The following is a 140,367-nucleotide window of genomic DNA, read 5'->3' as shown; positions in this document are numbered from 1 at the left end:
GAGAAAACAACCATAAAACTAGAACTAACAGAGAACTTCATCTTATAAAGGATATCTGCAAAAGACCAACAGCCAGCTACTTTGTGGTGCAACCCTCGAACCCTAGGATTCAGAAGAGGGTGAGAGTGTCTGCTCTCACCACTTCTGTTTAACTCTTTACAGAGGTTCTCGGTAGCAGTAGGCAAAAGATAATGAAAAGGTGAAACGATTAGAGAGAAAGTAAAACTGTCTATTCACAACTGTCTATGTAGAAAGTCTTTTTAAAAAAATATTTTCTTGAGATTCATAGATTAATCTAGATTAATTGTCTTTAGATTAATAGGTTGTCCATGTAGCAAATCTTTTATATCTACTAAAATTAATCGTTGAAATTAGTGAGCTCCCAGGAGAAAAGACAAGTATATAAAAATCAATATTTTACGTATTAGCAAGCAGCAATTAGAAAATAAAATTTTAAAACAGACCATTTATAACAGTGCTCTAAATACTTAGGAATTTAGTGAAAGACATGCAGGAGCCGCCCTCAGACACTGCGGAACACGCTGAAACGAAGGGTCTGAATAAATGGGGAGATGCACCGCATCCACGCATGCAGGGCGTGGGCGGAGAAAAGAGCGTATTCTGGGCTGTAAAACAAGTCTCGATAAGGATCCAAGTGATACAAAATAACGTTCTCTGACCACAATGAAACCAAATTAGAATCCATTAAGAGATTTCTGGAAAATCCCCAAATTTTAATAATCAAGACATAGATTGTTCAGACTGCTGGCCTGAGAAGTTCAGGTTGACACCAAAGACGTTTTCCTTCTCGGCACAGCCAGTTGGGTCTCACTGGAATGGACTGTGGCCGTGTGAGCGCCACAGTCTGACCGACCGCACCAGTCTGGCCCTGCCCTGGGCTGGGTTGTGCCGGGAGCTGCCGCAGATGGCCTCGAATGTTGCACGGAAACGGAGCATATTTGACATTCATGAAATCGTTCCCATTTCTTTTTTTTTTTCCATCAAAGTCTGAAAAAATACTGATGAAAAATCTGGGAACAAGACTGTGGGTGTAGTTGACAAAACAGAAAATCTGTTCCTGGACAGCCTTTGATGAATTTAATAAGTGGGAAGATAGTGAGCACAGACTATATTTGCATAGTGACATAACAAAACTTCACTGAACCATGCTGACAGGGAGAACTGCACTTTGGAGACTGAATGTAAGATGCTGGTTCTGGCAATGATACCCATTCTCCTTAGTGATGATGGATGGGTTTAGGGGGAGGTTTAACCCTGCACGCTTGATTCTCACTGGTTTTAAATATCTTTCCATCCTGTTTTCCTAAGAAAATCATTAAAATTCATTTTCAAATAGAAGAGTTTCTAACATCCAGATTTGTCCTAAGTGTAGCTCTTCCAAGGATTCATAAAAGTATACTTTGCTCTTTAATAGAACTTTGAGAGGATTGAGGACTTTAAGTCATTTTTAATGTTAAAAAGTTTTTTCCACCATTGAAAAGGATTTTAAGTTACTTTCTCCCTTAAGTATTTACTTGACTGTCAATTATGGTTAATTTAGCCAGAGAATGTTCAAATTTCATTTTGTAAGTATGATTTAGAAGACTGTTCTTCCCAGAAGTTTTCTTCTCTTTTTCTAAAAATATTTAAAAAGTATTGTGTGTGTGTGTGTGTTTAATATCTACCTTTTGCAGTTTCTAACTTCATACTGCTTCTGATCATTCTGAAAATAATTTACCATTTTGATGTAATTTTCAAAAATCCAGAGGAAGTTTTTTCTGATATTCTTTCCACTCTGGGTTTTAACATAAAGGGAAAACCAAATATGGTAGTTTGTTAACAGTTCATCGTAGCTGATATTACAAAACTATTCAATGGCCATCATGCTATTATCATAATATTAATCATTCCTCTCAACATCCCTGTGAGATAAACGATATTGGAATCCTCGTATTGACAAGGAAACTGGCCTCAGGGAGACTAACCGATGTGCCCAAGTTCATAGGAGTGAGTGGGAGAGGGAGGGTTTGAGTTCATTTATGTGGTGGAACTCCAGCGTCCATATATTTAATCATTGGGGTTTACCAGCTCCCATTTTGCTGCGCACTTACTAAAGTAACAGGAGTATTGCAGAGTCCCCAACTTTTTATGACCTCTCCAATTTCAGTGTTATCTCTGCAGTGGAAAATGTGATATAATAGCAGCCTGTCTTAACATATGCAGCGATTTTTCCAATGTGATACACAATTTCAACCACATGATGGTGCCAATGAGGTGGGAAGCCTTGGGCTTCGAGTGTGACATTAAGTTCAAACCTAAATACAAATGTCAACAGAATGTAATTAGAGGCGTTAAAAAATAAGACTTTTTTTAAGCAGCCATAAAGAATTACAGTCTAGAGGGTCTTTTTAAAACATAAACAATGACAAGACTGCAACTATAAAAAGGGGAAGAGTAATTGATTCATGAAAATTAAAAATAAAAAGATAAAAGATGAGCCTTTGTATTCATAAAGAAGTATGTGGGACAGATGTCAGATACTTCCCACAGGAAGGAAAATACCAAAGGAAATGAACTAAATGAGAGCAGGTGACTTACCCCCAAAAAAGCAAGAGAGGCCAGCTGCATAGTGATGCAGCTCCGGGGTCAAATGGAGGAGTGTTCCAGTAGGATTCCACAGTAAGAACAGACGGGTGAGCAAGGGCCGGTGACTAAAAGATTGTAGAGAGCCTTTTGATGGACATCACTACTTCCTTTTCCAGCCAGGATAAGCATTACTAGTCCGTTTCCCTGCAATACCAAAGATACAACCTGCCGTGGAAAGAAGCAGCATTCTTTGTCGGAAATGTATCAAAACAAATTCTTACACATTGAGTTAATTACAGTGATTTCAGGGACTCCCAAAAGGATGGTATAAGCAAAAGTTCTTCCCTAAGCTGAAGTGAAAAGCAGTGCAATGTATTTTTTATTGTATTTGGTGATGAACTTTTATTTCAAAATAGAAGGAAAGAAATTTTACGAAGTATGAGCAGTTGCCTTGAAGCATAATTCAATATTTATCAAATCCTCTGTGTATTTCTGCTGAACTTGGAAAGAGTCACTTTGGGCTCAGATAGCCAATATTCAACTGTTTATGATAAATATTCTTAGTCCTATTCACATCAAATTCAAGTACGTTTGTTTCTTTCCAATTTCACAAGAAAACAAGATGAGACTGAACTGCCGAGTGTTGCTTTCTTGATCTTAGCCACTAGTTCAGCTTCTTAGGATAAATGAAAAACAAGTCTGTTTATTTAAGTAAAAGAACTCCAGTGGCTGTGTTAGCCCGGGTCCCTACTGTTAAAATCAGAAGCTGTGGGTCCCTTTGCCCCTACAATTTCCTATCTTACTTTGACAGCTCTTGGGAATATCAACCAGTTTTTTTGAAAATGGTTTATTATAAACCTTGAAATAACCATTTTCTACCTCATACCCTAAATCATTATTTACTCCCAAGGGATAGTTGATGAGGTGCCTCCCAAGTACCTCATCAGTATCAGTTAATGCAGGTTGCTGACTGGAAAGAAATATCCCAGAGCCGGTGGTTGCAAGAAGAAAGCCTGCTGGCCACCCCGACAGGTGTGCTGGGGCTACCACCTGGGAGCTGCCTGCTCCATCCAGAGCCAGCCTGCGGCCTCAGGGTCTTGATTTATAACCTCTTAAGTCAAGACTCACTTAAGCACACTCTTGGAAACCAATGTGTGTGACCAGAATGCCAATGTATTGATTGGTTATAAAAACGTAACATATACTCATCAATAATTCTCTCTATAGGCAAGTTTCCCTTTAAGGCCAAATTTCAATCAGAAGAGATAATACTAATGGCTAGTGTCATCTAGTATCATAGATACTTATTGATGATCGTATTAGCCAATGTAACCTCAATAAATTTAATTTTAAAAAATCTGCACCTTTTTAACTTAAAAATCTGCCTGATATACCAGTTGCATTTTAGGCTTTTATATCTTCTGCATTGCTGATCACCAGCTGTGAATACACACACACACACACACACACACACACACACACACGATAAAACATTCAATCAGATTACAGTCAGGTATTGTCCAACAACGGTGTATTTCTTATCCCCAGGGTGCTCTTGCATTATTGATGATATGATGCTTCATAAGCTTTTTAAGTAGTTTACTCTAGTGTTTAGCTATATTTTTCTCTTTTCATATTCAGAGGAGCTTCTTGACTTGGAAGAAATGCTGCATGAGAACAGAAATCTTGTCTGTCTCGTTCACACCAACCCCGGAACCTAGAACAGCACCTGCAACATCGTGTGCACTAATTGTAGAATGAAACAGTGGGTGTGGTCTCAAGGTCTTCCTACACGATACGGATGCTATTATAGAAAGCACTGTATACAAACAACACGTGGATTATTCCCCTTTTTGAGAATATCGGAGGAAATTGCTCAAAAGCCCTTACCTTTGACCACCCCCACCTACCACTTTATTCTCTTCTTTGTTTTCCTTCAGCGTTTTCACAACAGTTTGCAGTTTCTTTGTATTTATTCGTTTGAAGTCTGAATCATGAGCTCCAGAAGGCAGGGGCTATGTCTGTTTTATATATAGACAGTATCTACAGCCTACTTTATGATCTGGGCTTCGTGATATTTACTAAAATTCACCTTGAATTTTATGAGCCAGAACTACCTTAAAGTCATAGGAGAAATAACTGATGACTTGGAGACTTTGGATATCAGGCTAGTTGGGTGATGAGCTATTTTCAAGGGTAGACAGCTGCCCCAGCACCCTGAAATCATAGCCCATGGGGCATGCTGCTCACAGACAGACTGTGGGTCGCTGCTGTTCCCCAGGCTATCCACAGCAGGAAGGAGCAAGACAACAGTTTAAGCTCATGTTCATCTTGTAATTTGAAAGTTAATATTAAGTTAGCCATGGCTGATGTGGCTCAGAGGATTGAGCGCCAGCCTGTGAACCAAAAGTTTGCAGGTTCGATTCCGGGTCGGGGCAGGTGCCTGGGTTGTGGGCCAGGTCCCCATGTGGGGACATGTGAAAGGCAACTGCTGGTTGTATCTCTCACACATCAATGTTTCTCTCCCTCCCTTTCTCTCTAAAAATAAATAAATAAAATCTTTTTAAAATAATTGATTGTATTTTATAGAAATTGCTGTATTCCTAAAAAGTTGTTCATCTCAGCTAACATTCAGTTACTGGAGCACTTTGCCTTGACTATTAAATTTTATATATTGAAATGGTATGTACATCTGTTAATTTTACATTTTTATTGTGCATTATGATAGCCAATTCACAGAACTAAGTCAGGTGCTGAAAGGCGATTATGTATAAAGGGGCGGTGAAAACGGTCCTGCGAATGTAACAAAACAACACTAAGTGTAAACCGGGAGCCGGGGTCCAGTGTGGATATCGGATGTGAAGCTGCGTGTGTGAGACCAAGTGGATCTTGACGAATATGTGAAAATTGGATTTTATCAGAACAGCAATCAATTTGCCTCTAGTTTCTATTGCATTGTCTCTCAGGAAACTTTGTTAAGGAATGGCAAAAAGCCACAGGAGCTTTTGCATTGCTTTCAAAGGACCGTGACCTTTCTGATAAACCAATTGAGTTTTTCCTGAACAAGCACAAAATAATGCTTCCTAATAGGAAATTGATAAATTTTGTCATTTAAAGGTGGAGAAGAAACCAAAACTAAAGAGACATTATTCCGAGCTGTACACCCCCACACACAAATAGACGTCACATTCCTGTTAGAAGTTTTTAAATCCAGCCATAAGGTTAATGAATAATTAGCAAGCTCAGGAAGAAACTGTAGCTACTAGGAGTCTCATAGTCCACGGGGACTGTTGTACATCATATAGCGTTAACGGGGTGTAACACAGAAGGGCAGTGTCTGTCACGAGTGCGTGCTAGCAGGTGTTTGGCTTACACGGGAAAGGAATCACTGATGTGCGGAGTGTCAGTCCACACTCGGCAGGAATATAAGAAGGGGAAACGCTCGGTGGCTTATTGGTTAGTTCACGGCTCCAGCCCCATGCCAGAGGAGATTTTTCATGTAGTTAGCAATTATTTTGTGAGCCATGATGTAGGCTGGAAAGACGGCCAGCAGCAGTAATGCATTCAATGAGGAAGTGTTTACTTACTTGGAAAAAATCCTTGTCCCTTTACGCATTGTTTCATCCCCAGAACATTTTGGTGAAAGTAGTTAATACATTCAAATCGTGGTCAACGTGTGACTGTTTATCTTTTAAGCGTGCTTTGTGAAGAAATTGGCAGTAAGTAAAAGCCTCCTGGGCCACACAGAAGTAAACTGTGTCTTGAGGTGAACGTGTTTCAACAAGCTTTGAAAATTAGGGACGGGATAAAAGCATTTCTTCGCCATACTAGTAACACCAACTTCTTTTGAAAAGTAGGTTTTTCAAGTAGCATATTTCAGCGATATATTCTATATTTTAGTAGCCTCTATCGGGTCAGAGTATACATTTTATCATTCTAAATATGGTGGCTATTAGAATTTCTGAAGACCAAACTATGGTATAAATATCTTTACCAACAAGTGTGATTTTAACACCTGATGTTTTTCATTCATTGGAGAAATCCAAGACAGTATGAAGCGTACTTACATGTCATATCCCAAAAAATGAATAAACAGAAGAAATTAATCCAAATGCCATCCCCAACACGGGAGAAACACTTTGCAGAGCCAAATGAAATCAAAGTGGGGTAGGACCCCACTTACCATCATCTCTGAGGTTGAAACAGAGAACAGTCCATGTATTGTGGCACGTTTTATTCTAGTGCTGGACTTAGTGCTGAGAGAGAAGTGGTTACACGTTTGAGCCATATATTTAGAATTATCGGACAGATTCCTGAACGACTTTGCCAATTCCGATGGCCAGTAATCATGATCAGGACTTCCTATTTCAGTAGAAATTGAGTAAAGGAAAGAAGCTGACCAGATGTGGGCTCTAACCTGTGCCTCAAGCTGTCTGTCTCTTAGAAGGCTACAGAAACCTTGCCGAGAGATTACAAACAGTGTTATCCCTTTCACTGATATGAAGTATTAATAATTATTAAAACTATTGTGTTTTGGGGGAACCTGGAAAACATTATGGTAAGTGAAATGAGCCTGACACAAAAGACAAATATTGTATGATTCCATTTATATGAATTACCTAGAATAGTCAGCTTCATAGAGACAGAAAGTAAAATAGAGTTTACCAGGCAGGTGAGGGTAAGAAACAGTTTTGAGGGACTGAGCCCTTAACCTGTGGGATCTTATTCCAGCCCGAGGTTAGTGCCAGAATGGAGTTAAATTATAGGACATCCACTGGCGTCAGAGAATTGCTTGGTGGTGGGGGGGGACCCCACACATTGGAATCGGTGTGCTTCTCACCCATGATTTTATGTGATCATTCCAGGTTATCAGTGGCTCAGTTGCTATCAGATGATCTTAACACTTTTTGTTAGTTTGTTCACCTTAACATGTATTGTTTTTTATTAGAAAACTAATGCAATCTTATTGAAGAAATACTGGAAGACACAGATCAGCCAAAAGAGTAAAATAAAATACCCATGATCCTACTGCCTAGGGGTAACCACTGTTAACAACTTCTAGATATCAATTCAGCTCTCTTCTTCTTACAAATATATACACATTTATTTATTACAAAGAGACCATTCAGCACACATTGGGTTTTTTTTTTCATCTAATTTTAACAGTCTACCACAAACTTCTTTCTGTGCCAATAAATATTTACCCACAGTGTGATTTTTAATGGCTAAAAATTCCATATTTGCAGGTATAATATTAAAATGCAGTCCTGGACAATTGGCATAGACTTTGTAGGTTCAGGAAATTCATTGGTGCCTTCACTTTATCTCTTCTGTGCTGCACTTTAATGCAACTTTTTAAAAAAGGTTTTGATCAGCCCTTCCTAATCCCTCCCCAGCTGCATTTTGACTCTTAGATGTAGCCACAGCTGATCAAGGTTATGTGTGTTGCTAACATATTTGCCTGATACGTGTGTATATATAGTTCTTAGCTGAATCCTGAAAAGCAACTCTAATCTCTAGCCACACCTGTCAGCCAGCCACTCACGTGTGTTCATTTATGGATTGATGGCCGCTTCCCTGTGCACTGTGGACTATAAATGGTAGTCAGCAGCTGAAAAGCAACATTAAATATAGAAAATGGGGAAGCACAAAACCTCTTCCACATAAGGAATTTGGCTTTCGACTTGAGGTCCAAAGAGGACACCCCTCTTTCCCACAGTCGATGCTACCTAAGTGTTTCCACGTGCCTCCGAACCTTGACTTGTAATTCTGTTCCTCTAGCAAAGCCCTCCGGAACCCCAAGGGCTGAGGACCACAAACTGCTGCAGGAACACTGTGTCCCAGGCGGGGAAAAAATGTGCGGGTGGAAGGGACACCTCTCTCCCTGAGCCTCTTTCAGTGACCCCAGGGAGACTCCCCTGATCCCGTCAGTCGCATCTCCTCTCACTGCCTCAGTAGCACCCACAGGAGAGCAGCATTACCTGTGAGTTCAGCTGAACTGCACCTGAGTTCTCGCTCTGTCCATGGGGAGGGGCACCGCGCCTCTGGTGAACTAACAAACACCCTTAAATCTGAGGACCAGCTGGGTCACCAACTCAAAGCTCCTGAAGACGAGAGGGTTTATTCCAAAGCAGGAATTAAAATTATGAATATAATCAGGGATACTGTGAAATTAAATTAAACGATGGAAGTGTATATTTTTATTTTTTTAAATATATAGGCAATTAATTCACTGACAGATATTACTGTTTTGAAACGAGAAGCATTTCTAATCAAGAATAAGAATAAACACAAACTGATCAAGGATTAAAGATCACATGCTTTGAGAAAGAGAGCTAGCAAAATTTGTAAAAACTATTTTGGTTTAGTGATCACATATAAGTTTCCCCTTTAAATTTGTCAAATCAGTTAGGCCATTTCTAAGGATATTTCTATGAACTTAGAAAACAGATCTTGCATTTTGTTAACCAAAGAGGGCTTTTGTTAACAATAAGCTCTACACCATAAAATAAGAATAGAATCTTATAAAAAACCCAGTAGTTCTTGGAAACTGAAACATATCTGAATTAAAGCATTCAATTGAAGGTATGGATGATAAAGATGAATAAATCTCACACAAAAATATCTGTATTGCTTTCCTATTGTAACAAATTACCGCACATTTAGTGGCTTAAAACAACACAAATTTTTTATCATACAATTCTGGAGGTCGGAAGTCCAATACGGGTCTTCCTAACAAAGAAAAGATCCCAAAGCTTTCAGTGGGAAAAAAGCATCCATCATCTTTGAAAGACAGACAATCAGATAGCCCTCAGTCTCTCAGCAGCAATGCTAGAGAGCAAGGAGCAGCTCTACCAGTGCCTTCAAGGTCCCTGGGGGACATTAAATTCAACCTGGAATTCTGTACCCAAACTGTCCATCAAGGGTGACAGCAAGATGTGAAACATTTTCTCAATGTTAACCTTCATTTTTTTCTTAAAGGAAGTGAATTCTAGCTGCACTTCAGGAAAATGAGGACGTAAACCAACGAAGAGGATCGTACAGAATCCAGGAAACATAAGTTCAACCTGTGAGAGCAGTGGAGGTAAAAGCCCAGGGAAGCGTCCATTCAGGCCTCCAGAGTGACTTCTGTGGATTGGAGGGGGAGGGGAACAGCTCTGTGAGGGAGGGCTCCAGGAAAAAAAAAAAAGAAGACTCAATATATGATGAAGACAACTGGTAAAAGTTGAAGATGGGATAATGGAACAGAAGGTTGAAGGATGAAGGAGAAAATCAGAACCAGTTAGAGATGATAGAAGATGCATAGGTAGATGGATGGATAGAGAGAGAGAGCGATTGACCGATTACAGGAACTGGATCACGTGATTATGAGGGCTGACTCTTCCAGTCTGAAACCCACAGGTGAGGCTAGCAGAAAGGAACGACCACAGCAGGCTTGAATCCACAGGCTAAAGCTGTAATCCACGGGTGGAATTTCTTCTTTCACTTCGAGGGAAACTTCAGCCCACCCACTTTAATCTGCCTTACTCAGAATCAGCCAGTTAGGGACCTTAATTAATAAATCTTCAAAATCCCTTTACAGCAGTACCTAGATTACAGCTTAGGAACAGAACTCTAGCTGAGCAAGTTGACAAATCAAAAAACTCATTACATGCAGGCAAAAGGAATCAGAAAGTACAAGAAGAAAAAATCCTACTATCAGGAAGTTATGGTCCCAAATAAAAAGCAAACTGAAATCAAATGTTATATTGATTACATTGTAGAACACACAACAGGAGAATCCATTTGAACTTGACGAGAATCATCTTCCACTGGGAGGCACAGATGTGTACTGGAACTACAGAGGAGGATGGGTGAGCTGAGCTCAACCCTTGGCTCTACATGGATGCTATTTACATATTTATGATCATGTAGATGCTCTATATTCACTTGTAATACTTAGAATCAACCTGTGAGCCAATCACAGGAGACTTGACTCTGTTTAAGGAACACCGTGTAAATGCCATCAACTTTGACATTGTACAAAGACAGGTTCGGGTAACAAGGTCAGGAGAAGTTGAGGGCACACTGATGGAAACAAGAATCACTGGGAAAAGGCAAGAAGGGGATGTGGGAGCCACATAAGTTAGCTAAATCCTCCATCACAGAAGGGAATCAATAAACGAGGTCTAAAATCGATAAATCAAGAAATAGAAGCAAAAGCTTGTTATTCAGAGCTGTGGAGAGGACAACGAAAAAAACACCCCAAAACAAAAAGCAACAACAGATACAGCAACAGTTGCCTGGGGGCAGCAAGTTAAGAAAGGGGAGAGCAGGGTCCAGGACTTTAGCTTTGCTGTTAGAAGACCTTATGTACTCTCTGATTGTTCATTAATCATGTGCATGCTACCTTTATAAAAAAAATTTAAACAACTGTACTTGTAAACCAAAGTTTTAAACAAAAACAAGGGCCTTGTGAGATAGGTAAGAGATGAACATTGGCCAGAAGACAGTGCTGCGGGGGTCATATTTACAGTGGGGTCCAGGAGCACCACCCGTCTCCTGCCTGTGTTCTCAACAAAGCCCCCCAAGGCTGGCCTTCGGGGGCCAACGTTCAGCACGGCAGTGCACACAGCTGGCCTGGAGATTGGGGAAGAACAGAAGAGAACAGGTCAAGAATAACGTCATAACACAGCAACTGACCCCTCATATCACAGGGCATTTCTCCAGCTGCCTGGTGTCTTGGGCCATCTGCCTTCTGTCCACTCACACAGTCAGTTCAGATGAAATGGCGACTGGTCCGCCATGTGAAGGAACCTGGGGAAAGGGGGCGATCTGGCCAGTGACCCAATACTATTTGAATGTAACCACACACCGCAGGTGGTTAAGGCTCTCGCTGGAGCTGTTCCAGGTTCTCTTCCTCACTGCCATTTCCTGGCAGCCCTGCTCCCAGGCTAGATGAAATCCTGACTCTTGCCAGAAGCCCTTCTCAATAAGCGTTTGCTGAGTAAGTGCTCATGCACAGGAATGATTAGAAGCTGGAGGAACACGCTTCCAAGAGGAGCTTGGAGACAGCAGGGCGGCAGGTACCTCGGGTATCTTTGCAGGTGGAGGTGCAGGGTGGGAGCCCAGGAGGGGTCAGGGAGGAAGAGGGGAGCAGAGGGCAGAGGGCAGAGAGCTGGCTGCTCCGCTCAGTCTGCCTGTCCCTCCTTCTGCTGGCAGCTCTGCGCTACCCTCTTGTTTCTCTCCGCCTGGTGTTGCTTTCTTCACCTGGCCTGGGCTTTCCCGCCTCTTTCACGGCCCCTGCGGCCCCGCTGGGCTCTGTTCTGCAGGTGCTGGTACGTGCACTTGTCCCTCCTGCGTACGTAACGCTAATGCTTTATTCCTCCGCATTTACAGAGCATTCCTATCATTCTACTACTGGCCTTTCCTACTCTGTACCACCTGGTCTTTTTTAGGATATCCGAGAGGGGGAGGACAGGTCTTTCCCTGACACCCCTCCTCCCCGTCCCTCTCTCCATCCCCACACCTCCAAGCGAGCAGTCTCCTAATGGCGGTGGCATGTGTCATTGAGCCCCTCAGCAACTGGGGGGAGCTTGTCCTCCCTCCTGCCGCCCCGCCCTGAGCACTCTGAATGAGACTTCTCAGCAATAATTCCAAGCTTTCCCTGTGGGGCCTGGAATAAGCTCCTGTTCCCCTTTGGGGTTGTGTAAAAGCCAAGGGAACGGGCCTCGATCCTCGGCCACAGGCCGTTACTGCCACCTTTGTCAGCAATTCCCAAGGAAGAGGGACACATTCCACAGGAAACAGAAATCCATGGGAAACACACATACAACTTCCTTTTCCGACTCCCAACCAAAGGGCCCAGATGCCTCGCTTTCGAAAAGCATGAAAATGGAGTGGAAACAAGAATTTTCCAGCGGACTCAGTCATTTCCGAGAGAGCAAACAAAGCGACAAAGTACGTAGTCCTTTTGAAAGAGTTCGATAACTTGGCTCATTTATAAACAAAGCAAATCACGACAATTTTAGATACGAACGACCTATGAAACTAATTTTAAAAGCTCCAACACAGCTCAGGAATTTTATTATAAAATTTACATTCTGACCCGTAGTACAAACAAAATTTACAAGTGTCTCCGAAGTGTATGTGAACATAAAAATGAAGAGTATCAAACAGTATTTCATCGTAGTGGTTATATAGCCTGGTGTAAGACAGAGATCAAATGCATTAAGCATATTACTTACCCCTGCTTCTAAAGCGAGACCCTTTGGTATGGTATTTAATTTAGGACATGTGGAATACTGCCATCAGTTTAAGAAGTCTTTCTGAGGAAACTGCCGGAAGCATCAGGCTTCTCTGATGGGATGGCGGTGTGGCCATGCAGTGGAACCGTCCAGGGAACTGGGTGCTGGGCACAGCTGTGACGCTGGGGTGCTGGGAGGCCTTGGCCAATCACCCGAGTGCGGGGCTACATCTTAACCGTTTATTGGTCTCAGGTGGCTTTGAGCATTTTGCAAAAGCTATGGGCCCATCCACCCCCAGGGAAAACACACCCCAGTACACACAACAGTTACCGTGCAATTTCAGGGGCTCAGCCCCCCGCCCCTAAAGCCCACACGTGCACCACCTGAGGGCCCTTGAGCTATGGGGTCTCCCTGACCCCTCACACTCTCTCCTCTGTGACTGTCTGCCAGGCTGCCTCAGCTTAGTGAAGAACTAGGCTGGGCAGAAACCCCCTTGTCCTGTGATGGGCTCAGACACCCTCGACGACCCATGTTGAGTTTAATGTTCGGAAATAGTCCCCTGCCTCCTCGCATCTCCTGCGCTTTTACTGAATGATACTCTGAAGAGGTAGGACCTACGAATGCCAGGAAAGGAAGTTTGGAACTCACATTCCGACTCAGACTGAGCCTTCCCTGTGAAACCAGTGAATCGTGTCCAACCCTAAAAGAATCAAAACGCTATTTAATATAGCAGTTTCTGGGATATCAGTGTAGTCCAGCAAGAAGAGTTAGAAAGCTTTAGGTTTTCTGATGAAAGAGGTTTTCTAATGAAAGAGTAACTTTGCATTCAGATGCAAATGTCTCTCATTCAGACATTTTTCTGAGTGCCTATTACTCTCCAAGCCTGCAGGTGGTACCGCGCATCCGAAGATAAATGAGATGCAGTCCCGCGATGAACAGCAGCAGGCTGAGTGGAGGACTAGAACGAGAAAGTTAGACCGAAATGTTTATGGCTTAAAGTGGGGGTATGTGGAGAGTGCTACGGCAGCGTACTGAAAGGGGCACCCAGCGCTACCTGAGGCAGACATCGGGAGGCTACTCAGAACAGGTGACGCTTCGGGTATTTTTGATGATGAGTTAGAATTTTCTAGGCAGCAGGGGAACGACCTCTCGGGCAGAGGCTGTGTGAGGGCAACCACCGTGGGTAAGGATGACAAGTTTTCCAGTGGGACTGGAGCTTGGGGCCTGTCTGTGTGGGGATGCACTAGGAGACGGGAGCAGCCAGACTGTGAAGGATTGCCACAGGGGTTTTCGTCAGGGCAGAGAAACACGAGGGGGGTTTAGGGGCCATGCACGCACCCACGTGGGTTCAAATACCTGAACATTTTATTTCATCATGCCAAGCTTCACTGCGTTATATGGTCCAGAGTGATGGATAACTTACCTGTTACCACCAAGGTGCTTTACCTGGCCTCCCCTCATCCACTCTTCACCCCGTGGATTGGAGAAGGGAGGAGGTCACCCTGCGAGAGTGGGAGTGCGGGAGAGAGGCGGCAGCAGGGGAGGGCCTGGCAGGCTCCCCTCACCACTGGGCGAGGCACCCAAGTCATCACTCCATTCAGACAAACCCTGAGGTTTGTGTATTCGTTTTAATGGGCATATTTAATGATTGACGATGCTGGTTTGGGCTTATGAACCAAAATTTTGGAACTAATTGTAGTCATTTGTCAAAGCATGAGGATGTACTTTTTCAAAAATTTAAAATCATTTTCCAGTGAGTAGAGTATGATTATCACAACCCTACGATACAAAAGTAGTAATTAATGTTTGGATTAAAGGGAGGCCACAGAGTGTGCTCAAGAAAAACTGTAGGCGAAGTCCATCAGTCAATATCTATTGGTCACCTTCAGAACAGGCACTGAGACTTTTCAGTTTAAAAATAAACTTCATATTTTCCAAGGGAATATGACAGATTCCATTTTCTAAATTTTAAAACTCTTTTTTTACAGCTTTATTGATATATAACTTTCATACCATAGAGCTTTAATGTTTTTGAATTTGAAGGCAGTTATGGTGAATTTTGGGCATATATACACTAAAAAAATAAATCACCCTGCCAGCTTAACCAAACATAATTGAAACTCCTGTCTATTGGGCACTGACTCAGGTGACAGGTATGACAAGTAGCACTTTACATAATGGTTCCTGATCTTCACAGCATAGCTGAAGACAACGTCCCCCTTTCACAGAGCGGAAGCCCGGCCTCCAGGGCTCTGGAGAACATCACAGAGATCATCGGGCGGGGATTCGGGGGCCAGGCTTCAGATGCAGGTGTCTGGCTCCAAGTCTCCCTCCACCGTCTTGCTCCCAGGCTCCTGAAAGGCAGAAGCTAGAGTCTGGAATATATATATATAGAGAGAGAGAAACCCTCCACCCACTTAAAGATAGATCAGAACCATTGGGATTGGTATTTTTTTATTTTGCTTTTCAATTCCAGTTTACATTCGGTGTTATTTTGTACTGGTTTCAGGTGTACAGCACGGTGGTTAGACAACCCTATACTGTGCGAAGTGCTCCTCCCGATGTTTCCAGTCCCCACCGGGCCCCACACACAGTTACAACATTACTGACTATTCCCTGTGCCGTACTTCACATCCCTATGATTGCGTCATAACTGCCCATCTACGCTTCCTAATCCCTCCACCTCTTGCACCCAGTCCCCCAGCCCCACCCCCTTCTGGCAACCGTCAGCTTGTTCTGTGTGTGTGTGTGTGTGTGTGTCTGTGAATCTGTTTCTGTTTTGTGTGCTCATTTATACTGTTCTTTAAATTGCACATGTAAGTGAAATCATATGGCATTTGTCCTTCTCTGACTGATTTTTTTCACTTAGTGTAATACCCTCTGGGTCCTTCCTTTTTTATGGCCGAGGAGAGATGACCCAAATTTTAAAGCGTTTTACTGTAGTACGGGGATTAGCTTCAGAGACATTTCTTAGTGGTGTTACACTTAATGCCTTATGCTGAAGTAGAATTATATATCCTATAAAGGGTAAATTGACTTTTCTCGTCTCCTTCCTCTCAAAAGGACCTATGCTAATTGAAGTTTCTAAATGTATTTAGGCAAGTGCAGGGGTGGTGTAGGAAAATTGGTAGGGATGTGAGTTAATGGCTTTTACTAGATACAATTGTGTTATTAATATACGGTGACTGGCGATGGTAGAAGCTGCTGTGTATTTAGGCAGACGCCCAGGGCGGAGTGGCTGCCAGGCCACCCAGTCAGACATCAGACACCTCCTGAAGGAGATAGGAGCTTTCCCTATCCCAACCGGCGGGGAGAAAATTACTCAACAAAGGAAATCCTCGCCTACAAAGGGATAAACAAGAATCCAGGATGTGGAATCACCCAGATAGACAACAGCTAAGGTTGCCACAAAGGCACAGGCCGGCTGAGATTTTCCTGTGGGTGTCCTTTCTGCAGAGGACGGCCAGTGTGTGTGGAAGTGAGAACTGGAGAAGAGCGTGAGTCCTGGGGGTTCAGCAGCACCCCAAGACGGCTGCCAGGCGTCCATCCAGGTCTGGGGCCAGGTGTGGCAACCATCCGAGGTAGAGTAACCCAGCATGGAACCAGGAACAAAGAGATTCCTTTAATACTGGAGATCACAGGGCTGATGTCCTAATGAGCAGCTGGCCTGTGAACTAGAGGTGTCTTAGGGGAGGAATGTAAATTTAAAAATCCACCTTTATAAGCACGCTGAAAAGCACAATCACTTAGTAAATAGAATGAAACTTGCAATATAGTTAACACCAAGATTCTTCCGTCAAGAAGCCACAGACGGGGCTCTTGTTGGAAGCATCAGGGATAAGTGGGTAAGATTTATGTTTTATTACCATTTGCTATGCTGCACATTGGGCACCGTTCGTTTGTTTGTTTGGTTGGTTGGTTGCTTTTCTGGAGCTCCTTGCATTTTTCTTTACCGTTGCATAATGCTTAGCACTGTTGTGGGATTCTTACTGGGTTTCAAACCATCTCCCGTGCACCAAAGATATGAGAACTCTACCACCTCTGTTTAGTAGAAGCTCACTTGGCCTGTACCTATGAAGCTCTCTCAGTCAGTATCACTGCAGTCCTGCCACTATTAAGTGCTTACTGTGTGCCTGGTCGGTGCCGAGTATTAAGCGCGCATCACACTGTCACACAACCTGCGAGAGCGTGATTATATTCTCCCGCTTTACAGAGGATGAGACTAAAGCTCGGACCTAAGTTCACACGGGCCAGATGACACAGCTAGTGAGTGGTGAAGCCAGCCTAAGAAGCTAGTCTGGACAACACGCACTCAGACCCGTAACTGTCGCAGCTGCATGGTGTGACAATATGGTGGAGGCGACTCGAGTCACTGGTCTCCATTGACACAAGACCAAGAAAAAGAAGAACATTTTCTCTCTCATGTTCTCACAGGGTGGGTCTAGCCCCAAAGGGTCACAGCCGCTCAATTTTCAGTTTTTCTTTTTTATAATTTCCCCTTTTAAACCTTACTCTATGTTTAGGGATCAAGGGAGCCATGTTACTTTTATTTCTTTTTAAATCAAGGAGGGGAATTTACAAATTGTTAGGTTTTTTTTTACAAAGTATTCCTTAAAGAAGTCACTCCCAAACTTTTAACTATAACAGGGTCCCGACTTTTAATTATGATGCTGCGTTTAGACCGAAAGGGACTCTGGCCTCGCAGTGGCTAGCACTGGGCTCTCAGATCTGTTCCAGGTTCTGCAGTCCCAGCGCCTGCAAACCGCAGGCCTTGGGGTTCCCTACGGCACCCTCTTTGGGAACAACTGCCTCAAAACTCACTGAAGGATTATAAAACTGCACCTGTTACGCCGTCAGCACTCAATAAAAATAGACTTCTCAGGAAACTGCATATTATTTGTACAATCCCTGATTCTCCCCAAACAAGAAATGTATTTGTAACAAAGGAACCAATTAACATTGTGGCCCACAGTCCATCTCCTGTGTCGGGGGAAGCCTCCGAATAATGAAATGTAAATGTGGTACAATAATTTGGAAAGCACTTGGCAAATTATTTCTTTTTAGTAAGCCCTGCTAGTGTAAGAAAATGCTGTAGACCCAATGCAGGCAGTAAATGAAACCATTCTGTGAAGAAATGCCTACCATTTCTCAATGACTCAGCTGGTATTGTATCAACCCAGGAAATACCCAAATGTCCCTGGAGCTGGCAGTCGGCAAGCAGCTTCTCAGAGATTTGCTCTTCTTCACTCACTGCTAGAATTCCGTGTGCTCTGGGGAGAGGAGGAGTCTGCCCTCAATCCTAATGCAGCTAGGATGACCATATTCTTGTCCTGCTATTCTCTCTGGGACTGTCTCACTGCCTCTCATCCATTCTGCTTGCTGGGTATGTACCTAGCATGGACATTATTTTTCAAACTTCACTCTTCAATTACAGTTAACACTCAGTATTACTAGTTTCAGGTGTACAGCATTGTACTTAGGCATTTATATAATTTACAAACTGATCCACCAGGAAGTCTAGTACCCACCTGGCACCATACATAGTTACAATGTTTCTGAGTGTATTCCCTGTGTTGTACTTTATATTCCTGTGGCTGTTTGACAAGGTCAGCAGGACATTATTATTGACATGGTGGAATCTGGGAAAGCTCCCAGTCCATAACCCGAAATGTGAGAAAGCAAACTCCCGGGAGCCTCAGCGTTCTGGCCGGGTTGTTCACCAACCTCATTCTCTTCTCCCGCACCTGGTCCTCTTTCCTGTGTTCCTACTCTATTTAACTGCATCACAAACGCGAAGTACTGACCTATAAAGTCTTCAGAAACCCTCCCCCAACCCCAGGCACAGAGAATCTTGAAAAAACACAGATGACGTCAGATCGACGTCTGTGAAAAGCACGGAGCTCTGGTTCGACCCCAGCCTCTGCCAAGCGCTGGGAGAAGGAAGCCCCTCGCCTTTCCAGTCGCCTTTCCTGACTGCAGGACGGATGGAGACACATGCCTCTCTCTGGCTGTCTTTTCCACGCATCTTCCTTTTCAAAGCACGCTCAGTTCATGGTCCTTGACGGTTTGTTTCTTCCCCACTGTGCCTCTGGTGTGCCCCTGCCCTGATCCCACTGCAACCCGCCAGTGCCTGCTGCATCGCCCCTGTGACTTCAGTGCCCACGCCACTAGCCCGTGTCATTCATTCATTTATTCATTCATTCATTCATTCATTCCTTACGGAGTGCCTGCCATGGGTTAAGCTCTACCTGGTGATGTAATGTGGAGCAAAACCACAACTCCTCTCCACCTACGTCTTGGTTCCTTCATGTTCTGGCCTGCAGTGAATGCCCGTCACACCTCTGCACCGTATCAGCGCCCTTCGTGGAGGGCCTTGGTTCAGGATTTGTTGGCTTTGAGTCCGGAATTTCTGGGAGTGAAGGAACAAGAGAAGGCTGGGTCCACTCACACCAGTGTGCTCTTTGCTCTCCCCTCAGCTTCCCTGCAGCTCCTGTTTGGCTTCTCGTCCCTAGTTCACATCTTAGCCTGAGCCACACAGACCTTCATTCCAGTGACGGTCATTAGCCCCTCGGAATTCCCCCAGGACTGTGTTGTCAATCCTCAACTCCAGGAATTTCATATCCCTTTTCTCTGATCCTGCCCCCAAACCCCAGAGCCTTCATCAAGCCACATGGATTGGATCTGCTTTGAGGCCACATCAGTCAACCTCAACTGGGTCATTGATGCCCTCCACAGTGCCCGAGCTCATTGCTAGTTGACCCCTGCCTTCACAGCAATGGCTTTGACCTTTCCATTGTCCTTCGGCCCAGCCTCAGTCCCCCGTTAGTGGATGACCTCACCATGCAGGCACACGGCCTCTTACAGGTGTTACAGCTCCTGGTTCTGACCCAGCCTCCCTTCCATCCACTCCTCTCTCCAGCGACCAGAGTCCATGTCCCCGGCCTTCTTCTCCCCAATAAACTGCTCTAGATTCAAGTGCTCATTGCTTCTACTCTCAGTCCAGACTCTCTAACCCTCACAAGGTGGCACTATACACCACCCCCCAAAACTTCTAAGGCCACCAAAGATGTCCTGAGGACCAAGTGTAAACCTCTTTTAAGTTCTCCTCCTCCCCAGTCCTCCGCTGGTCACCTTGTGCATCAAGCCCTCGTCGAAACTCTGCCCTTGGCTGCTACGGTTCTTACCTGTTTTGTCAGCTGCTCTTCGCTCCTTACACACCTGCTTCCCTGCCAGTTCTCTCTTGGACCCTGGAGTGTTCGATCCCTGGGCGACTGAAACCATTTCCTTGACATATTTAGGACCCAAAATCCTAGGGGGCGGAAATCCTATTCCTTAGCATAACATACACAAGATCTCTAATGACCTGGCCCCTTCCTACCTGCCCACTCTTTCACTTACCATCATCACTGGTTGCCCTATACTCCAGGTACATGGTGTTACTGTTCCCAAATGTGCCAGGCTCACCCCTATTCTGCCAGGAGCACATGCCCCTTCCCATCCTTGCCTATAAAATTCCCACCATTTAGAACACAAGCACTTAGCTCTCAGGCTCCATCTGCTCTGAAAAGTCTTCCGACTCTTCTGGTCCAGTTCCCGCTCCCTGCCGCGCCCTCGCTGACTCAGCAGCATGCCCTGTCTCTCCTCCCTGGGGTACAGGGCTCCTTAGGGGCGGGCCTGAGGATCTGGTCATTTTGATCACCTCCCACAGCGGCTGGTACAGGATTGGTGCCAACTGCTTAACAAACGGAGCCGAGAAGACTAACCTTTAGACCTGAATTTCCTACAGCATGCTGGATGGGGGTCTCTATGCCGAGTTGTCCTCATCACCTAGTTCAAGGATACATTAATTTAACTACCAAGGGTTAGCACAGGTGACTTTTAATTTCTTCTTTTTGTTTTTCTTGGACTTGAAAAACCTTTAGTAATCAAGTATTGTTTTGATTAAAAGGAAGTTATCTATAGAAATGATCTATACATGGTAATCTCACGAGATAGAATTTATTGCCTCTGGTTTTACAGATGAAGAAACAGGTGCAGGAAAGTTAAGAAATTCGCTGTAGATCAAGCACTACAAACCGACAAGGTAAGTCTGCAGTAGCTCCAGAACCTTCCACTTCTAATCATCCTGTCTTTGAGGAGCTGATAATACACCTACTGTGAAGTAGCTCACACTGCTTTGTTTTGTTGGAACTAGCTTAAGTGGTTTTTTTGCTAGTAATCCGAACACATAGTTGCTTTGACTTTTTCATTCCTTTAGTTGAAAACTTCCAAGAGACTTAACAGCCTCCTATGGCTGATGACAATGGTCTTCAGGAAGATTTTACCAAATACACCAATAACCGCACCTGAGCACTGAGGGCTGATTTATGCACCGTGCTGCAAGCTCCTAGGGCCCCAATCCAGTAGGTTTCAACCCACTGGATGCTCTTGGGGTTTTATCCAGTAGATCTCTGAGCTACCAGCATTCCTACATGGAGTTAACAATTGGCACAACTGTCCCATCAGGCAAAAAGTAGCTGTTCAGTAGGAAAAGGGTGAGAAATCCAGGCCTGAGCTCTTTATTTTTAGACAATTTCCAGTGACACCTCATTGTTGAAGTCCAATTGTTTTAATTTATTGATCTTTTATTGTATCTCACCAATTATGGTCATCCAACCAGATCACCTGTACCAGAAAGGACTTGGCAGGTAAGTGGGAAAATGGAGTACAGGGAAGGGTTCAAGAAGAGAGTGGCCCCCATACTTACATGGCCGTTAGGTCTCTAAGGTATTTTCACACATACTTCTCTTCCAGGAGATCCTTACCTCAACTTCGTGGCGAGAACACAGTGTCATCTGCTTTACAGAGGCGGAACCAGAGCTTCCCAGCAGCTGAGTGATGCTACAAAGACGTGCACGGATTTGCGTTACGATGTGGGTCTTCTCTGCACGGTTTTTTCCGTTTGCAGCAAGATGTTTCTGGAGACAGCAAGATGCAGCAGACATTTCTGCTGAGTCACAATTCAGAGAATTGTGGGTTGGCAGTAATTCTGGGAAAGAGGCATAAAAATGTAAAGGAGGAACAGTGGCATCTATTTGGCCAAAGGTAAATCTAAGTCTCCTCACATCTGTATCCTTTGTGAGCAAACTTTATTTAGGGGAGGAGGGTGGAGGATGGGAGAAGATCCCAGGCTGGTAGATTGCAAAAGTACAGTAAGTCCTCACTTCATGTCAGTAAGTCCTGTGACTTCAAGGGAAACAGTATGAAAACCAATTTTACCTGATGGATGATTTTACCAGGTTAACTGATATAAACAGGAGTTAAGTTCCCACAGCATCACATCGACATTATAACAAAGTGATGTTGAACAAAACGATGTTATTTGAGGACCTGCGACAATCATCTTGTCTTACTGCAGTTGTAGTTCCCATCCCTCTCCCAATTTCACACCCTTTCCCGTCCCCTGTGCATCTCACTGAGGTTTAGGAATCGGGGGTGCTTTTGGTTGACTGAAGGGCATCCACCAATAATTGCAGCTGCTGCAATTTCCTTACATAAAAATGTTCATACACCTGAAACAGGAATTCCAGATTTTGTTAGTTTTTATATCTTTAATTTTTAAAGTTCCACATGTCCTTTTCTGACTCAAAGGGACGCTGCTCTCTTCACGATTCAGTATCCCTGTCTGTGCTGGTAATTTAGTTTGTTACGTTTGGCAAATATGTAACAAAAGTCCCTCAAAAGAGCAGTGAATCTTACGGGTCATAAAGTCTAGTGTGTGAAGAAAGGAAACGACACATTTTTAATCAAAGTAAGCAATAATGACAGGTTTATTTAAAATTTCCAGTAGAGAAAACCCACTAGTTTTGGAATAAAAGTACTCAATGTACGAGAGCGTAAGTGAATATAAAAGATTAGCAGAAGAAAAATAAAACCAAACATAGTACAAAAAATTTAAAAAGTCTGAAATGGATTTAAACTGGGATGTTCTTTAAATCCTCCAAATATTTAACAGAGTTACTAAGTTTGGCAAACAATTCACTTGAAAATTAAAGCCTATTTGTGTACTGTAAACTCCATAAAAACTGCTTATTAAATTCAAGCACTCCATACAATCGGTATTGAAACGTTTCTGCAGTCAATTTCAGAAAAGCAGGAATTACCCATTTGCTCTCACAGTTATATGAATTAACCAGCTGCATAACTGCTTTTTGGAGTGAATGAAACAGAAGATGTCAAAAAAAAAAAAAAAGTAGGATAAAAATCTCTAAAAAAAATTGAAACACAGCAAAATTCAGACATCAGTTTGTTTCTCTGAAGCGACAAACTGAATTTTTACAGTATATTCTACATCCGTAGTTGTCATTTCCCTGGCCCCCACCCCCTCCATACTCCTAAATCCACTAGTCTAATCAATTCTTAACCTCCAAATATTCTGTACATATATATTTAGCAAAGAGCATGTGCCTAACATTATTCTGACAGCAGTATGGTCAGCATACAATTTTAGAAAGATTACTATGTATATCATCAAGATTAACCTTTACTTAAAAAACAAACAAAAACCGTTACTAAACAAATAGTTTTAAAATGTTAATGAAAACCCATGACAAGAAGACTCCACATGGGCTCTAAACCTGATAAAAACACACTTCAGAGAAACTATTAATGCTAAACTTCTGCCGAACGATGACCTTAAAGTGCCAAACACAAAAGAATCTCTTAGGACCAGATTTCCAACAGATAATTTGTCCCTGGCTTGGCCATCTCTCCCTTAACTATACACAAGGTCCTGCTAAAAGTATGCATTTTAGGTGATTTTTACAACAGAATGTTACAATGTAAACTAAACAGATTCTTGATATCAACAGTATGTTACCAAGGGGTTTTTTGTTTTTTTTTTTTAAATCTCTGAATCCAACAGTTGGTCACAGAAGTCAAGTATTATCGAGGCTCCTTTGTCAGTTCTCAGTCGTGTCTGACTCATCCATCCTTCAAGTACATGCAAGGCTCAATAGTTTTCAAGAGGCAGAAGCCTGAGGCCGCTTAAGACACAGATGAAATAGGATTATGAGGCGAACCCATCTGAGTGAGAACTTTATCCAGCCACTGGAGGGGGCCGTGCAGATGAATCTCAATCCAGCAGGGGGTGCTAGTAACATCTTGGCGGTGGTACTCTGCTCCCCAACCCTAGAAACAACATGTTGGAGGTCATTGAACTTGCTTAAGTCAGTGGTTGCGCTTATTAAGTAAAAAGGGTTCACATAATCAGACACGAAGATGTGGACGCTCCCCACAAGACAAACGGTAGGGCACACAAATGCACACTCCGTTTGGCAGGCACTTGCAGGGAACGGGTGTGTCCACGGCTCCCCAAAACCCAGCCATGGATGCCTTATTAGTAATGCTTGGTCTTGGGGAATGAAAGGTTTAAAATATATTATAAGGATGTTTTAATAGACAGCTTTTAACTTTCATTTCCATTCCCATTGTTACTTACAGTATTGTGATAGATACTATTAAACTCTCATTTTATCATCAAGAAAATGAGGGAAAAGGTACGTGCAACAAATGAACGTTCTGTTTCTCCCCTATTCAGCCTGAGGGCCCTCCTATGGACACAGAGCTCTGGAGCTTTTAATCTCTAAACAAAACTGGCAGGGGCACGTGCACATCCAAAAGCTGCTATTGACACTTAATCACTGCCTTGAATCAATAGATTCCACTATTCTGTTGTACAAGAACGTAGCTTGCCAGGCAGCTCCCGGGTTACTGACTCTGGCTGCGAAGGCTGCAGAGAAGAAAGTCGCTGTGCAGGGAAGTAATTTTGCTGCTGCCACGATGAATGACTCGTGGGCGTGGTGGGCACCAGAACACGAAGTTCTGAGAAGCCCTTGCTTCATGGGGCACAGCAGAGACGACTGGGCTCTATTTCTTTGAAGGCGGGGCCAGATCGTGTTGATCTTCAATCTCAAACACCCAACACAGTGATTGGGACAAAACGGAAGCTCTAGAGAAACACCTGTTCACCTGAACTGACTTGGATTTTTCAGATAAGGCGAGTTTACCGTGCAAATAATTTTCAAAATATATATTCTATGTGAAAGTCTAAAAATGATCATCTTAAAAATAGCACAAGACTGCCTATTAATATGAGTAAAATGTTCCTGTATCATTTCCTCGAGATGCCAAGGGTGAGAGGGCAAGGTTTGCGGTCCTTATGAAAACGAAGAACAATGTTGTGTAAATTTTTGTTGCTAATGTACGGCGAGCAGCTGCCCCTTATCATGTTGGCAGCAGTTTCAATACAGGATTTGTTTATCCTCTCTCCAAACCCAGCTTCTCAGCTATGTCCGTTACATCTTGTACAACACTCCATTCCAGCACTTGCCACGGTACAGTTCAACATTTACGAGGCCAGAAGCATCCTGAAGCTAGAAACCTTAGGTGCTTTTTCATCTTCGTATTAATTCTCTGGAATAGTGCTCAAAATATTCACTGAATGAATAAAATCTAATATATTCTTAATGCATATCCTTGCATGATAAACACTTTTAATTACTATAAAGGTTGTTTTTATGTGTAGAAAAGTAAATAATTTAAAATGTGTAAAGGTAAAATAATCAAAATTGATTGGGTAATTGATAGGAAATAAGTGTGAGGAAAAAGCCAGTTGAGCAAGAGAGTCATAAATTCTTTTAGCTCGGTCCTTCAGTGATAACAGAGTCATCAAGGGACCTTAGTAATCACTGCCATAACTCTCAACTCCATCTGTCTGCTTCAAAGATGAGGAACACGAGGACTAGAAAAAGAAATCCCTGGGCCTTAACCGCACAGCTGAGACAGCAGACTGAACCAGACCCTGGATCCCTTCCTCTCAAGGGGGATTCTTTCCTCCATGGCAAGACAAGCGGCAAACACAAAACACTGCTGGCTAGTCACTGCCCTCACTTACAAAGTTCATTTTAGCCAAAACGCGAAGTCAGAAATTAAACCTACGTGTTAAATAATGGATGAGAGAAAGGTCTTTGTAGTTACATAGGTACAAAGCATATAGGTAAACTTCTTCAAAAGGCACAAACCTCCTTTAATACTAAAAAAGTGCCAGTCTCCGTAATGAAGAGCTGTAGAATTATGTTTTGAGCAAAACGACATTAAGAGAACACACTGAAAATCTGCTAGTAACATTCAAAGACGTGTGGGGGTGGGGGAGAGATATTCCCGGAAGGGTATCTGCGATCTCAGGGATGACGAACAAAGTCAGGTTCCCAAATGCCCTCTGTAATAAACACGTTACAAAACAGGTTTCACAACAAGCCAGGTGAGCTTCTGAAGAGAGGACATGAAAGCTGGTTGCAGGCCTCACCCAAATATATAATTAATTTTGTTTCTCAAGGAAACAGAGGATAAAAATTTATCTTTGAGAATTCAGTGACAAGTCAGCCAAGTCACTAGAATAAGGTACTGACTCACGAAATCTAATCAGATGTTTAAACTTTTTTAACATTTCAATGGCATCATAAACATTTTTATTTCTCGGAGATAAAAGAGGAGGCAGCAAGGAGATCAATTACTGTGAGCGATGTCTTTAACTTTCCCCCTCCTCAAACCTTACAAGACGGTCTTAGAGCTCAGGCATCTATTTATCTTCGGGCAAAGGCCTTATTAACTTTTGAATTGTAAGGAAATCATAGGGTTTACTGGAACCACTAAAAAAGCCGAACAACTGAAAATGAACCCCTGTGTGATGAACTTTTATTTTTACACAAAGAGTACTTGCTCAGTGTTGAAACAAAAGCAAGAGCTGTTATCATCATAAAAGTACTAAAAACACAGAATGGAAAGCAAAGGGAAGGGAGAGTGTTTGTTGAATTGATCTCATAAGACAACCATGCATTTAAACTATGTGTAGTAAGTCCACCATGCACTGTAATGATGTCAGAATAGCTGAAACAGGGCTACCCGAGTGAGAAGAGCTACTGAAGCCTGCTACTACTGACATTTAGCACACACATGTGTATGTGCCGGTGACCCAGCAAGTATCACTTAGCGGTCTGTGACTTTAGGTGAAATGACATGTAACAACCAATTTCATCACAGGGTAATTGATATAAGCAAGGGTTAAGTTTCTATGGTATCTTGTCAATGTCATAACAAAATGATGTTGAATGAAATGACATGATTCAAGGACCTGCCGTATTCTCCTCATAACTGACATCCACAAGTTTAAAATAGGTATAAGTTTACTTCCACGGACACATACCAAGACACACATCTCTACACTGGGAGAAAGCACAGCACAAGTGTGTTAAACCCCAACCAGAGGAATGAGAGCTCACTCACCTTCACAAAGCTCATGCGTATGGTACACATTTTTGTGAGCTCGTAGACGGTCTCGAAGCCATGGTTCACAGACTGAGCCAGCAACTGGGCAAACTCCTGGTTATTAAAAATTTTCAAACTGCACCCGCTCGGGATCTTGCAAACGGTAGTGGGGTGAAACCCGTGATGGTAGTTGCAGTTCCGACTTTGCACAAAGATGCTGCTGTCGCTGAGGCATTCGGCGTACACCTCCCCTCCGACATAATAAAGATGCACTCCTGCGGGCAGACACGCATAGACTCAGTCATCGCTGTGGTTGACAGCTGCTTCAACCTGTGAATTTACACGGACTGCAACTCTGGCTAACTACATCGGCAGATCGTCTCCAAGCCTTGCACAACTGACAGAATCTTAGTTAACCGTATTAGTTAATACAGGGTCCACATGTCGACAGGCATGTCTAGGTTTCTAGGAAATGATATGACCAAGTCTCTCAAAAATCAGTCACAAAGTGCAGCAATATCACTCTGGTACGTGTTTAAATGCCCTATTTGGCCCTGGATTAAAAGCATTTTCCCATTTTACAATACAGCACAATAAACCTGGACTTTATTATGGGATGGATCCTGCACGCACTTATCACATAGCTTGCTTGCACTTATTTTGCAGCTAAGCCGTTTGAAAACCTGTAGGGTGGGAGAAGGGAGGATTGAGAGACGTACAAGAACTAGGAAGCCACAGGTGGAGGAAGTATTGCTGAGAGCTGCAAGATGTAAGGTCCAAGGGGAAAAAAAAAACACTAGAAAAATAACTCATAGTGTGCGGAATCCGATCTTACTGAACTACCATCTGCTGCGAACGTTTTCCTGTGAGATCCAGACTGCCAGGAGCGTAGGAAATTGATCTTACCCCAGCCTTTGGAAAGAGGAGAGGGGGGAAAGCCATTCTGACAAAGCCCCATACCGTTCGGGGAGATTGCTTTATTACAGGCCACCCAGCAAAGAGTCCCATCCCATTTGGCTTTAAATGATGTGTCTACCTTGCAGGTAACTCTTGCATGGTTTACTCAACACTAAAACTACTGTCTCGCACAAAACACTGTATGTTGTTTTCGTGTACACACAATGGCTGAGACTTTCTGTAACAATTAAACTGCTGCTGGAGCAAAAGCTCCTTTTTCTGTCTGACGTAGAGAAAAAAATTTAAGAGTGCACATTTTGTTTTTTACTTTTCTTCATTGTAAAAATGAGAAATTTCCACTTTAGAAAATGTAGAAAGTAAAACAAAATATAAAGCAGAAAATACTTTCATTTCTTCAGTGACCTACAGGCAAGAATTGTTGACACTTTTGACACGCTGCTCGAGGTTTTGAGTATCATTAAACCTTCTTTGCAAACATTTAAAATATCGATATGACTGCACTGATACAGCCATTTCTTTAACGATCCTCCCATTACCAGACCATCGTGTCCACGCTAGTTTTCAGCTGCTCTAACAATGCCATGATAAATTGGATCACTTTTGATAACATCCTTAGGAGAGATTCCTGGAAGTTAAATCATTGGATCGAACGCTCTGATTCACTTTGCCAAATGACTTTCCAGAATGCTTGTATCAATTTACACCCCCCTCCCCAGCAGTCTGGTGCCCTCCTCAGAGCATCCATGCCAGCACTGAGTCTGAGTTCAAAACAAAAACACCACTTCCCTAATTAAGAGCTGAAAAACAGTGTTGTAATTTGCACGTGCGGCTGGCATGATGATTTCATATGTTAATTAGCAATCTGTGTTTCTCTCGTACGCACCCACTATTCACATCACTTACTTATTTGTTGCACCGGGGTGCTAGCAGTTTTTATGAATTGCACATGTAATGTACCTGTTTCCCCATTAGGCCTTTGTCTTTTTTTGCTTTTGTTTCTGTACTTTTATAACCTCCTGAAGTTCGAAGTCTTGAAGTCTCAAGTCTCCCGGGGTCATTCCTGGTGCTTTACACGCTTAGACAATTTCTACCTCTCCGATCAGTACGCTTTCTTCTAGCTTTTTAACAGCTTGCCTTTAACTGAAAATTTCAGCTCATTAATCTATACATGGAGTGAGGTCAGGGTTTCTCTCTGCAGCCTCACCCCAAAGCCAGCTTCATAGCTGCAGGACCATTAGAAGAACACTGATCTGTTATGCTTCACTTAACATACATTAAATTTTAAAGTACAGTGTAGTCTGGGTTTAATTTATTCCACTGTTTCGTCTACACACTGATTTAATCGTAGCTGCACAATGTTTTCGGAGCCCTAACATCAAGTACACTTGCTTCACTCTTCCATTGGAAAAAAGTAGCTATTTTCACTTGTTTATAATATTCAGAATACATTTGTCAACTTTCAAAAAACCATGTTGTGATTCTGACATGGATTGTTTTTAGCTATAAATTAAATTCGGAAGGATGGACATCCTCAAAATGTGCTTACAGTATTAGGCCTTCTCTTCTAAGGAACACAGACTGCCTATTTATTCATTCGGATTTTCTTTCTCTTGCAGTAAAATTTGGTTTTCTTAACACAAATCTCATATATTGCTGGTCCAAAAATTTTATGTCTTCTGTCGCTATTGGGAATGCAATTTTCCCTGCTAGTGTATTTTCCAACTGGTTATTGCTAGACTGAAAGAAAGAAACTGACATGTGATCTCTGACACTAGAACACTGGAGGGTTCTAGATAAACAACCCCACCATTTGAATGGACACAGTGACCATAAGTAACACTGGCGTGGGTGAAGGAGGAAAGGTGCTCCTAAACTTCAGGTACACATGGACATTAGTTAAAGCTTCCTGGAACGTAGTTTAGCAAAAGAGATCAAGAGCTTATGACCTACTGATTGCACTTCCGGAATCTATCTCCCTCCCCCCAAAAATCTATCCCAAGAATATTAGTAACCAATTAATGAACACTATCATCTGCAAATAATGATCATTTTGGCTTATTTCCATTATCTGTAATTCTACAATAGTCAAGGCATCTGGAACAATTTTAAGTAACAGAATTCTCAGAATTCTTATCTTCTTCCCAATTTTCAATAGAAATGTCCCAGAGTACAATGGCTTTTTACTACTTTGGGGTAATGGCCAACTTTAGAACTTAATGAAAGATATGTCCCTCCGCTCCAAATGTATGCAAAATTGTGTTTATCTACAATTTCAGGGGTTTACAGCCCAGAGAGAGATGTTTGTATGTTATGAAGCTAAGTTCTAGCATTTCATCATTAAATGTGTAGCTTAGATGTTTTTTTCTTAATCACATTAAAGAACTATCAATTCCTGCTTTAAGAGTTGTTTGTTTTGGAGGATTAAATGTTAAAATTTATCTCGAATGTGTTTTAACCATGTATTAAATAACCTTTTAATTTGGTCCACTGTTCCAAATTTCATAGGTCCTTTTTATAAAGATTTTATTTATTTTTAAAGAGAGGGTAAGGAAGGGAGAAAGAGGGAGAGAAACATCGATGAGAGAGAGAAACATCAGTTGCTTCTCATAAGTGCCCGGACTGGGGACCAAACTCATAACCTGGCTATGTACCTGGACTGGGAATTGAACCGGTGACCTTTCACTCTGCAGGACGATGCCCAACCAACTGAGACACACCAGTCAGGGCCATAGGTCATTGTTTAAAAACTTTTCACCTTGTAAATAATTTCAAACTTATAGAAATAGAAAAACAGATCAAAGAACACCCATAGAACTATCGTCCAGATTCATCTACCGTGACGATTCACTCCATGTGCTCGCTCATTCACACCTCCCTCTCCTCTATTCTTGTACACACACACACATACATGCAGATATTCTAACGCAGGACTGTTTTATGTACATAAATACATACACTCATACACACACACAGGGTGGGGCAAAAGTAGGTTTACAGTTGTGAGTTCGTGAAACACAGTTTATTCTTCTATAATTATTTCTTAATTATTGCATTATTTATTTGTGTGACAATTGTAAACTATGCCCACTCTGTATGTATATGTGCATACATATATGAAATTTCTTTCTGAAAAGTTGATTTCATCGTGGCCCTTTATCCCTGAATGCTTAAGTGTGTATTTCCAAGGAACAGGGATAATCTCTTACATGGGCACAGCACATCAGCAATGCCAGTACAGCTAACATCGACATAATGCTTTAAAAACCCACCACTCATATTCTGGTCTCATATGTTGGCCCCAATAATGGCTTTATAATATCTTCCTGCTGCTTAGTACAGGATTACATCCACGGCCAGGTTATATGACACACAGCTGTCATCTCTCTTTAAACTCTTTTAATTTGGAACATTCTCACACCTTTGTTTCTTGACACGGACAATTTTGGGAGAATCCAGTCTCTCCTCACCCTTTTAAATGAAACACTCCTTATTTTGGATTTGTCTGAGCTTTCCTATGAGATGCAGATCTGCATTTGCAGCTGGAATTTTCCATAGGTGAGGTTATTTCCTCTGCAGGGCATCACATCTGGAGGTATATGATATCCATCTGTCTCTCTCTGGTGATGATAATTTTGATCTCCCAGTCAAGATGCTGTCCAAGTCCTCCCCTGTATAATTACTGATCCCGATTCTCCCTTGAAACTAACAGGCTGTCTGTGAAGAAAACACTTTAAGGCCGTGCACATATCCTGATTTAAAAATTCTCTCTATATTTAGCATCCATGGATGATTGTTCCCTGATGGCTACAAAATGATGAGTTTCCAGCTCCAGCACTCACTCTGCATTTACCCACCAGCCTTCCCCATTCATGCCTATCTATTCATTATTATAACATTATTAAACACCTATCTACTCATTATTAGTGCGGACTTCTGAATTACCACTGTTTTTCGGTGGTTTAAAATTCATTATGGTACTTAATTATTTTGGAGGTGGCCAGTGAAAGTCCCTCCACTTTGGCTCCTGTGACATGCCCCCGTCACGTTCATGAGCATTTCGTTACTCTCTGACAAAGTGTTCCAGGCTCATCTTGTGCCTGCCTGACCCAGCCTGGGGGTCAGCCCTTTCTCCAAGGAGCCCTGGCTCCTGTTAGGAGGAAATGGTGTCGGAGATGATGGCCGGGGCGCTAGATGGGTTACTGCTTCTGGGTATCTCTGCCTCCTGGTCCTTTCGGCGGACGGATCAGAAACTATCCGCATGTACAGACACACAGACATTTATATAATGTACACATACACATATTTAAATCATGATTTCACAATGACACTTCCACCGGGTGTATTTCTTTGCCCTCTTCCACACTTCTACATCTAGGTTTCCAAAAAAAAAAAAAATCACACATTGAATATTAATCTTATCATAGAATCAAGAAGTTTTGCAACTGTTTCATTCATATAGCTACTAATAATTAAGTCTCCTAAAAACAGTTCAGGGTTTATTTATAATCACTCTACCCAGACTGAGGATATATAGCTAAAGTAATACATTCATAAGTAGTTTTGAATCAGTTTATTCTTTTTCTTTTCTCTTTGGTGAGTTATGGTATTCATTCGAAATACACTAGGTTTACTTAATTTAATTGGCTTTTAGTTTTAGGTTGTAAGTAACTTTTAACAGCAATCCTATCCTGCGCTACACCGGTGCTCCCAAATAGCAAAGCACCATTTCTGCTAATTACCACTGAATATTATGTGTAATATTGCACATCGCTGATTGCAAGGTGACCCTCCTGATACCACAAATTGGAAAAGTATTTATAAACTGTAGCAAGTACGTATGACCTGGCGCTGCTACGCTAGGTTGCTACAGGAAAGACTAGGCAGTTCTGGGACACCACAGACAAACATTCAGAGAAGGTTCAAGTGGAAACTCACCTTTTCCAATGTGCCGCCTAGTGTTTTCAATAGTGGAATTCCGATTAACATTGGAGAGCAGCCCGAGGCAGAAACGGTTCTTATTGTTGGAAGGATCGGTGAAACCGTCCACCAACACACTTGTGGAGGAGGCATGGAACGCTTCGCCCACGCGGTTATTGAGCTCATAGTAGACAATAGAGCACCAGTGTTTTGGCTCCTCATAAGCCACCGCCTGCACGTCTGTAGGAAAGAACAGCTTAGAGTCAGCCGTGGTGAGTGCCCCGGGCGCTCAAAACCTGAAACTGTTGTCGGGTTGGTTCACGGCCCCGGAATGAAGACGGAATGAAGACATGGCAAGGCGGCTGCTGTTTTAATGTACAGAGTCGATCTGTGATGTCTAAAGCAGGTGTGCCTCCCTCAGGGCGGCGCCCTCCTTTCGTTAGCAAGCCGTTTTCTCTAATGACTGTCCGGTACCCGAGATGCCAGCTAGGTGAGCAGACCCGCGGCGCTTGCCGAACACTCACAATGTGCCCTTAACAGGCCAAGATGGAAAAGACTCCCATTACAGACCCTGGCTCGCCATCTAAAGAAGTGCACAGGCGTAAGTGAAATGCAACGACGAGGCGGAAGAGAACAATAGAGGGCAGGAAATGTGCCAAAGGTGCTGGCATGGGAAGCAATGCCTCTCAACAAAGCCTTAGTTTGCCTAAGCTTTTCAAAGCAATGGAAATCAGTTTCTAATTATTGATAAGAAGTGACTTTGCTCCACGTTAGGTTGCCAATAACTATCAGAGCTCCAGCTCCGCTCCAGCCCTCAAACTCAGGAAGAAGTCCTGCCAGCTGGCCAGTGCTTGCGGAATGAATCATATCTCTCTCATCCAGATTCCACGCTAACTTCCTCACATTTGCTTCCAGTCATGCACAGCAGGTGTGTTCTGTCTCCCCATTCCCAGAATGGGCCCACAATGGAAATTACCCAGCTTTACGGACAGGATGCAGCTTGTTAAGTCAAATCTCTTAAGACTAACAAATCTCCAAACAGAACGTGCTTCTAAATATTTGCAACTAAAAGGTTCTAAAGATAAGTTCCTTCTGTGGTAAAACTCCTTATACATTAGGGATTCCAGGAATGCAAACCATACATAGCCAGTGTGCCCATACCTTCATGATCTGAGGCTTATGAAGTCTTGAGTGTACAATCATAAAAAAAAAAAACCAGAAAGAAAATCCACACTGGAGGCATGAGTGACAATTTTAAGGGAAAAAGTACTTCTATATTCTTAACACCGACCTCCATAACTATTAACATGCACTTTACTTTAGAATTTGGTACAGAAAACAAGGATAACGATCATTAAGAAATCACTCAGCCCTAAGAAAAGATGAAATACTGCCATTTGTGACAACATGGACGGACCTTGAGAATATCCTGCTAAGCGAAATAAGTCAGAAAAAGTTAAGAACCACATAATTTCACTCATATGTGGGAGATAAAACTGAAAGCAATAAATGAACAAATAAGAAAAACAAATAAAAACTCATCGACACAGACAACAGTATGGGGGGGACCAGAGGGAAGGGGGGTGGGAGGCAGTAAAGGGTAGAGGGGGTCAAAGAGAGGGTGATGGAAGAAGACTGGGCTCCTGTATGCTACACAGTGCAACATACAGACCACATATCACAGAAATGTACAGTTGAAACCTACATAATCTTACTTGCCAAGGTCACCCCAATAAATTTAATAAAAAATGGGAAAAAAGAAAACCGCACAAACATAAGCTGCTTTATACACTTAAGCAGATGAGCCAAAACGCATGCCATCTTCCCTATTGCTAAGCAATTACCCCTTGTCAATTTGCTGTATAAAGAGCAAACTTTTGGTGATTTATAAGTGCCAAATCTTAAAGAAAGCTGCAACATTAACAGAAGACTTTCTATCAGCTATCAGGTTGTTCAATATACTAATCATCGAGGTCTGAGACTGACACCCTTTTTTCCTACAAGGCTTTGTAAACCATGTAGTCTCTATTCCACCTATTCAACTATACCCTAGTACTACAACAGCAGCCACAGGTAATTCTACTGAATGAACACAGTGTGTCCCAATAAAGCTTTATTTATAACAAACAGGCAACAGTCTGAACGGACCCGGTAGGGTGTAGTTTGCTGACCCCTGCTCTAGGAAAACCACCAAAAACAAAACAGCAACAACAAAAAGGTCAGCATTCCTTCCTCAGGAAAACGTTAACTGTAAACTTATTCTAGTGGGGAAAATTTTTAAAGCTGTTTAAAGGAAAAGTCTTAAAACAATTTCAAGGTCAATTTCCTGAAACCAGACATTTTAGGCTGAAGAACAATAGCTTCAGGTCCATATGCTCCTAAGTGTATATATGCCGTGCCCCTTCTTTCCTGCTCTCTTGTTCCCCGAATAAAAACCCCAAAGATGTGTGAGACAGGAGTTATTTCCTCCAACCAGGCTCAGTTAGCTCATCATTATATGTTTGAGAGGATGTTCTAGAGATCATCAGAGCCAAGAAAAAAGACATGAAAAGTTTTTTACAGATTAAAAAGGTGTACACTGCAGTTCGCTATACTGCACGGATAAGAAAGGTTCTTTTGAGTTCATCATCCAATTTTAACAACTTCAAAAACAACATTGAGTCGGACAAAGTCCGAGGCATCCCCAATTTTAATTAAGAAACTGACGAGAATGCAGTAGGACATACCTAGTGATCGAATTGCATCTTAACCTCAAGTTACATAAAATTTACGCAAATCCAGTGATCCAGGCCATGTGCGGAGGGCGCGCCCGTGGAGCACTTTCCTCCATGAGAGGCTGGCTGGGAGTTTCATTCAGGACTTCTCGCCAACGCGCAGACCTTCCCAGCGCCTAGTTACCTGAGCCCCCTGTGTGCTTAAGCGCCCTGAACTTGGCCCTGCAGCGGGGGAGGGATCATCCGTGGCATCCTCCCCTGTCACTGCCAGGGAGTTTGTGGAGCTGCACACAGACCCACTCTCGACTTTAGAGAGGGAAAGAAACGTCTGGTTCTGCTTCAAGTTCTTCCGGGCAAAAACAGGAAAAACACGTGCCTCGGTTCCTTTTGGCAGCAAGATCAGAAACAAATAAAAACAGCAAGAAAGAAACAAGTGCTATTAGTTTGTTCCACTTGCAGCTCAACATGGACCAGGGCTAGAAAGTAGATGGGGTTTATGAATCTCTACCCTGACTACAGAAGAACCTTCTGGGAAAGGTTCTTTTACATACAACAAGAGCCTTGTTAGACGAACTTTTCGTTTTGGAAATCACCAGTGGAAACTCCTTGTTAGGACTGTCACGCTCACTGTTTCTCAATACCCCTCTACCCTTGGCTGAAAACCAGCCTTTTGCCACCAATTCAAAACGACTGAGAGTTGAAGCACAATGACTTCAGGCCTTCAGGAGTGCAACAGTGAGGGTGTCCTTCATGTAAAGTGTTCCTACAGAGCTTCTCTTCCCGTGCTGTCTTTTTAAGACTAATACAACTTTGTGAGACAACAAAGCAGCTGGACAGATACACCCGAGACTCCGACAAGGCAGCGGGCAGCGGCCCCTCTCACCTCCTCTGCTGATCTCCGAGGGCAGCGCAGGCGCCATCATGTTCGTGTCCATCGGCTGCGAGCCGTCCTGGGTCAGGGCGTCTTCCGGAGGCAGGTAGGCAGGCGGGGGCGTATCGGCTGCGAAGAAAAAAAAAACACAATTATTTTATCCTTAATAAACACACACACTTCAAACATACATATTCTCTACTGTGCTGAAATTCTTGAGAGATTAAAAGTTGCCGTTTCAACCTCCGTGTCCAAAGATTGGATGCTCCAGGCGCTGGACTCGCCGTGTGCTTTCTGAAAATTACTCCCGTCTCGTGATCTCACACCATTTTGGTAAAAATTCAGCGAGAGGAAAGGCACCCAGGGTTGGCTCCAGAAGCCGTGTGCCTCCCCGGGTCATGCCCCTGGCAGCCAACCAGACGAGCATTCAAACCACCTGTCACCCAGCCCCCGTGGGCAGGCCCTCAACCTCTCCCGGCGTCCTCTGAAAGCTGCACAGGCTTCTTAACCGAAGGGGCTGCAGGGTGTCTTACACGGAGGACCCTCTGGGCTCTCAGGTATCGCAGCTGAGTCTCACTCCAGTCACCTTACTGCCTTAAACTGTTAATGTCCTGAGACTTCGGGCAATCTGTCAGGACTACCTTCTCTACCTTCTCCCTACCCACTTTGACGAATCACTAGTTTTTAAATCCCTGGTAGCAGAATAAGAAGAAACAAATCAGTTTATCACAACTCTATCTTCTCAATTTCAGAATTTACATATATTTGCTCCTGGAAGGTCATAAGGAGCAGACAAGTAAGAGGCAAACAACATTGATTTCGGAAACAAAGAACATAACACAGGTCTTCTGTTTTCCTACATAAAATAAAGGGCATGGGCTTGCCAAAGCGAGCTCCTCACTGGCCAGCGTGAGCTCAGGCAGCACTTGGGACGGAGTAGGGAGCCAAGCTTCACCTCAGGGAGGAAGCTGGAGTAACTTAGGTAAGTGCTCCAACCCCGGAGGCAGCTACCAAATGCAAAGAGCTAGTATGGCTGGTTCCACTTGCGTGTCTCGGCGACTTCCAAGGCCGACTCTTCAGCTGAATCTCACAACCTACTGACCTCCTGTCCAGCTGTTCACAAGCAAAGGCTCGGAGCACAAAGGCAGGACTGTGGGGACCTTCTCTGGATGCCTTTTTCACCCTTTCCCCAGCTTCCTTTAATTCGGCTTCTTCCCTGCAGCTGGAACAATGACTTGGCTTTCCTTCTAGCCAGGAATGAGGACGCAGAGCCTCCTCTGACCAAATTCAATACATTTAGGCAAACACGCTGGTGAAAATGTCACAGGCAACCTGTGGCATCAGCTCCCCTGAGAGGGACCAGGGAACCGTGAGTAGCAGCCATATTCCCCCAAGTGCCTCCTGCAGCCTCCGGCAACTTTCTCCTTTCCTAATTTCCCCTGCTTGCCCCGTGTCTTAATCCCTGACAGCCGGGAGGAAGTGTAAAATCAAGCAATAACCTTCCATTTTCTCCCTCTGGGGCCCACCCTGGGTTTGCCACTGCTCAGCAGACTTCTGAAATCATCTCCTCCCGACTAGCCTGTGCACAAACCCAACAGGTTTGGGAGGGTGTGGCGAGGGGGGGGGCAGGAAATCAGCAGATGATATTTGATTTTTAAACTACTCAATCTCCCACCCTCATCCTAAACAGTTTTGTACTAAAAAACAAACAAAACAATACAAAGTAACCAGGCTTAAAATAAAAGGAAACAACAGATATGAAAACAGAAGACAGCGGTATCAAGTGTGGACCACTTTTCAATATCTGAGGACCTACCGACCGGCACTGTTGTAGAATTCAAATTTACTTAAAGAACCCTTCAGTGGCCCAACAAGCATGCTTGGCCGCTCATCTATAGAGGTCAAGTGTATAGATGTCAAGTGTACCTTTACTCAGAGTATGTTTCTTGAGGTCTCCTGGCAAGAAATTTGGTACTAATCAATTCTGTTCTCTGAGGCACTTGCTTATTAACCTATTAACTTGCAAAACAAAATGTCCTAATTAATCATTTATTCTGATAAATATTACACCATCAGTTAAGTCTAAAAAAGGAGGATAATTGTTTTCTCTCTTCGCTAAGTTAAACAAGCAGATGGTTTCCAGTACTTCTGTTGCAATCCCTTTGTTGTTAAAGTATATGTTTCTTGGGATTACATCATCGCTTACATGAATTTAATTAAGTAGGGGACTGTGATCCCTCAGGAAATATCTTTTCTGAGGCTGCACTTATAGCAGGTTTTTTTTCCCCCGCGTATGACATGAAGTTGATGGAGCCTGTGTTTCTCCTAAAGCAAATGTGTGCAACACACTATTTTTCTTTCTTTTATCAAAAGCAAAGACTGTAACAACGATGCCACTCCCAGAAGGATGCAGCTGTTTCAAAACTCTTCAAAATAAAAAATAAAAACGTATTCAAGCATCTGTGCCTGACGATGCTTGAATAAGATACGTGCTGATTATTCCTTAGCTATGGGGTCCCCTTTCCCCCCACAGTCGAGTCCTGAGTCCCGGCCCCCCCAAGCAGCAAGGCTCTCCGTCCCAGTGTGCAGGCTCCTCCCCAGCACTGTGGTAACACCACCTGCCCGGCCAGCAGAACATCACCCGCCCTTCCAACCAACCTGGCATCTGAAAAGGGCTTCCCGGGTCTGAGCTGGTCGGAGAGTGCGGGTAGGTGCTGCTGCTGCTCCCGGGGGAGTTCGGGTAGCTGCTGCCGGGGGAGTGAGGGAACGGGTGGCTGTTGGGCTGCTGGAAAGAGTCCGGGAAAGTGGCGTTGAGTGGCATGTGAGGCTCATTTTGCCCCAAGTTGCGGAACTGAGCTAAGAGGCTGTGCTGAGGATTATATTCACTGTGTCTTGGAACCAGCACTGGAGGAAGAACTGGAAGAAAGAAAAGAAAAAAGACAAAAATGAGAATGATGAACATCTGTAATTAACGTCACAATAAAGTTGAAACGTTATCTGTAAGTAACAAATTCTCTGAACCCTGCCTGAGAGCCAACCTGAAAGCACCATTCAAATGCAAAGCCGTTTTTCCGCTCAGGAACGGATGCAGTGAAAAACATTGTGTCTTTAGAACCCTGGTGACTTGGGCCCGAGAGAAGCGGCACCAACACTCTGCCCAGGAAAAGTCTGCAGAGCGTTCTGTTAGGCTGAAATGTGACGGCTCCCTTATTCTTAGTTTTTTCACTTACTAGAAACCAAAGCACAATTAAGAACATATATCACACTGACAAGTCCACTGTACATCCCTGGCTAAGATGTTACATTTCAGAATTGATAATATTTATTGAATGATAATGAATTTTCCACCATAAACGTTTTAAATGGACACAACTCACTTTAAACCAAAAGGAAGCACAGTAAATAAAGCTGAGAGCGTGGAAAGAGTAAACAGTGTAAAACCCAAACGCCAACGAAGGCAGTGAATTAGACAAAACAGAATGTTTCGGGGGACAGACTTTATGTCGTGTGCTAGCAGTCATACAGTCACAGGAGCTGAACGGCAGGGACAGTTCTAAGAAACGCATGGTTAGGCGACTTGGTGGCTGTGGGGACAGCAGAGCGCACCGGCACAGACCCACACGGGACAGCCAGCTGTGCGACTGCTTCACACGGCTGGCAGCACCAACACGTGAGCCGTGTGTCCCTCCACGACACGTCCCTCTGCAGCACCAAGACTAATGGGACATTACTGGGCAACAGGAACCTGTCATCTCCATTATAATCTTACGGGACCTCGACCAAAACGTTGTTCAGTGGTGCATGATTGTACCCTATGAACATCCTCTCTCAAAGGATCTTAATGTATTTACCCACTTCCCAGCCATCCTTCTCACTATCTGAATAGGTTAAAAAAAAAAAGGAAGAGGTCATACAATCCACATTTTGCCAAGTGAATACTCAAGGCCAAACATGTTTGTGTATAGCAGTAAAGGAGGAAAGAAAATAACTCAAGCCATTCCTGAAAGCTCTACATGTTAGGAACCTAAGAAGTTAATAATTAGCATGGTCAGAAATCTCCAGAGGCAAAGCCACTGCCAATGCAATGAGAATGGAAGGCAAGGGCTGGCTCTGGGAGCCCTCACCAGGGTGAGGTCCTACGCCTCCTGCCAGGGTCCCCAGGTGGCTCTCCCCAAGAACAAGGGCCCTGGGGGTCCCTACTGCTCTTGTGGACTTGGAGAGAAAGACTCAACCAACCCATTTGGTCAACTGCATGGGAGGAGAGAGGAAGAGATTTAAAATCTGTTATTGTTGCTGGGAATTAGGATTCAGAATTTATTTTCCCTGTGAAAAAATACTCAGTGGCATTAGGAATTAAGGAGATTTCTGAGCGTTTTCCAGGGAATTTATCCATAGCTTCTAACATTTCTATAGGAAAAGGTGCTCTTACCACTTGGATTATCACTTATTCATGAGCTGAAAAATGTTTAAGTAAAAATAGGTTTTTGAAGATAGTAAAATTTCTTGTACGATCTTAACTGAAATTTTACATAATCCTGTAGCAATATGATTTCCCTCCTATATGACTCTGTCGAAATAAATCTTTTTAGTATAATAAATAAATGTATTTTCTTGTTAGCACAGTGATGGAATCTGCCCAAACCAAGTCATCAAAAGAATAGCTGCTTTGTTTGCTGAACAAAAAATTCCCGATAGGCATAAAAGCCTCCCCCAAGGCCAACAGAAATCTGTACTCCAAAATAAACTCGCGCTATAAAATAGCTCAATGCCTTTAAGTTACTTCTGCAATCAAACATTCTCTTTTTCTTTTAGCGCTGCAGCTTATGTTACCACTTTCCAACTTGCCTTTTTTGGTCATCTAGCTATAGCCTCAATGTTGCCTGGCATCTTTAAAAGGGGTCCAACATTGGCCTCTGTACCCCTCCCCCAAAGACAGCACCACACAGCAATTTAAATCAATCGCCCATCTTAACCCTTCCGAGGGCCCCAACCGCCCAACACACACACACACAGTCGCCCTCTCTATCCTCACCACATCCCGTTTCAGCAACTCCTGTGGACTAAGAGTTTTAGACGCGGGAGTCTACCTCTCCCCAGGGCACCAGCCACCTGCTGCACGAGCTGACGCTCCGCAGTGCCCCTGCAGCAACTCCGCCGTGTAACGTGTAGGGGTCTGGCTCTCGGGCTCAGTGCTGCCCTCCGTGGACATTCCAGGCGAGGTCAACCGCTCTAGCCAAAGGCCTGGGAGAAGGGAGCCACCAGCTACAACTGCTCACCTCTGACTATCAAGATGAGTTTGCCACTGCTGACACAGGCACAGGCGTCTTTTAATAAACTTAAAAAAGGAATGAGGTATCACACATCTGTACTAAGGTGCACACATCTTCGTATAAACGGGGGTGGTGTAGACTCGTGCCTGGCTTCTTTGATTCAACAGTGTGTCTGTGAGACTCGCCGGTGCTGTGTGTAGCACCCTATCATCCGTGCACAGTACAGCTTACTTACCCAGTCCCCTCACCTGACCTCCTCAGGGGATAATCAATTTCACTTTCTCCAGCCTGCCCTTCCTGTTTCTTCTTGAGAAAACACATGCTTTCTTATTTCATTTTCATTATTAAAAGTACACACACACACACACACACAGGTTTTCCCTTGGCTTTTTTCACTGTACCCTAGAATTAACGCCACTCTAGTTTACACAGATCTTCCTCGCGTGTTTTTACAGCTAACTGCACCACAGTGTATTCAACCAATCGCTCACGTCTGGGCATTCGGGCGGTTCACAATATGGCACCATCACACGTAACACTGCAATGAATAACCCAGGCATATAAATTGTTCTGTTGAAGGTGTGTCTCCAGGATAAATTCCTGGAAGTGGAAGTCCTGGGTGAAAGGGGAAAAGCAGGTATCACCCTCTTGTTACTGTCCAGTACCCCTTACTCAGGTCGAACCATTTTGCGTTGCCACCAGCCACGTATGAGAGTGACTTGCCCACAGCTTCCAGAACGGACTATTTTGTCACACTGTTGATTTTGGGGGGCATTCTGATAGGCGAGAAATGGCACTTTGGTGCAATGTTAATTTACATGTATCTTAATACGGTGAAAGGGAATCATCTCTTCATGTACTTTGGAGGACGTTTTAACGTCTTTGTTGTGTGTGTGTGTGAATTGTCTGCCGTGGCTTCTGCCCATTTTGGTCTTTCCATTTTTCATTTAAAACTGTGCATTAGAGATATTAACCCAGGATGTATATGTATGTTACAAATACTTTATCACAATCTGTCTTGAGTTTGCTTATTGCGAAAGTTTATGTTTTGGTTGTCAAATTTATCAATATTTTCTTTCACTGTGAAGGGATTTTGATTCATAGAAAGCTTTCTCCTACGCTCAGATCCTAAGGAGGAATTCATCCCAGTTGTCATTCTTGGGAGTGCATATAAAGTTTCTCATTTTCTTTAGATCTCTGATCCATTTGGACTTCAGTTTTATTTATAGTAGGAGGCCCAGATCTCATTTCATCTTTTTTCAAATGCTTTGACAGTTGCCCCGACACCATTAAAAAGCCCAGCTTTGCCCCAGCAATCGGGGACGCCACCTTTCTCATGAAGTTCCATACGCGTCAGGGTCTATTTTTAGACATTCCATTCCATTCTATTCTAGCCTGTGCCCCAGGACCACTCTGCTTTAATTATAGAAGCTTTATAGTACATTTTAATATAGACAGGGCTCGTCCCTTCTCACAGGTCTCCCTTTTCAAGGCTGCATGCTTATTTCTCCACAGGAACTCCACTTATCACCCTGTCTACCCCCAGAAAAAAAGGGTTATTAGCACTCGAACTGGGACATTATATTTATACATACACCTAGTAAGAATTAATGTCTTGATTATGTTGAGGGGTCCTATTCAAGAACTAGGAAGGGCTGCGGAAGTCTGCTTCTGTGTTATTTCAGGAGCGGGCCATGGTTATGGTCTGTATGAGTTTGCTCCGGCTGCCATAACAAAACACCACCGACCGGGGGCTTCAACCACCGAGGTTCATTTACTCAAAGTTCTGGTGGCTGGAATTCCAAGATCAAGGTTTCGCCGGAGGCCTCTTCTCTTGGCTTCCAGATGACCACTTTCTTGCTGTGTCCTCACATAGCTTTTCTCCTAGTGTCTCTGCATGTCCTAGTCTCCTGTTCGTATAAGGATACCAGTCGGACTGCGCTGGGGCACATACCAATGGCCTACTGTAATCTTTCAAAGGCCCTGTCTCCAAACACAGGTACATTCTGAGGCACTTATGACTTGGGGGGAGGGTCACACACAATTCAAGCTATGGCACTGCATAAAGGTTTAAAGTTTCTTGTTAAATTTATTCGTAAATATTTTATCTTTTCTGGTGCTATTTTAAATGGGATTCTCTCTCCCATTATCTCTTCTAACTGGTGGTGATATATGAGATATATGTATGTACAATATGATATATATATATGTATGGTTATTGATACTCCTATGCTATTTTTACATCCTACTAGCTGGGTGACTTCTCTTGTCATCTTAGTGTTATCATTGATTCATTATAGAGTTCTGCAGGTAAAGGATCATGTCACCAACGAACAGATACAGTTTTAATTTCCCCTTTCAACTATTTCCTCCTGTCTAACGGCACTGGCTAACGGTGCCAATATAGCGCCGAAAAGCAGTGAGAGAGTTCACTTCCTTGGCTTACTCTGAACCGTGGCGGGAATGCCTCCACTGTTGCCCCATGACCACGCCGACTTGAGGACTGAGGGGTGTGTGTGTGTGTGTGTGTGTGTGTGTGTGTGTGTGTGTGTGAGAGAGAGAGAGAGAGAGAGAGAGAGAATCCACTTGTAGTACTGTCACTACTCAGCAGCTAGCCGGGATGAAACACCGATTCCCACAACATGAACGAAGCTGAAAGTAACACGCCGAGAGAAGGCTGGCAAGGAGTGCCCCCGTACGATGCCCTGCACACGCAGACCAACGCACAGTGAAAGGAGCAGGCCAGCAGTTGCCCGGGGATGTGGCTCCAGGCGGAGGGACGGGCGGCGGAGGTGCGGGAGTGAGCGTGGGTCGGGGACGAGTCAGGCTCAGTCTTGATTACGGTCATGCTTTCGGAGGACCACATCAGAACTAGCCACATGGGACATTTGAAACACGTGCAGCTCGTTCTATGCCAATCATTCCTCAATAGGACGATCAACAACAAATGTAAAGGGGCCATTTAAAATTCCCTTTCCCAACTTTTTAAAACAGCTAGAAGTTTCTATTATCTGTTCCTTTCCCAAGCCCATCTCCAAGGTTTGGAAACCACTACGCTGAGCTCTCAACAGTACGTTCGTTCCTAAGTAAAATCGTCTGGTCCTACTACCTCTGCTGTGGGGGCTCTAAAATGCCCACCCGCCACTCAGAACCCTCACCCAGGAAAGGGGTTCCAGCTCACCACCACAGATGCGACCGCGCTTGCGGTGAACACCGGCAGGAGATACCAGCGGGGAAGACCCGCAGCCAGCCTCACTTTGAAGTGGCGATAGCATTAAGACATACAATGTTTTGTAGGGGCTGTTAAAAGTTAGCAAGCGACAGTGAGATACACAATGTTTCTGAGAGACATTGCCCCAGTATTTCTTAACATTTTCCACCAAAGTAAACATAAATTAACTTACGATGATTGTAAATAACTTACAATCAAGGAAGAGTGACACGCCAGGAAGACGTTCCATGTTACCTTGGCTTTGGGTGCAGGGCACGGTGCAGCGTGTCGGGGCGGTTTCCTATTTACTCAGTGTCACCGTTCTAACAAGTTATTAATTTCTCAGAAAATGACAGTAAAAAAAGTGGCTGGTAACAGCAAGAAGGGAGGGAGGTAGAACTAGAAGGATCTATGTGGAAGCAAGGAGACGCGTACCAAGTTGATTTTAGCTGATCACCGTATTCCACAGAACGCCCATCAACGTGACTACCAGCATGAATATTTGCTATAAGCCTGGAACCGTGCTTAACACATTACACCACTTTGCAAAGACGAGTGCTGAAGGGGTAACTTGGCTCCAGTCACAGAGAAAGTATCCGGAGTTGGGAAGGCAATGCACACTCCTGGCCGTGTGTTCTACTGCCTCGAAGACTCCAGGTCTCTAGGAATGTCAGATGATGTTCCATGTAGCTTGCTGAAGAGATGGATGAACAGAACAAATCCCAGAATGCCTCTGGGCAAATTATAGTTAAGGTCCCTCAACTTAAAGGAGAACACTCCCGTAAGTTCAGTCATAAGAAGTAAACTCCCTGATGCTGCATAATGAATGAATCACGATCCAATCTGATTTGTGTCCTTTGACTTACAACTTGTAAGCAGGGTGTTGATGTGCCCCGGCTTGCCTGGGACAGTCCCAAGGTGTACCTGTTTGTCTGATGGAATTATTAATAGGTGGCCCTTGTCACGCTCAACAGTGTCCTGGTTTGAACAATTTGTTATATGGTGGAACCAACTACAAACAGTAACTAACGAATTTCAGAGGAGGAAAGAGATGGGTCTGGGGTCTGGGGTCTGGGGCAGCCACTAGCCCTAGAAAGAGGCATTCATGTGCAAGAGACACACAGAAGCTAGTTAAGCGGGGCTAAGCTCACACACGCAAGCTGCTCTAAAACATTCACCAGAAGGGCCAGGCTCCCTCACCTGCGTGGAACCCTACAGGGCTATGCTGCTGCCCTCTACGGCATTTCTCCCCACCCCCGGTTCTTGTCCCTTTCACGCCAGCAATGTCTCAGGTAAGAGATAAATAAGATGCCTGCTTTCTATTGGTGGACAAGGGCAGAATGAACGTCCAGACCAGTTAACCTGTGTGCAATTCTTATTTCTTGGGGTAGAGGTGGGGGGGCGGGTCATCACTCAGCTGAAAGAACGAGGATTTGGGTACCACGGGGTGGCAGCTAGCTGTTTTCCAATACCTCTGTGTCAACAAACACAGGCAATGGCCTGCCCAGTACAGCATAGGGGATATAGTTAATAATATTGTAGTAACTATTAAAAGGAAAAGAACAAGGATGTGCAAACTCTAGGCCTGACTCAGGTCAGAAATAGGGAGGAAGAGAGGGTGGGGAACATCTCCCTCTTCACCCTTTATTTCCACGTTTCAGGCCGTTTCTCTGTGATACAAGCAGAACCGCGGGAGCGGGCCCTCCTGGGGCCCATGCTCTTCAGTGCACTGAAGGAGATCCTCCTACTTGGCAGCGTCGGAGAGCGACTGCAGTGTGTGGCTTCCCTCTGAGGGCTGCTCCTACTGGCTAATCTGAATGAAAAGAATCTGCTTTGAAAGAGGAGGCCAATATTGAAACCTTTTCTTTACACCCAGACATTTCTTTTTGATTTGAATCACTAAAAAATCAGACTGTGCATGTCTGTCGTCCCTGCGTTCTAGGACTTCTATCCCTGGTAAAAACCCCTAAGCTAGCTCCACACCACCTCCTCAAGTGTATTCTGCAAAAAACAAAAAAGTCTTCTCCTGGGGAATTCACTGCACCTCCCTCCAGCCACTTGAAAATCTCACACTGCTGTAAGTCTTCAAAAGGAGGAAAAGCGTTCTTCTGAGGAGAAGAAAGTCAGATTTCTGCTTTTTCTCAGTGAGGCACCTTGGCTTTTCAAAGTATTTATGCATCTCTTTCGGTTAAAAGAAGTAAAATCCCTTTCTGGTTAGGAAAAAAAAAAAGTTTCAGGAGATACTTTCGTTTCAGGAAGCGAGTTTCAGGAGACATTTGTGATTCTGCAGTCAACTCGGCTTCTCGGTGTTGCCAGGGCAGCGGGGGAAGGAATGAAAGAGAAAGAGCTGACTCTGGGCAGTGGGGCCAGGCCCCTCCAGGTTGGGAGCTTTTTCGAGATTTGGAAGAACTGCTTGAAATTCGATCACGCGTTGTCAGTAGTAAAGTCACATCATTGCCAGACTGAGGCTCACCAGTCCCCCCCACCTGGGTTGGGACCCACCAGTGTTTGTGGATGAGCTTTTTTTTTTTTTTTTTTTTTTAAACCAAAGAAGCGAGTTCTATAGCCAAGTTGCCAGGCTCCTGCCTGTGTTTGTCGACACAGACATCATGGGAAAAAGTTAGTGGTACATGAATGCTTTTTCGTTCTGAAGACTCGGAAAAGGCATTTAGTTAAGGAAGGAGTCAAGACCCCTGAGTCCCGGCCCTGGCTGGGATGATAGCTACTTTTGTGACTTTGAGCAAATCACACCTTCTCAAGAGTCTCAATTTCCTCGCACAAAAAAGCAAGCTGCACTCAGGGACCTCCTGCTCTCAAGCGCACAAGTCTCCTGATGATAAGACTGCCTTACTACGTGCGTGTGCAGCCTCACTGCGCGCCACGTCCAGTGCCAGACCCCTCCCGCTGGGTCTCAGGATGCGTCGTCGAGGTCACCCAAGAGCGGGAAGGTGGCCCAGGGCTAATCAAGAATGGCCAGGGGCCAGTCCAGCTGCAGCAGCTCTCCTGTGAAGACAGGCTGCGGGGGGACGGGGAGGACGGGGGGGGGGGGGGGGGGGGGGGGCCAAGTTGCCAAAGCAGCGGTGCCCGGTGCCCGGTATGATACCTACACTACACAGACAGCCCTGGACCGTGTGTGTCCAGGGCCCTGAAGAGAGACGTTTCAAGTAGAAAGTGGCCGAGAGGACAAGACCACTTAAAAATGAACAGTATAGGCATTTATGAAATAAAACTCCTCTCTCAGGACATGTCAGACAAACTTTATACTACAAAGGATTCTTAGGACCTTCAATAGAGGTTAAATTAAAAATTGTATAGACCTATAACCAAAAATCCACGAGTGGTGTCACTCTGCCTTTTCGTCAGCTTACTGGCGGTGAGGGGATTGTGGGGAGGATCTGGAAGACTACTGGCCAACGTTCCGGAGCACTCCACAGCCACCCACGAACACCGACCACGGGCAAAGCTCTGCCCGGGTGCTGTGGTGCAGAGGCCAGCGGGACGGCCACTGTCCCGACCCATGTGGAGTTCACAACAGATGCTTGGATGCTCGCAACAGATGCAGACGCAGACTCACCCAGCTCAGTAACACATCCAAGGTTACACAGTGGCTAAACTGTGCGCCAGGATTTGAATCAAGGTCATGACCACCAGACTACACTACTCAACACTACAAACCTAGAAAAGATTGCGGAAACTGTTTTCGAAGTTCTTTTCCTTTTTTTTGTTGTTGTGTTTTTTTTGAGAGGGGGCATATATTTTAGAGTTAAGATAGTTTTGTCTAAAGGTAACAACTCTGCAGTACTTTTTCCTAGGGATACATCATTCCGGGGCACAAATACATTAACAGAAGACAAGTACGTGAACACAATTTGAATATAAGCAGAGACATGAACTGCATTCAGTAACAGTATCCTGAAGCTTTAAAAAAGCCATTACATTTACTTAAAGAGAGCCTACATCAAACTTGACTCCAGAGGACCCAACTTCCTAGATGATTCCAGGCCAGACACCCCTCCTTTGCGGACACCACAGATGCCATCCCTGAAATAGCTCCTGCGGCGAGCTGGTGCACCCTCGGTGTTCCCGCTACGACTCCACAATCTTGTCCAGATTCCTGCGCCAGCCTCTCACCCCCTCCACACCAGCCGCCCCAGGCTTCTTGCAGTTTCCATCTGCTAGTTTCATTCATACTCTGTACCCTTTGCTCAGGTGGCCACATTCCCAACTGATTCTTTAACCCCTTACTTCTAACTAGTAAAACTGAAATAAGAGTAGTTTTCTCAGATTTTTTAATTTAACCCTTATACAGTGCTCATATATGCCTCATGCTGTAGCAAATATTAACTCATTTAGTCGTCCTAAAAACTCTGACCTAGACACTGTCATTATCTCCACTTCATGTCATCTCTCTAGTGCCTGTCTTGGTCTTCCTACCCGTTCCAGTCAAGATGGGCTCCTCTTTTCCTTGTGCTCTGCTGGTGGGCAGCGGGCTATGGCGTCTCTCTCAGTGGGGCACAGGTTCCTGGGCTATGGTGAGCACAGAGAGAGAGTTTCTAATGCTGGCTGGCGGGTCCAGGGTGCCTCATCACCTGTCAGACACCACTGATATGGAAATGGCTGTCCCAGGTGTCACACCGGGCAGCACGGCTCAATTTCCCATTGCAGCTGAGTTCAAATCTGATTCTGAGAATATATTGCATGAAAACAGACACTAGTTGGGAATAATGAAATAAAGCCTCCATAAAAACTGGAAGCACAGGTGTGGACTCTCTCAATTTACCAGTATCCATCCAAATTCGTGCGTTTCAGAGCAGATGCTCTGCTACTAAAATCTGTGGATGCCCTTCCCCTTGGTGAAAGAGGAAGAACTGATTAAGGGTTGGGGGGAGCTGCTTATCTGGGAAGCAGCAGAGTGCGGTGGTTAGGCGCCTGGATTTTGAAATGGGACTGGATTTGAATTCCGGCTCTCCAGTTACAAGTTGTGTAACAGCTTAGCCGCATCTCAGTGGTCCCACGAGTTCTTCTCCCTCTCCTGGTTGTGCTCAGGAGTAAATGAGAAAACACGGAAAGCGACAAGCACAGTGCCTGGCACATAGTAAGCACAGAAAGCTGCTATTTCAATTTTTATCATTACTATTATTTTTATTGTAGCTATTCTTAGTTTTCTGATGATTGCATAGTGAAAACTTACTTAACATTACAAATTTTGTTTTTATCTAAAGATTTGCATGCAAGTCACATTTCGCATTTTACTGTTTGGGCCACATTATGTTTCAAGAATGCATACAGTCTTTTCATATGCATCATTTCATTTAACCCTTCCCACCACTCTGGACAGTACATATGTTTACTCCCATGTCACAGGTTAGCAAACATGAACCCAGGGAGGACAAGAAATTGGCCAAAGGTCAAAGATATCAAGGGCCAAAATTTTAACCCAGGCCCTCTGCCCTGAGATTCTCCCTGACCGTATTTTAACTTTACGAGTGGAGAGAAATAGGTATCTCTTTTAAATGATTTTATTTGTCCTGAATTTCCTAAAAACTCCACATTTACCAGTTGGCAGCCAGCATCCTACTGTGAGCAAAAGCACCCCCCCACCAATTATTCACTATCAGCACGGACTCTTGTTGTGACCCCCTAATGGTTTATAGTTCATTTCTGTTCTTACTTTGTTCATCAGATCGTCTGACTGAGCCAGGGGCAGCCCCTTCAAGCTGACACCTGTGTTCTTAATAACGCTTCCGTCAGTTTTCGTTTTTAAAAAAACAACTCATTTTCAAATTAGTTTTTCTTTTTCCTGTTTAAAAGTTACAGGTTATCTACTTCAAAAGTATTTACCCACAACGGCTTCCTACCTTGGTCTTCCTTAAATACCTGTCTGGTACACTACCATACCCTGGATAAATTTACTTAGATGCTCAAAGAAAGATACAGTCACAGAAAAAAAAAATACTGCTGAATCTGCTACCCAGCTAGTTAGACGTAATTTAGGGAAATTACAGGGAAACATAGAGGAAAAAACCAGACCAGGCAATTCCACTTCGTCGTCACATACATGTTTACTTTTGGTTTACAAGCAGCTGCCCAAAAATCATTTATAAAAATCACAGACTCTCCTCCTGCCTGAGTGTGACTGAAGATTCCAGACAGGCAAGCAGGCAGGTGGCCAGGTGACGGCGGTGTGACCGCGTACGCCAGACCACTAGTTAGACAAGAATGGCTTTTTCGTGTGAAAGAGTGAAGAACTAAGAACAGCAGTATCTCCTGGAGAGCTGTCTTAGAACTGAAGCAGTGATGTGGGAGAATGTGCACCCCATCTTCCATTGTAAGGTCTGCTAGGATTCCGGAGCAAAAAAATGACGATTCAAAGAACTGGAGGGAAAAACTGCCAGACAGTCCTCTGTTGACCTAGATCTTTTGATTTAAACACGGTCCAGGTTTCTTTCCAGACTCTGGGTCTTTTATCAGGGAAGTCACTTCTGGTTGCAGAACCCACATCAGCTGCAGCAGTTTGTGGGAAGCAGGTCTGCACTGGAGCAGCACAGGCAGGCTCCAGTGCTGAAGGTCACGGGGATGGAGCAAGCCTGCCCAGGGCACTGATCGAAGTGCAACGGGTGGGATACAAGCCAAGGGCTCGTCTGCCCGTCACACAACATGGGGAGGAACTGCTGTTGACCCAGGGGATGCCCTGGCAGACTAAACGCAGGGGAAACAGGTCTGCAGCTTTTCAAACGACCCCTCAAACCAGTTTCTAGGAACTACACTATTCCCCTGGCCAAGCTGGCAAATTAGCAAAATGTGGGCCCTTGGAGACTGTTAACACGCCCACCTCTTTAAAATGAATATCCTCTCTCCTCTCTTTCCCAAACTAATCTGACTTTCCCAAATATCAGAACAGAGGGCTGATGATTTGGGTAATTCATGACTGTTAGACATGATCCTGAGTCTTTCAAGAGAACATATGCACTTTGAAGTGGAAAAGGACAAGAGGTGGACATACATTTCAGGGCAAGAAATCGTGTCTTCTGTTTGACCCTTTCTAGTACCAAGGAGACCTGGAAGTAAAACCGAGATAAAGCAGCCTGAGATCATCACATACATCCGCCTTGCCTTCCACGTCTCTCCCTCTTGCAAGTGTCTGCCAAGAATAGAGGGCGTTGTGGACATGGGGCAAGTCCCCTGCGACTCCGCTCCATCCACACAGAACGCTCCCAGACCTTCGAAAAGCCAACGTCCAAGGGTGACCGCCTGTGGGCAAGACAAGCCAAAAAGCACAGCTCACAGGTCTCAGTATCATGTCTCCCAGGACAGTCCTGGGAGTATTAGCCAGGTTTCCTCTTATTTTCACATAAGTGCAAGCAATGGGTATATGTTACTTCTTTCATTTATTTTGACAAATATTTTCTCTGTGGTTTCCAACACTGTTCTTTTTCATCAGCCACGCTTTTTCGCGTTCTGTCTATAACACGAGCTGGCTAGGGTTCCTTCGGCCCTAAAACTAGCCATGGTAGATGGGAGAGCACCCAACTTTAAATACACCAGGAAGATCTGAAAACAGCATCTCTTGCCCACCTAACGTGGTAGAGATGGGAAAAGAAGGAAGTAGAGGACAATGGTCAGGAAAGCAATACTTTGCATATCCTAGAGCGCACAGTCTTCAAATTTCAAATTGGAGTAGATTTAGCAACGGAAAAATTCGACCCAAAGACAAATCATGTAATTGTCTAGATGTCTGCTTCTGTATATGTACTTTACGTTAAAGTAACATGTAGTAAATGCTAAAACTTTCCATATGTTCATCAATTAATACAACACACACAAGCAGTGGCCTGTTTAATGTGCTATAAGTCAGAATAAACTTCACATTCTGCCTCAGATTTAAGAATATGGAATCCACTAAAAAAGCTGGGTATAAAATCCTACTTGTGATTATATCACTTCACCTGCTATAGCATTACTGTAAGTGACAATGAGGAAATGATCAAACACAAGCCAAACACCAATCAGTATCTAGGAGAAAACGTCACCGTCTAAACTCCACGTCCACTTGGCTGTGTGTCGAGCTCGGATAGAAGCACAAGCAGTTACTAAGTGCTTTTTCAAGACAGAACTTCTACGGGGACAGAGACTGGAGCCCAGAGGGACTGTGTAGGGTGACTGCACAGGCCCGGACTTCTCCCCGCCCCGAGGCCTCCCTCCAGAGGAAGCCTCTGCTAAGCGCCCCACGGCTCTTCCCCACCACCCGCCCTGAAGGGATCCAGGCCTGGATTTGTACCCCCCGAAGCTTTTAAATAGTCTTCCTTCATCTCAGTGTTCCATACCGAGATACGCCCCATACCAAAAGTACCCGGCGAACCCTCCGGACTAGGACCAGAAACCGCGTGGTGTCCATACGTGGTGGTGTATCTGTCCTGCACGCAGTACCTTCGTGTGGAATGCACATGCGCTCCCGTTCCTCTTAGTCTTGACCTTCCATTTTAATTTGCTTGCCCCGGTCTGCATGATCACTAATAATTTCTACTGTATTGTGTGTCTTCTTATAAACTGACTTTCACCCTCGTACAATGAAATATTCATGTATTATCTGCATCACCACGTAGACTGGACCACGACGTGCAGGTGTGAGCACTGAGTGAGCTTTTCTGCCGCCACACTCACACAGGCTTCTAAGTAAGAGTTAGCTGCGTCCCCGTCCACACTTCTGTTACTCACCGTGACACCCGGTGCTGTACTTACATGCCAGTCTTTCTTGGGCAGACTTGGTTCCTGAGGAGTTATATTTGCGCCAGAAACGTTTCAAGAGAAATTTAGATGTGGATGAACACGGAGTGACGGTTAATTATATGTGTCAACGTGACTGAGCTGAAGGATGCCCAGATAGCTGGTAAGCATTATTTCTGGGTGTGTCTGTGAGGGTGTCTTTGAATCATGAGGTTGCCCTCACTAATGCAGGTGGCATCATGCAATCTGCTGGGGAGCTGAATGGAAAAAAAAAGTCAAAGATGGGGCAGGCTCGCTTTTTTTTTTTCTTAGCTGAGACATCTGTCTTCTCCTGCCCTCGGCCATGGGTGCCTGGGACTTACACCACCAGCTCTCCTGGTTCTCCAGCCTGCAGACAGCAGATCATGAGCTGTCTCCTCTGATATCTGTCTGTCTGTCTCCCTGTCTGCCTGCCCGCCTGCCTATCTATACCTGCATCTGTGTCTATATATCCTATTGATTCTGTTCCTCCGGAAAACCCTGACCAACACATATGTCATAATGCTTTATTTTAATTCTTATGGTTAAAATTGTTGCTAATTGAGCCCAAATCTTCAAAACACTTGCAGTGATGATACTGTGGCATCTGCATTACGACGTCAGGTATCAGACTCCTAGATACTGGCCCTCTGATGAACTTACAGCAAAAGTCAACACTTCCCCCACCTCAACCCTCCGAATGGGTACACTAACATAAGACTTAAAAAAGCTTGAATGAGGTCACCGTTTCTGTCACCACTCAAGTAAAACCGTTCACAATATAAAGAAACACATCTTTTAAAAAAAGATACTGCCCTGGCTGGTAGAGCTCAGTGGATTGAATAAGGGCCTGTGAACCAAAGGGTCGCAGGTTCTATTCCCAGTTGCGACACAAGCCTGGGTTGCAATGCAAGCCAGGTCCCCAGTGGGGGGCACGTGAGAGGCAACCACACACTGATGTTTCTCTCCATCTCTTTCTCCTTCCCTCCCCCTTTCTCTAAAAAAATTAAGATAAAAAAATAAAAAAGATACTGACCTTCGTTTTTCAAAAATACTAATTGTATTAGTATTGACTAAGTTGCAACCCTTGGGCCTACAGCGTCTTACTTTCTACTCGTCTGCGTGGCAAAGTGAGAAGTGAGCAGAGAGCGCCTCCTGCTGCGCATCCTAGCACTGCAGCGCTGGGGAAATTGCAGGTGTGACTGCTGGAACGTGGGCGGGACGAGCTTTTTCCCAAACCAGCGTTTTTCACACTGAGGTCACTGCGGATTCACACGCAGCTGTAAGAAATCATACAGAGGAGTCCTGCCTACCCTTTACCCAGTCTCTTCCGACGGCAACGTCTTGCAAAACTACAGAACGACATCAAGAGCAGAACCTTGACATTGATTACGGTCAAGACAGAAAATTTCCATCAGCCCAAGGATCTCTCCTGTTGCCTCAGAGCCACACCCACTCCCCTCCTCAGCTCCCGGCAGCCACCAATTCCCTCTCCATTTCTGTAATTTGAAGACTTTCTTTTTAAGGTAGTCTCGTCAATTTATCCAGTGATGTGTTGCATGGTGACTGAAAAAGCCAGAGTCAGAAACTCGAACTCAGCCAACAGGTGAAGGGATTTTAGGTGCATTTTGTTTTTAAACAGCTGGGAGCCATTATGCTGAAAATGAGAGCACCTGGAAGCTAACTGCAGGGTGTTACTTTAAAGATCAAAACCGAAATCTCAGAATTTCAAGCTCAGGTTCAATGTGGCCTTTCAAGTTGATTAAGTTCAAAGCCCAGAAGATAATTCTCAAGACCCATGTGAAAAACATAAAAAAAAAAAAAAAAAAAAAAAAAAAAACCAGCCAAATGACAGGAAGTCTCCATGCAGGCATTTTAATAGCATCAGATAGCAACTGAATGGTCGTCTCCAGACCACGCTCACATGACCGATTTTACCGCTGTCAGCATTTCCTTTGGTGAAGAAAAGAAAACCGACATTTAACCCTACCACTAATAAGCAGCCTGGATTCCAAAGGCTACTAAAAGTCCAAGCAAATAGTCACCTGTTACATCATCAGCGGGGTCACAGTCTTCAGCAGCTGCACGAACTTTCTCTTTCCTGTTAACTGTCCACACATTTGCAGAAAGAGAAATTCTTCATATCACGAACCTAAGTAGTTTTATGCCTCATGTAACGGGGATACATTCTGAGAAATGCATCGGGAGGCGATTTTGTCGCCATGTGAACAGAGCGAACCTACGCAGGCCTACATGCTATAGGCTACGACACTCCTAGGCTACGTGGTCTAGCCTATTGCTGTGAGCCTACATATCCTGTTACTGCAAAGAACCGGGTAGGTCAGATGTGTAAATCTAGAAATGTCTGAGTAATAGTATCAAGTGATTCCACAGCAGGTCATAATTTGTTCACATCCTCTATGCAGAGTATGTCACAACAAAACCCCAGTGAAGACGACAGCAGGCCCGACTCCTCAGGACAAAGCGGTACAAGTCACTGACAGCTGCCCTCGAGATGCAGTTCCCTCAAGCGGGTGGACAGCAGCACCACGCTTCTTTCCTTTGCTAATTGTCTTCCCTTGCAAAGAAATCACAGCTAAATTTGCCTAGAGAGACACACAGACCCAATGGGAAACATAAAAAATGAATTTAGAGAGAAAACAATGTATTAAAAGATCCAGGTATTAGTGCCACTATGATAACCTCATCCCCTTCCTCTTACAGAAATCCAGTTAACGAGGGAGGACTAAGTTGTTAGAATGCATGAAACAGTCAAGGGCTGACAAATATGTTTCCCCCCCTTGTATTTAAAAGTCACAACCGAGCCCTGGCTGATGTGGCTCAGTGGATTGAGCGCGGCCTGCAAAGGAAAGGGCTGCCGGTTCGATTCCCAGTCAGGGCACGCGCCTGGGTTGCGGGACAGGTCCCCAGTTGGGGGGGGGGGGGGGGGTGTGGGAGGCAACAACACACTGATGTTTCTCTCCTTCTCTTTAAAAATAAATAAAATCTTTTAAAAAAATAAAATAAAAGTCACAACTGAAAACACAGACAAGGAATTACTTGGATTATTTTACACATCATGAACCTGCTAAATGCAGCAACGCGAGAAGACTCACTCACCAGGGCTTTCTACCCTCTTATAGTGGTAGGGGTTGATGCACACCTCCTTCTGCTTGGAGCCAAAAGGGAACTCGCAGCACTCCAGTGGCTTCAGTTCATGGTGGCTCTGAAGATCGGGCCAGCGCCACACTCGGCAGTAAATGACATGAGGCAGTCCCTTCCGGTGGGACACCTGCAGCCTGCCGTCCAGGGAGCGGGGAATGGTCACACAGTTACTGGGCTGCCCCGGGCAGCTCAAGGCCTTTTCCAGTTCCTCCATGGCCCCTTTCTTCTTCTTCAGTTTCTTCACCAGAGCGTCGACAGCTTTCTCTGCCCACTTTTCTTCTTCGTCGCCCTGTTTCCACCCAAGGAGTCTCTTCACGGCGGGACTGGTGAAGGAGAACAGACTTGTCACGTTCATGGTGACGGCACTGGCTATACACACAGTCCTTCCTGGCTTGCGGTAAAACAAAGGTGTCTCCAAGTGCGAAGGGACAACCGAAGAGCTTTCCCTTTATTTACAGAGGATTCTCTTTAGCTTTGGTCTCGAGATGCTGCAAAGTAGGAATGACCATTCCTAGTATTTCAAAAGGTAACCCAAAGTCAGCACCTAGAAGAGAAAAAAAGGGGAGAAAGTGTTTAAAGTAATCTCTACCACAAAACCGCAGTTCATTCAAGAATTACCTACTATGGGCCAGGTACAATTTCAAGTGCTTTTACGTATTATGGTAGGATAGGGGCCGAACTATGTACCCCGTAAAACTCCCGCTGAAATTCTAAGCCCCAATGTCAACACGTTTGGAGATGGAGCCTCTCGGGAAGTACTTAAGGTCAAATGAGGGTGGGGCCCTAATCTGATAGGATTGGTGGCTTTATAGGAAGAAGAAGGGAGAGATCTCTCTCTCTCCTCTACCCAAAGCGCCGAGGAAAGGCCACAAAAGGACACGGAGAGAAGGTAGCTAGCTATCTGGGGGCCCAGAAGAGAAAACCAGACACCAGACTGTCTGGAACCTTGATCTTGGACTTTGAAGCTCCCGGAACCGTGACAAACAAATTTCTGTTGTTTAAACCACGTGATCTATGGTACAGGAAGTCCTCAATGAACAATTTTGATAGGTTCTGCAACTTTAAGCACAACAGTGCATAAAGAATCCAAGTTTACCACAGGCTGATATAAACAAGAGTTCTATGGCATCTCATCAATGTTACAGGAAAACACTGAACAAAACGTTATTCAAGGACCTGCAGCATAATGTCACGGCAACCCAAGCAGACTAATACACAGGATGTACCAATCCTTTCCTTCTAGCTAGGCAGTGAAAGGATTGTCATTTTACAGGTGAGTACACTGAGCCACAGCTTAAAAAGTACGCTACTGTTTTCTGGAGTTCTGAGACAGAAGCAACAGACATCTTGGTACAAAAAAAGTCCAAGTTCTCACCAGATGTTATGTTTTCTATTTAGATTCATTTATAGCACTAAAAATGTATTTTAAGACACACTTCGATCAACAAAAACTGAAAGCAACAGGAAAAAAAGTTAAAATGTTTTTAGTTTGTTCCTCAAGTATTTCTTGTGCTAAAAGCGGAGGCAGTTATATTTCTACCACAAAAACGCAGCCGCATTTTAGGGTGTTCATTCAGTGAACAAGCCTGCAGGTAAGGTAAGAAATTCATTTTGCACTTTGTCCAATCTACTTTTCACGGACGTGGACGAAGGGATGCCCATGAACACGTACTTCATTAAATTCTTCACCCATGTTGTCTCCTTTCAACCTTCTAGTGGCCCTTCACCAGACGCAACCATGGAAGGCGAGAAAGATGAAGAGAGAGTAACGTCACACAAACTCTGCTAAGATGCAGTAGCAGGCATCAAACCAACCTCCTCCTAAAAATAACTACAAAGGCTGAATAAAATGCAAGCAAACCAGGGCTGGGGATGGAGGCAGGGAAGCCTCACTTTTTAAAGGCATCAAAGAGCAACCAAGGTACTCCGGTCAAGAGGGGCCAAGATGATGGACAGAAGGAAAAAGCAATGAAGTGAGCTGAACACTATTCAGTGCTTTTCTTCTCAAGGCGTTTGCAAAGCCCAGGCTATGAGTAGCAAGAGGTCTAGGAGCCAAGCTAAAAGAGGCCAAAGAACCAAGCAGATCCATAACAGAATGGTGTTGAGGGCCTGCTGAGGAGGAGGCCCTGGTAAATACGCTAAGCCTTCCGTTCAGATCCATAAAGGCAAAAATGACATGGACCAGTTTTATACTGAATCGCAGCCTAGAGCCATCTCGATAATAAACTGGGTCAAGGTGACAGGAGATGAGGAGGAAAAACTGCCTGAGGCAACACTTGTAGACACTGGCCACGGCTTTTCCAAAACTGACAACAGACATCTAGCCACAGACTCAGGAAGCCCTACAAATGCCAAGAAGGATAAATACAAAGAAATCTAAAAGTTCTTCAAACACATTATTCCAAAGTAAGTACAATAAGGCTAACAGCCAACATTTCGACAGAAACAATGGAAACAAGACGACAATGAAATAGTATGTTAGCAGCCAAATGTAAATAAATAGCCGGGAACTTAGAAGTCTCTACTTAGTGGAAAAATCATGCAAAGAAATTACTGTGAAGTAAAGATGCTTTCCAACAAACAAAATCTGAGAAAACTGGCTTCCAGAAGGAATTCATCAGGCAGAAGGGAAAAGATCCTTGAAAGAAGCAAGGAACTGTAGAAAAGAATGAAGAGTGAAGAATTCCACGAGTGTAATAAAGGTAAGTCTAAATCAATACTGACTTTACAAAACAATAATGGGAATCAATTTGGTGTTTAAAAATACAATTAAAATGCACGACAAAAAGAAGCAGAAAGGGCTTAAATAAAGTTCGTGTTCTAAGGTCCCAGTATTACCCAGGCTATGGTAAGAACTAAATTAATATTATTAATATTATTGATATAAGTTTTGAAGCCATGCCATAATAAAGCAACCACTGAAAGAATAATTTAAAAACTATTAAATGACAATAGGAGTTTAAAAATACGGAATCATTTTTTAAAACATCACTAACACAAAGAATATAAGAAAGGGGGGAAAGAGCAAATAACGGATGGGAAGAATTAAAAACAATACGATTTAGTCCTAATCCCCAATGTATCAGCAATTACTTAAATACAAACATTAAATTAAGAGACAAGGTGAGGATGGGGAGCATCACCCAACGGCAGTGCACTTACCAGAGACACAGATTAAATACAAGGACAGAGAAAGGCTGATAGAAAAAGGATGGAAAAAGATTTCTATCATATTCTAACCAAAAAGCTGGCAGAGCTATCCAATCTGACAAAATAGACTTTAAAATAAGAAGCATCATCAGAGATAAGAAGAAACATTTCATGATATTTAAAGAGTTGATCCACCATGAATATATCACAATCCCCATCGAGAATATCAAATTTTTATGCACATAATAACAGTCTCAAAATACGTAAAACAGAAGCTGACAGAATTAAAGTCACAAACAGACAAACCCACAATCTAGTGGAAGATTTACACAGTAACTGATAACATAACAAAAATCAATTGATATAGAAGGTTAGCAATACGCTAAAAAACTTGATCCGATTCATGTACATATCTCACTATACCCAACAAATGTAGAATGCACAATACTTTCAAATACACGCGGAACGTCTCCCCAAAATGACCATATAATGAGGCCTGCAACACATCTCTATACATAGCAAAACCATACAGAATGTGTCCTTTGATCATAGTGTAACTCAGAAATAAACATTTTTGTTATTAAAAATAATTATACTTTTAAATAACCTATGGATTAAAGAAGAAATTACAGTGGAAATTAGAAAACCCTTTTAACTTAGTGATTATAAAAAATATGACAAATCAAAACCTGTGAGATGTGGCTCAAGCCATACTCAAAGGGAAGTGTATACTCTTAAATGCATGTATTAGAAGAGGGGGAAAAAGCTGAAAACCAACATTCTACATATCCACCGCAAGAATGAAAAGAAACAGTAAATTCATTCCAAAGAAAGGAGAAGAAAATGAGAGCAGAGATTTTAAAAAAAGAAAATTCATAACAGAGAAAACCTATAAAAATCAAAGTTGGTTCTTTGAAAATATTAATAAAATTGGATACACCTCTAGGAAAATTGGTTAAGAAAAAAGGCACAATAATGAATGAAACAGGGAAATTATTGGTCACAGCGAGCTGTGCACGTCTATTCCCGCTTTGTGGTCCCTGACACGTCTCTCAAGAGAAGAAAACGAGGAATTCAATCTTCCCTCTTCCCATCTTCGAGTCCAACACTGTGCCCGGCACACAGCAGATTCTCTGTAAATGTTTCATGAATAATTTAGCTCCCTGAGGAAATCAGAAGGCCAAGTGTGGAGCTTCAACTTTATTCAATGTTAAGTATGAATATTATTAAATGTAAATATTATTCAACAGCCTGTGTAGGGAGTCGGTTGTTTCTTTTTTTTAGAGTAAAGAGTTTTACCCAAATTCATCATTTCTTTTCAAGCTGGTACTATTTTTATTTAACAGAAAAGGAAACAGGAAACAAAATTACGCTAGTATCAAAAGTCGCGCTTGGTCAGCACGTATGTACTGAAATGATCATTTACTAAAGGTTAGCTTTGCAACAGAGCAATAAAGACAACTTCTATCTAGTCCTCTCTAGTCACGATTTATGAAGGGAATATATTTCCTCTTACTCCATATGTCATTTCCTTCTATTCCAAAAACTGCTTTTTAAAATATTTTAGCCAATGATTTTCAGGTAGAGGGGAGAATCACCAGGGACTACTGCGAACTCTATCCCGGATGGGTTTGTTACACCAGTAAGTAAGTGTGTGGAGGGGCAGGGAGAGACTAAGAACCACCATTTCAGACCCGTGCTTCCCCTGTTCACACGGACACTCACTGAACACTGTCCTGAGCACCCGCCCAGCACCTGGCTCCGTGCGGCACCGAGGCGCCGAGGTCCACGTGCTGAAGGAGCTCACATTCTCAGGCAAGAGCCAGCGTGTAACTGCAAAAGCTCTAAAACGGGTATAAATAATATACAGAAGCAGAAAAAGAGACAACAATTAATTCCAGGGATTTCAAGAAGTTCTCCCAACAAGGACCTACCAGACAGGCCTGAAAGGATGCGTAGAATTTTGTGAAACGACGGAGCTAACATTTCGAGTGACCATTGCCTGATAGCCTGTTCCAAGCACTTCCCACCTGTGGATGGTTTAATCTTTGCCACAAACCCTGAGAAGCGAACACCACCACAGTCTCTTTATTGTACAGGTAAGGAAAGTGGAACGTACGGAAGTTGAATAACTCGCCCCACGTTTACGCACACGGCTGTACGGCGGAGCCAGGGTCTGAGCCCATGCTGTCTGGCTCTACAGCCTCAAGTTTTTAAACCACTTTTCTAAATTGCTCGTTTTGACCGACAGGTTCAAGGTGGTGGGAGTCCACACACGGCTGGTAAGAAGGGCAGGGGCAAGCCTGTGAAGGGCCACTGGTCCATCTTGTCCTGCAGACAAGCGGCTGGTTTTAAATCAGAACATCGACATGATTAGATCTGTTTTAGGAAGACAGCTAAGGTGATGTCCCCAATACAGGAAGTCTTCTCCACACTGAGAACAAAAAATAAAAACAAAAGCCGCCACCTCCAAACACTGCAGGGGCCAGTTAGGGCGTGAAGGCCTTGATGCCACTCACAAAAATTAAAGGGACAAGATCACAGACCTTTGTACGCAAATGGGCACAGATGGAACAAAGGTAGGACGATCACTAATTTTTGCCTTACTGAGTTAAGCATTTTTTTTTTAATATGCAGTCAAAGAAGTCATCTGCCTCCCATTAGGAATTCAAATGAGCCCATGAGACCGTGGCCTTGGCAAGATAGCTCATTTTCTTCCTGCCCCTTTTTGTACTTCCTGCTTTAGTTTATGTCAAAAGTTAAGTGGCCTTATCAGTATAAAGTGCAAAATACAAACATGAGTCAGCAAACAGAGATTTCCTTCCCTCTTCTCCAAATACAAACATTTCACACTGACAAAACATAGCATTCATCTAGGCAAGAAGCCTTAAAAATATTGAGATCTTTGTTCCAGAAACTTCACTCTTAGAAACTTACTCTAAGGAAATATCCAGAACTAGAAAAGGTAGAAAGTTTTTGTACAAAAGTTTTCACCAGAGCATTATTTATTATAGGGAAAAAATATCTAATAATTGGAAAATAGCTACATAAGCTATATATGTACAAGTCACTCAACAGACTGTTATATAACTGTTAAAAACTATGTTCATAAAAACTAGGTAATAACTTGGAAAAAACCTTAAGCAGGACACAGAAGTTGTGTTTGGAAGGTTAGTGACATCTCTTTCTCCTACTTTTCCAAACACTCTTTAATGAAAATGTATAACTTAATTTTTTTAAAAGCCTCTATATGTAATTTACTAATTACAAAACAATACAACTCAATTTCATGAGCTCAAGCCACACACAAACTCTACTTCAGGTTGCCCTTGTCCCCTGGCTGGGAAGAATTTCTACAGGCACCACCAGAAGCCAAGGGAGAAAAATGTGCCTTTGCACTTGGGTATTTAATTTTGTAACTTATGTGGTATTCCTTAATGTTAAAAGGAAGAAAGCAAAGAAAAATCTAAAATACTTTTAACTGCTGTGTAACTCGCTTTATATTTAAAGGAAGCCTGATCAGCCAACTGCACAACAATGGGCATTTTCTTCCTTTTGGCTTCAACTAGTAAAGAAGCAAGTAATTATCCAACTGTGTGAATATCAATGAAATATACTCTCTGCCATTCACTGTCCTTCATACTCCAATTTCCCACGTAAAGTTTTAAAAGGAAATTATTCTGACTTGTATCTGAAGATACATGTTTTAAGAAGGCAGGGAGAGGGTAGCCACCGAGTGTTACTATCCAATCCAAGTCCCCTTAATAAAGGGCTGAGAAGGAGAGGAGACAGCTAATGACCAAATGCCCTCTGCCGCTTCAGACTAGGGCCCTTTTACAACCTTGCACTGGCATGGAATTCAGTGAGCTAGGCAAAATAAATGATCCCATTAAACATTGAGAATAATTAAATTATTCAACAAGCATAAAGTATAGGCTCCAACAAGTGCCTGGGGGGGAAAATCAGATTCCTAGTACCTTAAAAAAAGTAAGTGACAGAAGATAAACGATCTATTTTCAACAAAGCAAGCAACTCACGTTTTAAAATTCACTTCTTGTTCTTTGGTTCATTACTCTATCGTCATTCGAATGGTAAAACATCAAAGCATAAAGATCAAAAGAATCAAGGAACTAAAATCACAGGTTTCACTTTGAAAATGGTTAACAGTTGGATGAATTGTTTAAGGAAGAAAAGACAACTTTATAAAAAATTATCTTTCTATAAAAATGTTTGATTCTGCCCTGGCTGGTGTGGCTCAGTTGGTTGAAGGGTCCTCCCGTAAACGGAAAAGTCGTGGGTTCAATCCCCAGTCAAGGCGCATACCTAGGTCACAGTTTCCAGTCCAGGCACACAGGAGATGCAACCAATCGGTGTTTCTCTCACATCAGTGTTTCTCTCCCTCCGTCGCCCTTCCTTCCCCTCTCTCTAAAAATCAATGAGCATCCTCCAGTGAGAATTAAAAAAAAAAAAACAACATTTGATCCTTTTTGGGGAGACAAGTATTTCCAAGTAAGTGAATAAACTATGTGCATATTTCCTGACTTACATCACTAGCTTTCTTCTTAAACAGATGATCTTGTGAATAAAAAGTAAGACTTGAGCTTCCAAAGAGAGCCACAGCAGGGTTTCAGAGAAACCATGAGCAAACTGTGTGATTTCGGTGGTTCCATACTTTTGTATCTAAAACACATCGCCGTCATGCCACAGAGATGTAGAAGACCCCGGTTCGTGTTGTAAAAAGTCACTGGTGGCAATATCAATTAGTATCGTGAAAAAGTATATGTCATCGATCCTAACTCTGATTGTAGAGAGGAGTTAAGCCTGGCTGAGAACTCTTGCCTCCTCTGAGATGCATAGCTAAATTAAAATATCAAAAAGGGCCAAAACATGAACATGCCAAGGGATCTGTCATGTAATTTTTCATTATTCCAAAATGGACTACTTTTTTCAACTCACTTGCTCTCATTTAGGTACCATGCCAACTGTAGGTACTCCCTCCTGTGAAAGATGAATAAAGGAAATGCTCACTGAAAATGGAGTGGGGAAGCAAAGGTGTGCTAGGGGGGCTCTTACGCACACCCCACTCATTCTCACTCATTTTACATATCCCAGTGGGAAAAAGCTTACTTTTAATACCCCAGAAAGAAGGAAGATTTTCTCCTTGCTCAGCAACAACTCAGCCAATGAGAAGCCACCGCAACCCCAAACTCCAGCTCTCCTCCAGTGAACGTCTGCTCAGAACCGCCCCTCCCAACTTCCTCCCTTCCTATATAAAAGCACCCTCCTCTCCTTTGTTCTCTGGATTTGCCTGCAGTTCACCATAGTTTGCTTGTCCCACACTGTAACTCCTGGGCTATTCCTGGATAAACCCATTTGCTCCTTGATAACCTCTGCTGTTTACTTTTTAAGGTTGACACTAGCAAAGGCAGAATTGTCAAAACAGATCATGATTTGCATGGAGGATAAAACAAAGATTCCCTCAAAATTCCTGACCCATGAAAATACAAAGAATCACAGTAGACACTACAGATTAGGGTTAAAAAAAAATGCTTAAAAAGATGAAGGCCTCAAAGAAAAACATTCCAGATGGTCAATGCCAGTAAGTAGTTTAAAACATAAAGAACAATCCATCATTAAACCCACAACGGCAGTGAGCTTTACTGTAAGAGTAAAATGGAGAATTCACAAAATAGAGAGTGGGGATCATAACCATATTCATTAGGCCTAACTAAAGTCAGACTACAGAATTAATCCCAAGTCCTGAAGAACTGGGACCTTGCAAACTTTGGTAAGTCCACAGCTCCCATTCCCTAGAAGTGAACAGCGGGCAGTCCACACGCCGGCTTAGGATGGCCAAAGCAGAGCTGCACAGACAGTCACATCTGCAGACGGAGAAACAATGCTGTGAGCAGGGCCCGTGAAAACCAGACCAGGAGTCCCCACCCCCCACTGGCTCTTACAGTTACAGTTACCTCACCCGTGGTGAGCTGTGGCCCAAAAGTACTACGTGGAACATTCCAGACATAAACAGTTCATGATTTTTAAGTTGTGCACTGCTCTGAGCGGCACGATGACATTTGTGCCCTCCTGCTCCACCCTACCTGGGACGTGAAGCATCCCTCTGCCTCTACGCTCCATACACTCCCTGCCCATTAGCCACCGAGTAGCCGTCTTGGTTACCAGATCCGCCAAAGAGGCGTCGAAGTGCTTGCGTTCCAGTCACACTCATTTTACTTCCTAACAGCCCCAAAGCACAACGGCAGTGAGGCTGGCAATCCGGACATGCCGAAGAGAGGCGGGGAGATGCTTCTTTTAAGTAAAAAGGTGAGCACAGAACAATAGGATATGTTGAGAGACACAGACCACATTCACGAAACTTCGATTACAGTATGTCGTTATAATTGTTCTGTTGTTAATCTCTTACTGCGCCTAATTTCTACATTAAATTTCATCATAGGCACGTATGTACAGGAGAAAACATGGTATATATAGAGTTTGGTACTATCTGAGGTTTCAGGCATCCACCGGGGCAGGGGGAGGTCTTAGAATGTATCCCCCGCGGACAAGGGGGGACTATTATTGCACACTGAAGACAGACGGGGACAACACTCTGGAACAAGCAGAGTACAACTCCAAGTGGTGCCAAGTCTAAACAGTTCCTGTGAAAAGCATGACGACTTTACACTGTACAGACCCTTAAGGAAAATGATGCCTATTTATCTACTCTTAAGGAAAACAGGGAGGGGGGAGTTACAGCTTGCTACACAAGTATAACGCCGTTACAATGACTAAAAACAGAGACGGGTTTTCTCTAACTACAATGTACTAGAGTCTCAGAAAACACCCCAAAGTAACAATGCTCTGTGACTTGGTTTCCATAAATAATCTGTTCAAATGTTTCTTCCCCCCCTCCCCGTAATTCCAAATAGGAACTAAGTTGGTTTTGAAATATTTGTATTGTAGAAGAAAACAGGTGAGGTGTTTGCATTCCTTTTTCCTCTTTTAAAGGAGCAGGTAGCCCTTGACTTGCAACATGTCTCAATTTCAAACGGGTGAAAGGTAGTCCAGAATAACTGAATGTAGCCCGGCACCAACCAAAATAAGGGGTGGGGGGAATCTTAAAACAAGAAGAAAGTGATGCTGGATAACAACTCTCTCCATTTCTTCTACGGACTCGAAAGCACTTTTGAAACAACCTACCGCACTGCTTGGGAGCTGGGCTAAAAGGAACTCTACTTCGACGGAGCCCTCAGAAAAAGGAAATGTAAGCAGCATTCCTATGCAAGAAAGCAATATGAAGATCCACTGGAGGTCACAGAATTCTGCCAATAACCAAAAAAAAAGATTTCTGCTGTGAAGTCCTGCTATTACCGGCGCCGAGAAGTCAAATTTCACCTTGCGGAGCCTCTTTTCCCAACTTTCTAAACATGTGATTGATAACACAATAGTTTGCCACTTTCTCATTAAATTTGTTTCAGAGATTAATTTCCCAAGTCTGGAGAAATCAGGGGTTGGAGGTGGAGGACAAGCTCTTGAAAGCCTCTGTTTAGTAATGCAATCAGGCAGGTACTGCTGCCTTTAAAACACGCCTTCCTGGCTGTCCCTCAGGTGTGACTTACAAGACACGTTGGCAAGAGTTGCGATGTGGTCTCTCAACGGTGTTAAGTGAGTGGGAATCTCAGGAATCGGGGTGAAAAAGGACCACCCCACTGACTTTGAATTCCGGCTTACCACTGGTAAGTCCATGGAAAGCTGGGACGTTTCAGCCCGATGATTTCAAAAATAGCGTCCCCTTGATGGAAGCGAAGCAAGGAATGCACGGATGTCACCACTGCACGTGTCCCCAAGGACAGAACTGCATGCGGCTCACGGATTTAGTTGTGCCAAGTGTGCTGCTGAGTACAGCCTCACTGTGTGAGAAAATCCTTGCAGACGCATTCTTCTGGGTCCCGCTCTGCACACAGGAGTCCGTCCTTCCACCCTGACAAACCCGCGCCGCTTGGAGGGCGATGGGGCATTTTTCTTAGGCACAGAGATTCCATATGGGATAGCAAGTTCTGTTTTGTTCCATCAGGTAACTACTTGTTGAGTTAAGCAGACTGAAGGCACTTCAAGGTTTTCTTACTGTTCTCAGCAACTTCAACAAACCAACTTGGCTTCTTTCTACATCTCCTTGACACTTCTAAAAGTTGGACAATTCCTTAATCCCACCTGATTCCCCGTTCTTAAAACCCACGCTTGCAATGGAGAACTGTCCTTCAGCACACGGCAGCCTTGGGAGACAACCTGGCCCTAATTACCTCCCCCTGAGAAACTTTGGAGTCACTTCAACTCAAAAACTGTACTGAGTCATTGACTCATAAGTGCATTCCTCAAACACGGAATACTGAAGACCAGAGGGGTTTTAATAAAGTTCTAATTTTATTGACTCCAAGAGGGGAAAAGTCTACAGGAGTTGCCTCTTGGAAGAAACAACTCTCTCTGTGGCATTGCTACACAGAACAGCGATTTTACAGATCGAAGAGCATGGCAAATTTCCGTGAGCGGCCGGTCGTGGGTGATCCCCGCTAGCAAATGAACGAAGTTAGTCTGAGCTGTCAACCTGCGCAAGCCCTCTAACCGTTTGCCTTTACAAACATCCTACTGATTCCTTACAGGACACTTCTTCAAGGTATGACTCGTTATCTCAATTCGACTAATAAACCTGAGGATCGCAGGTTAAAAACAACTTTCTCGAGACCATATACTAACAGACATTAAACTCTATTAATCGGTTTAAAAAAAAAATCCAAACGTCAAATTCACAGATGAAAATGGAAGAGGCCAGAGGAAGGGAAATCTACCCCTTTTATTAAAAAAAAAAAAAAAATCCTGCTCTCTTTCATTTTTGGAACATTTTTCTCTTGCTCCACTGATCTCACAGGTGCTGTTTACGACAACAAAAAAAGCCCATCTGCAGGGCTGAGCCGACAAGCACAGGGCAGGACAGCCTGAACCCTCTGGACCCTCTAGAAGGGAAACACAACCATACCCATCACAGGCATCAAAGGAAACATCTTTACAAGTTATATCCTTTTACAAACCAACATATGGTCTCACACCATGCTCCCAATTGTTGAACTCCTCCTCTGGGAAGAGCATGGAATTTTATTTCTTTTTATCACTTGAAAAAATCACTTCCCTCCTAATTCACTGAAACTGGGTGGAGGCCACTTCCTCCACAGGTGAGAGAAATAAAACTTGTTGATCTGTCATCGTCCGGGACTTTACGGTTAACCATTTACTTCGCGTACTTTCAAAATGGAAACAAAAGGCTGACTGAATCTGGAGTCAGAAATCGGGGCGTTCTCCAGGCTCTCGAAATAAAACTCCCCACGAGTTCTCTGTCGTGGGAAGATGTTTCTAAATGAGAAAACAAGAGCCCTTCTCTTGGAATAAGAGGGGATTTTGAATGGCAGCTTTCCACTCCGTAGCTGTGCCACGAAGCAACACTTCTCTGAGCCTCAATTTGCTTTTCCACCAAGTTTTGACTCCACTATCTACCCCCACGGGGCTGTTACGAAGATTAAACATAACTATGTGAAACTGATTTGAAGATTATAACGTGCTCAAAACATATTGCGTTAGAAGAGTAATTTCACCACCAAGAAAGCTAATTTTACTATTATATATACATACACACACAAAACGCACAAATTTTCTGTCCTAGTTTTTGTCTGTTCAGTGAATTTCTCACTTTGTTTTTTTAAAATGATAAAAAGAAAAGCCGATAAGCACATGGTCATTCCGTTCATTTGACAAACACCTATGTTTGTGTCAGATGCTGTGCTCAGCACTGGGGACACAGCACTGAACGAGAGAGACCAAACCAGCAATTTTCAGCCCTGACTGGTGTGGCTCAGGTGGTTGGGCATTGTCCGGCGGAGTGAAAGGCCGCTGGGTTGATCCCCAGTCAGGACACAGACCTGAGTTGCGGGCTCAGTCCCGCATGCCAGAGGCAACGGATGGACATTTCTCTCCTCCTCTTTCTCCCTCCCTTAGCTCTTAAAATACACACACACACACAGCAGTTTTTAGAAAGTCCATGCTTTCACGAGACCTACACTGCAGTGGTTATGGAAGGCACTCCAATGCAAGCCTGGAAATGTGAAATGTGAGGGGGCTGAGCCACGTATGCATCTGGAGCAGCACACTTTTGGGGGGGTGCCCCCCCGCGCTGGGGGCAAGGCCCTGAGGCAACAGTGAGGCTGAAGTGCTCACACAGCACACAGTCCAATGGGGCAGGAACGGGAGGAGAGAGAGCAGTGCCAATGAGGTCGGAGAGTGCAGGGAGCAGACAGAGGGGCCCGCAGGGACTTGTCAGCTTTCGCTCTAGACTGAGACGAGAACCACTGGGAGATGTGAGTGGAAACGTACACGTGATTGGATGGACTGACGGACTGACTGGCTGGGTTGAGAACAGACAGAAAGGAGGGGAGGAAGAAGTAGTAGGGAGACCAGTTAGGAAGCTACGTGGAACAACTGATACACTTTGAGATGATGAAGGTTTAGATCCGTGTGGCAGGAGGGGTCAGATTCTGGATGATACATTCCGAAGGCAGAGCCATGAACAAACACACTTTCCTGCATATGTAGAGAAAGAAAATAATTAACCATCACCTTGGAGAAACCTGTTTAGTTTTTAGAAATGAAAAACCCCACCACATAGGATTGTGAGACTGAGTACGCTAGCTGGGATCAAAGGTTAAGAAGGAGCGGCACCGAGGGAACAGGGACCAGAAGCTACGATCCCAGGGGAGTGAGGGTGAATGACGGCAGTAAGTAAAAGGAAGTGCCTGCTACAAGCTGACCGACAGTCAAAGCCGAGTGTTTTTATGGAGGCTGGCGGGAGGAAGGTTTGGGGTGACGATGAGGAGGACCCCCACGCCTCCGGCCCTATGGTATGAGGTTAGAAGAGAAAAAGGCCAGGACCCAAGCGAGCTCCAGGGAAGCAGCGACCTCAGATCAGCCTCATCTAGTCTCACGATTATTCATGTTCCAGATAACCCAGATGTCTAACAATAAGGGAATGATTAAATAAATTACGGTACATCCGACAATGAGGTAACTGTTACAAAAGAAAAAAAAAGGCAGACTTTCATGTCTAACATGGAAAGAAAAGCATACCATAGCGTTTCGGTTTTTTTTTAAATTGCAGAACAATACACGGAGTGCGATCTCACTTTAAACACACAAATAGAAACAAAACCTGCACATGTGCAATATTTGTGCATCTTTAAAGGCCTGGAAGGAACAAACGAAACTGCGCAAGTGACTGTAGTGAAGAATGAGCCGGGAGGACGGGAGTGCAAGACAGCAGACCAGTGTTTTAAACAGTCAATTACCATTTTCAACTTTAAAACCCCAATAATAAAAACAAATAAACACTGAATGTGAGTAAGAGATTTAGCCTACAAGGCTTCAGAAGACAGTATTATGACTAAGGTAGCAAGATTTATCTTTTTATAAAGAAAAAAATAATAAAAGTGTTTTTGTACAGAATGGAATACCAGTGAACCTGGATTTTCAGAGAAATTTATTTCTGTATACAGGGTTGGAACATATGACCTAATTCTGGGTGAATATGGTATGGGTGGGAATATACTTTTTTATTAAACCATAAAACTCAATTTTACAAAATGCGATAACCTAACAAAAAGTGTTTCCTTCCCCTTCTAGTCCCCTTTCCATTAACAATTCAAAAATCCTTCAAGTTTTTCAGTGAATCTTACCTAAAACATGTTTTGTACTACTCAAGTAACTCAAGAACAGTTTGGTCCTGTCCCTTTCCCAGCACATAAATCTGTTATTTAGAAAAATAACTTCTAAAAACCAAAGTTTACAGAATCATTCTGCCAATTATAAGAGAAATACTTTCTAGCTGAGATGCTATAACATTAATCAAAATGATTTGTCATTCCACAGCCTCCCCGTATCAGTAAGAGTGCTTCTTCAGGGCGGAAACTACATACATTTCTCCGTCCCTCCCAAAACAGAACCCAGGGCTGAGCTCACAGTAGGGAGGCATGAAACACCTGCTGAGCTGATTAAAATCAGTTTAATAAAAAGCAGAACCCCCACCGTGGGGACGCACCTTTTTAAAAGGATGCTTTTGGCAACACAAAGCAACATCCACCTGTGCAATTTAATAAGACAAAGCTCTTCGTGTTTAAATGCAAATGCATGCTGGCCTGGACCAGGTGGCGCAGTTGGCTGGGGCACTGGTTGTCACCCCGTACTCCAAGAGGTTGCAGGTTCAATCCCCGGTCAGGACACACATACCCAGGTGGCTGGTTGATCCCCAGTGGAGGCGCATACAGGATGTTTCTCTCACATCGATGTTTCCCTTTTTCTCTCTCTCTGCCCCCCCATCTCTCCCTCCCTCCCTCCCCCCTCTCTAAAAATCGATAAACACATCCTTGGGTGAGGATTAAAAATTAAATAAATAAATGTGAATACATGTTGTAAATAGAGCTTGGATGCCAATCATCTAAATAAGTTAATTTTGTTCACAGTTAACAGAAAAACACTGAAAACCACTCACATATTCCCTCAAGCTTGAACAAACTAAACAGAAGCACACAAACCCGAGCACCAGGGAAGAAGAGGTTGTTATTAATACACCAGACTGCAAGGCCAGCAATGGACAACAAGTGGACCGGGAAGCTGTGCTGGCTGGGGGGCAAGCTGTATACAATCGAGTGTCCTGGGCTTGAACAGGGCAGAGCAACGCTCACTGCACCATCATTATTCCTTTCATCAACAGCTACGCTCTACGATGAAGTTTCCCCGGAGCTCATCTTCTCTCCCCAACTCAGCTTACAGAGTGTGAGGGACGGGTCTGAGAGGAGTACCCCAGTTTAGGGTCCCAACTCCAGTCGGCCCAGGGAGGACTTAAGAGTGGGGGACTGTGCTGAGCCTGTCGGTGAGACGTTAAAGCCCTCCCCGTCCCACTCAGAAATATTCACAGACCATTTGAAAGAAACAAGACAGTGAGGCAGAAGATGCTGGCAAATCTGAGTCTGTCTACTGGCTCGGTGGGAGCTCACTTACTGCTGGGGGAAGGCAGTGTGCTCAGCTTAGGTAGTAAGGCCCCCCCCGCCCCCCGCCGCCCCCAGTCACCGGCAGACTGTTTAATGGTAGCATAGGGAAAAAGCCTTTTGTATTTTTTTTTAATTTTATAATTTATTTTTTTTAACCTCACCTGAGGATACACTTATTATTGATTTTACAGAGAGGTCATGGGAAGGAGGGAAGGAGGAGGAGAAGGAGAGAGCGAGCGAGAAAGAGACATCAGTTGGTCAGCTCTTGGACATGCCAACAGGGACTGAACCCGCAACCTAGGCGTGTGCCCTGGCCAGGAATTAAACCCACGACCTTCCAGTTTACAAGGACAACGCTCTAACCAACTCACCCACTGAGCCACACCAGCCAGGGTTGTGAAGCCTTTTTACACACACAACCCTGACCGTTACTCGTGAGAGACAATCTAGCACATTAAATGCTGATGCCTCACTCTGTAAATGGTTCTCGCTTTGTAGGAGGTTTTACTACGCGGGACAACTTTTCTCACTCCAACCCCTCATAAACTAGTCCATCTCAATCACCAGATCCATACTCCAAGGCCCTCACTGTGTCTCATCCGGGTAGGAAAACGTCACGATGAAGAAACTGCAGGACTGCCACTCAGGTAGGGACAGCGAGGCTCACTTCCACACGCTCCATTAACCACGGTGTCTTCAAGGTTCCTCATTCAGGCCAGCTGACCGAGGAACTGCACAGAACTGGTGGCCCCTGAAGTGTGTACCTCCTTGGAATGCCTGCTTCTGTGAAGAGGCAGGGAAACTGTGGCTTCCCTTCCTTCGAAGAGAAAAGCCCAGTTTTCCCAGACTAATATTTCCCATACCTTCTGGTTCACAAACAGTAAGACAAGAAGGTAAAAGAGAAGACGACTTCATCCCCATTCCACTGAAGAGTTGGATCCGGGACACGGCAAAACATTTTATGGTCAGTAGTTTGCATTTTCTCTGTCTGTGAATTGCTTGTTCATGTCCTTGACCGATTTTTCTACAGCAATGGTGTTCCTACGTCACTCAACAAACTTCTTACAAAGAACGGTAACTTGCTGCAATTTGCTACCTAAAAGACCACGTTTGTGAGTGTGAACTTGGTCATGTGTGGTCACATAAATGCTGTCAAATCTGCACGTTTTTCCTTCCTGGTTTCCTCCGCTGTGGGAGCCCCATTGAGAAGGACTCTCGGGCTGGCGATTAACACTTCCCCGCTTCGGGGAACAACACGCATCAACCCCACTTTCCTCCTGACACTACGACAAGAGTCCATGCCAGGGTCTTTCCACCCTCAGCCTGTGTTACTCTAACGAGAAAGAAAAGTTTTTTAAACACTAATGAATGCTGTAAGAAAAGCCATTGATAAATTCAGATACCCACTTTTTGGAAGCTCTAAGCCAGCGATTTCCAACCAGTGTGCCACTAGAATTTTAAAACGTGCAACACCTGACTATTTAGTCAGGGGGCATGGACCTCCTTTCCCTTAGACTGTCAAATTAAAAAAGTGACAACAAACAAAGCAACAGCAGCCATCAGTGTGAATCAAAATTATACCTATTTTTTTGTCAGATCAGCAAAAAAAATATATATGTATATATATTTTTTTTAGTGGGCCTCAAAATTTTAGTAATTCGTTTATATGTGCCATGAGATGAAAAAGGTTGAAAATCGCTTCTCTGGGCAATTTAAATAACTTTTTAAAAGCATTTTCAGGCGTTCTTCTCTTAGTTCAATTTCCATACTTTTCTTTAAAACCTTCATCTACAACTGTCAGGGAAACGCTCCATCTACAAATTCCCAAACTTGGTATTTCACAATTTCATTACTGGCATCCCCATTGCTTAACTCTTCTCCTCAATTCATTCCGTCCATTAGACTCCGTGTAACCTGTGACCCCCTTATCTAGGCTGACCCAATACTCTCTCATTAACATTCTAGACTCTAAAATCACATTGATTTTTATAAATAGCTAACGTTTTCTGAGTGCTCACTGCAGGCCGGCCAGCCCCCGCGCTCCGTCCTTTGTGGGGTCGGCACTTCAGTGACTGGAAGACGCATCCCGTCTTCACCTCTGAAACCAGGAAACTTATCATCGATGGCGCGGCCTGTCTAATCGACAGGTTTCCCATCAGGAGCTCATGAAATGATGCCTCACAGTTGGCAGCCTCTTAGATTAGATGAAATATGAAAGTGTAACTCATTTCATTTGCAATCAATCATGAGGCTGGCACTATTTCCCCCCTTTTTCAGATGAGGGGGGGAAAGAGTACAGTACACATGTTAATGGTAGGTAGCTTTCCCAAGGTTCTGAAAAGCAAGTAAGTTTTGGGGGCTTGGACTTAAACCCAAACATCCAGATTCTAGCACCTCATTTCTTAACTGACTTCCTGTCCCTAGGCCAGCATCAGCTCTCCCGACATTTCTCTCCAACCTTACTTCCACGCCACCAGGTCACACTGGGAGCTACAATTACCTCGTCTTGTTTATGGCCACATCAAACTTCACCCCAGGCTTCCCCCTACTGTTTAGACTTTGAAGCCTCCAATGGTTTTTCTAAAACTCCATTATTCCAATCTTCCAATGCCATCTGCTGATTCCCCCACCTCCCCATCCCAATGGAGGGACCGGCCTCCTACCCTACTGGGAAAATTGGCACACGCTGGCTGGGCTCTGCCATCTGCTTCTTCCTCAGACAACTCTCTGGCTATACCACGGCTACTATTTCCTCACCTGGGGACCACTGACTCCACCAATCTGCTTTCTGTCCATTAACTTCTTTCCCTCAACCTTAAAATATCAAGAGGGCTCATCTATTTTGAAACATAAGTTGCTCGAGGGAATCGGAAGAATCTAGTCCTAATTTCTTAGTACACTAAGTCTCTTTGCCTCAAGGGCATTTACTTGATTACCCTGGCTTTTCCTCCTTCACCTTGAACTTTACGTTTCCCTTCTGAACTAGTCCTGGAATCTCTCTTCCCTTGGCTTCCTGGTTTAACTGCTCCTCTGACCCCACACCTTTCTTCCAGTTCCTTCTTTTGTCTACCTCAAACATACCACTCCCTTCTCCTAATTCCTAAGTGTGGATTTCAATGGAAGAGTCAATCGTCAGTTCTTTGTTTCTCTGTTCGAGATTCTCTCAAAATACCCGCCATTCCGAGAGGTTCAACCATCATTTCCAGTCAGTCACAGCTGGGAATCTATACTTAAAGCTCCGAGCCCTTCTCCAAGCTTCTGCTTAGTTTGAATCTCCAACCTGCTTGTGGAATACCTAGACACCCCCTACCCCACCTTAAATTCAACCTGTCAATTCTAACTTGTCATTCACACAAAACTTTATTCCTTCTACAGGTAGTTCTTCCCTATTCTTAAGTAAAAGCTTTATTACTTTTCTAGCCACTCAGGTTGGAAGCTTAAGAATAATCTCTGCCGTCTCTCTCTCCCATTACGTCTATAGCCAGATAACCAGCAAGTGTATTTTTACTCACAAAACCCACCCCATAAGACAGATAAATCACATAGCTTTCTTATAATCTCCTGGCATATGGACTCTACCCCATCCAATCCAAACTGCATGTTCAAACACCTTCAGCGACTTCCAATTCATCCTTATTCTGGCACTCTAAGGCCCCCCAAAATTGTCACCCCATTTTAAGGCTGCTGAATCTCTCCCCCACCTCACCACACAGGGCCCCCTAGGAATACCTACTACCGTGGTCAGGGAGAGCTGCTCACCAGCCTCTTGATCTACGCTGACCAATGGGATGGCCACAGGTGGCTACTCGAACATGAACTAATTAAAATTTAAAATGCAGTTCTCAGCGGCACGAGCCACATTTTAAGTGCTCAGTACCCAAGTGTGGCTAGTGGCAGTAGTGTTGGACAGTGCAAATGCAGAACACGGCCATCACTGCAGAAAGTGTCCTCCTGGACAGAGCTGCTCCGAGAGTCTCAACACTCACACTTACCTCCGGAGTCCGCCACGGCAAACTCTGCCCAGGATGCCCCTCCCGTCTCTGGGCAAACCGGCAGGCCCTCCCATGCCACAGCAGTCCTCACAGGAGCTGTCTGTACAACTCACTCCTAGATTGTCCTGCAACAGCTGTTGCAATGTAGCTGCATTTAATTTTTTTAGATTTATCTTTAAAAAAAATCCTCACCTGATAATGTTTAACTGATTTTAAAGAGGAAGAGAGGGGGAGAGCAATAGGGAGGGGGGAAGGGGCAGAGGGAGACCTCGATGTGAGAGAGGAACATGGATGGCTGCCTCCCAAAGGTGCCAGACAGGGATCGAACACAACCTTTTGGTGTAGAGGATGAAGCTCCAACCAACTGAGCCACCTGGCCGGGGGGCATGTAATTTTCCATTTTTGTATCTTCTCACCAATGACTCAGTCACTCAGAACTAATAAATATTCATTGAATAGTGAAGCATATGCTTTTTAAATACCACATCAAAATGATCAAATAAGAACATGTTTAAAATCTCGTTTCCATTAAAATGACACATTTTCTTTCAATCTAAACAAAAGATCATGCATTTACCCAAGTAAACAATTTAATTTAATGCCTAATTATAATACTTAAGATAATTAGCTCCCTTTTTCTTGTGATGTTTGAAACTGAAAGAAAAAGACAATGAAGGTCTGAAATGTCTCCACTTTGCGTAAGAACACTGCAAAGAAACCATCAAAGACAGACAAGAGAGGTAAATAAATGAAAAGTTTGAGTAACTATATCCTAACTCTCTCAGACTGTAGGGGAAAAAATGTACAGTACAGAGGCCCTAAAATTAAGGGGGAACAACAAATAAAGCATTAGAAAAGTGTCCATAAATATACTTTCGACTCAAAAGCTAGACTACCCTATCCTCCTCTTCCCAAACATGACATAGTATGTATTTGCTTTTTGAGCTCAAAAGCATACAGATGTGTAACTAACTGCTGTGTGTGTACGTGTTCCCTTAAATGGGGGCCTGTTGTCGAGAAAATTACTTAAGAACCAACCTAGCACACCACAGACTCAGTTCCCACAAGGGAATCAGACTGTGTGTGCGAACCCGAGGAATCAAGCAGAAGAGAGATTAGGCAGAATCGCCGAGTACCAATTCCCGTGAACCACTGATGGTTTGTTGCTTTATTTCCAAGAGGGACTCTTCCCTAAAGTTCTGACTCTAGCTTATAACAAACATTACAAAGACGCTAACCTGCTCACATACTGCAGTTTCCAGTATCTCCCTAAAAATCTGATGTAGTCACTGGAGTTGAGCTGTTTACGAAAGTTCTGGCTCTTCCCATCTGAAAGATTGCTTCCCTTATGCAAATGACTGTCCCACGGAGCTCGCTCATTGCGGCAAGTCAGCTAGCAGTGGCTGTAACCGTTAGGCTTTTGCCTATAGAACTAGTTGTATACCACCCTAATGATGTACACCAACATGAAGATTTTAATTTAGATTTTCAGTAAGTACATTCATGCTACCTAGCTTAGCTATTTTTCCTGAAGGAAGCTACTCCAGAAAGCAGGTTAAAAAAATATTTCAGGTGTTTTTGTGGCAAATCAGAAGACAGACCACCAGATTAGACCAAACAGTTGCCCCACCAGGTAATAGCAGAAAAGGAATATAAAGAGACAAGAGATTTCAGGTTGGGGCCAAACGGAGATGCCTCCATTTGTTACCAGAGCGCGCCCTGCTAATGCCGGCAGCAGAAGGTAAAACCAGGGCTGCCAGCCTGGAGAGGGCAGGGAAGCTCTGCCTTCAGACCTTGCCCTAGGCATCAGTTTACCTGGCTTTTCCTGGGGGCACATCCTTTATAATAAACCAGTGATATTTTTTTAATGGAAAAAGAGAAACCCCGTAATCCAAGTACAATTACAGAGAACACTTCAGCAGCCTCAACGTCATTCCATACTTTAAGATCAAGCTTCTGTACCTTGTTATATTTATCATTTTTCTCCTCAGATCTTTCCAATGCTCTCCCTAGTACCCCAAAGCTCTTTCCCTAACCATCCCAAATTTCAGCTTTTGGTTAAGGATACGACTTGTTTTTGAAAGTCAAGGCAGGAGATTCCTATAGAACTGCCCGACTTAACATGAACTTCATATAATCCTGAACCACCCATTTGCTGCTAACGTCTCACTGATTAAATCATGCACAGAACATTTCTTTTCCATCTCTAAAACGGAAAAAAAAAAAAAAAAGCAAACATATCTCTGAGGTTGTCAGACTTGATTCCTGCTCAGCATAAACAATGATAGGTACAAAAAGTCAGTAGCATACCCAAAAATTCCGCATTTCTCCCCTCCCCAAATTATAGAATGCTGGGTGCACTCAGAGCCCCGCGTCGGCTGCGTGGCAGGAAAACAGGACAGACAAACGGGAAATGAACTACAGGAACAGGGATCCAGGGCCTGGCTTTCCCTCCTGGAAATCGCGGGAGGGGTGACTTTAGACACCCATCTTCACTGGGCCTCCGACTGCTCAACTTGATAGGAACCCACTGAATTACAAAGTCCTCAAAGCAGCTTTTAACATTAAATAGCTCTATTCTCTGGAAAGGAAATTACAAATCTGAGTGTTTATGAACGAACTTGGCAAGGCAGGCCCATTATGTCCTTCACCTGAAGCATCATGCGATTTGTGGACTTAGGCGCACACACAAGCTTACCAGGGCCGCCGACAAGCATTTTTAAATTGGAGGATGGGAGTGAGAACGTATAGGATCCCTGATTTCATTAGATTCTTAAACAGCCCTAACCAAAAAAAAAAAAAAAAAAAAAAAGAGCAACTTAAGTGTAAAACTATACAAAAATAGACGATAAATGTAAAAAAAAAAATTTGGAAGGAATTTGCCATGAACTATTCTTATCTCAAGGTGCAATGTTTACCAGCTAAGGGAAGACAAATTTTGATGAGATAAACTGAACTACTAGAACTTTCTTCTTCAGTACCATCAGCTTGTGGTTATACAGGAAAAATGCGAGCGGGAAGTGCCAGGAATTATCCAGAAAAGCAGAGATCAAACTAATCTGGCTTTGAAATGCATGGCTTTTACATCAGATTTATTCTTCCAATCATGTTCTGCTTCATACAAGTTAACACTATGTTTTTCCTTTCTTTCAAACACTTAAAAGAAGACAGCCAAGAAGAGCACAGTAGCATAAAATCTGTCGAAAGGCCTAAAAAAATAAAAGCAAAGTCATGCCTATACTCAAGTAAGAAAGTCCAGCAGAACAGTGATCATTTGGGTATTCTAGACAAATTGATATGTATATATACATATACATAAATACAAACACATATATAGTTACAAGCTAAGACTCTTATAATCACTAGCTCTGTAGCCTGAGGCAAGACAGTGAATCATTCTGAACTCAGTTTCTTCCCTTGTAAAATGTGACTTACAGAAGTACTTAGAAAAGTGTTGAGGCCTAAATGAGAGGAGTATTAAAAACAAGGTAATAGCACTGGCCTGCTGTGGCTGGCTGGCGGGAGCTCAGGTGCGAGGCTGGGGAGCGAGGTAGGGGAGCTGTCTCTCACAGTCGCATTTCTCTCCTTCTCCCTCCCTTCACCTCTCTCTAAATCAACAAGCATGTCCTCAGGTGGGGATAAAAAAATAAAAATAAAAACAAGGAAACAGGAAAACTCAGAAAAAACTAGCTATAATTACTTCTCTAAATCAGATGAGAATCCATGACACCAATGAAAAATATAATGCACAGAAAAATATATATATATAATACACAGAAAAGTCAGCCTCGTTTTACCCAGTAGCTTCACCCAGCAGGTCTAAACAAGTAGCAACGATGGCTCTCTCTTCCTCTTTTTGACCCCACAAACTCATCAGCAGAGGCGGCAAGCAGAGAAGTCGCTGCAGGATGAGGAGAAATGAGGAAGAAGAGAATAAAATCCCAGAGCAGCGCTGTCCCATGGAGCCTTCCACCGTGACGTTCTATATAGTATTATCCAACATGGCAGCCACTGGCCACACGTGGCTGCTGAGCACTTGGAAGGCGACTAGTGTTCCTGAGAAGATGAATTTTTATTTAATTTTAATTAATTTCAGTTTAAATACCCACTTGTGGCCAAGGTACCTTACTAGACAGCACAGCCCTAGATGAGCCACAGACTGAATAGGGACTGCCAGAAATCTAAGCAAAAAAACCCGGTCTCTCCCTGAATTGTTCGTGCGTTCGGTTCAATTCAATTACCTTTGTTTTCAGTGGTGACCTGGTAACTATGACTAGTTAAAAAAATAACATGTCAGCTGATACATCAATACAGGGCAACTCAGTGCTAATAAAAGGATCAGAGACGAGAAGTATGTGGTCCTCTGATACTTTAGAAGGTCCCGAAGGCCAAGTTAAATTCAAGCACCCGTGAAGCATGATTCAGTACAGGGACCAGACCTGCAAGGCCCTCATCAGCAGCTCCAGAGCATCTGTTTCTCCGCCACCACTTGGGAAGCTGCTTAAACCTGCAGACTGAACACCCATGCATTTATCTTCAATGTTTTCAGAAATTCAGAGTGCCGTAAGCCTTCAAAAACACCACATTCCTGGCCGGTTCCGCCTTTCCACCATAAACAAAACCTATGGACCACCAATATCTGAGGTATAATGCCAGACTCCTGCTTAGCTGCCCCTGTAATATGGTTTAATTATGATGACTGAACTAATAGGCTGACATCATAGACTTTTACAGGCTGACCCCCATGTCATCCTGATGTATCATTTTGCGCCAGTTCAGTGCTGTAAATCAATTTAAGATCTCAAGCAGGTTGAAAAGGCTGGTAATGATGCTTTCTCTGCTGCCTCTGGAGACTCTACATTATACACAACTTACATTATTTATAAAGCCTCAATGATGCCTCCATTAGCCTTGTAAGATTACACAAATGAGATCTTTTATACACACACGACTTGGCCCCGATCATGTAGGCGACTGCAGCTTAAATACACTCGTCTAATCACACTCAAGTTCATCCTTTTTCCTATCTAACCAAGTTATTAAGTTTTATCTTCAACCCAGAATTACCAGAAGTCACAATCACGATCGGAAATTTAGTTTTTAACTAGCAAATGTATTTGGGAAGATGAGCCTTACTGTCTCTTAATGCTTTAATGAACTTAGTAGAAAAAAATTAAATTTCAAGAGGTGAAAAAGGTTAACATATTCGATTGCCTAAAACTGTCATTTTTCTAATGCAAAGGTCATCAGCTCTTCAAGGGTATAAAACCAAAGGATGATGCAAAAAGGAAAAATGGATTTGGTTACATACCTATGGTTGGAAGGGTCAAAACTAAAGCAAGGACATATCCCGACCCTCAGAAGAAACCCGATCCGGCCTGGATCCCTGGGAGGCTCTGGCGTCACCCACCTCTAGAAAATCATCTCCCGCGACCCTGGTTACAGTTTCCTAAGAATTGCAGTATTACACAAATGTACACCACCTGCACAGAAATATCAGATAACTGCAAATGGGACAGAGGGAGGGGGTGGGGAGGACAAACATTTAAATCAGTACAGCATATTTAAGCCTGGCACCTACATCCCAGTAACACTGATGCAAAATATTTATACTAATTGAAAATGCCAGGGCAGGAAACATTGCTTCCGCCTCGGTTCGTTTTCAATAGTAGTTCCAATACAGCTCCTCTACCTCCAATAAAACGTAAAATGGTAATCATCAACAAGGCGAACAATCACCATAGGCAGAGAACAGTTTTCTCATTGTGTCACTGAATGTAATAGGCATGTTACCCACGACAGGCCGGCAGGCAGAGCGAGATATGTTCCGAAATAAAGGCATTTGTCAGCAACAGGAAAGACATACAGAAATCGTGCAACTTCTGAATCATTCCACCTACTTTGAAACTTCCGATAAAATGGAAAGCAGAGACCACCAGGAGGAAGAAAAAGGCCGGTTGTCACAATACTCTAGAAAACGATGCTTTCTCGGGAGCTGGTTTTCAGACGCGCCTCATTTTAGGAAGGGAAGCGCCTTCTCGGTTATCTCGCACAGTGTATTTAAAAATCCAGTGCGCCTCCAAATAAACAAAAGCCGCAGCTACTGCAGTTGTGAGATCCGGCAGGCATCTGTCCCTCCTCCCTTCCTAAGGACATCAAGGAAACGCTCTCCCTTTAAACCTTCATATTTATTAAGCAACTAGAAAAACAAACCCACATCTCTCTCTGTCTCACACCCACCACCCCCACCTTCTACAGAAACAACCCCGAGAAACCCTCCCAAAGCCAGGGAGCAGAGTAAATGAGCAGTTGTTCAACAGGGAACTCACAAATACACTTGCAGTGAGGCAATCGAATCCGGTCAAGGGAAAGGAATGAGACGACACTTGGAGGCGCAGGGGGTGTAGGCGGAAGAGAAAAAAAAATTACGCGCAGCCGCCGCCGCCAAATCTTTGAATAAATTAGAGGGAATTTCGGTACGAACTTTCCTTGACCTCCACCCAAGAGGTTCGTTGGAGCAGAGAAGGGAACAAGTCTGGGACGCGGAGGGGCCCAGGGCACTGGGTGTCCCCCCTAGTGCGAGATCGGCCCCGAGCGCCTAAAGGGCAGCGCCGACGGCCGACCTCCAGCTCCCGCAAGGGTGGCCCGGGCCAGCGCGGGACACAATGGGCCCGCGGGCCGCGCGGACGGGCCTCGGCTAGGCTGCAGAAAGGGAAAGAGAAACGGGGAGCCGGCAGAGGGGGAGGGGGCCGGGGAGGTCCCGCCGCTGGTAGGGCCGGGGGCTAGGCTCCTGCCAAGGAACGCGGCTTCCCCACCGCAGACCCAACAAAGACGCGAGGGGGATCCCGGTCAAGCCCTGCCCAGCTGGTTGGGGCGAGCGGAGAAGGTGGCAGGTTCGTTTCTCCGAGCGGCCGGGAGGCGCCATCATGGGTGGGGGGGATCCCCGATCCGCCCCACGCGGGGAAGAGCCCCCTCCCCACCGCGGCTCGCGCCCGACCCCGGGGACCGCTGCAGTCCTGCGGGTCCGCGCCCGCCCCAACTGAGGCGGTGGCGGCGGCGGCACTGGAAAGTCCAGGGCGCCGACGGGAGACGGCCGGGACGCAGCAGAGGAGAAAGTTGGGTTCGGTTCTGTTTCGTTTTACCGGGTTGGCGGCAAGCCCGTCCGCGCGGGCGCACGAGTGGCCGGGAGAGTGGGGTCCCGCGGCCCCGGTCGGGGCGGCCGGGCGCTGCGCCGCGCTGCGCTCGCTGGGTCCCTCCCCGCGCCTCGGCCCGGGCTGAGCCGCTCGGCCTCTCCTTCCTCCTCCCGCCCGCCCGCTCGCTCCCGGAGCCTGGATTGATCTGGTCGCGCTGGCGTCAGGGAGTCGGAGCCGCCCAGCCTCCACTCCTCCGCTGCCAATACCCGGCGCACTCGCCCGCCCGCCTGCTCGCTCGCTCACACGCGCACCCGCGCGCCGCCGCCGCGCGACCAGGGATCCTCTCCAAATTCCGGGCCGCGCCGGCCCCCGCGCCGCCCGCGAGGGGAGCGGCCCCGGCCCCCGCCCCATTGATTCCGAGGGGAGAAAAGTATTCGGCGCCTTCCGACTTCCCTCCCTCTACCTCCTTTAGTCCTGGTGAGCGGACTTGTCGCATTATCTGCAAGTGAAGTTCTGTGTCTTTTTATTTTATGAAATGTTCATCCACGCGTCCACCGCGCCCACCGGAATGTACCATAAACGTAGAGTGTCTATATGTCAATTATCTTTCCAGAGTCTCCTATTTATGTCTAGTTTTCATTGTCCCTCACCTACTCTCCAAAGATTTGCAAGCCCCAGAAGTTTCATGTACCCGGAATTGGATAGCCTAATAACTATTGCTTATACCAAACCCCGAATCAATACATGTATTTTGTGCCAATTCGGGATCTAATGATTCTCGTAGGTAACCTCTTTGCTCCAAAGACAGATGCCACAATATCACTCCAAAATTTTGATCCGATTTCCACAATCTTTTAGATGTCACCCCTCCCAATAAAAACAAACTAGCTCTCATCTACCTGGTCTGCATAGACACTGAAAATACTTTTTTGTTAAGAATTAATTTTTCCCTTGGCCAGCTCTCTAGAAGCTGGCATGAAATCTTGGATAATTATAATGTTGAGTTATGTTTAGAGATGAAGAATTATCCTGAGGAATAAATTTTATATGAACCACAAGAATTGTTCCCACCCAAATAAAGTATCAAAGACCTCTGTAAAATAATGGTACTCTGTGGTTGTTCACATACATTTCCATGTCCACATTCCATTTGAAATTCTTATTTATTAACTACTTCATTCTTTCTGCATCCTGTGTTTAATTATCCAAAAAAATGCAACAAATCCCATAAAACACCAAATACCGTTTATAAATTGTAGATCAGAATATTTCTGCTAACTCCTTCGTTAAACTATTCGAGCACTTACTGGTCAATTCTTGGGCCTCATCTTATTTTTCCTCATTTCCTTATTTTTCAGTTCATCATTCTGTGCTCCTTGGAACAACAGCCAGAGTGAACCTCACTAAATGACACCCAGATCAGGTCACTGGCCTGCTCAACACCCTCCCTTGATAAACAGAAGGTGCTATCTCCAGACAGTGGAACATTATTCAGTCATAAAAAGGAATTAAATGCTGACACATGCTACATGTCCAAACCGTAAAAACATTATGCTAAGTGCAAATCTCCAGAAATTGTATGCTTCCACGTACTGTACATGCAATACCCAGAGTAGGCAAATCCATAGACAGGGAAAGAATGGGGTTGCCTGTGTTTGGGCGAATGGGGGAAGTTAGGTGGTGGTAGCTAAAGGTTATGGGGTTTCTTTCCGAGGGTAACAAAAATGTTCTAAAATTAGTTGGTGATGATGGTTGCATAATTCTGTGGATGTGCTAAAGAGCCATTAAACTGTACACTTTAAATGGGTGAATTATATGGTATAAGAATTTTAGTTCAATAAAGCTATTTTTTTAAAGCGTGATATCGAAATGCAGTGTGTGATCCTTGATTGGATCGTGGATTGGGAGGCTATAAAATGGCATTATAGAACTGTTAATTTTTTAAACCGATAGATGACCTTTCTTAGTGCAATCCTAGTGGCCCCAAATGATACTTATGAATACTACACATGTTATGAAATTTGATTTTTCCCACTGTGCAAGTTATTTTTTTAAGTAGTCATAGAAATTGGACCTTTTTTTAAAAAAAATTATTGGAACAATTGTGAACACTTGAAAACAAGTTGTATGTTAATATCGCTGTATCAAAACAACAAAATCGTCCCTCCCTGTCTCACTCAAAATGTAAGTTCTCACAATGTGTATGAGACCCTACTGACCTTTCTTCCCCACCCTCCTTTCCCCTCTGCCCTGGTCTCCAACTGTTTCCCTTGCTCACTTCTTTAAGTCATCCTGGCCTCCTCACAAGTCCCCGAACAACCTGGGCACACTGCTACCTCAGGACTTTTGCACTAGCTGTTTTCTCCCTGGAAAGCTCTTCTCGCAATGTCCACATGGCCCGCTTTGCCCACCTCTCTCGGGTCTTCACTCCAATATTTCTCAGTGAGGTCTAACCTGGCCACACTGTCTAAAATATATCACACGCACAGCACACCCCTCCCGAACACATACATTTCATATCCTCTTTCCCTGCCTGGCATGGATGTTTCACTTCTCACTACGTAACTACTTACTTAGCCAGAAGAGCAGGGTAGGGGGGCTGTTCTGCTCATTGCTGTACTTCCTCTCAGTGCCTAGAGCAGCCTGGCCCCTAATCGGGGCTCATCAAACATCTGTTGAATCAATGAATCAAGCACTGTTTAAGGCACAGGGGATATAGTAGCAAACAAAACAGATAAAAATCCCTGCTTTCGTCAAAGAAGACAATGAATAAATACATCGTGTACCAGAGGACACTTCAGTCGCTGAAGGACTGCATGCACAATAGGTGGCCTCATACAATTATAATGGAACCGAAACATTTCTCTTGCCTGGTGATGTCATAGCGCAACGTATTGCTCGCGCGCGTATGACGATGCTGCTGTAAAGAACCCTGCTGCACTGCCAGTCACTTACAATCATGTTCGGCCCGTAATACTTCACAACAACAATAAACGACTATGCTACTGCTTTGTGCACTTACTGTGTTATACTTTCTATCATGATTTTAGAGTGTACTCTTTCTACTTACGAAGAAATAAAAAGTTTGCTGTAAAACAGCACCCAATGTGACTCCGGCAGCAGCCTCATCCATCTCATGTTTATTGAGTCTCTTGATTGGATCATTTTTCCCTTGTGCTTGGGTGAATCTCGTGTTGTTCTGTACAGTGACGGGCTGTACAGGCTTGGAGCCTAGGGGCGACAGGCAGACCATATAGCCTCGGTATGTTGTAAGCTATAGCATCTAGGTCTGTGTGCCTGTGCTCTGCGATATCTGCACAGTGATGAAATCGCCTAAGAATGCATTTCTCAGAAAGCATCCCCATTGTTAAGTGGTGCATGACTGTACATGAATGTGCTAGGTGGGAGTACGCAGGATGGAAGTGGCAGGATTGGAGGGATTGGGAATGGGGGTTGATATTTCTATAGGGGCAGGGGAAACCTCACTGACAGGAGATCCTGAAGGAAGAGAGGGAGAGTGAGTGCCATGTGACCAGGGAGGAGGTTTGCCAGTCTTCCAAGCAGAGGGAGGAGCAGGGGTAAAGAGACTGGAGCTGCCTCTCTTTCACCCATTCACCGCAGAGCCAGGAGGAGCCAGCCACAGGAGGGAAGGCAGAGTGTGTGGGCCCAGGTGCTCGGGGTCCGTTCTCTCCCCTCTGCTTCTCTTACTTTGATGACATGGCCACAGACCGGACTCCCTGAGCTGGTGAAGGTGGAAGTGATGTTGGAGGTTGGAAGGGAGAGGAGCAGATAGGAAACAGTTATCTTCTGGGCAAGTTTGACAGCACATGAACTTGGGAACGTGGTCAGATTGCCTGGCAGCACTTTCAAATGCCTATTTGAGGTTAGTGGTCATAAATTTAGAGCAGGACCAATCAGCATGGCTGTGGGTTTTTCTCCAGCCTCCTTAACCATCAGGGGCAGAGCTGGGTTTGACCAGGGCTGGGGGTTTCCAGAAGAGTGTGATGGAGAAAAAGAGCGTCAGAGGGCAGAGGGTGCGGGGGACTGTAGTGAGGAGGGAGCTGAAGACATTAAGGAGTGAGGACAGTGGAAAGGTGATGGGATCAAGGTTTGAAGGTCCCCGTGCGGTCCAAGAATGGCTGGAGTTGGGAACAAGTCCCAAAAGCTGGGGAACAGACTGAGAATAGGATGCTCATTTTACCACATGAAGGAAATGAGGTCTAGAAAAGTTAAGTAATTTGCCCAAGGCCAAAAAACTGGTAAGTGGCAGAACCAGGTCCAATTCCAGGTCTCCAATCCAGAGTTATCTCTTCTATGTCCTGAAGCCTCATCCCTGTGGTCTCCTCTGCTCCCTCCCCGCTGCTGTGCCCCATACAGTGTTTTTGTACCTACGGCATGTCCCATGTCACCCATCACTTAACCCATTAATTACACATTATGAAACCCTATAAGCACATTACAAAGACGGATGAGTAATAACTAGCCTTCCCTGTCACAAAAAAGCTAGTTTTTTCCCTTCACTGACACAATATTTTGGCACACATCTCACTAAGGCAGCCTCATCGGAAGGCCGTTGTGCACCAAGCTCATAATAATACCTATCAAGCACATAGTAGCTAGAGTTTACTGAGCATTTACCTGGCACGATGCTAAACACTTGAGAGGCATCTTCCCTCTCTGGGCTCAGAATCTGCCTATGAGATAGACGCCGTTATCCTCACCTGCTGCTAATATCAGTTTCTATCGAATGGGGTTTGTGGGGAATAATAATACTGATGATAATAGTAATAATAATAACAAAAGATAGCTAACACTTATTTAGTGTTTACTATTTGCCAGGCCTTGTTTTGAGCACTGCTTTATCCTTCAGAACAACCTATGATAGGGTTATGTCATTGGCATTTTATAGATGAGGAAACCGAAGCACCAAGATGCTAAGTAACTTTCCCGAGGTCACACAGAAAGTATGCAGATGCCTCTAAAGTGTTTAATAGGATGTCTGGCAGATTGCATGGGTTCAATAAAAGTAGCCAAAATTCTTTTCCCTGGATGTTCATAATGCTGTGCCTCCAAAGTCAAGGATTCAGGTACACTCACACTGACAAGATACTTCGTGGACTGTTCAGTTTTTTAAAGTTTTAATGATTATAGAACTTCCAGGGGAAAAAGTCTTCAACAATTTTGCTTATGGTAGCAATTTCTCTTCACTATACCTGCCTCTGTTGGCAAGCTTGCCCAAGTTGAAAGGCTGGCTTTGGCTACCTTTAATACAAAACCTAAACGAGAGTGCTTAAGTGAAATAGGAATTTATTTTATCTGTTGAAAAAAGGAGATCAAAAATAGGAACTCCAGGAATGGTGAGGCAACTCAAAAATGTCAAGGCCCAGGTCTCTGTGACTGCCGTGGCCTCTCCCTCACTGTTGATTATAAAATGGCTGCTGTAGTTCCAGTCATCACGTCTGCATTCCAAGCAGGGAAAAGAAAAGGATAAGGACAAAGGAGTGAACTGGGACTAAAAACCCTTTAAGGAACACACTGCTACCAGCACTATCTACCATGACATCTGCCTACTTCTCGTCATTAAACACTGTCTTATGCCCTCTTCTACTTGCAAGGATGGCTAGATCATTTCATGTTTTTTTGGTTTTGATCTTAGAAAATTGCCAGTGCAACGAAATGGAATTCCTGCTAATGACGAAGGGGAGTGTGAATGCAGTGATGTGCTCCAAATGGTTCCCTCTGGCTTGTGAGAGCTGATGGTTCAATTTTTAGGTGTTTTGCAAGGTGGTTGTTAAACATATTGGTAGTCTGAAACTGGACACAGTGGGAGTATTTACGCCATAAAAATTGGCAAACACCACAAATTAAGGCCTTTTTTTTTTTTCCTTTAAAAGCCAGTTGTTAAACATTTACCAGCACACCACTGATTCTGGACAGGTGACTAGGAGCCCCTGCCGCAGAAGGCTTTTCACTGTCCGTGGGATATTCCACATGTCTTTGTCTCTGCCGTCACGCTAGAGACCTGGGAGCGCTGAGCCAGGTCATCTTCTGAAGTACTCGGCATGCTAATAACCCCCCTCTCTTTACTCCATGACGATGCTAGGAGTTTTCATGTATATTAGGTTTTAGCATTTTCCCAGAGAATGTACAAGCTGTTTTTTGATATTCAGTTAGGCATGTCACAAACTGCTGTAAATTTTTGTTCAGGAACTTGAAATAGTTTTACGTAAGATGTCCTGTTTCGGCGAGATTCAGACCTGTGCAGAAGGAGCCTCTGCATCTGTGTTTGAGGCAACTGTGAGCCGACGCTGCGGCTCAGACGGACCACCTTTTCTAAGTTAAGGTACAGCTTTCCTCTGGTACGAAGCATCCTTTAGAATAATTCCTCCTTCCAAAATGTATTCCTGGAAAATGAGGAAAGTGGAACGTTTTTTCCTCTGGTTAAAAGGAGGAATCAATGGTTTTTCACTTACAAGGAGGCGACACCCTAGGTAAGTCCTTTCAGTTTTTCTTCTGGATACAAACAGACACTTGAAAACACAGAACTGACAAGGACAAAGAATGCCTTCCCCTTGGCCTGCAGGGAGGCAGTAAGAAGAAATTTCAGGAGCTGGGCCAGAAACAGAGAAGTAAATCTCATGGGCTTGTGAACATGACCCCACCTAAGAAGTTTTGCCTCCAAAATAGAACTTAGAGCACTTAGAAATGAGCACCAAGCCCCAGCTGGGTAGCTCAGTTGGTTAGAACATCGTCCCAATACACCAAGGTTGCGGGGTCGATCCCCAGTCAGGGCGCCTACACGAATCCACCAATGAAAGCATAAATACGTGGGACAACAAGTCATTGTTTCTCTCTCCTTCTCTCTCTGTCTCCTCCCTCCTTCCTTCTCTCTCTCAAATCAATAAAAAAATTCATGTAAAAGAACTGAGCACCAAAAACAAAGGCTGCCATAAATTAGAGTTGGATACTATACTTTACATTTTTCTTTTTCTTTTGTGATAAATAGACAAGACTGACCAAAAAAGAAGCCTTTGAAATTTTGCATTAAACTTTCCTTTAATTTGTTTCTTTCTTTGCATGGCAGGATTTTTTTTTTTGTTACCTTTAGAGTCCATTGTATAAATATAGTAAGTCCTTTTTTTTGTCTAAACGGTTTTTCTTTTAAAAATCTTGCTTTGTGTGATACGCATGAGCTCCATTATTCAACTGTAGCAGCTCTGATGAACAATCTTACCTGAAAACACAACAACGATCAAACAGCAATCAGTCTATAAGGCTTGGCTATCCCACTGGAGCAACCACGTTTGAGTACCGTCTCTGTCAGGACTCTCGGGAGGGTGGTCCATAAATGACACCTGCTTCCTCTCCTGCACGTGGGCACAAAGAACCAAACCCAGAAGCCGTACAGCTAGAACTCCAAGTATGATCTTTATGGTCTGTAAAGTAGGTTGGAATGTTTAGCTTTTGGAACTGTGGCCAAATTGGCTTGCCCATACTTTACCTCCAAATTAGCAATTCTCAGGCACTGGCATAGTGGGACAGCCACAGGCTGCAGTTTCCTTGAACTTGAGTCAGAGGGGTCACTCCCTCTCAGAGAATGCCCTCCCTCTGCTTTTCCCGAGTGATTCTTTCACTCCGCATCAGCATGGACCCTGCACGGGCTCATCTTTCAAAAGAAAGGCTAAGGCTGCACTTTTCCACCTGAGACAAGGTGATGGGGTTCTTTTCCAGTTAACCAAGGGATACGCCACTTTACCTAAATAAAGCCGCCTAAAGTCTGCATTTTGTTCATAAGGAGTTCACACTCAAATTTTCCCCCTTCCAAATTACTGCAGTTGTGTGGACCCCCAAAGCCATACATTGACATGCTTTGTGTAAAACCAAAGGAGAGAAAATAATAGATTAAAAGATGGGAAGATTACTATAGAAGGTCCTGGAAAAAGTCAAAGAACAAAATTAATTCTGTCACCAAATGTATATTGAGGGTCTACTGTATGCTGGGCACAGTCGCCCACATTGTCTGTTACAGTAAGTCCTCACTTAATGCCTTCGCTAGGTTCCTGGAAACTGTGACTTCAAGTGAAAGAACATAAAACACAACCAATTTTACTGTAGACTGATTGATAGAAAGAAGAATGAAGTACCCACAGCATACTTCTGTTCACAAAAACATCCCCAAACTTCTCAAAAGACCCCAAACACCTCTAATATTAAACATTGAAATAAATGTGAGCTATGCTACATTGAAGAAGGATGAATCAAAACAAGTAAGAATTATTTTGCAAGCTCCTTGCTCCATTTCAGGGTCTGGGTGGCCGGAGCCTTTCCCGGGAGCCCAGGGTGCAAGGTGGCTGTCAACCTGGACAGGACACCTTCCTTCCCAACATGCACCCACACCCACGCCCACTCAGACACATCCATTCCCCTCACCTGTGCATCTCTGGGGTGTGGGAAGAAACCAGAGAAAACCCATGCAGATGGGGGAGAATGGGCACATCCCACACAGACCATGGCCCCAGCCAGGAATCAAAATTTTCTCTTCTCATCCACATCATAATGAAATGATGTTCCATGAAGGCCTGCTTACTTCCTGCACCCACATCACACAGCGCCAACTAACCCACCAGGGAGGCAAATAGGCAACCTGAAGTAGGTCTTAAGGTTTATTGTCTCCTTTGCCTATCACTTTTAATGTGCTGGGGTATCCAAGCATCAGGCCCAGAATATTGAGATTTACTTCCCCTTCTTTGAAGCTCTCCGTTTCCTCTCGGTAGGGATTCCCATCAGCAAGCAAATGTTCTTCGGCACAATGTAGCATAAAGGGTCCTCGCATGAAGCCCTTCATCACACAAGCTTTCTCCCCAGTGCATTTGTATTAATGTGTTCCTTCCTCCCTCCAAGCCTCTCCCAGGAAACCTCTACCTCCCTAATTGTGTTTTCAATGGACAGAAATGACCCCTCATCCATCTTCACTCCTACATTACAGTGTTTGGATACCTTCCTGTCCCTTCGCGCACAAGATTCATTTGTTTGTTTAATAAATATTTACTGAGCATCCACCAGGCCCCCTTACACGTCCAGAAGCAATACTGAACTCTTGCTTTCATGGAATGGCCAACCTAGTCGCTCCTGCCAATGTCCTGTGAGATGGCTACCAACAGGCAGCATGCTAGTGCGTAAGGAACGAGAAGAGTAAAGAACCAGACCAGCGCACACAGACTTCCTGTTCTCAGAGCTCTCGTTACATTACACGTAAAGTCCGTTTTTCTCATAAACAGGCTGCGTGCTTTGCTACTTAATGTTCCCAGAAACATTGGGTGAACTGCAGGTGTTGTGGAAATACATTTAAGAAATTTCAAGAAATGCCATAAGGGAAATGACTCACTTTGCCGAAATCCGTGACAATGGTGTATCTGGAACGGTCCTCTTTGCTAGCCCAGAGTACAAACACAATCGCCTCACTTATACAGCTCACCGCACCCACCTGCCCTCAGTGTCAGAAGTCCACTTACTCCCCAAGGTCTCCCCTGAACCCCCTACGTGGGCAGTTACGCGAGGGACTTACTGCATTCAAAAGACATTGGTCCTGCTGCAAAAAGCCAGGAAGAGAGAGAAAGCCAGGAAGTGTGACCAGTTCATGAATGCCGTGGCTTGGATCTCTGCCACGGGAGGTTACAGGTGGGTCCTACACATTCTGACATCAGGAAATTTGTTGGTGGTTGCTATGATACTCCTGTTGATTCAGCTCTTTCCTTTCCATCAGCCCAGTAGCATCCCCCCCCACCCCGAGTTCTGAGGCCACATCTCTTTTAGGTCACACTCCCAAGCTCAGCCACTGGTCCTAATGCCTAAAACAGTGCTAGGTGGCCCATAGCTACAGAAGAACTCATGAGGAAGTCTTCTTCTGGTTCAATCCATGTGGCACCTGCTCTGCCATCAGGCCGGCTCATGACATCCCAGCAAGGCATCTCCCTGTTGCACAGAAAGGAGAAAGGCAGATATTTCTAAGCAACAAACACACGCCCACTGTTTTGCACACCTATACCTACATCTACACCTACATCTACACACAAGCTAGGATTGCCTGTTTGCTTTAAATTTTCATGATTTGGAAGGTGCTTTAAATGATTCTTTCCAGTGAAGCAGCATCCTCTGAGGGGCTGTTCCTGTCTGTGTGGTCGAAGTGGCACCCCATTCCAACACCAGCTTTTCATAAAGAAAGGTCTGCTTCTACGGCTATGGCTTTTGACTGCGGCCAATAAAAATCATTATTCGGCACCTGAATGCTCGAGGACTGGGGAGGGAGGCAGTTCATTAGCTCATTTTCAACCCCCCGCCCCTTAATATCTAGTAGTTTTACTGAGCATTAGTATTTTACTAACTGAGGAAAATGTTAAGGGGAAAATGCTACTGTGTAATTTGTGTTGCTTTTTAGGGAGAGTGGTGTTGAGCAAACACAAACCCGTGATGATGACGACATTCAAGACTTTCTGGGGACAGAGCACCTATTTGGAGGTTCAGCTCTGCTCCTTCCTCCTTCAGACACCTCATCCTCCTCCTACTCGCAATGTCAGTACATGGGCTCCAGAGTCAAGTCCAAAATCTGCAGCCGGACCCTCCAAGTCTTTACACCCCAGGACTTCAAGTTGCTTTCAAAGGAACTTCAAGGTTTCAAGTTACTTTCATCTTAATTTACCACTATTTTCTTAACCCAGTTCTGAACTTTGGTTGTATTTGTTTACTCACTACTTTGTGAATTCATCACGCATATTTTTAAAGGTAAACTTTAATTTAGAATCATTTTAGACTTACAGAAAACCTGCGAAGATGGTACAGAGTCCCTCTACACCCCTCACCTAGTTTCTTCTAACGTTAACCTCTTTCGTTATCACGGTGCATGTGGCAAAATTAAGAAAAACAACATCAATGCATGACTGTTAACTAAACATCAGTTTTCCTACTAATGTCCTTCGGCTGGTCCAGGAGACAAACCTGGACACCACGTGGCATTTAAACCAGGCACTTTTGGGTCGTGGTTTGGTTTGTTTGTTTGTTTCTAGCTTCTGCTCATCACATTTTCCCTCCCTGGGATGTCATTTCCTCTCTGACTTATTGAAGTCCTGCTTATCCTTCAAGTCCATTCATATCTCACCTGTGCCATGTCTTTCCTAATTGTTCCTGTCCTCAGTGATGTCCCTAACCTTCAAATTCCAGAAACACTTTGGTCCGGACCCCATATTGGGAATGCGGCATGTGCTGACCTGCGTTGTCATGTATTGTTTTATATCTTGTTTGCCAATTAGCAGTTAAGGAAAGGATAGTATCTCATTCATTTTCTGGCACAGGTGCAAGCATATGTCCTCAATTAATGTTCATTGGTGATGAATTTATGTTATTTTATCATTAGCATACACAATACAGAGTAGGCTGCAAATATTAATTGAATTCTTGGAGGTCTCCAATTACTGCATTTATATTTTAAAATGTAATAGACATAAATGTAATTTGATGAGTAATAATACAAATATTTATTGAGTGCCAACCATATGCCAGGCATCCTGCTAAATGTTCATAATTCTCACGAAGCTGTGCAGGGCAGATACTATGGTTACCCCCAATTAAGGCTGAGTAATTTGTCCACGAGTGCACACCACAGGGACGGAGCCAGGACTCTCATCCGACACTGCGGCTCCAGAGCACACACTCTTTCCCGCTTTTTTATAAAATGCTTTGTGTCCCAACGGTGATTCCAGGTGAGGGCTTTGCACTTAATGCCGCCTCTCCATCAGCACCCGGCATTTCCTGAACTTCTGACTCCCATGTCCCCAGTAGCCCACGGACACTGCTGTTGAAGGTTTCAAGTTACTTTTGTCTTATCAGTCCTATGGCCTTATAGCCTGACCCCTGACGTTTCCACTCTGTCCACTGGGTTGGAATTTAGAAGCGATTTCCTATCTCTACTCCCTGAGGGCAGGGGCTGTGTATCCTCAGGCCCAGCTCTAGCCTTTGAACACAGCAGAATAGAACTGTTTTTCCTCTTTGTGACTATATTCTGAAGTTCTTGAATTTTTTAAGTCATAAAAGTTTATACACATGAAGAAATTATAAAGTATGAGTATATATATGGAGTAGTAAGTGAGAGATACCTTCTTTCCTTCCTCGTTCTCAGGGATAGTTTGTTTAAAAATGTGGCTTGGACACAGATGTTAAAAATGCTGTAAACAATGCATAAATATTGTTAATTATAAAAATTGTAGACTCATGATTAAAAATGAAAACTTTTCCTACTTTTCAGAGGAAATTGCTCTTAAAAGTTTACTATTGTAAAACCTCCAGAAGTTTTCTACACATGTAAGTTTTGTGTGTTTCATCTTCTAGACACTAACCAATTCTCTTCTTTTCCAGCCTTCCTCTTTCTGACTCCAAAGAGTGAGTTTGTCTGGGATGTCTGTTCTTTCTCTGAATGTCCTCGTCCTTGGAGAGTTTATCCGTTCTCTGGGTCGGCTACCGCCTTCTCTCACTCTGTTCTCTGGCTGCCAAACTTCTCTTCAGACTTTCTCAACCCACACTCATTCCTCAGCCCTGTATGATCTGACTCACATTCACCACTCCAATAAATTACACTGGAAGGTTTTGGAGACATCTCTCTTAATCACCGACATGCTCTCAGCCTCCCACCGCATGGGCTTCTGGGTCCTGTTTACTTGCCTTTGGTTCAGAAGCACTTCCTTCTGGCTTCTGAGCCATTGCAAAATCTGAGTTCTCCCTCCATCTTTAGGATTCAATCTTCCACTCCCCTCCTGACCACCTCCCCCTGCCCCAGGTCTTCCGGGTGATCTCTATCTCTCCCAGTTTCTCCTAGGGGACTGTCTTCCACTGCCACAATCTCAAACATCACTCTCCTCCTCCTTCCCAACAAGAACTGACCTCTCTCAAACTCCAAGCCTGCGTTTCCAACTATCTGCTGGTTGGATTCACTATTTCACCTCAAGGTTAACATGCCAAAACTTAACATCAGGCCACCTAAACACAGGCCCTCGTCCTGACTTCCCTATTTCTGTTAACGGTACAACCATTCTCTTGGTCAACGAGGGGACAGTATACTGGTCATTTTTGTCTCCAGTGTTCTGGAGTCCCATCAGTTGTCTGTGTCACGAATTGCACTCCCATAGGCCTGCTTCTCCTGTCTGGTCCCACCATCTCGCTGCTTCTGACTGCATCTGGCAGGCTCCTGACTCTTCTATCTTCACACCCCCATCATTGTCTATCGACCCCCAAATTGCCAGATAAGTCTTCCCAGAAGCCTGACTCTAATCTTGCACCTCCCTGCTCGAAGCTCTTCAGTGACAAGGCGCTGCCTGTGACTGACAAATTCTTCAGCGTAGTTTTAGAAATCCTCTCTAGCAGTGATTCTCAAAGATTTCTGTGTTCCTTTGCACTCTTCAAAATTATTCACCCCAAGAGCTTTCATTTACATGGGCTGTTTCTATCACTGCTTACTGTGTTAAAAGTTATGACAGAATAAACTTTTAAAATATTTACTAATATACTTTAAAACAAAACCATTCCATGTTAACATAAATACCACATTTTATTTTTTAAAAAAACCTATTTTCTAACACACACAAAAATTACTGAAAAGAATGGCATTGTTTCATTTTTGTAAATCTCTCGAACGTCTGGCTTACATGGAAAATAGCTGTATTCTCCAATCTGCTTCTGTATTCAATCTGCTGTGATATCACAGGTGATGTAACCTCTGGAAAATTCCACTGTGTACTTAGAAGGAGTGTGAAAAGGCAAATGACGGCTCAGTGTGAATGGGAAAAGCAGCTTTGGGCTCACAGAGCCTTTGGAGGGGCCGCAGGTCCCCAGACCAGGCCCTGAGAACCACCGCTGTGCCTTCTCTCGCTGCTGCTCAGCCAGACCTCCCACAGCAGTTATACCCACTAGTCTTCACCCTCTAAATATACTTGCATTTTTTCATGGAAATAAGTATTCTCTGCAATAAGTACTTTGGTAGATAACCTATTGGGAGCGCCCTATGGCTTGCCAGGATACAGGGATTTAGTGGGGAAAAAATGAGGTGTTTCGCCCCCTCTGATTTGCTGGAAATCACTCTAGACTAGGATCAAGGAACTTAAATGCTAGTGACAATTTTATAACCAACATGCTATGTCACCCCGAGCAAGTCAGTTAACTTGATTAACTTCTTGGTTCCCAGTTCTTCCCTTTCTCAACAGAGGAAATAGAGGAGTGGTTCCCGTTCTAACATCATTGGTGACTTGGAATTAAACCACCTGAAGTCTCTTCTGAATAAATAGCAAATGTGTACCACTTCTAATCTTTCGTTTCTCTCTCTCTAAGTACAAACGACTGTCTTGTTATGAGTGCATTAAAAATCAGGTCCTGTATGATTTCAGTGTCCAAGGACTGTCTGGAAGGGCTTCAAACACCCCCCGCCCTGATCTTTTGTTGATTTTTTCAATTAAGGTATGATTGACATGTAACGTTATGTAAGTTTCAGATGTACAACTTAATGATTCAATATTTGTGTACTGCAAAACAATCACAAGTCTAGTTATCCATCACCATACATAGTTACAAATATTTTTCTTGTGATGAGAGTTTTTAAGATTTACTCTCTTAGCAACTTTTAATACAAAACAGCACTAATAACCATAGTCACCATACTGCGTATGACATCCCCACGAGTCATTTACCTTGTAACTGAACGTTTGTACCTTTTGACCACCTTCACCCACTTCACGACCTCTCACACCTGTGCCTCTGGCAACCACCAGTCTCTTCTCTGTATCTGTGAGTTTGGGATTTTGCTTTTTTTTTTTTTTTTAAGATTACAGATGTAATTGAGATCATATGGTACATATATTCCCTACCTGATTTATCCCACTTAGCATAATGGCCTCCAGGTTCATCCATGTTGTCACAAGTGGCAAAATTTCCTTTTCTTTGTGGCCGAATAATATTTCATTGTGTGGGTGTGTATACAACATTCTCTTTATCCACTCATTCATCGATGTATATTTAGTGAGTTTCTTGAATTGCAGGTAGTTTTAATTGAATTGGGAGTACATTTCCACTGTATTTCATGAAATCTAGAACATTTCTTCCCTCCTTGCTCCTCGCCTGCTGACACGGCAGTTGACCCACACATACGGTGCTCTGTTCTTTTCCCTCTTTCTCTCTGCGTTTCATCTCGGATAGTTTCTATTGCTGTCTTCAAAATTACTAATCTTTTCTTAAAACAGTGTCTACTCTCTGTTAACTCCATCCAGTGTATTGTTTATCTTAAATATTGTATTTTTTATCTCTAGCAGTTTTACCTGGGTCTTTTTTTCTTTATCTCCTTCGAGTCTCAACATGTTTGCATTTTCCTCTACTTTCTAAAGCACATGGAGCATATTTACGATAGCTCATTTAACATTCTTATGCACTAAGTCTATAATCTATTTCATTGGGTCTGCTTTTATTGATTGATTTTTCTCCTAATTATAGATCATATTTTCCTTCTTCTTTGGCACATTTTTCTTCTTCTTTGCATGCCCGGAGATTTTGATTGGACGCCAGACATTGTAAGTTTCAGATTGTGCACAATGGATATACTTTTATTCCCTTAACTATTCTTGAACTTTGTTCTGGGATGCAGTTAAGCTACTTGGAAACAGTTTGATCTTCTAGGAGTTTGCTCATAAGCTTGTTTAGATGGGACCAGAGTGGCCTTTAGTCTAGGGTTAATTCAGCCCCATTCTGAAGCAATACCTTTCTGAGTGAGTTCTCTGTTGCCCTGTGTAGTACGAGGTTTTTCCATTCTGGCTGCATTAGCCCTGTGTGATCTCTGGAGATTATTCCAAATGCTTCTTTCTGATGGTTCTTTCCCTGGCTCTCAGCACGTGAATGAGCTGCTCAATCTGCAGCATCAGCTGAAGATTCAAGGGCAAACCTCGGCACATCTCTGGAGCTCTGTTCACATAGGTCTGTCCTCTCTTTGCAGCAATCTTTCTGGTCCCCTGACTAGCAATGGCAGCTACCTCGGCCTCCCCGACGTCTCAATTCCATCTCCCTAACTGTGGGAGCCCCCAGGCTCTGTTTGGGTTGCTCCTCCCTGCACTGCAGCCTGGAAACTTTCTTTAAGCACCAAATTGGGTTAATTCCAGGGCTCACTTCATTAGTTTCCATTCTCTCAGGGATTGCTGACCTGTGCTGCCTGATGTCCAATGTCTGAAAACTGTTGCTTTGTGTCTATGTTCACTTTTAGTAAGTTTTAAGGTTTTGTCTTTCACATCTAAGTCCTCAATCAATCCGGAATAGATTTTTTTTTTTTAAATAAAACTAACACTGAATCATGTCCCCTCCAGATTCATATGTTGAAGTGTTACTCCACAATGTGACTATTTTGGGAGACGGGGCCTTTAAAGAGGAATTAAGATTAAATGAGGTCACTAGGGTGGGGCCCTGATCCAACAGGACTGGTGTCCTTAGAAGAAGATGAAGAGATACCAGGATAGCACACACACACCAAGGAAAGGCCATGTGAGGACACAGGGAGAAGGCACTGTCTGCAAGCCAAGGAGGAGGTCTCATCAGAAACCAACCCCACTGACCTGTTGATCTTGAACTTCAGTCTACGGAGCTGTGGGGAAAATTGATTTCTATTGTCTAAGCCACCCAGTCTATGGTACTTTTCATAGCAACCCTGGCAGACAAATACAGTAGGGATCTAACTTCATTTACAGATAACCAGTTATCCTAACGTGTTTATTGACAGTCTCCCCTTTTCCCACAGGACTGCAGTACAACCTCTGCCGTATATCCAATGTCCTGTTTCTGAGCTCTCTATTCTGTTCCACTGGTCAATTTGTCTCTGCTTGAACCAAGAGAATACTGTCTTAATCATTAGAGTTTCATAAAGTTTTACTATCGGGTGGGCAAGTGCATTTATCTTCTTCTTCTTCATTAGGAGTATTGGTGATTCCTGGCACATTGCTCTTTGGCAAGCATTTTAGAAGCCGTTTGTCAAGTTACGTCAACAGCAACGTAGGAATTTTAATTGTGCCACATTGAAACTGCCGACCAGCCTGGGGAGTGATGACATATTTAGAATATTGAGTCTTCCTGTTCATGAATTTGGGATCTTCCTTACTTATTTAGTCCTCCTTTAATGCTTTTGAAAACATTTCATAGTTTATCTGTAACAGTCTTGCACATTTCTTGTGAGATTTGCTCTTAAGTACATTTTTGTTGCTGCCGACGTTGTAAATGGGTGTTCAGAGTGCATTTGTTCCCTGGGCTGGCATGTGTCAATGCAGTTGGTTTTTGTGTACTGACCTTTTTGGTCAGCCTCCTTGCCAAACATACAGTTCCAATATAGACTCTATTGGGCTTTCTGTGTCTGTATGTCATCTATGAAAACTGGCTGACTTTGTTCCTTCTTTTTCTTTCCTTGTATCATTTCTTTCTCTTGACTTGGTGCATTGGCTTAGGATACTTAGCACAATGTTGAATAGCAGGTGCAACTTTTCACGTTTCTGATTTTCAAGGGAATATTTTCAATGTTCTCTGTGTAAAATGATAGTTTATATAGGTTTTGGTAGTTCTTTATCAAGGAGAGAAAACTCTCTTCTGTTTCTAACTTAATAGGGATTTCATAAAATCCAAAATGAGTGATACATTTTTATTCTACGTCTGTGGAAATGATCACATGGTCTTTCTCCTTTAATATATTTATGTTGCAACTGTCATACACAGATTTTCTAATATTAAACTATTCCTTGCATTCTTGGAATAAACATACAACTTAGTTATATTTTGTTCTTTTGTACATGCTAGATTCAGTTTGATGATATTTTATTTATAAATTTTGCATTATGTTGTAAATTAGATAGACCTATAATTTTCTTTTCTTGTACTATTCTTCTCTAATTTTAGTATCAGTTCAAATGCCTCCAAGAATGCTTTCCTAAGTGTTTCCTCATTTTACATTTCTGGGTAAGTTTGTATGAGACTGGAATTATCCATTTCATAAAGTTTGGTGAAATTTGCCCCGTACCTATATGTAATAAACACATTTATTTGAGTCAGTTTTGGAATATATTTTTCTAAGTCTTTGTGCATTTTGTCTTTATTTTCAAGTTTATATTAACATGAACTTGTTCATAGTACTTTTAATATTGTAACCATGGCTACAACAGAGATGTTATGCCCCCGTTTTCCATCCTAGTGTTGATCTGTCTCTGTCTCTCTATTCCTAGATCAACTTTATAAGAGACTGATCTTCTAAAAAATATTTTTAAAGAACCAACGTTGCTGTTGTTGATTTTCTTTTCTGCAATTGTTTTCTAATTCCTTAATTTCTGCGCTTACCTGTGTTATCTCCTTCATGCAGACGTATCCTGCTCTTTTTTTCTAACTTATTCATTGGACATTTAGCACATTAATTTCAGTGTCTATTCTTTTATACAACATTCCCTTAAAGTACCATTTTCACCTCATTCCATAAGTTTTGATATGTTCAAGTTTTATTCATTTCTAGGTGTTTTAAAATTTAAGTTTGATTTTTTTGAACCATGAATTAGCAGCCTATTTTCAATTTCTAAGTCTGTGGATTATATATATCTTTTCATTATTGATATTGTACTATACATTTTTAGGATTGCTGTTTAATTTGGGGAAACCTCAATCCAGTTTCTTTTATACAAGGGCTACAAGAGTTCAAGGCATTTCAAGTTTTCTAGTTTAGGGCACATTTTAAATAGTCTTTCAATTGTCAACACTCAATAAGTAGTTTGTTGCTGGAAGACTGATGTCTTGTTTAGCAGAGCATTACAAATTTTATGGGGTTTTTGGATTATATCAGAATTTTGTCAAATCAGCAAAGAATTTATATTTCTCCATGGTTTTTAATGCATAATTTTCTTCATTAATTATATTACCAGACAATCAAATTACCTATTCATTATTTCTGTTTGAAATGGATCTATTTTTCCAAATGAGTTATGATTTTTGATATGACCCAAAAACATTTTTGTTACAATTTGTTTTATGTCAAAATAATTCCTATTGATTTCCTCAATCATCTTTATCACTTTCCCATGCTAGTAGCTTTAATTGAGTATTCCTTTTATTGTTGAATAGCATGTATAAATCTGTAGATAACAAAAGAAAATACCCTTCATATATGTTAAAATCAGGCATTTTTAATGTTTCAAATGTCAGTACAAATTGCAGTTAAAATGAAATAATTGGCTATATCAATTTTTTAAATAAATATTTTTCAAAAACAAAAGTGGCTTTTAATTTGGGTTTCTCTTATATAAAGCCAAAAATAATGGCTTTATATTTGGAAATACAGATTATCCTTAAAGTGAAAGATTTGAATGGGTCTATGGGAGGCAGACGTCTGGATACATTTAGTTCCGTTTATGTAGATGCATTTGGTGTGGCATCTACAAAATGGGCGATCGGTCTTCTGGCGAACTTACTGAATTCGCTGTTTCCTTTTGTGCTTATGTTCACATTGTTTTTGTTAATTCTTCATAAACTATTTGGATAGGTAAGTCACGCCGTGGTTCTTTATGTTGACACACTCTGTGGGTCCATTGAGGGTGGGGGTGGAGTCAAAGTCAACACCTGGTGATGCAGTCCGTGAAGTGTCCACTGCCCGAAGCACACGCCACCTTACACTGCGATCTTGGGAAGCCAGACTTTTTTCACTTAAAGTGAAATAACTGCAACTAATCTGTTCGCTTTAAAATAAAACTGGATATTCTACCTTGTCTGCTCATCTATCTAGTGCATCTTTATTTGATTTATGTACAATCCAGGTGAACTTGTTTCTCCTACTTAAGATTTCAGCAACATTGAAATAGTTGACCCACCTTCTTGCAGTTCCCTTGTCTGGGTTTTCCTCTTATCTCTGGCTACACTTCTTCAAACTCCCTCCTTGGGTTTCCTTCTTCTACATGACTTCTAAGTGTTGTTTGTCCAATACTTAGGACAATATTGTTTGTCCATGACTTCAGGACCTACTCTAAACTTCCCCCACACCTGGGTTTTAAAATCCTTCATAACCTTTCCTCAGCCTTTCTGTTCACCGCATTTGTCATGCCAAGCCAAAACACGCCCTTCCTGTTGCATGTTGAATGCCTCGTGACATGCTGCCCCCACAGTGCTAGTTCCCACTACTGAAACTTGGCTCAACAATTTTTTCCTTGAATGCCCAAATTTCCCCCTTCGAAGCCTTCATAGTACTCATCCTACAGAGAACATTAGATGTCCCACGGCCTGCCTGAGCTTTCCCCAAATGTTCTAGTGCATTCCCATATCTCCCATTTCCAAATCGCCCTTACAGTCACAATGAACTTCTTCCTATGCACTCACTCTACATTTTATTCTTGGTGTGTTGGTCTTAGCTCACTGAGAGCAGCAACCGGATATTACTTCATCTGTATCCCTGTCTCTCACAGTGTTTTCACCTTTCATAAGAGGCTCTCATCAAGTGTTCCCATAATTGCGCTCGATGTTAAAGCACTGTTTCTCAAACCTTTCTGATCAGAATCCTCAATGACAATGCTTGTTAAATACAATTTCCTGGAACCCCAACATATCCAGAGGAGAAGAACAGAAACCCCTGTTATTGTTGCCGTTGAACCTTAGGAACAGAAGATCCAGCTCCCCTCCGGTCTGTGGAAGTCCCACTCTTATGCTGTTTATCCTCTCTCAGTTTCTTACCCCACTTCCCATCCTCTCTGCCCTCATAGGTAACCACGTTAGAGTCTGTGGTGTGTTACCTTTCTGTTTGTATGTATTTTTTCATTATAAGTATTATTGTCTTGTGTGCACGTGTTTTTAAGTTTCTGTCAATGTTATTATGAGACACACACACACACATCACTATATTCCTTGGTGTGCATTCACTATCCAGCAACAGATCCTCAGGTTACCTCCAACTTCCCGCTACTACAAACGCTGCAGCAACAGACAACCTAATTCTCCTGGAAGGGCCTAAATTATCCTTCTCCTTTGGTGAGATTATTATTTATTTAATGAAGGATGAGTTGAGTAAACAAGTCTAATCATGTGCTGCATAGCCACATTTCAGGCAATGACGGACCGCACTGATGACGGCGGTCCCCTAAGATGATAACAAAGCTGAACAATCCCTGTTGCCCGGTGACATCGGAACCTCGCTAAGGCCCCAGCACAACGCAGTACTCGCGCGTTTGCGGTGATGCTGGTGTGAAGAACCTGCCGCGCTGCCGGCGGTACAGCAAATACGATTTGGTGACGATGAGAGAAGGCTATGCCCCAGGCCTGTGTATTTATTATACCATGCTGTTGTGTTATTTTAGAGCCTATGCTTTCTACGTAGAAAAAAGTTTACTGTAAAACGGTCCATGTCACACCAGCAGCAGCCTCATACCTCTCGCATTTGTTGTGACTTGTTTGCATCGTCCTCTCTTCTGCTTGATTTAATCTCGTGCTGTTTAATAGATTCCTTGTGGCCTCAGTGCAATTGTTTCTAACGTCTACGGCAGTGCCCGGTATGCCGCAGACCTTCGCATTCACTCGCCACTGGGTCACTGACTCACCCCGAGAACATCCTGTCCTGCAAGCTTCATTCATGGTGAATGTCCTATACAGATGCTCCATTTTTTGTCTTTTATATAGTATTTTTACTGTACCTTTGCTATGTTTAGATATACAAACACTTAGCATTGCGTTTGCGACATGGGCTAGTTGTCTAGAAGCCATAGGCGTGCGGCGGGCGTGCCATCCAGGTCTGCGTGCCTAGGTAAGTGCACTCGGTGGTGTTCGTGCAACACAACCTGCCTCACTATGCACATGTTTGAACATACCCCGTCGCTCAGCGTCACTGACCATCTCACGCTCTCCGAATGGCTACTGGATACCAATTCTGAAAGAGGGCTAGAAATCCTTGATTTTCTAACCAAGGATGATAACACTACAAAACGAAGTTTATTTTCAAGATACAAACTTACTAAAATTGGTAGTCCCAACAAAGCCCAGGTAGTTTATAGAAAGGCTTATAAAAAGGCTGAAGGTTTTTAGCATTAAGCTTCCCTTTATTTGAGGTCAATTATGAGAACACCCTGGTTACACCCTGGAGACAACCCTGACTCCCCAAGTTTTGCAAATGACAGTGATCTCCCCACAGCTCTCCTGAGGGCAGCCCAGGCTGAATATCAACAGGCCCAGCTCTGGAGTCACCCAGGGCACTTAAGACGACGCTGGTGTCACACGCTGTAGTGCAGGTATTTTTCAAAGCCCAGCACAGCAGAGGCTCCCCCATCAATTCTGGCTGGCCTCAATGCGTTGCCTGGAGCTGCACCGCTGAACCTCTGATGTGTTGCCAGAGGGGTCACTGGAGAATTGTGTATTCGCTCAAAGGTACTCTAACCCTCTTGTCTTTGCCCATAAGTCAGAGCACTGAAATGCATGAATTGGCAAAAACTGCTCCAGCTGCCCAGGGCTTCTTATGACAAGTCCTTCAGATCTTCTGCCATCATATCTAACAACATGTGGAAAACACAGAGATACCTTTTTCTTTGAAGTAATAAGCAGAGCACCAGGGCTGGGGAACCTGAAGGAAGTCCAAGAGGTGAACAAGAAGACATTGCAACAACCAGAGGCAGCAGAGTCCCTCGTCTGTAAGCGCATCCCTATTTACCTGACTCCAAGCATTGAAACTGCTTGTTGTCAGAAAATAGAAGAGGTGAAAAATAAAGATAGATGGCAGGTTCCTCATGTAGATTGTGTCGCTGGGATACAAATGGTACCCAAATTGCAGCCTCTCCTCTGCTCAGCTCAGGGCTAGAGAAGAGGCACATTTTTCTAATTGGCCAAAGGGGGACATATTTTTGTCAATCCCACCCAGAGGGATTTGGATGGGATTTCTATCTCCTCTGCTGTGTCATTCATATTTTAACCCTCAGGGACAAGTGTAGCAAATGACGTATTGATAAACACTAAAACACAAATTTGTTGAACTGGAATCTGTGGCTTTAACATCCTGGCGTCTACCTCCAGGAGTGTGCTAGAAATAAAACTGATAAATCCAACTTACCTGCCTCCCCAGCCAGATGGGTGACTGGCTTTTTGAGAGTGGGACTCGGTGTCCACTTGTATGGCGTCATGCCCAAAGCAGGTATTCAGTAAACATTGGCGAGTGGCTTGTCCAGATGAAATAGGAGGGTTGTTTTACGGCCTCTGCCATTTGAGAACTGCTAGAGCTGACCTGTGGAGACTCTCTGCTTCAATGCAACTTTGACACAGAACTTTGGAATCCCTGAAGGCAAATTTTAATTTAAACAAGTGTTCAAAAGGGACTACCCTGAAGGTATACAGGTGTTTCTTAACACAGGTGAGTCAAGCCTGGCAATAGAAACAAAATAGTTTCTGAGTTTCTTAAAGAGACAGTATTTATAGGCAAAGAGGTAGAATCCTTCTTCTCTCTCCTTATTTCCTAGAGCTTAGCTAAAACATAGACTTATCACGTTCATAGACAAATTAAATGGTCTAATTGGATTCGAATTCCATCTAACCTTCCCCAGAAAGAACGAAACCAGGCATTCACCAATAGAAACTGAAATAACATGTTAAATAACTTGTTGACCCTGCTGCTCTTCCCCTATTTTCCAAGATAATTTATTTATATAAAAAAAAAAAAGAAAACATTCCAAGAAGTTAATCCTGGCTTCCTATGGATGGTGAAATACTTATATTCTCTTTTTTTCTCTTCTTGTCTAAAGTTTCCACAATTTTTATAAGTGACAAATTTTAATGCAAAAAAATATTTTGTGAAAAAATAACACAGTATCCTGCTTCCCTTGGGCAAACGGGTCAGCACATGATCTAATCTGGGCCTGTGACAGTCCTTGGTTTTTGGTATTCCTCACACAGCCCAGCTTTCTGCAGATATCCGGGAAGGTATTTCCAAGGAGCTTCATTTTTTCATACTCCCAGCTATGGGGCTGTAGAGATAAGACCCCTTCTTCTCCACCTCCGAATGAAAAAATCCCAGGGAAGGACTCCTAAGTATTTACCCAAGAGAAATGAAAGCATTATGTTCATTCTGAAATAAGCATTCTGTCCACTTATGCAGAAATGTTCATAGCAGCTTTATTTGTACTAGTCCAAAACCGAAAAGGCCATAATGTCTACCAAAAGGGAAACTGATGAGCGAATTATGGCATAGTCATGCAACGGAACACGAGCCCGAAACACAGAGAAATGAACTTGATACACGCCACAATAAACCTCCACCCCCCAATACACACAGTACACATAATCTGCATGTATAAAATTGCAGAAGATGCAAACTAGTCCATAGTGACAGAGAGTGGATCAGTGGTTGCTTGGGGGAAGGAGGAGTGCAGGGAGCGGCAAGAGGGAGGGGCTAGAAAGGGGGTAGGAAGAGATATCCAATGGGGGTGGATATGTTCATTAGTCTTGAGTGCCACAAGTGTTTATATATGCAAAAACTTATCAAAGTTTACACTCTAAATAGATGGTGCATATTGCATATCAATTATACTTCAATGAAGCTGTTTTTTTTAAAATACAAGGCAATACAAATGAAGTCTATTTGGGTACTATTGCAGGGCTATCATCACTCACTGATGGAGCAGGAGAACCCTGACTCTGTGTCGGCATCATTAACCTCTCCATCACAGGGCTTCCCAAGGAACTGCTTGGACACAAAGTTACAGTTAGTCACCTACTCTAATGTGATTGTGGTGACAATCTCCTTTTGTTTAACAAGCCGAGTATGTGTCACTGTGGGCAATCTTCCTTTTCTTCCCCCCAGATTTTTGTTCAGGAAATGAACCTAAACTTCGCCTCTGCTATAGCATGCAGACATGCTGAAGAACACCAAAAACAAAAGAAAAATAGTTCCATAACAAGGAGAAAATCAAGGGATAACTGGGTAACATCGCTTTGGATAATTCGGAGGTTGTCACTCTGTCTGCGTGCAGCAAACCCCGTTCCCATGTTCTCAGGAATGGGGTTGAGGATTCCAAGCATCAAAAGGGAAACCAGTGTCTTTCACTTTCCTGTGATGCCCTCAGCGTGCACGAGGTGGGGTACCATGTGGAGATTGAACACAATGGATTGTGTGATCGATGGGTGTGGAAACTGAACAAGTTACTTCCTCTTTCTGACACCCAGCTTCCTTGTTTGCAAAATGGAGATAGTAGTTCTTACCTGGGGAATTTTGTTTTGAGGCCTAAATGAGAGGCCTTCTTCAAGCAACTGTCGTATAAATACATTTTGAGTTCTAGATGTTTGAGGGTAATTCATCCTTATTAATCTTCATGACAGCCTTACAAAGTAGGCATTATCATCCCCAGTTTACAAATTAAGAAACTGAAACTCAAAAGTTAAATAATTTATCAAGATAATAAAATTGGCGACCACGTACATTAATCTGTCTCCAAAGCCCGTCTTTTCAGTATGCCATATTATTTTCCTAGCACAGTCAATAAATGCTTGCTAATTGATTTGTATGCAAGATATGCCTTTAAATGATGCTATACCCTAAACATCCAAAGCCTGTGTGTGTGCGGAGGGTTCTCAACAGGAGACAGTTATGCTCTCTGTGCTCAACTTTTTTAAATAGAAATTTCTTCAGAACCTGTAGTACATTTTTTTATCATGCTCGATGATGGCAAAATCTTAAGAGGGACATGATAAATGCAAACACATTAAATACATGGGTGTGAGTGACTAATCAAGGTCATTATATTTGGGGTAAAAGTGAGATGATAATACTGATTCTGCTTTTCTAAATGTAGTTTTCAAAAACAATTTCAACAGAGAAGAACCAAAAATTCATCAAGCAACGATGGTATCAACTGAAATAAGTGTGTAGTTTTTTTTGGTGCCCACTTTAAAGGGTCAAACACTAATGTTAGTAAGATCGGATGCTTACATGAAAAATATCAGACTCATTAGATCACGGTCATAGCCCATTTAGCCTTGAACCTGCTCTGTTTCAAGCTGTGATTCAAGGGCAGCAAAACACTTAAGCTTCTTCTCAGGTAGGTTTGACTACATAAATAATACAGTTGAGTGTATCGTTAAGTATTAGCTGGTTAGTCTTTGAATACTAATTTGAAATAATTTAAAACTCTGTTATGTAGGTACGATCCACAATTGTTCAGGTATTATAGATTTTTCACTAATACAACTCTCTAACATTGAAAAAGAAGAAGTAACTGTTATATGGTTATTCTAACTACTTTCCTTTTAGCTGGGTTTATAAATAAAGTTAATTATAAGAGCAATTCATAGTTACTGCCACCAGACAAGAAAGAGGCTGAATGTCAAGATGCCTCGTTGTAGTTCCAGCTGGGGTTGCTGTGTGACTATAGACAAATAAAAACTCTCTCTGACCTATCTTCCTCCCACTTTAAAAAGTTAAGTGATATGTCATACTTCTTGTTGATGGCAACCCCTCAGTGTTTTTTGAAAGATTACTAATTTAAAGAGCTTTTTTCATTTTAAACTCAATTTTCAATGAGCTATGACACAGTAATTAAATGTTTTGATGGCAAAGGCTTTTCCTTAACTAATATTTTAAATGAGCAGGAGTTGAAGGAGCTGGGAGGATAATGTTATCAAGCATTAATCAAGTGATGTCATCAAAAAGGATGCAATCGGAAGATTTTGCACAGGCAATGCCAACATTACCAAAGATGCGTATCCCGCCAGGAGAAAGAAGCTATACACGTTAAGTGAAATACGCAACTTAATCAAAAATAAAGTGTCCTATATAGAACTGAGCCATACGCATAACAGACAATTTGTCATAAATGGAACACAAAAACCGGTCTGTTCCTTTACACCTATGGCCTAGAATACCTAGTGGAACCAAGCTTTCAAAATGGAAAGACCAGTCGACCAACTTCTCAAGTCATCCAGCACCTTAATGTTAATCATGTAAGAGTCACACAGCTACCTAGCTTCATTGCGTCCTCCCAAAGCACACAAAACAGAGCTTAGTCTAGGTCCTGATCTGCGTCGTTATTGGACTTCTTTGTTGCAAACTATTTTCCAAACGCTGCACGTATCAGTAGGATTTATGTTGTTCCAGCCAGTGGATGAGTCTGGAGCCGAACAAGGTGACCATCAATAAGTGATGCCTGTGTCTGATGTCTTTGGACGGCAGCCAGACCACACGCACACGCACACGCACACACGGAAAAGTAATTAACGGAACATCTGTTATTTTCTTTCCGATTCGGGCTTGGCGAAAAGGACACGAAGTACACAGCAACACCAGCTGCTGACGAGCAAAGTTCGGCAAATATTTTAAGTCTGTGCCAAGCTGTGTACTTCCTCTTCCTCTGCAAAATTTAATGGTGAAATATATACCTCACTCCATGTATAAGGAAGACTCCTAATTGTGGAATGTAATCTTAATTAAGATATGCCAAATTTGTATGCTACTGGGAAAACATGTGGTAGTAGATCAAGTTTTATATTTAAAGAAAACCATTCACCTCTGGGAATTCAGCCTGACGCTAGCAACCGAGAATTTTTAGATTTTGCATCTAGACTTTTACTGGTCACTGCAGAGGGCCCCTAACCAACACATTTTAGCTATATAAACTTTAACACTTGAGGTTGTACTTTATCATTTTTATTACCTTTTAATCTTGAGGCTGCTCATCTGAAAATGTAGGAATGAACAAGTGTGTATACTCTGAGAGATACTGGCAAATGAACCAAGGTACTTCTTGCCATCTTTGAGCATAAGCAGCAGACTATTCACTTATTCATGCAAATATTCACAGCACTTGCTATGTACCCAGCATGTTCTCTGTGGATACAACTATGCCCAAGACACTCCGTTCCCCAAAGAAGTTACCATACAGCAAACAATAAGCCAGTACTTTCATCTTGAATAGCCAAGTAATAGAGCTTTGTGCAAAAGGGGAAGGTTTTTATAGTTCCCTTTTTATTTGCCAATTTGAGGATATACCTAGAGATACTAAGCATTTGCTAGATATCACCCAGTGTCAGGAAGCTATGTGTGGGCTTGCAATAGGGAAACTGTGCTAGGCATTTGCAAATGAAAATGTGAACACCTAGCACCTAACATTAAAACTTCTTCCGGTAGGAGAGGTGTATTTCTGGGGCATGCAGGAGTTCAAGTACAGGGAATGCCATCAACTTGATGGGGACTTAGGAATTGTCATGGTGTATAAAATGAGAAAAGTGGTGATACAAAAATGTTTTACAGATTTGAAGACAAAAATTTAGAACCTTCAAGACATAGTCAATTTCTGTTTTCTAATCATGTCAACATAGCTTTTGCCCAATTACATTCAACATCGGCTTTCACCAACTGGACTAACTCAATGAGAAGTTTTAATATGTTCCTAGTTGATGACTTTTGCCCCAAAGACATAAGGCAGATGGCACTCTTCAACAGTTGTCCCAACGACATTAAAGACCTTGGCTTCTAAACGCAGTTGAATAACAAGGATCAGATTTACTTTCCGACCTTAAAGAAATATAAAACTGGACAAAAATATAATTGCACAGAGGACAGTTTGTAGAAAAGGACATTAAATCATCTAAACAATACTAGATGCATTTAAAAAGGTAGAGAAAAGCACAAATGTAAAATAGCAGACATTAAAAAACTCAAATATAACTTTTAGATATTAAATATATATTACCTAAGGAAAAAAAACCCCACATTGTATGGAATTAACAGAAGATTAGATACTGCAGAAGAAAAAATAATGAACTTGAAGACCTAGCAATAGAAACTACTAGAATGAAACACAGAGAAACAAAAAAGACCAAAAAAAAGGGACCATCAGTAAGAGGCATCAGTAAGCTGTAGAACACGGTCACGCAGCTTACTGTATTTGTAACTGGAGCCCCAAAAGATGGAGGTTAGGGAGGGGAACAGAAAAGTTATTTGAAAAAAGGGCCACAATTTTTTAAATTTGATGAAAACTATAAACGTACAGATCCAAGAAGCCAACCTGTTTTATATGTCTAAATGTATGGTGACAACAACACAAAAGTTGAGACGTGGATGGACATGCACTGATATCAGGTTCTTGTACTGTACATAAAAATATGTTTTTCAAAGATAAACTGTAACAAGTCAAAGATATACACTGTAAGCTCAAGAAGAACCACAAAAAAGAATGGGAAAAAAAGCCAATTATAGAGATAAGATGAAATCATAAAAAACACAGCCCAAAAGAAGGCAGAGACAGAAGGAAAAGGTAACACAGGCCAGATGGAAAAAACAGAACAAACAGGAAGGTGTTTACTATAGACGGACAGTGTGTGTTCCCCCAAATTTGCATGTTGAAACTTAATCTTCGATGGGACAGCAATTGGAGGTGGGGCCTTGGCAGGCAATTCATTAGATTTTGAGGATGGAACCCATGTTAATGTGACTGGAGCCCTACAAAAGAGGGCCCCGCTGTACCCTTGCCCTCTGCCACCAGGTGAAGACACAGTGAAAGGACAGCGGTGTATGGACCAGAAAGCAGGTCCTCACTAGACACCTTGATTTTGGACTGTCCAGCCCCCAGAAGTGTGAGAAATAAACTCCTGTGGTTTATAAGTCACCCAGAATTTTGTTAGAGTGGCCTGAGCTAAAAGGATGGTAGATTTAAAACCAACCATATTGACAATTAAGTGTAACCGGGCTAAACAGTCAGTAGAAAATACAGGGATCATCAGATGGGAGGAAAAGCAAGACCCAGCTGTGTGCCGTCTTCAAGAGACCACTTTAAATGTAAAGACACGGAAGTTACAGCACAAGGACAGAAGGATACGTACCCTGCTAACATGGGCTTATAAAAGCTGAGTGGCTCTAACCAACATCAGACAAAGGAGATTACAGATCAAAGAAAATCATCAGGGACCAAGAGTCATTTCATAAAGATAGTCAATTCACCAAGACTTAAAAATCCTAAACAATAACAGAGTTTTGAAGTACATGAAATGAAACCTGGACCCAACAGGAGAGACAGTGACTGCGCAACTAGAGGTGCAGATTGCAAACCCTCCCGTCAACATCATCCTCCCTTTTTGCTTGACGAGGTTTTAGATACACTGCATCCTGGACAGTCTGTCTGCGCTTCTGCTCAAGTCTTCGTACAAGTAGCAAATAACGTTTCCTCTCGGAAACAGCATGGTAGAGATGCCAAGGAGAGTGAAAGATGGAAAGGAAGGAAGGAAGGAAGGAAGAAGGAAAGGAAGGAAGGAGGGAAGGAAGGAAGATGGCAAGCTCAACTGGAGGGAGAAAATCAAGGGACAAGTGGATAACAGAGCTTTGGGTGATAAGCAGGTCGTCGGTCTATTTTTGTGCTACTACACCCAATTTCTATATTTTTAGAAATGATGTTTTAAGGGTTCTAGGAGTCATGAGCAAGGAGACCAGAGACTTTTTCTGTGATGCCCATAATACAAAGCATGTGTCAGGTGAGCTTTTGAGTAATGATTAACCACCACAGCTTTAGATTTTCTTTAAAAAATCTAGTTTGATGGACAGCTGTGGAAGCTTCAGAGTGACTTAATCTCTGTGGCACCCAGGTTCACTACCTGCAAAATAAGGGTAATAGTGTCATATTCATTCCTTAGGGCTGCTCCACAATTAGCACTAACCAGGTGGCTTTAAAAACAGAGATCGATCCTCTCACAGTTCTGGCGGCCAGAAATCCCAAACCCAGGTGTCAGCAGGGCTGTGCCCCCTCCGAAGTCTCTGGGAGGAATCTGTCTTCACCTCCTCCAGCTTCTAGTGAGTGTGCCTTGGCTCTTCCACTGCTAGTGAAGTGCTCCTACAGACACACTGATTCGGTCTTTTGGGGACAACATGAATACATTTAGGGTGATGGTCTCTATGTGGCAATAAATGGCACTCAGGGACCTGAAAATCTGTAGTGTAGCCATGTGAGGTCTAAGTAAAAGAACTTTTTATTATAGAGCAAAGCTGTATATGCTAAGGGTCTATAATTCGTCTCATTATTAGGTCAAAACTCCTAGTATCATGCTAGGGAGAACTTCAGGAACTCGTGGAAGGTCAATACGTGAGGGGCATCATCGACCGCTTGCTCTGTCACAGTCTGTAATAAGGGGCCTGACTGCATTTTTAGATGCTTTCCTGCAGACAGCACTAGAGTCTCAGCACTCCTTCTGCCCCACGTCTGAGCAAGGCAGGGGGAGAGCTAGTGCTCGCTCTTTTGGAACCAGTGGAAGATTCAAACCAGGAGAGGTCCTGCTCTCAGCCTGCCCCACCTGTCTTCTGTTCTCTCAAGACATTTTTGGACCAGCTTGGGAGGACTGCCATGCTCCTCCCAAAAAGCCTCATTAGAGTAAGCCTTTCCACACCCTCTTGGTTTGTGTGGAGCGTCATCAGTCCCCACATTGGTATTCAGTTTTGCATGGGCGTCCATACCGTTGCCATGGGACGGCCACCGCACAGACACTCACCTGAGCATTTCCCATTTCCCCAGGGGACTGAGAAACAAGTTAAGTGGCTCAGGTCACACCGCGAGCACGCTGTCAACAAAGACAGCACTCTGCCGACCAAACCATGATGAACGAGGTGATTGGCAGCATCATGGTGTATGTCTTTGCTATTCAAAGTCTATCCCAAAGACACGGAGGGGACGCTTAAAGGCTGTTTCAGAATATCACAGAACAGCCTTCCCTTAGCTGTCTGGCAGTTCAGGCTGCTGTTCGGTTAAACTAATGCATTAAACAATGAGGGTTATGATTCAGCTCTAGAAAGCTAAGTCTGGTCAATTTGGCACTCGAAAGAATTGTTTCAGGAATGTCTCCTTTTGACCGTCTCCTGGTATTAGGTGGCCCCAGCAATAGGCACAGTTTATCTAGATAAAGATACAGAGGACTCTATTTCACATGTCTTTCCAAAAGAGGCGGATGACCCACAAATTAAAGAATGTGTCACATAGTTACAAGGTCGATTCACTGTTATGGAAGTATCAAATGGATCGTGGTGAAGCCTTCCTGGAATGTTGGCAGTAGAAGGAGCTAGATGATGTGGGATCCTCTGCAATAGAACCGAAACAGTTAAAAATGCATAAAAAGCAGAGAACATGCTTAAATTACCTGGGGGAAGAGGTAATCAGGGATTCCTTTGGGAATAACCTCTACTTTTTTTGATCTCTTACACTAATATGATAACATTTAAAACCAAAGTATACAGTAGTAGTTAACGTGTCTATAAAGATGTGATAAAAATAAAGGTCAGTTAAAGATACTTAAAAAAAAAGAAAAAGGATTGAATAAAGACCCAAGCAAGAAGGAGATAAGAATACCAAAATTTTGACATTTTTGAGATCTTCCTATTTTTCAGGTAGGCAAAGTGCTTCACATGCATCATCTCACGTCACCTCTATAATCACCCTGAGAAAGAGATACAATTTTCACTTTACAGATGAGCAAACTGAGACACAGAGGTACAGTCTTACCCAAGGCCACTCTCCTCACCGTCGTGAAGTCCCAGTCGGACCCTGGCTCCCGAGACCACGCCGCAGCACTGCCCCTGAAGGGCCACCTACTGATTCCTTCCAAAACCTGTGTGGAGACCAGGACACACTCATTTGAAGATCCAACTTTACCTCCCCGCGTCATTTCCATTTAAGATAAAGGGCTCCCTAGATTTGCTCATCAATAAACCATAATTCTTAAGTAGACCATCAGTACCTTTATTTCTAAGTGTTTCTTAAACAGTGTTTCACACACTGGCTTCATGTGCTTGCGTGATTTTTTCTTATCTGCGTAATGTTTTCCTTTAAATTAACTGTTTCTTTTTATTGTAGCTTCTTCTTAAGTTGTACTATTCACTGAGTCTTAGGTTTCCTACACTAACATTTTTCTAATAGTTATTAGCCATATGTAATTATTAGAATAAAAACATTCATCTGGTTCCAGAGTGGTTCACATTCCACCATCTGGGAAACATTGTTCTCGAACTTGAGAGCAGAGAGAATTCATTGAAATGCACCCACCACCCCCGCCACCCTCACCCTCTACCCTGAGAGCGGCAGACGGAGCTCATAAGGAACACAGCCCCTGCTCCCTAAGGTGAGTTTTTGTTTCAGCCTCATCGTTCAGGGTCTTCACACTTGTCCCTTGACTTGCCAGTCCCCTGCAGCTCAAGCAGGGCCCCCTCCTCATCTTCAAAATCTCCTTTAACATGGAGCCATTTCTCAGGGTACAGTCCAGTTTGCTCATCTTATTCATGCCAGGTGTGGAATTAATCAGTCAGTGCCGTGCCTCTCCCAGGTGAAATACTGGCCCGTGAATCGCTTGTTCTGGAGGTCAGCGTATGGCTCCGAAGATAGAACTCCAGCTTCTTTTTTTGACAGCCTGAGGCGAGGCAGTCCTGCCGCAGGCCTCAGGTGTGTGGCCCCTCAATCCCTTCTGCACGGTCTAACCCTGCCTCCGCCAGCGTCCTGCTGCTGTGGACAACGCGGCTAAGCATGGGCTTTCACCCGTGATATCCCTGAGGGGATTGGTTTAGATCTCCTTCTCTTACAAAAGCTCCCATTTTTTTAATACAATATTTTCTCCTCTGCACATTTCCAGAAGACACCACACTATTTGTGAAAATTCATCATTCTGTTCACTATTTTAAAATATACTTTATTGTTAAGACATATTCTCAGTATCAACATCATTGTCATTATGTAAAAGTACTTGTAAATAATATTTATGTATCACCCAACAAAATAAAGTTTGTTTAACTTTGTTTTGATGATCAAAGCATAAAACTTTCACTCCTGGGCATCTCGTAGACCCAAGTTTTATGCCTGATGGTTGGAGGAAGAATGAAAGCATTTCCTCCATTCATCTGAAAGACAGCAGCTGAGACCTGCACCAGAATGCTCACATGAAGGTCAACACAATTTTATATTTATTGTGAGAAAAAGCCATAAAATGATGGTGAATAAGATATGAGATATTGAATGCAGTTGGGGAAACATGATACATTGCTATCTATGCTCTTGATCTCCCAATTTGCCTTTATTTATGTATTTGAGGCTCAACAGCTGCCTCCACACCTAGCCGAGGAACTGCTGGTATGCTCACTCCCTCTTCTTCTTCTTGGAGGGTGCACCTCCTCGTCCACATGTTTCTTGTTTTGTTCTGCATTGCTGCTAAAAGAACATCCACAAGGGGTGAGGGAGGGCTGACCAGAGAGAGCTGGAAGTGGCCCAAAGCATTTGACTATTTCTTGGCATCTGAGAAAGGAAGACATTTTTTATGATTAAGTATAATGTCCTCACTGTTCGCTGAACGTATGCTCTCCCGAGCAGCTGTGTGTCCTGGGAACCCCTTTTGTTACCAGGGAAACTCTCCCAATGTGGCCTGTCCCCTTTTCACCAAAGAAATCAAATATTCCACCAGGTTTTCTTCCCTCCCGGCTAAAAAATGGACATGTGGGGAACTGTAGACCTTGCTTAGGCAAGCCTTTCTCTTAATATCAAAGTGCCCCATTCCTCACAACTGCAGAGTTGATTCTCTTCCTTCAAATACGAGCAGGGGGAAATGTTGGCAAAACACATTGTTATTTCTCGAGCCCTCTGTGTGAAAATTCCACATTTGTGACTTAATTGGGATCCATTGGCATCATGAAAAGCAAATGGGAATTTAAAAGTTTGTGGTCTCATTCTTCATGACTATAATTGAAAATAATCCCTAGATATTTTTTTCAAGGCAATTCTCCTCACATTCTAATGTTTGAGTAACTACAGCTTTCCACCACATTGGGATTAATCAGAAATAATTAAACCCAAATTCTTGTATCTCTAGGAAGAGCAAAAAGGTGGCCAATTTCTCTCTACTGATTTATCCCACAAAGTGTGATGTAATGACAACTTCCCATCAGCATGTGCTCTTGGCCTTGGAGGTCTTTCCAGATGTTGCCTTGGCAAACAGCAAATGCTCCTTCATCATCTTCCTCCTGTACATATGGAGATATTGGGTTTTTTTGAGCTCATATGCTATGCCTGGCGCTGTGTTGGGTACTGAGGATAAAAGAGAAAAGAAGGTATAGCTCACGTTCTTAACAAGATTTCTGTACCCCCCAAACATAGAAGTAAGTGTCTAACAAGTCAGCTCTTTGAATGAACAAGTTTCATAACGTAAGCTGCAGGGATGGTTGGAATGAGCGGTAGAGCAGGAACAGGGCTTAGAAATGAGATACGTGCATCCCCATTTCCTATTAGGGAGGCCTAAAAACCTCTGCTAGATTTTAGCGGGCCTGGTAAAGACAGCCCTGGAAGGTAAACCGTAGTTGTTCTTCAGTCTGTTTTTGCTACAAGCATTGCCTAAAGGTAAATGAAGCAAGTGGCACCCAGTACTTAGGCTACCACCTCTACCTACAGAAAGCAAGCATTGCTGTTGTAAGAAATATTAGATTCCCTAGTTTTTACCTATTGTCCCTCAACTTCAAGCCTCCCCCTTCTCATATATTTCCCCTAGTCCCAGACACACCTGGAGGGGGGCGTAACTGACAGCTGTTCCTTTGACTACCCCCCCCCACAAAGTTCCTTGGGGAGGCTCATAGCAGAGCTGGGACTGGCATAGCTTGCTTTTAGTTGGGTCTCTAGGCAGTATCTGTATCTCGCCCTAGAACGGTATTTCTCAAAGGATGAGTCAGCTAGGGTGGATTTTTGTTAAAAATAAAGATTCTTGGACACACCCAAGTTTGCTGACCCTGAATCTCTAGGAATGAGGCCTGAAATCAATAATTTTAACCTTTATTAAGGGCATCCTTCAGCATGCTGAAGCCGGGGGGGAAATCCACTAAGAAGTACTCTGAAGAAACTGATTTGGGTTCAAGGAACTCAATGTATTCAGTGAATGTATTCAGTATTTATAGGAGAATTAAGATGCTTTGAAGAATCTCCAAGTCCCATAATATGGGAAGCGCTTGTGGGTGACACAGACGAAATCCTTCAGTTAGTCATACCACTTGAAATTCTTCTATCAAATTCTGCATTTGACTAAGTAGGCTTAACTCTTTCCCTTTGCAATTTTCCCTGGTAGATTCCAGAAGGAGGCATCGGTCAATTATATTTTGGTGTGAACTGATCTTATTAGATGTCTTTTCTTTAAGTAATATAATGGGATTTAAAAAAGAAAAAAGAAAAGTGTCACCCACTTAGTGTGTCTCTCATAGCTCAATTAAAAATGCAATGAAAAAACTGTCTGTGATGGTCAGTTTTATGTGGCAAGTTGTGCCCAGTTATTCAATGAAGAGAATCTAGGTGCTGTCGTGAGGATGTTCTGTAGCTGTGGTTATATCAGCAGACTTTGGGTAAAGGAGAGTGTCTTGGATACTCAGGCTGGGCCTTATCCCATCAGTTGAAAGACCTAAAGAGCAAGCCTGAGGGTTCCTTGAGAAAGTAGAACTTCTTCCTTAAGACTGCAGTGTAATCTCTATCCCAGAGTTTCTGCTGGCCTGCCCTACAAATTTCAGACTGGCTAGCTCCTCCGCAATCATGTAAACCAATTCCTTGAAATAAATCTTTCTCTATAGATAAATACCTTTATACATATATTCCATATATATATCCACATCCATACCCCACTGGCTCTGTTTCTCTGGAGAAGCCTGACTGTTAAACCATCTTACTTCTCTCCTTCAGTCTTACCAGCAGGGAGGCGGAAGGAGCGGGAGGTGGGGAGAGCATGGTGCTCGTGAGGGAGAAGAAGGCCACGTCCGTGGACATATGTTCCTGCCTTAGAGGAAGAAGGTGGGAGGCAAAACAACATGAGCTCCCTGCTCTCGTAGAACAACACGGGTTCTTAGGTTGAAGGGCAAATAGACTCCTTTCACTTCCGACAGGCTTCCCGAGATGCCACCTGACCCTGACGGAAGTGCCCTTCCCACGCTCTGCCCAGGCCTCAAAGCCACCTTCCCTGTGTCCTCCCGTCCGCCCGTGCAGAACCCTGCAGGGTGGACAGAACCCTGCAGGGAGGATGGGGCGAGCAGTCCGCCAGCGGCCCCAGAGGCCGGACTTCGCCGTTTGAAACCCTGGGGCATCCAGTCTTTCTGCTTTGTCCCCCACTCTACCTCCACTCCCCTAATTGTTCATAAGATTAATTTTTTTTTTAAAAAAAACAGACGCTTTCCTGGTTGAAGGCCAAAAAAGGTCTATAAAATGTCTTCCCTTTGAAAGTCTTCCTTATAGCAGGTGAACAAACCCAGAGCTCCATTTCACCGGCCCATTAATAATAACCTTCGATTCCAGAACTAACTTGTTATTTGTGGCTTCCTGTGCTCACTCCCAACAACATACCCCATTAAAGACTTGCCTTATTGAAACAGAGTTGGATCAAAGCTGTTGCCTTTGTTTGCTACACCTGTTAGGTGCCTGAAAGTGCTGACACCATAGAAATATTAGAAAGAAAGAAATGCCGCAGGTCAGCGGTTATTGGCCCAGCCAAGGTAATTCATCTTATCAAAAACCAAGGATGGTGTCCATTCCCCAGCCCCTACTGTCTTCCTCAGTAGATGAGGTCATTAAGTGATTTGGCATTTAAACTTTCAGCAGTTGCAAGAGTTGGCAACAATGAAAGGAAATAAAAGCTGATTCTCAAAAATCATCCTAGCAAGCCGTGGTTTCCTACCGTAAAGAATCTCTCCTTGCATCCCTTCACAGCCTTTAGAGTTCATGTTGAGATATGTTCGGGGCATTGCTCTTTCTACTTAAGAATTTAATGTAAGGTTTCGCATAAGAAAACTACAAAAGGGCTTGGCACTGACTTCTGAAATGTATCCAGAACACAGCTTTTATTGTGTTCCACAGCAATTTCTCTGGTTAACAAGAGCAACAGCTCGTAAGTGGCAGAAACAGGATTTGGGCCCGTCTCTGCTCAGGGTCAAAGGCTATACACATTCTTTCATTCACCTACTTATACAGAACCTTGTTAATCACTTACTGAGTACCCGCATGGTGTTGTATGTCACATACTCTGGAAAAAAAAAATTAAGAAGGAACGGTGGTGGTACCTGCCCAAATCGACCTCCCACCAACTGAAAGTGATTGGAAGAGACTAACCACCTGCTGAGGCCACAACAAAGAAAGAAAAAACAGTGATTACACCTACTTACCAATAACAACCATCATTCAGAAAGTGCATCCATTCCTCTATTTTTAGAGGTTCACAGCCCCAGTCTGTGATGTTCTGAAACGAAATCATTCGGGAAAACCCCACTTTGGGGTGAAATAGGCATCCTCATTGTCTCCTGTCCGACCTTTCATGTACAAAACGCTAAACGAGACATTCAATTTCTAGCAACCTGTCTTCTAAAAATAATCTGAAATAGGGTGAATCTCCCATGCATGAAAATATTTACCACTGTGTAATTTATAATTAAAAATTGGGAAAGGCTGGGTAAATTATGGTATGGTTGGTGAAATAATAGTATTCCGCAGCCATTAAAAAAGAATCATTTTATAGATTAGTAATCACATGAAACTTGTTATGAAACAATATTATGGGCAAAAGGCAACCTAAACTACTGTATTGTATGGGAATAGTGTGATTAAAACCTTTTTTTGTGTGTGGAATATACTCCAAAAAGACAAAAATGCACCAAGATGCTAAAAGTGGTTGTTTTGAAATGGTAGGACATGTATTACAATGGCAGCTTTCCCTTGTTTTTTAAACATTCTTTGCAGACAAAAGAAAAGAAAAAGAAAAACATTGACCACCCTGGTAATAGACAACACACTCCATGCTAAGTGAGTTGATGGCAATCGCTGTTCCAGTTCATGGGGGAAAGAGTGGGGCTGAGGGAAACTGAGCATCGGTGATGAGCAGGACAAAGTTGTGTGTAGATGTGGTTACTATGCTCAGAGCTCTTCCTCCACAGGCATAACACTTTCATTTTATTGCAATTTGTTTCTCTTGTTGTTTTTTTCTGTCTTATCTTAACACAGTGACGAGAGAGACACTATTCCTTGCCAACAGCAATCTGGATCTAAAACTCTTCTGCTAATGAAATATCTTATCTGCCCGAAACCAGAGAACTGGGCCAAATGGTTTCTTGGATTCTCTTCCAGGTGTAGAGTCTGAGCTTTGGTGATTTCACTTCTTGTCGCTGTGCTGGCCCTGACAGACCTGCTTTGACTCCATACCGTTTCAAGGAACTAGCTGACTAATCAACACAGAGCAGGGACTGCGGGAAGAGCCCTGGGGACATTAGTGAGAAGCTGGGTGCTATTTATGTTGGGGCTGCTCCTGTCAGAGAGCTGGAAGAATGACAGAACTTTTCCCTAATGAATCCCTAGCTTTCCACCTGGCCGGGCAAGGTGCCAGTCCTAAGAAATCACATTTTCGAGAAGGCCGAACAATTGACTTTGAGAGTTAGAGAAACATTGGCCAGAAATGTAGATGTCACTTTTATATATCTCCACTAAAGAGCTGTTTCGTTTTTTAATATCTTGGACTCAGTTAGACACTAATAGGCAAAACCTTAAAAACATTCCTGCTCCTCGAGGTAAGAATTCATCTAAAGGCGACAATCAGATAAGGTGGGAAGAAATATATGTACTAGACAATTTCTTTGTCTAAAATAGCAATATCAACAACAAAAGCAACAAGGAACTCTACTAGGCAGGTTTTCTCGAGAAAAACAGAAGGAGCAGGACTACAGGGTACTGAGCAGGACAACATGCTGAGACATCCCCAGTCCTTAGGACGCCTTGATTTTAGCCTAGTGAGACCCACATCGGTCTTCTGGCCTCCAGAAGTGCACTATAATAAACCTGTTGTTTTCAGCCACTAAACGTGTGGCAACTTGTTATAGCAGCTACAGGAAACTAACATGAGAGCTAAGGAAACGTTATGGCAATCCATATGATGGAATGCCATACAGCCTTCATAGGAGAACAAGAACACTCTCTAGCATAGAACAATCTCTGCAATATATAAGCCAGAAATGGAACGGAACATACAAGGGACTGGGACGACTAGTTACTTTCAGGCAGAGAGCCTAGGAGTTGGGGACAGAGGTGGCAGGCAGAAAAACATTTTTTTACTACATATCCTTTTGTAACGTTTAAATATATACTATTTTGTTTAAAAATAAAGAAATGTGGTTTTAACAAGGACGCTGTCCTTGACCCCTCAGAAAGGGTCAGCCAGGTAGGATACACCTGGGAACTTTCTGTGTTGTCCTTCATAATCAGATACTATTAGAACCTTAACCTCATACTTTATAACAATATAATATACTAAAAACAAATAATTATTTGTCCCAGAGTTCTTATTTAATGTTTGTCTTACCCAGTAGATTGTAAGTTCCGTGAGGAGAGGGACCAGTTTGCTTTTTAATAGTATCTAGGACAATGTCCGGCACTTAATAGGACTTTAATGCACAGTTATTGAATGAATGGATGAATTAATGATTGAATGTAGCCAAGTAAAAGAGGAAGAAAGTTTATACTTTAATCAATTAAGGTTTCCAAAAATAAACATAATTCATCCTAAAATTAAAACACAAACGCACACAAAAAGGAGTATTATTCAGAGACACATAAATGTCTAGCTGTACACGAGTATCTTTTTCATATTGAACCCCATAAAATCACAGCTAAATCTGGTTCTCTAGCTTTCTTTACCAAGAGAAAATAGTTTCAACTATTTTTCAACTCGTGGTGTTAAGACCCCTGGACCGTGGTCACAGACTGAAGCCATTTAGCACAGGGCTTGCCTCGTTCCAGCTGTCTGCAGTTTCAGCTGTCAATTGAGAGGCCTTTAATTCACAGGCTCTCCCTGTTCACTCTCTACCTCGCTGTGTCTGCTTCTCACAGCTTCTGCTTCTCGCTACAACTTGCAGCTTCTTTTCTTTCATGACCAGAACGTAGAAGCTGAGAGAGGGGGAGAGAGAGATATTATTTTCCTCTAGGCCTGGGGAACCCATGAGTCCTACAATCAGGAAAACTGTATCACATTATAACCATCCTTCAGAGAGAATGCCCTTTGTTTACCCACATCTTTTTTTTTTTTGGCCTCCTGGGCATCCAGCTAGGCTTTATTTCCCTGGCTCCTTTGCTGTTCCATGGAGCCATATAACTGAGTTCTGGCCAATCAGACATGGGTCAGTCACGGGTCTCTCTCATCCTATACCACTGTAACACGGACTCTCCTACAGCCCTTTTCCACTTTTAAGGACCGTTGTATTCATTGGGCCCCCTGGATAAACCAGGATACTCTTTCTCCATCTCAAGGTCAGCTAATTAACAACCTGAACTCCATCTATCACCTGAATTCCCTTTGCCACATAACACATACCAAGATTCTGCATCCCTAGCTCTGTGGACAACTTGGCAGGGGTGAGGGGCATTATTCTGCCTATTATGGGCCCTATTGATTGGCACGTATGCTATTTTTAATTTTTTTTATTTTTTTAAACAGTGGTAGAGCAAGTATATTCTTGTAAATATGTCTTATTCACATACAGAAGTTCTGGGTCAAAGTAGCTATTGTCAGGCGTCATTTCATATGTTAACAGCCATTTGTGTCACCTTCCCTCTGACCATCTGTTCATATCCTTTGTGTGATTGTCAGGTTTTTTTTTAACATATTTTCATTTTCCTTATGGCTGGTAGAAGTGCTTTAGATATTAAAGAAATGGTCCTTTTATAATAAGTATTGAAATATTTCCCCCAACAAACTGTTTATCTTTTCACAAGTTTTATTGACTTGTGCTATGTAGAAATTTGAAAAATATATTTATGAAGATGAAATTATCAATTTAAGGGCTTCTGGGTTTTCTCCTACTTCCTCACTTTGAGATTATTTTTTAAAGTTTCCCCTTTTTCTTCTAGAACATAGCAATTTTTGATTCATCTGGAACTTATTTTGGTTTCACAAACTTTTTCCCCCTTGCTCTGGAACAGCTGAAATGGCTTTGGAATTGTCTATTTTTAAAAGTTAGTAGGATTCCTCATTGAAACCATCCTGACCTGGTGTCTCTACTCCTGTTGGTTCCTTCTAATTTCTCCTTATATTTCCTGTTCCTTTTACTTTATGAATATTAATGTTGCACTTATTATCACCATACTGTGCTCTTATTTGTCTTTACTTCAGTCTTTTCTGGTACTAAATTCCAAGCCACTCTTTCCTTTCTGTTGACGTGTTCTGCCCATCCTTTTCTCTTCGACCTGTCTAAATCGTTTGGTTTCAGACGTGTCTCATGCCGTAGTAGTGAGGCCAACATTTACTGAGCTTTTACGATGTGACAGGCACCATTCTGAGGGCTCTTTACATGTGTTAACTTACTAACTCTTCCCAAGAATTCACTGAGTTAACTTTAGTTAATATCCCCATTTTATCAAGGAGGAAACTGAGACACTGAGAACTGGAGTAAGTTGCCCCAAATGACATAGATTTAAATCAAAGCAACTTGGCTCCACACCTGTTAATAAACTCTCCTTTGTATTGCCTTGTATCCAGGGTGCAATTGAGGGTTTTTTTTTTAAATCCAATCAGATTTTTAAAAAATGGGTGATATTAGCCCATCTGTACTTCCTGCTATCATAGATGATATTTGGGTTTAATTTTGCCCTTTTTTGTGCTTCCTGTTTTATTGCTTAAAATTTTTTTTCATTATTTCCTTTTCTTGTGTGTGTATGTGTGTGTAATACTTCTGATTACATGGAAGATTTATGTGTTTGCTTTAGTGGTTATATTTAAGTAATGTATTTTTGTATAAAATTTACATATTTACACACACACACACACAGAATTAAATTATATACACAGAGTATTTCATTCTGTATTTTCTTTAGGTATATTCAGTGGCTTCCTCCTCAACAGAAGCAGGCCAATTCACTAAAAGTAAATTTGTCCAAAGCTAATTCACTGTACCAATTCACCAAAAGTCAATTTGCTCTAAGGCCAATTTGTTGAACAACTTTTAGAAAATTGGCTTGAAACCACTATGGGTAATGGCAAAATTAGCATATTTCTTATCTCTCCTTCCTCACCTCCTACTGTTAAAGAAAAAATGACTTACAACACTTGCTAAAGACAGCGAGGTTGACTTTATCCAGAGGGACTATTACAACAGGTTTTGCAGTAGGGGAGAGAGATGGGGCTCAACTCTGAATGCAACAAGAAAAAGTGGGAACTGATAGCCAAGGAGCAGCACAAAGGGTCAGTGGACAGAAAATTACTAAGAGAAGAGATTAAAGTTAGGGGGATACTTGCTAGACCAACTCAACAGGATTCTTGCTGAAGGTAGGACAGGGTGATAAGATACCAAATATGGGGGATGAGGAATGTGATCAGATATCGAGGGTGTAAGTTTTTCCCAAAACTGACCCAGCAGGATTCTTGCTGAAAGTGGACTAAATGGGCCACAGAGTCCAAGATCAGGGACTAGTCAGAAAGAGGAGCCTGATTCAGTTCTGATCAAACGAGAAAGTGATTGTGTTAATTTTCTTAGTGTTTATTGTTACACCTTGAAGTAAAATTACACCTGCATTACTTGATTCATCTTTATCTTTTCACTCCTGGTCATAAAAAATGAGTTCATCTGTACATTTATCTTTCGTCATATCTCCCTCTTTCTTCCAACTTTTTTAGTTTATTAATTTATGCTTTGTTATTCTTGATAACATTTGTAGTCTGTTCTGGATGTTTATACTCCCAATTTGCATTAGTTTTACCCCTTAGATGGACGGCTTGTTTTCTGCCAATCTGTTTCCTGTGGTGGTTTCACTTGTCATTTGATTGGTTTAAGATTGACCTCCTCAAGAGAATTATGGGATCTTGTTGAGTTTTTATACATTCAGAATATTTGGGAAAAGGACAAAAATCGTGATTTCACTCATATGTGGAATATAAAACAGAAAGCAACAAATGAACAAACAACACAAGCAAACAAACAAAAACACCACTAAGACAACAGTACGGCAGTTACCAGAGGGGAAAGGGGTGCAGGGAGCCTGAGGAGGGTAAATATATGGTGACCGAAGGAGGCTAAACTTAGGGTGACGAGCACACAGTGCAAAATACAGATGATGTATTATAGACTCGTATATTTGAAACTCATATAGTCTTTTTAACCAATGTCACCCCAGTACATTTAATTAAAAGCATTTGTCTCTTGCCTTTATACTTGAAAGACAGTTTAAAAGGGAATAAAATTTTAGATCACAATTCCTTTCTTAAACATTTGGTAAGCACTGCTCTACTTCCTTCTAGTACTAAATGTTGACATGAAGAGGATGAAGTCACCTGTTGGTTTCTTTTTATGGATGACATATTTTGAATCAGTACTCAAACTATTCACTTTTTTCAAATGGTAATTTTCATCTGTCCCATCCAATCCATATTCCCATTGCCCTGAGGCAGGAACTTTCAACTCTCAGATGTTGTGGGTATGTATCTCTGTATTAATAAGTGATGCTGTTTCCTAATTTTTAAGTTTCATAATTTTCATAATCGATGCATAATATCTGTATTAGGCACCAATTTACTACAATGGAGAGTTCAGCTCTGTTACAGCCCAACCACGACCTACATCATCCATGTGTACATATGACTGACGACTCTACACTTACCCTTCTTCCCTCTTCCTCACCATGTGGAGTTCAGTCAGCATTCAGCGGTCATATTATAACTAGGTAACTATTTCTCAGCTGAGCGACATAGTATATAATGATTATATTTTCTTTCTTGAACAATTTTGTTTGTTTGGTTTTTCTTCTGTCTGATTTTCTGGACTTAAAATTTGCTTCCTTTTTAGATAATTTTTTAGGTGGCAGTCTCAAACCATTACCAGAACTGAAAGCTTCACTAAAATATATTTAAACATATCAAGTATCTTATACACTTGATGGTCTTGGACATGCCCCTCCTGTATCCCGCATCCGTCTGCTCCGGCTTGGATGGCGCATGTCCCAGGGCACGGTCAGCTCTCCATCTGGGACTCCGTCACCCATCCTGGGAATTGCTTTCCTGTCTGGAGCCCCTACTACCTGCTCGGCTTCTTAGCGCTTGTCTTGCTCCTGTCAGGTCCGTCTCCTATCGGCCTCTGAGAAGGTAGGCTTGGGAGCAAAATTTTTGAGACCTTGAGTTCTCCATTTATCTTTGTCTCACTGTCCCCATTTATCACTGGGCTGGATGTGAATCCTCCATGGGAAATAATTTCATCAAAAATTTTAAGAAATTGCTTCATTATCTCCTCGTGCTAATGTGAAATCTTGCCAGTCTGACCCTTAAACATTCCTATGTTCTCTCTGGACTCTCTGGAAACTCTTTCTTATCCGTGAAGTTCTGGAAATTGCAAAAGTCTACCTCAGGGGAGGTCCTTTTCTCCCTTCAGTGAGCTGGCACTGCAGAGCCCTTTCAATCTGAAAAACCATGTGCTTCAATAATGGGAAAAAAAAATGTGTCAGTCATATAATTTCCTCTCTTCCATTTTCTCTTTATTTACTGGAAAACCAAATATTTGGTTGTGGATGCCTAACAACCTATTAATTTTCTTTCCTGTGTTTTATTTTTTTCCCTTTGTGAGAATTTTCTTCAGTATTCTTTTATTTCTTCTTTTGGAAATGTCAGTTTCTGCTATCTGATAACTAATTTGAGTGAGTTCCTTTTTGTGCTCTGAATGTTCTCTGTGTAAATATTTATGTAAATGTTCTTATTTCATAGATATGGCTAAAATACAGAAAAGACTTGTAATAATTATATGAATGCAAAGGCAAAAAATTTAAAGAATTAAAAAATTACAGAAAAGGTAATAGATACGGAAGACAAAGATAATCCATTATAAAGATATGTTTTGAAGTAGAGAATCCTGCAGATAAGTGCAGAAGGTTTGTGATATAATATAGAAAAATTTCCCTGAAATGGAAGACACAAATACGGCAATCTAAAAGGTTCACCAAATTTTAGCCAAATCTGACATATAAAAATCAACATCGAATCAATTCCAACATAACACAAATTCTTAGGCATTCAGAAAAGCAAATTTAATCATCTGGAGGTCATCTTCCAGCTAACACGGCCCCATTACTGAGCCCAGTAATCTTCTGACAGCTCTGGTAGGTTGTCCCAAGTGGTAGATGTCTTTCTACTCCGACTGGTGGGAAGATGAGCTCTTCCCAAGTCTGTGTGACTTTCAAGAATTGTTCCATCCGCTTCTTTTTCGTAGCTCTTTCCCGGACATGAACGGATCAGTCCTTAGGTAAAGATTCAAGGGAAACCCTGGTAGAGGCCTTTCTCTCTGAAGATGTCTCCTTCCTGTGCCCCTGTCTCATGGAATCCATACACCTTGGCCTCCCTCAGCTATGAACGCTGACTTCTCATCTCAGAAGCCTCCCGGGCTCTGTTTGGGTCCACTCTCCCTGTCCTGAGAACTGGAGACCCCTAGGAAGTGAGGTGGGACAATCATAGGGTTTTCTTTGTTTGTGTTCCTTGTCTAGAAATCACTCTTCTGTGCAACCTGCTGCCCAGTGCCTAAAAGCTATTATTTCACTGATTGCATTCAGTTCTTCTCTAAGCAAGGAGGATACATCAAGTCCCTGTTATTCCATATGAGCTAGAAGCAGAAAAGAGAAGCAATCTTCTCTTTTTTTTCCACCTTCAAAACTGCAGAAAGTTTTTTTTTAAGGAAATAGTATTTATATTGGTTAGGAAACATCTACCTAAAGTTCCTCAATTTCTTCAGTTTCATTTTTATATTTCTATGGATTTCAAGTAAAAATAAACTTAGTAGTTTCATTTTCTATTGAATTATATCTATTTATTGTTCTTTCTATGTGTAACTATAAAGAGGCACCTGAAATAATGGTTGTATGTGTATTGACAGTGATTCTAGGCGGTAGAATTTTGGGTGACTTTCTACTCTTTTCCTACTTGGATAATTGTATGTATCACTTTTTAAAAATGCTAAAAAATATCTTGTGATATTTTTCCAGTAAACAGAAAAAAGAATAGGGGAAATGTGGGAAGGATTTTTTCAAGGATAATGGAATCTTAAGGAAAGGTAACTTCAGAGGAGGAAGAATACCTATTTTCTCAGAGACAAAAGGATAAAAAGATGATTGTAGAGATAAAAAATGAATCCATGTTAAGGGGTCAAGTTCACACCAGATCTCCAGATAAGCGCCACCATGTTAGAAAGTAAAAGACGAGGTCATTTCCAGTGAAACCATTTGTTTTCCCTAAGAAACCCATCAAGGACAACATGAGCCGCAGGTTGTGAGGCACTTGAACCTCTGATCCGAGAACTGAGCGTGTCAGTTTCCTGACTCCACTATTCCCTGTCTAGATTATAATGTAATTGAATAAAACATGAGGCATAAAAATATTAATAGGCAGGTGGGGACGTGGTGAAATGAAGGGGAATAATAGCAGTAGTAGCTGCAGCGGCAACTACCTTTTATTGAATGCATGCCTTTTATTGAATGTAGGGCCAAGAAGAGTGACAACTATTTCCCCTGCATTTGGCCCTCTTAGCAACTGAGTCTTAGTGAGGCTAAGAAATTGCCCGCGGTCACACAGCTCGGAAATGGCAGAACTGGAATCTGAACCCAGTCTGCCTGACAAAGGTAAGTCTTTGGTTTTTAAACAAGAGTTTTTACTTATCTTTTCTTTACATGCTGACTTCTCCAATAGAGATCTACTTTTTAATAGCTTTCATGTCCTTATGGGGATTTGTAGTTTCTTCAATATATTAAGAGAACACATTCAAATGCCCTCCAAGTGTTCTCACCTCGGCATGGTGAAAACTGAGTTTCCTCTATCTTGTTTCTTGCCTCTTAGGTTACTTTCATTTTTGCAAACTCAATTTCTTCCCCAATCATTGGCATGGCTCCTTCTAGCTCAGCCTGGATAGAGTATCCATCTTTATCTCCTCCTGTTTGGTAACGTGACACCCGGATGTGGATCCAGGACTTCAGTTGCAGGGCCGACACATTCCCTCTTTGACCCTGGCCGGATCTCTTTGCTTCCTTGTCCTTATACGTATAAAGCCAGCAGTGAGAACTGCATTTAAGAATATTCAAGGCACAGAATATTCTTAAAGTGTTGGGAAAGTCTTTGGCAAAACATTGAATAGAACTGTGAAGTATTAATTAATTAACATTTTCTTGCTTCAAAATAAGGTAATGTTTGCTGATGTATTAAAATGACCTACGAATAATTCACTAGTCTGTAGAATTCCCACTGATCTTCCCCACCTTACAGCTACAAAGCAGCTATGCTCACTGACACTTTGACTCGAGTATGGCCAAAGGCAATAAAATGCGTCCTCTCAATGGCTGCCTATGTTGGTTTTTATTTGCCCTATTTTTTTTCATGTCCTGCACTGGAACCAAGGGCTATAATTTCAACTCATCCACAATCAAGCAAACTCAAAAAACTTTAGAAGTTCCTATCTTTCTTCAGATTTGGGGGCTGTGTTTAAGACAAATAGCAACAAATATGCCTATGGCGGCCCATCCTGTGGCCAAGGCTATCAGAGCTGAAACTTAGGGAGAGAGCAAGACCAACCCAATTTCTCGGAGAAAGAAGACAAGACGTTAGAACTCCAGTGTAATAATGTAGTATTCTCCTTTTGTGAAATCAGAGCACTTCTCAAACTGATCTTCAGTTTGTTTACTAAAGAATAACACTAGTTAGGTGGGCTTTCTAAGATAAGAAAGGAAGATTTAACTCTTCCAGGCCTTACTGTAACAAAAGCAGAGACTGCATAAAGGTATGTGATAGTAACCTAATTATTCTGAATATGTTGATTGGGGAGGACTTAGCTACCTGTCTTCTGTTCAGAGGGGATACACTTTCCCTGTCCTCTGGCGCTCTTTGGGCTCACGGTTGGCATTTGAAGACTTCACTTAAAGGGGGGTAAGAAAGCCCCCTGGAGGAACTGGCAAAACAACAGATCCACTGTTTCTGTGCTTGGGCTCATGTGGGAAGCGGTGTGGGGCAGTGGCAAGAACTATGAAGCAGGCAATGTGAACTATATCTATACATTGTAATTTTATGATTTACATTTATGTCTATGATTCATTTTGAATTAATTTCTATGAAAGGTGTAAGTTCTCTCTTTATTGTAGATTTGTAAAACTAGGAACATCTTGTTGAAATAACTATCCTTTCTCCAGTGAACTGCCTTTACTCCTTTGCCAAAGATCAGTTGACTCTGTGTGTGTGTTTCTGGGTTCTCTATTATGTCTTCCCCACCCCCCTTGTCATGCTTCTTTGATTCGTGTAGCTTTATAATAAGTCTTACAGTTGGATAGTATGTCAGTTCTTGACTTTATTCTGTTTTTCCAATATTGTGTTTGCTATTCCAGGCCTTTTAGAATCAGTTTGTCAGTGCCCACAAACTACTTTGCCGCCATTTGGATTGGGATTGCATCGAGCTATAGATCAAATTGGGAAGAACTGATATCTCGACAAGATTTTGAATCTTCTTATCCATGAACATGGAATGTCTCTCCATTTATTAGAACCTTAATTTTTTCATTAGACTTTTGTAATTTTCCTCATATAGTTTCTAGACATATTTTGTCGTGAGACTTATATCTGAGTGTTTCATTTTGGAAGTGCTAATGTACATGGTAATATATTTTTAATTTTAAGTTCAAATTTGTTTTGAATTTTGTTGCTGGCATATAGGAAAGCAATTGACTTTTGTATGTTAACCTGGTATCCTGCATACTTGCTATAATTATTTATTAGTTCCAGAATCTTTTAGCCATTTTTTTTGGATTTACTACATAGATAATCATGTCATCTGCAAACAGTTTGGCTTATCCTTTTCTCCATATATGTTCCTTTTACTTGCTCTTCGTGTCTTAATGCACTATACTGGACTTCCAGTATGATGCTGAATAGGAGAGAGGACATCATTTATCATGATCTGATCTTAGGGTGAAATCATCTGTTTCTCATCATTAAGCATGATAATAGCTGTAATTTTTTTAATAGATATTCTTTATCAAGTTGAGGAACTCCCCTCTATTGTTAGTTTGCTGAAAGTTGTTATCTTGAATGGATATTGGATATTGTCAAGTGCTTTTTCTGCATCAATTGATATGAACATAAGATTTTTCTTCTTTGGCCTGTTGATGAGAGCAGTTTAATTAATTGATTTTTGAATATTGAGCCAGTCTTGTTTATCTGGTATAAATCCCAATGGTTTATGATATATAACTCTTTTTATATATTGTTGGATATGATTTACTAATATTTTATTGAGGATTTTTGCATCTCTCTGTTCACGAGAGCTATGTAGTGTCTCTGTCTGGTTTGGTATTAGGACAATGCTGGTTCCACAGAATGAGTTAGGAAGTGTTCCCTTCGTTTCTATTTCCTGGAAGCGATTGTGGAGAATTGGCATTATGTCCTCCTTAAATGTTTGGTAGAATTCACTAGTAAAACTACCTGAGGCTGGTGCTTTCTCTTTTTCAAGGTTATTATTTATTGTTTCAATAATAACCTTCTTTAGCATTTAGAATGTGATGCTTCTGTTTGTCTGGGCCGTGGGGTGCTCAGATATTTGGTCAAACATTATTCCGGTGTTTCCGGCTGAGATAACCATTTAAATCTGTGGACTTTGAGTAAAGTAGATTGCCTTCCATAATGTGGGTGGGTCTTATTGGGTCAGGTTGAAAGCCTGAGTGTAACACAGCAGCTGGCCTCCCCTGAGCTGGGGAAAACCCTCCTGCGGACTGCCTGCAGGCCTCAGCGGCAACATTGGCACTTCCAGGTTCCACAGCACACAGCGGGAGGACCAGAACTGCAGCACCAACTCTCCCAGGGCTGGGGCTGCTGGCCACCCTGCAGATTCTGGACTTCCCGGTCTCCGTGATTATCTATGCCAACACCTTATAATAAATTACACATACGTGCAAATTATACATAAACACATCCTACTTGTTCTGTTTTTCTGAAGACCCCTGACTAATACGTTTCTCCTTGCGTTGATTTTGATAGTTGGTATCTTTCAAGGAATTAGTACATTTCATCTAAGTGATCAAATTTTTGAGCATAGTTATTAATAATATTACTTAATTACTATTTTAATGTCCATGGGATCAGTCGTGATGACCCCTCTTTCATTTCTGATTTTAATATTAATAAATTGTGTCCTCTTTTTTTCTTAGGCTAGCCAGAAACTTATTGATTTAAACTTCCTTTTTTATTTCTCTTTTGATTTCCTGTTTTTAATTTCATTGATTCCTGCTTTAATTTTTATTATTTTTCTTCTGCTTGCTTTCAGCTTAAATTCCTCTTTTTTCTCTAGTTTCTTAAAGTAGAAGCTTAGACTACTGATGTTAGATCTCTTCTCCTATATAAGCATTTAATGCTATACATTTCCCTCTCTTGGTTTCACCACATCTCATGAATTTTGATAAAGTATATCTTTTATTTTCATATAGGACAAAGTATATAGTCCGTGTCAGTGACTATTCTATGTGAGCCACCAACTCAATTTTAATTAAAAAAATTAAAACAGATCCAAAGTGAATTTATAAAATCAGTGAGGTGAAATGGAAATTGAAGCAAGACTAGGGAAGAACTAACAGGACTTAGCAGGCTATTACGTTAGTTCGCCACGGTGATAAAATAAATTTCCAAACTTGACTTACCACATACCTGCCCACTCATCCATGTACACAGCCTTTTGAAATAGTTTTTATTCGGACTGTTCCTAGGTGAGGCGTCTGCATCCGAGACTCTAAAAGGAGAAACTGCCCTCCTGTAACCTGGCAGTGACCCGGTTGCCCCAGCGTTGTTCAGGCCACACCTAAGACAGCACGGCGTATGTGTTAGGCCCACGGGAGTGAACGTTGAAGGTCACGTTTCCCCCTACGCTCCACAGGCGCATGCCACACACACCGCAAACAAAAATAAACACCGAGTGCTGCTGACATGTCGAAGAAAGAGCAGTCTCTTCGTTGATGTTGATTGTTTATTTTTGGGTTGGCAGGACCGGCTGGTAGGTGTCCAGTGTAGTACCACTACCCCTATTTCCAGCGACACTTCTGCCACCAGGATGGTGACAACAATGAGTACAGTTTAGTGGTGACGTAGGTTAGAGGTAGCCTGTCTTTTTCCCGGGACTTCTTATCCCAACTGCACTCCAGTCTTCCAGAAAGAGAAGGTTCCAGCAGCGATAATTCCCCCTCCCGCTGCATTTGCAGCAGGGCCAGCTTCCAGTGGGTCTGGCTCCCTGGCTGGGCCTTCTACCTCCAAGGTCTCTGTACCAACTGTGTGGGCCATCCCCTGGGGCTGACTCCACACTAGAAAAACAGAATTAAATCTCTAGTGTGGGTCCCATCAGAGATTCCACAGAATGGACTCAGAACCTGTGTGAGAAGCCTTTATTAAGAAGTGCGTCTCGTTCTGTGAGATGTGTAGCAGCTCCTTGTTGCAGCTGTTCATGAGTGTAAGGGCGTCACACACAGACAGTTGTACCACATGTCCCCTGAGCCCCACTCCAAAACTAAAAGCTGCTCCCAGCATTGGGACATTGCACATTGGGGAAACGGAGGTCAGGCAGGTGGGAAGCTGCACCCAAGTGTCTCAGCACTGTGGCAACTGTTCAGGCCACAGAGTGACAGGTGGCAGGTCACACTTACCCCTGTCCTCCTTCCAACCTCAGCGTGGACCAGGTTTAACATCTTTCCCCCAAGGAAATCTTTCTCTTTAGGAGCCAAGACAGTAAGAACATTCTTCAGGATGAGAAATTAAGTGAACTGAGGTAGGTCATCTAGCACAGATGAAAGATGTAATTCATGGGATGAAAGACCCAGGGAAAGCAGAGGATGGTCGTTTCCATGTCCCCATTATATATTCATTCTTCTCCGTTTTCTACCATTAACTTCCTGGCACTGCCAACCTGGGAACAACTCGTGTGAGGGCCAGTCAGTGATGGGGTGTCATCACGCTGCTTAGGGACAGCTTCACTGTGTTTTGCTCCCCTGAGAACTCAAGTTCACAGGCAAAGTCAGGCCGCAGGATGGGCTGGAATGGGCAGAGGCGCCCTGAGTCGCAGTTCAGGTTCACCCACACAGCCTTCTCTGGGCCTCGGTTTCTGGGCCTCTCAAATCGCTCACTTCCAAAACTTACTGTGAGGGAGAGTACAATATTTTACAATAATTCCACAAAGTGTGGAATTTATAGAATGCTTTCACATATACTTAAGCCTGGTGACATGTAGAAAGGGGCTATTATCTTTATATAAGAGGAATGAAAACAAAGGAGCAAGTGTGTGTCTCGCCCCAGGTCATACAGCTCCTGGAAACCGAGCTGGAATTGACTATTCCAGTACCTCCTATCGGTGGAGTCGTGCAATAGCCGTTCTCTCGTGACGAGCTTACTTCGCTTGGCATTCTCTGTTCCCTGTCCCTAGCTGTCCCATCCTCTGTGTTCCCAGTACATAGACACGTGTTCAGGGTACTTGTAAAATCATGCTTTAGTTTGTGGTTTCTCTGTCTCTCCTTCTCTAGGCTGGACCGCCCTCAGGACAGGCCCTGTCTCGTTCATTTCTGTCTCCCTTGTGCTTGTCCTGGTGCCCAGCATATTTACACATGCTCAAAAATTAGTAGCCAAATAAAAGAATAAAATATTTTAAAGACATCTTCACTGATGACAAGGGCATACAAATCCTCCCATGGGACACAGGAGCCTCCTTTCCCTTGCAAAAAGTTAACACCCCTGTTCTCCACCCCTGGGGCCTGTTAACATCACCCTTCCTCCCTCCACTCTGCAAAGTTCTAGACGAGAACAGGGATTGGAAATGAGGAACGTTGATTAAGAAAGGCTGACCCCTGGTTTGCAGGGATTCAAATGTGGTGATGTAGCACGGAAGCAGCCAGCGTGTCAGCGACAAGTGGTGGGAGCCAAGGTTCCGCTGTGACTGAGAGACAGAGACTGAAAGGAGAAAGATGTTCTTCGCTGGTCACAGTGAACGGGATTGGAATGGGAAGGAGGTGGAGAGCTCGTTCAGGGGGAACTGACTCTTGTTCCTCTTTCTAAGTAGCTGGCTAACGGTGGACTTCACTCTAGGACTATTGAACTCAGCTGAGATTCTTGCCCACACTGTTATCCCTAAGGAAACACAATTGGCTAAAGACTAGCTAAACAAATCAATTTAATTAAAATAAGAAGGTGTAAAAAATCCCAAATGGTAACCCCCAAATTACAATGACCTTGCTGCAGTCCTTTGGAGAGCCCCTGCCCTGGTGAGTGGATTTCTATTCCAAAGGATTACCCGTGAGTCAGAGAGATGGGGTGAGCAGGGGTGGGCTCCCAGGCCAGCACACCAACGCCCATTTTATCTGCGCAGTGAAACCCTGAATGCTGTGGCCGATGGAAAGAACTCAGGCATCAGAGATGACCAGACTCCCTCAGCTGCAGCGTGAGCGGTGTCTGATGGAGTGAGCAGGGGTGGGAGTGAGAAGATGGGGGCAGCACAGTGTGGGAAACTTCCCTGCTGCTTCCCCAGCTCTGGAGCTGAGGGAGCTGGGGGTGCTGAGGGAGGCTTCATTGTTGCTAATCTTCTGGGTTACATCAGAGTTGCCTGCATGTTGAAAAACAAACATTTCTGGGGCCCTACAGGATCAGATTCTCTGGGATGGGCCCCTGGCCTTGGTACCTTTCACATAGTGGTTTGGGAGCCATTCTCTAACCTCTGCTCTTTCAATTCCAATGAACAGGCTCTGGGGTCATGAAAGAGGAGAAATGGGAAGGTGGGAGCCTGAAAAACTCTGGGGAGTGGCTGAAATATGGAAGGGACACCCCTACTTCCGTGGCTAGGAGGGAAATGAAGCTGTGACGACTCACCATGAAACTGATGAGGAAGCTGAGTCTTACCAAGGTCCCAGAGTGGATGTGGGAGCTGAGATTCCAACCCAGGCCCCTGTCTCATTCCCACACCCGTCCCCTCCTCTGCTGTGAAGTTCTGCCTCTGCCATATGGTGAACAGATATACTTCAGAGCCTGCCAGCGCTGGTAAACTGAATACCTAAGAACAGTAAGCTAACAGTGATGCCCAGGTGGCCCAGGATAAAGCTGGAGGTAAGCCCAGACCAACCACACCCAGGAAGCTCATGGAAGCCATCTTCCAAGTCTCCTCATTGGCCTCTGTGGGTCGGTGCCTGCCTGCCTTTGCCTCATTCTCGGTTCCTCTAGCCATACATGATGATGATAATATTTCCGTATCTTCTTCCCAGTACTGCAGTGAAACTTAATTAGTTCATGTTTACTGTGTACTTTGAAGATGAAAAGCTCTGTGTATGAACTAAGGGTCATTATTCCCCATTTCTTTATTTTATTTGACAGATCTAGAGCTCTTCATTCTATAAGACTCTTCTTTTTCTTTATTTTATGCTTTTTCTAACCTGCTGCAAACCAGGAACTAGTGGAATTTCTTGAGCTTCCTAAGTATAAATTGTTTGAAGGACTTAATTGCTGGCTAGGATTGAGGGGAGGGAGGGAGAGGAGGAGAGAAGCATGTCTAAACAGAAACTACAAGCATTCTGAGATCTGCCCCTCAACCTGGAATTCTGTGGCTCCCCCAGTGTTGGCTTCGACCTTCAGCTTGTTGCATGGTGCTTTAAGGCCTCAGAGTCCCGCCCCCCCCCTTCCACTCTCCCTCACCACTACCCTGCCCCACCTCCACCCCCCACTTCTACTCACATGATACAATCCCAATCAATGTGAGATGTGGGGAGAGGATGGAAATCTGTTTCTTCTGCAGTGTTTGGCAGTTTTAAAATTACTTTACAGAAGGACTAAGTGTGAAATCTCTGCTCCTTACCCTTTGCACAAGACAGTGAGTGAGAAACAATGAAGGAGAGAATACTTTTGGTCCTACAGAAGCAGTAGAATTAAATGCTGCTTTCAAGATAATCATAAAAAATTTACTTGACTTGAACAATTTTTTTAAAAAACACATTAAAATTGGGCAAGGCAAGTCCTCTTTCAAGAAATAAAACAATACAAAGCTATGTTTAGTCTCCAGGCCCAAAAGCTTTGCTTACCATTC

The 140,367-nt window shown here is 43.1% G+C and overlaps 1 protein-coding gene across 4 annotated transcripts; it reads right to left on the bottom strand.

Annotated features, from left to right (window-relative positions):
* Positions 1-22,603: 22,603 nt before the first annotated feature.
* On the bottom strand, positions 22,604-84,545 carry SMAD1 (SMAD family member 1). Of its 4 annotated transcripts, none has more exons than XM_053910953.2 (7): positions 84,291-84,545; positions 56,880-57,468; positions 39,195-39,452; positions 36,549-36,665; positions 32,970-33,191; positions 27,135-27,391; positions 22,604-23,981 (listed from the first exon to the last, which is right to left on the bottom strand). In XM_053910953.2, the coding sequence occupies exons 2-7, from the start codon at positions 57,277-57,279 to the stop codon at positions 23,838-23,840; spliced, it is 1,398 nt and encodes a 465-aa protein (XP_053766928.1). In that variant the 5' UTR covers positions 57,280-57,468; positions 84,291-84,545; the 3' UTR covers positions 22,604-23,837. The 4 variants fall into 4 exon arrangements, with proteins under 4 accessions (XP_053766928.1, XP_024424886.1, XP_045058409.1 ...); XM_024569118.4 differs by lacking the exon at positions 84,291-84,545 and adding an exon at positions 83,478-84,188; XM_045202474.3 differs by lacking the exon at positions 84,291-84,545 and adding an exon at positions 83,049-83,392.
* Positions 84,546-140,367: the final 55,822 nt, after the last annotated feature.

Source organism: Desmodus rotundus, chromosome 9 (assembly GCF_022682495.2).
Source record: "Desmodus rotundus isolate HL8 chromosome 9, HLdesRot8A.1, whole genome shotgun sequence".
Classification (NCBI taxonomy): Eukaryota; Metazoa; Chordata; class Mammalia; order Chiroptera; family Phyllostomidae; genus Desmodus; species Desmodus rotundus.
The sequence above is the reverse complement of the archived record's forward strand: the minus strand, read 5'-3'. Positions and strand labels throughout refer to the sequence as shown.

What these genes read in the sequence shown, in the direction of transcription:
- SMAD1 (XM_053910953.2), bottom strand. Translation starts at nt 57,279, where the DNA reads ATGAACGTGACAAGTCTGTTCTCCTTCACCAGTCCCGCCGTGAAGAGA. An exon ending in CTCGGAGATCAGCAGAGGAG is followed by an intron (nt 33,192 to 36,548) that starts GTGAGAGGGGCC and finishes TCTTTCCTACAG; the next exon opens with ACGTGCAGGCGGTGGCTTAT. An exon ending in TACGCATGAGCTTTGTGAAG is followed by an intron (nt 23,982 to 27,134) that starts GTGAGTGAGCTC and finishes TGTTGTTTCTAG; the next exon opens with GGTTGGGGAGCAGAGTACCA.